Source organism: Entelurus aequoreus, linkage group LG27, assembly GCF_033978785.1.
Source record: "Entelurus aequoreus isolate RoL-2023_Sb linkage group LG27, RoL_Eaeq_v1.1, whole genome shotgun sequence".
NCBI lineage: Eukaryota > Metazoa > Chordata > Actinopteri > Syngnathiformes > Syngnathidae > Entelurus > Entelurus aequoreus.
Genome location: NC_084757.1, coordinates 22,872,414 through 23,016,136, shown reverse-complemented (window position 1 = coordinate 23,016,136; position 143,723 = coordinate 22,872,414). Strand labels below are relative to the sequence as shown.

The window sequence follows — 143,723 nt, the reverse complement described above, 5'->3', positions numbered from 1 at the left end:
GCGTCATCTATGTTGCTGCTTCTTGATCTTAGCGCCGCTTTCGATACTGTTGATCATAATATTTTATTAGAGTGTATCAAAACGCGTATTGGGATGTCAGACTTAGCCTTGTCTTGGTTTAACTCTTATCTTACTGACAGGATGCAGTGTGTCTCCCATAACAATGTGACCTCGGACTATGTTAAGGTAACGTGCGGAGTTCCCCAGGGTTCGGTTCTTGGCCCTGCACTCTTTAGTATTTACATGCTGCCGCTAGGTGACATCATACGCAAATACGGTGCTAGCTTTCACTGTTATGCGGATGACACCCAACTCTACATGCCCCTAAAGCTGACCAACACGCCGGATTGTAGTCAGCTGGAGGCGTGTCTTAATGAAATTAAACAATGGATGTCCGCTAACTTTTTGCAACTCAACGCTAAGAAAACGGAAATGCTGATTATCGGTCCTGCTCAACACCGACATCTATTTAATAATACCACCTTAACATTTGACAACCAAACAATTAAACAAGGCGACTCGGTAAAGAATCTGGGTATTATCTTCGACCCAACTCTCTCGTTTGAGTCACACATTAAGAGTGTTACTAAAACGGCCTTCTTTCATCTCCGTAATATCGCTAAAATTCGTTCCATTTTGTCCACAAACGATGCTGAGATCATTATCCATACGTTCGTTACATCTCGTCTCGATTACTGTAATGTTTTATTTTCGGGCCTCCCTATGTCTAGCATTAAAAGATTACAGATGGTACAAAATGCGGCTGCTAGACTTTTGACAAAAACAAGAAAGTTTGATCATATTACGCCTATACTGGCTCACTTGCACTGGCTTCCTGTGCACCTAAGATGCGACTTTAAGGTTTTACTACTTACGTATAAAATACTACACGGTCAAGCTCCTGCCTATCTTGCAGATTGTATTGTACCATATGTCCCGGCAAGAAATCTGCGTTCAAAGAACTCCGGCTTATTAGTGATTCCCAGAGCCCAAAAAAAGTCTGCAGGCTATAGAGCGTTTTCTATTCGGGCTCCAATACTATGGAATGCCCTCCCGGTAAAAGTTAGAGATGCTACCTCAGTAGAAGCATTTAAGTCTCATCTTAAAACTCATTTGTATACTCTAGCCTTTAAATAGACTCCCTTTTTAGACCAGTTGATCTGCCGTTTCTTTTCTTTTCTTTTCTGCTCTGCTCCGGGGTGGACCGCTAGCCTGTTCATCGGATGGGGACATCTCTACGCTGCTGACCCGTCTCCGCTCGGGATGGTTCCTGCTGGCCCCACCATGGACTGGACTTTCGCTGATGTGTTGGACTTTCACAATATTATGTCAGACCCACTCGACATCCATTGCTTTCGGTCTCCCCTAGAGGGGGGGGGGGGTTACCCACATATGCGGTCCTCTCCAAGGTTTCTCATAGTCATTCACATTGACGTCCCACTGGGGTGAGTTTTCCTTGCCCGTATGTGGGCTCTGTACCGAGGATGTCGTTGTGGCTTGTACAGCCCTTTGAGACACTTGTGATTTAGGGCTATATAAATAAACATTGATTGATTGATTGATTGATTTTGTTGGTGTGGCACCGAACGGAGATGTTGACGTGCGAAGTTTCAAGCATTCTTCATTCTCTAGCAGGTGACTTTTCAAATGATGCTACATATTAGCAGTAATGCTACTTTTTGTAGAAACGCTTTCGCCCCACACTTGACAAATTTCGGTTGTCTGTTCGACATATTCCCGCTTGAAGCCAAACCACCGCCAGACGATGGACCCTGTGCTGTTTTTCTTGGGACTTAATTCTTCCTTCATTTGTTACCAGATTCACACCTTCTTTCTCTTGTATTACCACTCGCACCACAGCTAACTTTAGCCATGCTACTACCTCTCTGCTCAGCGAGGGCGTATACGTATGTGACGTATGTAAGAAGGTGCGCTTGTTTAAGTCTCTGTGAGAAGGAGAGACTAGAAAGAGTGAGAAAAGCCTGTAGTGTAATGCCTGCAGCTAAAAACAACTGTGTGAGAACGTATACTCGAATATCACGATATAGTCATTTTCTATATCGCATAGAGAAAAACCCGCGATATATCGAGTATATCGCCCAGCCCTAATTAGAGGCCTACAATGTTTTACACGCATTACAAATGCAAGTTTATTAACTGTATCAAACTGCATGTACTCTATACGGCAGGGCTATTTAACTACATAATCAGGGGACGAACATTGAATTGTGATTTTTTTTGTCATAAAGTGCCTCCACTGGTTATATTTATTTAAGACTGTGTTTACTCTATTGCACAGTAGACACACTGTCAATAAATTCATTATTCTGCCCTTGCTACTCATTTCCAGCATGTGCAGCTAGTTAAAAGTATGAAGAAAAAGAAGCTCCAGTTTTTGTTGAGGCTTGATGTTCCTTCTTTTGAATTATTTTCCTTAAGTTGTGTTTGTTTACACTTCTTCCTTCATTTAGGTTTGTAAGACTGAAAATATAAACATAAACGTATAACATCCAATGTGTATTTTACAAAATAATGTCCATTGTGTAGTTTACATAAATAAAATAATTTTAGCATTAATATATTCACACAATTAACTACAAATGTTTACACATTTATAAAGTTCACAACATTCACACACTAAAACAATGTGTGCGCATTGTCGCCCTCTACTGGTCAAATTTAGCACTATATGCATTAAACGAGGTTTGATTAAAAAAAACAACAACACGACCAGGAATACAAAAATACATCACAAAATCAGCAATTTCAATACAAAAAAACCTATATATATTTATGCACAATGTCTACTTACAAAGGTTTGACCAAGTTCCACGATTAGGTTCCACGCTGGAATTTCTACCGTTGTCCCTGCTTGTCTGTTTCAATGTGTCCGTCGCTTAAAAGGCCCGCCAGGAAACAATGACTTGACCACTTGCTCGGGGCAGAACGTTCATACTTTGTTGTCCAGTTGTTGTTAAATGTCCGATTTTTGCCATTTATTTAGATTTTTTTTCCCAGTGTTGAATAAGTAGTCTTCTTCTACTCACCCCACGGCTGCTTTATTGTGACACATATGCTTCGCTGTTGCCCCCTGTAAGTTGGCGGGAGTACTGCACACATGAGCAACCCTAATTTAAATGGTTTCATCAAGCCTGTTTGGGTGATGTTCGGGGGGCCAAATAAAAAGGCTTTGATGGTTGAATAAGACTGGTATTAGGATAAAGTATTGCTGTCAATGTATTACATTGTTAATTAGGCTATTCGAATTTGAATTAATCATGATAAATCAAAGGTTAAAATTGATTTGCAAAATTTAAATTAACTTAACAAAGACAAATATTTGTATTAAAATGCAATTGTATTGTCAAAATGTTATACAGGATAATTTTTTTTTTAATCCCACCTCCAAAGACATGCACCTGGGGATAGGTTGATTGGCAACACTAAATTGGCCCTAGTGTGTGAATGTGAGTGTGAATGTTGTCTGTCTATCTGTGTTGGCCCTGCGATGAGGTGGCGACTTGTCCAGGGTGTACCCCGCCTTCCGCCCGATTGCAGCTGAGATAGGCTCCAGCGCCCCCCGCGACCCCGAAGGGAATAAGCGGTAGAAAATGGATGGATGGATGTTTTATTTTATTGCATGCCATTTATTTGTTTCAAACTTGTGAACAGTTTCTTATAAAGTCCCGTCAGGGTTTATTTTGGAGTGAAATTGATGGTTGCCTTCCAAGTAACCATCGACAGTTAAAGGCAGGGGTCCCCAAACTATGGCCCGCGGGCCGGATACGGCCCCCCACCATCCAAAATCCGGCCCGTGGGAAGTCCCAAGTTAAAAAAATAAATAAAAAAATGTTTTAAATATATATTTTTTTTAATTAATATTATTTTTTTAATTTGTCCTTACTAGTCCATTTTCTACCGTCTCCTAGCCACTCAGGCAAATCATATTGTCTAAAAATGCATTTTACCATCGATAACGTGACATGCAAGTGCGCTCTTTAAGTCAATTAGTGCGTGAGGAATATATATGTATGAATACATACATATATATATATATATATATATATATATATATATATATATATATATATATATATATATATATATATATATATATATATATATATATATATATATATATATGTATATATACACACATATATACACATATACATACTGTATATACACATATATACACATATACATATATATATATATATAGACATATATACACATATACATTCTGTATATACACATATATACACATATACATATATATATATATATAGACATATATACACATATACATATATATATACATAGACATATACATATATACACACACATATATACACATTTACATATACATATATATATACACACACACACATTTACACACATATATATATATATATATATATATATATATATATATATATATATATATATATATATATATATATATATATATATATATATATATATATATATATATATATATATAGCGCGGGCCCCAGCCAAATTGTTTTACCCCGATGCGGCCCCAGAGTCAAAAAGTTTGGGGACCCCTGGTTAAAGGGGTAATATTGTGATTTTTGCTCCCAAAAACACAAAAACAGATACTATACCAACAGGTAAGAACAGTTGGTTTTGCATAATAGGACACCTTTAAAACCTCTTAAGGCCCAAGCTGTTTGTTTACATGCTTTTTTTATTTATCTTTGCTATTTGGGCTTATTGGACCCTAATTAGAATAAAAACTAAAAATCATCTTTTGAGATGATGTACTTAGTCCATAAGTACACAAACATGTACTTTATGTGTAGTGACATGCACATTTTTATTTTTACACTTTTTTTTTTCCAAATTCCATTGTATGTTATACTCTTCTGACACCACCAGATAGCAGTATAAGTGTCCATATGTCGGCATAAGACCCCAATTCAGTAGTGTACACAATTTTGGAAATAAGAGCTAAAAGGTGCTGTCCAGGCATGTGGCCACTAAGCCTTAGTGGCCACATGCCTGGACAGCACCTTTTAGCTCTTGCGGCCCGCGACACGTCATTGTGCGGCCCGCACCTTAATATGAATGTTTAATGTTAGTGCGGCCCGCGAGTTTTATATGAATGGCGCTTGACAGCGCTGTGTGCGGCGCTGAAGCATTCTTGCCAACCCTCCCGATTTTCACCCGTCAACATTACTGAGGACTTCAATATTAAGTCAACAATACTGAGGTAACAATATTGAGGGCAGGAGGTTTTGCGTCCATTTTTTCTCCATACTCACAATGTGCAAGCACAGTCACATGTTATATGCGGCTTCAACAGACACACGTAAGTGACTGCAATGCATACTTAGTCAACAGCCACACATGTTACACTGAGGGTGGCCGTACAAAAAAAACTTTATAAATGTTACAAATATGCACCACACTGTGAACCCACACCAAACAAGAATGACAAACACATTTTGGGAGAACATCCACACGTAACATAACATAAACACAACATAACAAATACCCAGAATCCCTTGTAGCCCTAACTCTTCCGGGCTACAAGGAATCTACCAATCATGGTGTGGTATATGGCTCTCGAGGGCCGAACATTGACGTCACTTGCGTGATGCAAGCAAAGAAACATTTTGCTGCTTTTCCACGAGACCGCACGCTCTCTTGCTCTCTCTCCCTCCCCCGCTCGCTCTCTCTCTCTCTCTCTCGCTGTAAACTACACAGCGAGCCCCCCAACCTCCCCCCCTCCCCCCCCCCGCTGGCTCCAGACAGAGACGATTTTTGTTATTTGGGTCCAAAATACCCCTGCGTTAGTGGAAAAGCGGCAAATTAGTGAAAGCGAGAGAAACGTTGCCATGGAGACGAGGGCAGTCACACCGCGACACCTGTCCGTCAGTAATAAAGTCCCCGATAACCTGGACCAATTCAAACCGTTATTTGTTTTTTATTATTGTTTAATTTGCATTGCCTCACACGATGAATACTACATATATTTTTATATGACGCCATATAACACTCCGGGAGCCGTCACTTTTTCCCGGTACTTTCCACCGACCGCCGTGTTGCTGTCGGGAGGACAAGCAGGACGACACACATTGCAGAAATAACATTATTCTGCGTGCGTCGGTTGAATACAAATATATTTCACAACCCCAAACATGTCTTTTTCAAAGCGTGCAGTGAAGAGAAAGGTTAGTGATGAGCAAAGACAATTCCAGGAAAAGTGGGAGATGCAATATTTCTTTGTTGAGCACAGGAGCACTCCGACGTGTCTTATTTGCACAGAGAAAGTTGCAGTGCACAAGAAATACAATTTAAAACGTCATTATACAACTAGACATGCTGAGGAGTATGCAAAATACCAGGGAGATGAGAGAGTGAACCGGGTTGCACATTATGTGTATGTGTATACATTGTTGCTGACTGGAGAAATCAAATTATTATTGTTAGAATAGAATAGAAAGTACTTTATTGATCCCTGGGGGAAATTCAGCACCACAGTTCGCTCACAATAGACAAGAATAATAATAAATAATATAATATATATAATATATTATATATATAATATATAAATAATATAAATATATTCTACATATACTACATGTACTCTACATTTAAGTGCAGTCAAGGAACATATGCATTATACAGTCTGATGGCTGTCGGTATGAAGGACCTCCTGTGTCGTTCCGTGTTGCATTTTGGGAGTCTGAGCCTTCCACCAAACGTGCTCATTCTCCCCGCAAGGTCCGAGTGTAGTGGGTGGGAGGTGTTGTCCATAATGGCTAGAAGTTTTGCTAGGCTTCTCCTCTCTTGTTATTACTTATGACTGATTTATTTACTTAATTCTCATTTTGTTCATTTATATTTTGATTTTATTTTGTGTTGAAAATAAAAATAAAGACATTTAAAAATAATGTTTTTAAGAAATCTTTTCTTGCGGCCCAGCCTCACCCAGACTCTGCAACCAGTGGCCCCCAGGCAAATTGAGTTTGAGACCCCTGCACTAAGGCCTTTAGAGGTTAAGCAAAAGAGCATGAACGGGTCAAAATAAATTGCATGATTAATCAGCGTACATACTTTATTTATACAACATTTTCTGTGATGATCACAAGCTAACTCTTTATTTTTGACAGGCATAATCACAGTATTTAAGTTTATTAACGGCATCATGTATACGTAAACACAATGTTAGAAACAGCTCCATGATAATAAACATTTTGTTTGATTGACGCAGCATTTTGGTTTTCATAAAAACTGCATTTGTTGATTCCACAGTTCTATTTGCTCTCATTCCATTGTGCATTTATATCTAATGTATGTGCAAACAAAGCTGTAAAAATATAAATGTAATCCCCATAATAGTCGCGTGTACATGGAGAAAGCTGACACGCCATCTGTCTCGTTGCAGCAGATAATGCAGGTAAACAGGCCTAAATGTGCTAAAGACCTGGTGGATGGTAAAGGCCGAGAGACCCGGGGAATTAGGGTTTAATCCGCTCGACTCTGAAATGAGAGAAGAAGAAGAACGAGCAGCCGTGGCGTACAAATGAGCAGCAGGTGGCTGGTGGCCGAGACGCTTATGTGTAAGACGGTGCACAGATGCAAGCAACCCCGCCGAGGGCTGCTACAGGACAGGTGTCTGTGTGTATGTATGGGAGATGCTTGACGGAGATGGCGTCGCTATGACAACACCAATTGTTGACTCATAGTTGCAATCTTCAAGCGGTGAACTTTGCGGATCATTATTATTGTGCGGCATGAGACGAGCACTTTAAATGTCAGCGCATGCTGTTTAATCAAACACCGGCGCCAGGTATCACTTCCCCTCAGACAGCAGGCAGACGCCGCCGATGCCTTGCATCATCCGAGCCGACACACTACGGCGACCCGCCTGCCGTCTGACCCGCGATGCGTTCACTTGCCAACTTATTAATGAACTCAATGTGCTCTCGGAAAAAGAGGTTCAAAGGGGAACTGCACTTATTTTGGAATTTTGCATATCCTTCACAATCATTATGAAAGACGAAAAGACAAAAGTTTTTTGTTTTTTTTCTTGCATTCTAATATGTAAAAAAATCATCTCTTTCTTGGTGGCTAGCAATGCAGCTAATGGGAGCAATCAATTCTACATCTCAATCACTTTAAAAATGCATTCCGTAACCTGAATAATAACCAAGCTGTAGCGACATTGTTATTGTAAGCGCGAACACTGAGGAACTCTTTTTCTAGCGTACAAACTAGAGATGTCCGATAATGGCTTTTTTGCCGATATCCAATATTCCGATATTGTCCAACTCTTAATTACCGATTCCGATATCAACCGATACTTATATATACAGTTGTGGAATTAATCCATTATTATGTCTAATTTTGTTGTGATGCATCGCTGGATGCATTAAAGTTTAATGCATCCAGCGATGCATCACAACAAAATTAGACATACTAATACCAATCGGTACCGGTCCGCGGACCGATTGGTACCGGGCCGCGCAAGAAATGTAATTTAAAAAAAAAAAAAAAAAAAAAAAGTTTTTTATTTTTGATTTTTTTAAATTAAATCAACATAAAAAACACAATATATACATTATATATCAATATAGATCAATACAGTCTGCAGGTATACATACAGTCCGTAAGCACACATGATTGTATTTCTTTATGAAAAAAAATAAAATAAAAACATTAAACAATGTAACTTTACCATGAATTGATTAACGTGGACTCCGACTTAAACAAGTTGAAAAATGTATTCGGGTGTTACCATTTAGTGGTCAATTGTACGAAATATGTACTGTACTGTGCAATCTACTAATACAAGTTTCAATTAATCAATCAATCAATCAAAAACAAGGTTTTCCAAAATAAGAGAACAACTTCAACTCCAGTTATGGAAAAAAGTGCCATCATGGCACTGCCATATTTATTATTGAAGTCACAAAGTGCATTTTTTTTTAACATGCCTCAAAACAGCAGCTATGGGAAATACTATACTTTGACTTTCAAAAAGTGCATTATTTTTTATTTTTTTTAAACGTGCCTCAAAAAAACAGCTACAAAAACAATGAAGGCACACAGCTTCAGTCCAGAGTATGCCTACGTCCGTGTTTTACTGGATATGTACCGCTCCGTACAATGGCGTTTAAAAAAATAATTAATTATATTTTTTGAAACCGATACCGATAATTTCCGATATTACATTATAAAGCATTTATCGGCCCTAGTACTAACACATCGGCATACTTCGGTATTAGCCGCATCTCTGTCTGGACTGGAGCCTGCAGTGCCTCAGACTGTAAGTCTCTGCAGAGAGTGGTGAGGACGGCGGAAAAGCCGCTGCCTGACCAGGGCTCAGAAAATCTGCAGAGACTCCTCCCACCGCCACCAATGACTGTTTTCACTGCAGGACTCTAGAAAGAGGTTCCGCAGCCTCCGTAGCAAAACCTCCCGGTTCTGTAACAGCTTCTTCCCTCAGGTCGTAAGACTCTTGAACGCATCATAATAATCCCCTCAATTCCCCCCAAAAACGGATTAACTTGCTGGAATATAAAGACAATATTACATACATCCATAAACGTAGATGCATATGCAAAAGTGCAATATATTTATCTGTACAGTAATCATATTAATTTTCCTGAGGGAACTCTCCTGAAGGAATCAATAAAGTACTATCTATCTATCTATCTATCTATTTATTTATATCTGCATCTTATTGCTCTTTTATCCTGCACTACCATGAACTAATGCAACGACATTTCGTTCTTATCTGTACTGCAAAGTTCAAATTTGAATGACAATAAAAAGGAAGTCTAAGTCTAAGTTTAAGTCTAAAATCTAGCTACGGAAAGAGATAAGCTAGCTTCTACACGAGCACGAAAAGTGTTTGAGTTTGTAACGCACAACACAATGACTGGAAAACATGAACAATCATATTACAGTATTTGTAAAGTATTAGCCCACATTTCATGTTTTGTTTGTATACAGCTATCTCAACAATTCTGCGTGTATCATGTGCAATAATAAAGTGTGACTCAGTTTGGACAATAGTTGTGCGTTTGGTCCAGATGGCCGGGGAAGTTTTTTCCGGTTCATTTGGGTAAGCATTCCATTTATGTCGAAATAGCTTGGCTCCATGTTCCACATTTACAGCGCCAAAGTCACTTTCATCTCGCTCTCCGGCTTTCGTCTGCTCCAACGTCTTACTCTTCCTTCGGGCTGGTTTCTAGAAGCAGTAGTTAATCTTTGGTATATTCAGATTCAAAACGATAAGGTTGTGAATCCTTATGTGAATAAATATAGTCTACCAAGTCTGCCATGATTAGAAAACACACTCTTGTTCGTTTCCAGAAGTAGGACACATATTTCTTGCCAGAAGCCGGAATTGTTCTGCTATGGAAACGGAAATAAATGTGTCGAGGAATTAGTTCCGGCAATGATTAAAATGTTCAAAATTCTGTTAATATTGTACAGATTACATATTCTTATGAACGTGTCTGTTACTACATCATATGTATACTTGCAGTGTGTATACAAAAGGTTGATTGAGGGTTTTGAAGTGGTTTTAGAGAGCTTTGAAGGCTACAATGCTGCCTCTTCCAAGCGTGTTTTATCATCTTTAAAATCCTAAAAAAAAAGGACACGTGTTCTTGTCTCTCATAATGATTGTGAACAATAGGCAAAAAAAGTGCAGTTCCCCTTCTTTTACTTAAACAGTACTTTTTTTTACAGTTAAATACTATGAACAAAATATACTGCAACATTGCAACAAATGACAGTAAAAAAATAAAATACCCTTATATTTCACAGCGATCAACTGTTATTTCAAAGTAAAATACCTGTATTTTTCGGACTATAAGTCACACTTAAAATCCTTTCATTTGATAATGCGCCTTATAATGCTGTGCGCCTTGTGTATGCATTAATTGTGGTTGTGCTTACTGATCCCGAACCAATTTTATACGGTACATGATGTAATGATAACTGTTACCAGTAGATGGCAGTCACACAAAAGAGATACAGTACAGGCCAAAAGTTTGGACACACCTTCTCATTCAATGCGTTTTCGTTATGTTCATGACTATCTACATTGCAGATTGTCACTGAAGGCATCAAAACTATGAATGAACACATGTGGAGTTATGTACTTAACAAAAAAAGGTGAAAAAACTGAAAACACGTTTTATATTCTAGTTTCTTCAAAATAGCCACCCTTTGCTCTGATTACTGCTTTGCACACACTTGGCATTCTCTCAGGGGGTAGTCACTTGAAATGGTTTTCACTTCACAGGTGTCATAGTTTTGATGCCTTCAGTGATAATCTACAATGTAAATAGTCATAAAAATAAAGAAAACACATTGAATTGAGGTGTGTCGAAACGTTTGGCTTGTACTGTGTGTGTGTATATATACTGTTATACTGTATATATATATATATATATATATATATATATATATATATATATATATATATATATATATATATATATATATATATATATATATATATATATATATATATATATATATATATATATATATATATATATATATAAAGAGTCGAGGTTTCTGTGGTTTGTCCGTTATACAGTGCTCAATACTGTGGTAGAGCGGAATATACGTTAGGTTAGGAAAAAAACACAGAGGCTATATCATCCTTACAAGCCTGTTTCGCAGGTTTCCCTGTGAAACAGGCTTGTAGTGATGATATACCCTCTGTGTTTTTTCCTGACTTAACGTATACACAAACGTATATATATATATATATATATATATATATATATATATATATATATATATATATATATATATATATATATATATATATATATATATATATATATATATATATATATATTCCACGCGCACTAATTGACTGAAAGAGCGTGCACTTGCTGATGATGTCACGTTATCGATAGGAAAATGCATTTTTAGACAATATGATTTGCCTGATCAACTAGGAGACAGTAACAAGGGGTAGAAAATGGATTAGAAAGGATAGATTAAAAAAAATAAAAATAATAATATAAAAAAATATATAATAATAATAATAATAATTATATATATATATATATATATATATATATATATATATATATATATATATATATATATATATATATATATATATATATATATATATATATATATATATATATATATATATATATATATATATGTGTGTTTTTTTTTTTTTACTTGCGACTTCCCGCGGGCCTTAGTTTGGGGACCCCTGCTACAGTAATTACATTGGACAACCTAACATTTTTAATTTATTCATGTACGGTTTGTATTTTGTTGATTACATTCTGTCAGTGTTATTTAAATGTGTCTATGTTGATATGAAGGTGTTGTATTTTATTTTACTTACCGCTCTTGCAATACAATTGGCAGGACGAGAGAGAGTGATAGAATGTAGAGAGAAGGGAGTGACAGTGCATGGAGGAACAGAAAGAGAACAGGCTGAAGGCAGAAGTTGCAGAATTTCGACTTTAGTATTTGTCAAATCCTAGTTATGGCTCTGGTTCCACTGTGTTGCTTTAAACAGTTAGAAACCGGCCGTCGACTTTCTGGGTTTGACCAGATAAACAAAACCAGACGTCAGTTCCAGTTCCATCACTCGTGCACCAACATTTGAGTGACCAGTGATGTAACCTTATGTGTCAGTCACTCTACCCTCTGCTGTGAGTTTGCCCTGCGGCCCGTCCGCTTGCATGACCAGCCTTTTTTTGACGATATGAACGTAGACTGGTGAAGTAGACATGTTGCAGTATTGATTTACAGAGAGCATAATGCAACTCACTGATTAGTGTCCAACTACACTGTGTTCATTGTAAGTCTGCTCCCCTGCGATTGCACAGCTCAGCTTGCATTTTTAGACATTTAGTTTAATACCAGGCAGATTAATGTTAATTTATGTCTGAGCCAGGAAGGTGAAGGATGTTAAAGTGGTTGTTAAGTTCTGTGAAACAGGAGCAGGTGGTCATTAAAATGCTTGTGAAGGCATTTTTACCTTGTCTTTTGTGTCATGTAAAAAGCTTTCGCAAACTTCTTTGATCAAATACATTTTGCAGTAAACCCATTTGCAAGACGGAAACCAGCGACTTTAGTGCCCTAAAGTAGTACATTTAATAAGGATTTTCCTAGTACAAAAGTTAATGCTAGAGTCACGTTTGTCCTCGTTACATCTTTTGTTAATACCTTGAGCCATGAAAGTACCCCGCTAACAAACCTAAAAAGGTCATTCCACAATTTTATACAGTAGGGTGCGTGATCTCACAATGCTTAGTGCAGTGGTTCTTAACCTGGATTCGATCGAACCCTAGGGGTTCGGTGGGTCGGCCTCAGGGGTTCGGTGGAGCCTCCGCCGCGGAGGTCAAGACACATCCGACTCATTTTGTAAATAAAAACTTCTCCCTATCGGCGTACTATGGATACCCCCAAATAATGTTCCATCTGATTTGCAGGTGTGTGATTTGTTGTGAGTTCATGCACTGTGTTGGTTTTGTTCTTTGAACAAGGTGATGTTCATGCACAGTTCATTTTGTGCACCAGTAAAAGAAACATATAACTTTGTCGTGAATTTGAAAAAAAACAAACATTTTATTTATCACTAAAGAAGAGTTCGGTGAATGCGCATATGAAACTGGTGGGGTTCGGTACCTCCAACAAAGTTAAGAACCACTGGCTTAGTGGGTTGCGGTTACCATTTTTGCAGGCAAACGTTGTTGTTTACCACCAATGAAAAATGGACTTTGCAAAATAAAAGCAAGATACAGTACCAAGACTAAGTAGACCCTATTCCAAAGACTTGGTTAATTGATCAGTATGAGCACATCCACTAGCTAAGCAATTTCAATGACCTGTTGCAGTCGTCTTGTCCTCATTGCAGAGTCAGTTTTCATACCGAAGAATTTCGTAAGTCTGTAAAGGCTAATGGACAAACCAACTTTAGGTGGCTGCTTGACCTGCAAATTTTCCATCAAAAAGAAAAGACCATTATTTCAACTGTATCCTGGGGATAGGTTGATTGGCAACACTACATTGGCCCTAGTGTGTGAATGTGAGTGTGAATGTTGTCTGTCTATCTGTGTTGGTCCTGCGATGAGGTGGTGACTTGTCCAGGGTGTACCCCGCCTTCCGCCCATGTGCAGCTGAGATAGGCTCCAGCAACCCCCGCGATCCCGAACAGGACAAGCGGTTTTCTTTTTTTTTTTTTCATAACGAAAAACAATCATGTGTGCTTACGGACTGTATCCCTGCAGACTGTATTGATCTATATTTATATATAATGTATATATTGTGTTTTTTATGTTGATTTCATTTAAAAAAATAAATAAATATATATATAATTTTTTTTTTATTTCTTGCGCGGCCCGGTACCAATCGGACCGCAGTGGTTGGGGACCACTGCCCTAGGGGAAATTAAGATTTTCAGCACAATTCCATTCAAGAGCAGACAAACATTACAGGGAGACAGAACAGGAGAGAAAGGTGAGAAACAGGTAAACGCTGAGGGGAGTGAGAAAAAAAAAAAGAAAAAAGTCTAAGCCTGGACCCCTGGAGAGGGGGTCCAGACTGAGATCAAGGAAAAAAATTTCATAGCCATAACACACATGTGTGTAAGAGGGAAACATTAAAGAACACAAAGGACATTAAAGACATTAAATGGTAAATGGGTTGTACTTGTATAGCGCTTTTCTACCCCTTTTTTTCCGCATGGATGAGCGAGGATACGTCCAAGGAGACCGAGGTGTCCGATACCTGCTCATTCAGCCAAGACACTGTGAAGCTTGTCCAGCTGCGCAGCCCTGCTTTGATTCAAACTTATCAGTTTGAAAATGCCATGAACACGCCAACATGTGTCAGGTGATGGAACAGAAAGTGTTCATCTAGACCAGTGTAACCATACCCATAAAACACCCCCTACAGGGCCGCCAAAAAATATCTGTGTCTTAGCTGTGGTCCGTGCAGGCCGCAGCGGTACTCAGTTGTAATGCACTTTTTCACCACATGTGGCAGTAATGACAATATCAACCAAACAGAAGAAGACTGCAGGTAAAGTCATAGAGAAGTTTCTTAAGCGCAAAAATTATGACTTAAGTGGTGAAGATGTGTTTTCATTTGCACACTTAAATTTGTGTTAAGAAAGATACTTATTAATTTATTGTAGTTATTTCAGCACAACATGAGCGTATGAACATTTATTTTTCATCAGTTATTTAGGAGTGCCTTCCTATTCAGTATATTTGGTTAGTACTTATTATTCTAATCAGCCTGACCTAAGCCAAAGGTTGATGTAATAACATTTGTGATTAACACGTGGTTCCATATAATTTTAAAAGGTTGTAAACTGTAAGTAAGATAGATATAATTATTGAATATTATTAAAATTTAAGAGTAAGAAGAATGATTCAGGGTTAATTTTTTAGTAGGCCTTTGTCCCCTGTGTAGTGGAAAAGTCAAGCCCCGAGTTAAAAAAGGTTAAGAACCCCTGATCCAGACCATTCGGCATCCTCGTTAGATCACTGATCTGATGTTTTTGGCTTTGCGTCACGTTGTAAATTTTAAAAAAGTAGGTTTTTTTCCTCTGACGCGATCGTGGTGAACGAATGTGCCAGTTAATAATGAATAATTTTTGCACCATGTTTTAAACTTGTTAAGAAAATAACAAAAACTCTACACTTGCAGTCTGCGTAAACACACTTCAGATACAGTTTTTTCTTTTCCGCCACCACACCCTTTCAAGCCCTATTTTAACATTTCTCAAATGCTGGAACAAATCCGCCCTTGTGCCCCTGGTTAGAGTGTCCGCCCTACCAAAGACTTTAAAAATGGGACCCATTACCTCCCTGTTTGGCACTCAGCATCAAGGGTTGGAATTGGGGGTTAAATCACCAAAAATGATTTCCGGGCGCAGCTACCGCTGCTGCCCACTGCTCCCCTCACCTCCCAGGGGGTGAACAAGGAGATGGGTCAAATGCAGAGGACAAATTTCACCACACCTAGTGTGTGCGTGACAATCATTGATACTTAAAACTTTAAAAAATGTATTTGGTCTACCATAAATAGATTTGGCAATACCATCTGTATGTGAATAGAGCTTAAAGCATCCTCACCCTTGTTCTTAAAAAAAGTTAATATGCTCCTTTGTCTGCCAGAGAATAAGAAGACATAGCAGGAGGGAGCTGTGTTGCAAATTTAGCAAAAATTCAGACGCCTTTTGATTCTCTTATTGAAAAATGCGACTAGCAACAAATTCAAAGGCTTTTCATGGTCTCATAGAAGCCTTTTGGAGACTCGAACATGAAAGCACACATTGCTCTTCGCAATCAGCCGCTATCTAAAAGCACACACAGGTGGCTCTATCTTGTTTGTATTACTTAAAAAAAAAAAGACAAAATAGGCGACAGAAGAAAGATAATTTGTTTAGATTTAATTTACCAGTTGTGCTATACATAGGCCATGGACATTTAAGCAAATTAGACAAGGTTGTTTCATTTTGATGTGACCAATTCCTTCCTCACCCTGTGTGTCTATTTTTTTTTTTACATTTGGTTACTGGGTACCTGTTAAATATTAAAGAAAATGTTTTGTATCACTTTCATGACCAACATGTTAATGTCCTATTATCGTTCATCATCATCAACCAGGAAGTAGACTGACAAGATACAGACAAACAACACAAATACTGTTCAACCTTGACAGAGGTCTGCTATCCTAGTTGTAATTGTCTTTCCATTATTTCCCCATCTTTGTTTTCTCAGGTTTTTGGCCCGGTGATTGTAGCCCGAAAAGGAAAAGGAGGCAGCAGAACCAAGAAGGCCATGGAAATCAATCTCAGCCAGAATGTGGCTTGGCTCCTGCCTTTCTTCTTCCTGCTAGTGATGGTCAATGTTCGGTCCTCCCAGGGCCAAGGATGTCCTCAGCGTTGCGACTGCATCGGCAAGCTCAAGACCGTCTCCTGCCGCGGTAAGCGTCTGTCTACACTACCTGAAGGCATCCCTCTGGACACTAGAATCCTGGACCTGAGTGGGAATAAACTGCGCTGGGTGGAGCATGGTGACCTGCTTCCCTTCCTCCGCCTGGAGAGGCTTGATCTCAGCGAGAACATGATCAGCGTTTTGGAACCAAATGCCTTTTCTAGTCTCCAGAGTCTGCAGTCGCTTTCCCTCAGGGCTAACGAGCTGAAACTGGTCCCCATGGGGACTTTTTCACACCTGTCCAATCTCACCTCACTGGATCTTAGTGAGAATAAGATTGTGATTCTTTTGGACTTTACTTTCCAAGACCTTAAAAGTCTAAGGAAGTTAGAAGTTGGAGACAATGATCTGGTGTATATTTCTAACAAGGCCTTTTTGGGTCTGGTGGGACTGAAGGAGTTAACCATTGACAGGTGCAACCTGACGTCTGTGTCAAGCCAGTCTTTGTCTTACCTTCACAACCTAGTCACACTGCGACTGCGCTACCTCAGCATCTCCACCTTAGAGGACCAGAACTTCCGTAAGCTAGGAAACCTGAGGGCCCTGGAGATCGACCATTGGCCCTTTTTGGAGTTCATCTCCTCTAACGGCCTGCAGGGTCTCAACTTGTCGTGGCTGTCTATCACACACACCAATCTCACCTCGGTGCCCACCTCTGCCCTACGCAGCCTCTCTCACCTCACCAGCCTCAACCTGTCCTTCAATCCTATTTCCGTCCTGGAGTCCTGGGCACTGAGGGACCTTCTCAGGCTAAAGGAGCTCCATCTGGTCAACACCAGGCTGGTGATGGTGCAGCCATACGCACTGGGCGGTCTCAGACAAATCCGCCTTCTCAACCTCTCAGCCAATAACCTTGTTACCCTGGAGGAGGGTGCTTTCCAGTCGGTCAACACTCTGGAGACCCTGCGTTTGGACAGGAACCCATTGGCGTGCGACTGCCGCTTACTTTGGATCCTTCAGCGCAGGAAGACGCTTAACTTCGACGGTGCGTCCCCCGTGTGTATGACGCCTGTCGAGGTGCAGGACCGAGCTCTGAGCGCCTTCACGGACTCAGCCCTCTTTGACCATTTCACATGCCAGAAGCCCAAAATCCGCAACAGGAAACTGCAGCAGATATCGGCTCGTGAGGGGCAGGTGGTGTCGTTCATTTGCAGGGCGGAAGGTGAGCCCACACCGGTCATATTCTGGATATCCCCTCAGCGCCGTCGCATTACCACTAAGAGCAGTGGCCGCTTGACGGTATTAAAAGAAGGCACCTTAGAAATAAGGTATGCGCAGGTGATGGACAGCGGAACCTACATTTGCATCGCCAGTAACGCTGGCGGGAATGACACTTATTTCGCTACTCTCACCGTCAGTGGTCTCCCGCTCGACGCCACCCTAATGGCCAACCGCACCTACTATGCCGGAGACCTTAACGACACCAACCTGAACGATACCAGAGTCTTTCTGAAGTTCACTCTGGACCTCAAGACCATCCTCATCTCCACGGCAATGGGCTGTATCATGTTCCTGGGCGTCGTCCTCTTCTGTTTCATCCTGCTCTTTGTGTGGAGTCGCGGGAAAGGACAACACAAAAACAATTTCTCAGTGGAATACTCTTTCAGAAAGGTTGACGGACCAGCCACCAGCGGAGGGCAGGGCGGGGCGCGCAAGTTTAACATGAAAATGATTTGATCCAACAGGTGGAGGTGTACTTTTTTAGTACTACCTTGCTAAAACCTGTGGGGGCATCAGGACTCAGCGCCTTGCCTAAGAGCACCTAGAAAGGGGCAAACTAGTGACCGGTGTACAAATTCAGCCGGGGTAAGCTCTTGCTCCCGCATGAGCTTGAACAGTACTGTTAAGCATTCTAGAAAAGGAATGGATGAACTTCTCCTTTCCTTAATGCTCTTTTTAAATGTCAGTCTCATTCATCATTTGGTCTTTGTGTTCGCAACATTAAACACAACCTCAGTATACATTTTGGGGAAAAAGACAGTCTTCACTAAAACAAAACTTGTTGGAGGAACCAAAAATGTCTATTTTTACGAGAATTTAGTCACATTTCTTATGAAAAGTATCATCAAAGAGCGGATCAGTGAGTGTTAGCATGTCTGTCCGACAGACTGAAGCAACTTTTTATGTGTGGAGTTTGAATGTTCTCCCTGTGCTTGTGTGGGTTTTCTCCCACATCCCAAAAATGTGCATGGCAGGCTAATCCATCCATTGACTACCGCTTGTCCCTTTTCGGGGTGGCGGGGGGTGCTGGAGCCTATCTCAGCTGCAATTGGGCGGAAGGCACGGTACATCTTAGACAAGTTGCCATCTCATCACAGGGCCAACACTCACATTCACACACGAGGGCCAATTTAGTGTTGCCAATCAACCTATCCCCAGGTGCATGTCTTTGGAGGTGGGAAGAAGCCAGAGTACCTGGAGAGAACCCACGCAGTCACGGGGAGAACTAACCGGAGGCTCTAAATCAGGCCTGGGCAATTATTTTGACTCGGGGGCCACATTTAGAGAAAAAAATGTGTCTGGCGGCCGGTATATCTATTTTTAGGAACACTAATACCAAATCTCACAATAATGTCTGATTGAATGCTAAAAACTTTATGACAGACCACCTTAAAAAACGTAATGGAATTTTAAATTTTTCTATGAAGGATAAAACACTGAATATTGACAAAATATGAACTTCACACCCCCTTTCGATCGACATATATCAAGTGAAACGCAACAAAAATGCAACAAACAGTGAAATATGAACACAAAAGGTACAAAATAAACTCACCTACAATCTGATGTATCTGATATTTGCTGAATTCCCCCCAGGGATCAATAAACTACTTTCTATTCTATTATATTCTATATATTACTAAGCTTTAGAACTTTGCTGTGAAAATCTCCTTCCGCGTCTGTGGAAACGCTTCCCGCCCACACTGCTTGGTGCCTCGTCTGAGCTGCTGTGACGTAGATGACCATAGTAACTAATTATATGACCATAGTAACTAATTAGATTACCATAGTAACCAGTATATCATCCATAAGCGCAGATTCCAACCATTGAAATACTTTGTATAGTTCAAGACTTACGGTCATTAGAAAACATCACTGCACATCATAATGGCAGCTACACTTTATCTTAAAGATCTAAAAAAATTATTTGGGAATGTCCGGCGGGCCAGATTAAAAAGCTCAACGGGCCGCATGTGGCCCCCGGGCCTTAATTTGCCCAGGCCTGCTCTAAATTGTCCATAGATATAAAATATATTTCAAACACTTGAACATGGTGAGAAATCTCCCAATACAAAGATTGTGACCAGAATGAAGTGGTAACTCTACAGGACGATAGATATAGTTAGGGATGGGAATCAAAAAAATGGTTCTTGTTCAGAACCGGTTTCGACTTCTCAGTGTATCGAGTACTTGGAATCGCTTGCCACTTGTTCAAACGATTCTCTTATCCATCCTTCCGGGTGGGGATGACGTCGTGTAGTGACGTCAGATCTCAAAATGGCAGAGCCCGTGTGCAACCAACATCCTATAGTTGACTACATTTTACAAGAAAAGACTGCAACAGCGCTACTTGTAGAAGTCATAAGGCTGCTAGTTCATCAAGAGGACATGCGAGCAACATTTGAACGCATAACATGCGTTCAAACTGAGCAGCGACTAAATTTGTGGTCAAAAGTTAGCATTTTCGGTCGGTGAATGTTCAATTGTAGTCAGAAAAGTTGCATGTTTTCCTGAAACCATATTTTCTCTCAGTCATTATATCATACAGGTGAAACTCATAAAATTAGAATATGGTGTAAAAGTCTATTCATGTTAGCAATTAACTTCAAATGTGAAACTAATATGTGATATTAAAGGCCTACTGAAACCCACTACTACCGACCACGCAGTCTGATAGTTTATATATCAATGATGAAATCTTAACATTGCAACACATGCCAATACGGCCGGGTTAACTTATAAAGTGCAATTTTAAATTTCCTCCTAAACTTCCGGTTGAAAACGTCTATGTATGATGACGTATGCGCGTGACGTCAATGGTTGAAACGGAAGTATGCGGACACATTGTATCCAATACAAAAAGCTCTGTTTTCATCTCAAAATTCCACAGTATTCTGGACATCTGTGTTGGTGAATCTTTTGCAATTTGTTTAATGAACAACGAAGACTGCAAAGAAGAAAGCTGTAAGTGGGATCGGTGTATTAGCGGCTGGCTGCAGCAACACAACCAGGAGGACTTTGACTTGGATAGCAGACGCGCTAGCCGACGCTAGCCGCCGACCGCATCGATGATCGGGTGAAGTCCTTCGTCGTTCCGTCGATCGCTGGAACGCAGGTGAGCATGGGTGTTGATGAGCAGATGAGGGCTGGCTGGCGTAGGTGGATAGCTAATGTTTTTAGCATAGCTCTGTGAGGTCCCGTAGCTAAGTTAGCTTCAATGGCGTCGTTAGCAACAGCATTGTTAAGCTTCGCCAGGCTGGAAAGCATTAACCGTGTAGTTACAGGTCCATGGTTTAACAGTATTGTTGATTTTCTGTCTATCCTTCCAGTCAGGGGTTTATTTATTTTGTTTCTATCTGCAGTTAAGCCCGATGCTATCACGTTAGCTCCGTAGCTAAAGTGCTTAGCCGATGTATTGTCGTGGAGATAAAAGTCACTGTGAATGTCCATTTCGCGTTCTCGACTCTCATTTTCAAGAGGATATAGTATCCGAGGTGGTTTAAAATACAAATCCGTGATCCACAATAGAAAAAGGAGAGAGTGTGGAATCCAATGAACCCTTGTACCTAAGTTACGGTCAGAGCGAAAAAAGATACGTCCTGCACTGCACTCTAGTCCTTCACTCTCACGTTCCTCATCCACGATTCTTTCATCCTCGCTCAAATTAATGGGGTAATTGTCGCTTTCTCGGTCCGAATCGCTCTCGCTGCTGGTGTAAACAATGGGGGAATGTGAGGAGCCTTTCAACCTGTGACTTCACGCTACTTTCAGTACAGGCAAGGCTTATTTTATCAGCGACCAAAAGTTGCAAACTTTATCGTCGATGTTCTCTACTAAATCCTTTCAGCAAAAACATGGCAATATCGCGAAATGATCAAGTATGACACATAGAATGGATCTGCTATCCCCGTTTAAATAAAAAAATGTCATTTCAGTAGGCCTTTAATATCACATGTTACGACTAAATGTTACATTCTTGTGTCTTTTGCACATGAATAAATTCTACAGAAGAATATTAATTTATTATATTAATTTACAAAAAAAAAAAATGTTTTCTTCTATACTATATAAGATTTCACTGTAGGCTTTCTAAGGTCATGTTACCACTAAACTAAAAAAAAAAGTATGCTAATCCACCCTTTCTTCTCTTGTTTCCCCCAAATAAGAATCGATAAGAGAACCGTTAAGGAACCAAATCGTTAAGCGGAAGTGTAATCGGAACCGGAAAAATCGTATCAATTCCCATCCTTAGTTGTAGTACAGTGGAACCTTGATTTACGAACTTAATTGGGTTCATATTTATGGAAACAAATGTCTACTTAATAAACAGTGCAAACATAAATAATGGGTTCCAGCCTTGGCAAAAGTCCATATTTTAGTAAAAGATTGTCTTCGCTTTGAACACAAAACAAAGAACTATACAGTAATGTATATCAAATAGGGATGTCCGATAATGGCTTTTTGCCGATATCCGAAATTCTGATATTGACCAAACCCTTAATTACTGATACCGATATCAACCGATACCGATATCAACCGATACCGATATCAACCGATACCAATTTCTACAGTTGTGGAATTAACACATTATTATGCCTAATTTGGACAACCAGGTATGGTGGAGATAAGGTCCTTTTTAAAAAAATCAATGAAAATAAAGTAAGATAAATAAATTAAAAACATTTTCTTGAATAAAAAAGAAAGTAAAACAATACAAAAACAGTTACATAGAAACTAGTAATTAATGAAAATTTGTAAAATTAACTGTTAAAGGTTAGTACTATTAGTGGACCAGCAGCACGCACAATCATGTGTGCTTACGGACTGTATCCCTTCCGGACTGTATTGATATATATTGATATATAATGTAGGAACCAGAATATTAATAACAGAAAGAAACAACCCCTTTGTGTGAATGAGTGTGAATGAGTGTAAATGGGGGAGGGAGGTTTTTTGGGTTGGTGTACTAATTGTAAGTGTATATTGTGTTTTTTATGTTGATTTAATAAAAAAAATTAAAAAAAATAAAATAAAATAACCGATACCGATAATAAAAAAAACGATACCGATAATTTCCGATATTACATTCTAAAGCATTTATCGGCTGATAATATATATTATCGGACATCTCTAATATCAAACAAACATAACATGGGGTGATAGATCCACTTTCTATCTAATAACAAAGTCAAAACAACAACTAGCTGATCCGTCCTGATTTGCAGTCGCCCTGCCAACACGCAACACTGTCACTAGCCCTGTGGTGCACTCAGTTTGAAACATTAACATACACTTTAACAGCCAGCTCACTCCAATGATTAGAAATAAAACAAATATAATGCACTAATCGGTTAATCGTCTGGTGTGCAGCGCAAGAAAGGGAGAGTGGGAAGGCAGTGTCGACAACGCTGTAGATCAGGGGTGTCAAAGTCAAATGGACGGAGGGCCAAATAAAAAATTTAGCTACAAGCCGAGGGCCGGACTGTTCGAATGTTCATTGAAAATTTTTTAAATGACGCATATAGTCTAGTGAACCTAATTGAACCTACTGAAAACCTAACAAATATATTCCAATATGATCAGATAAATAAAGCAATATTTTCTTATGGCTCTGTCAGTAATCTTTAATTTTCAACAGACACAAAAGACAAATTTCCTTTATATAAAAATCCCCATAACATGAACATTAAATGAAAGAAACCGGTATTCAAGGCACCATCAGTAGCCTATATTTTCTATTTTAGCAAAAGTGGGCTAAATTTACTTCAAAGAAAAAAACAATAATAGCAATTTTCTATCATCCACTCAACTGAAATATTTTTAAAATATAATTAAATTGAAATACAATAAAATAAAGTGCAAAAATCTATAAATCAAAAACAACACTTTGTTTAAGGAGAAGTAACATGCAGTGAAAACAAATATTAAACTTTAACTTTTAAACTTGAATTGAGTAAAAACTCTAAATATGTGATTGCACAGTAATGTTCACATTAAACCCCCCTCCTCCCTCCGTGGGAGGGAGGCGAGTTGGGTGCCCGAAACCCCCCGCTGGTTTCGGCCCGCCCCTTGGCGCGCGTGGCACGGCGGGCTCCGCGACCCGACGGCTGGCCCTCGTGGCTTGACGGCGGGCGCGTCCCGACGGGCCGCGCGTAGGGGTCAAACGCAGAAGTCTCAGGGCCTCGTGGTGAGGGGGTGGCCTGCGGGTTTCGGCCCGCTTGACCCCCCCGCTCCGCTTGGCGCGCGCGGCACATGACGGGTTCCGCCACCGACGCTCGGGCTGCAGCCCGACGGTGGTGCGGGCCCGGCGGTGACGCGCGGTTTGGGGAAACAAAGCAGAAGTCTCAGGGCCTCGGGGCCGGGTTTCGGCCCGCCCCCTTGGCGCGCGTGGCACGGCGGGCTCCGCGACTGACGGCCGGGCTGCAGCCCTTCGGCCGGCAGGCGCGTCCCGGCGGGCCGCTCGCCCCCTTTCGGAACCTTGGACCGGCATCCGCTTGGTGCGTGTAAAAGATCTGCGGTCTAAAAAAAAAAAAAAAAAAAAAAAAGATCTGCGGTCTGCGGGCCGGTTCTAATAATAAATCAAGATCATCCCAAGGGCCGTAAAAAACCTTCTCGCGGGCCGGATATGGCCCGCGGGCCTTGACTCTGACATATGTGCTGTAGATGCTTTCTGAGGTGTCAAACCAAACATCGCTTTCCCATTGCTTCCTTTGGAATCATGTCGAGCTAGCAAAACTATAAAAATACTTAAAAGCTCACAAAGTAGCAATTAAGACAGTAACTAATGGCAACACTGCTCTGCTGACTGAATGAGCACCTGGGAGCGATCAGCCCGCCCACAATGGATGTGCTGCAAGGGCACAAAATGGCTGCACTGCAGGCACACAATGGGAGGATGAAAAGTTCATACACTAACAAAAGTTTTTGTATAGGAAAGCATATTTTTATCAAAGTAAATCAAAAAGTTTGTACAATGAGGGCTTCGTAAGTGGAGGTTCCACTGTATCACAGAAATAAAGTCGCAATCTTGACGCGAAAAAGTCACAATTTAATGAGAAACGAGAAGAAGGAGAGCTTAATGTATAAAATTGTAATGTTATTCATTGTACAGCGATGATGAATCTACATTTTTTTAAATGAATGAATGTCATGAGAAAAACAAGCGGCAATCTCCAAACACTTTGCATAGCAATTTGTTTGGAAAATGCATGCACTTTAAGTCTTTGGATGAGCCAATTAAAAACAAAAATACATCAAATGAGTACAGTTCAAGCCTAGTAACGACTGCCTATTCAATTGTCATTTATGACAAACATGGACGATTTCAAGTGTATTTCCAGGGTAGAGTTCTTCACTGAAATGCCATGGACTTGCCAAATATAATTGTGTTTGTGTACACGTTATTTACTACCAGGCCTATAAGCGAGGGAGTATTTTGTTGGTATCATCCATATTAGAAGTATTTCCCACTTTCACACATGCAAGTGTGCTACAATGCACACACTTGATCCGCAAACACTGTGTGTTAATGCTAAATGACCTATAGTGTAAAAAAGGGAATATACTGTATACATTATATTGTACTATACATTTAACAGTTTTGGCATCCTGCTTGTTTTCTACTCACTTTTTTTTACTATCCGGCTTTGGCAGCGTTTTTCTCATCAAGACAGATATTGCGCTGAGACATGAATGCTCCCCGAGCTCACACAACAAATCAGAAAAACTGTTTATTTCTGGTTTGTGTTGACTGGACTTTTTATTTATTTATTTAAATTTTTTTTTGGAGCAGCAGCAGGTAACGTTTGAGTTGTGTGTCCTTGTAGACCAGATGTGTTAATAATGACACGTGTACTGGAAGAAAACTCTGCACTGAAAACATTTGTGTAAGAAGAATGAGGGTTTGCAAAACATAATTTCTGGTTAAAAAAAAAAAAAAAAAAAGATAATCTGAATTCTAGCAGATATTGCTATGGTGGTTGGCAGATGTGTTCAAACTAATACAATATAAAGCTGAATGGCCCTAAAATTGGTACAATTTCGAGCTCACCCTGAATTTGTCTGGGAAAATATGTCTCAAAAGTTAAAACTAACACTTCACACCACTTTTGTTTTTAGCTCATGCTCAGCGGCCTTGTGATTGGAGGGTCCGCCCTGAGATCGGCAGGTCGAGTCATACCAAAGACGATAAAAATGGCACCCATTACCTCCCTGCTTGACACTCAGCATCAAGGGTTGGAATTGGGGGTTAAATCCCCAAAAATGATTCCCGGGCGCAAACACCGCTGCTGCTCACTGCTCCCCTCACCTCCCAGGGGGTGATCAAGGGTGATGGGTCAAATGCAGAGAATAATTTCACCACACCTAGTGTGTGTGTGACAATCATTGGTACTTTAACTTTATATTGTTTTTATTTCTGAAGGTTGCCAGTAACAGCAGAGCAGGGGTCGGCAACCCAAAATGTTGAAAGAGCCATATTGGACCAAAAATACGAAAAACAAATCTGCCTGGAGCCGCAAACATTTAAAATCCTTATATAATCCTTATATAAGTGTTAATATGAAGGCAACACATGACGTAAGTGTTTATATTAGCTATAATAGCCTACTATCAAAATTACGATGTGTTGCAGGCTGACGCAAAACTTCGTTGACAGAAATGTTGAAATGTAATATTTATTCTACACATTTTTACAACATTGGAAAACATTAGTAAAACTTCTCAGAGGGTGGAAATAACTGTCTTAGAATGGCCAAAGGTATAGATGTGTGTTTCCAAGTTAAAGGAAACGGCAGGCTGTCTTCTTCTAATGGATTTATGACAATCTTTGCAAGCTGGGTAATGTTTGCTGTGGTCTGGAACAACATGGCACACAAACAACATCAGACATGCAGCCAATATTACATACAGATAATGTGTCATGAGACATGCAAATATAAATTAAATACACAGAGGACATAAGTAAAGGAACTTAAATGAGCTCAAATATACCTACAAACGAGGCATAATATTGCAATATGTACATACAGCTGGCCTAACTAGCATGTTAGCATCGATTAGCTTGCTGTCATGCACTGACCAAATATGCCTGATTAGCACTCCACACAAGTCAATAACGTCAACAAAGCTCACCTTCGTGCATTCACTCACAGCATAAAACATATGGTGGACAAAATGAGACAAAAAAGGAGTGGCATAAAGCGCGTCGTTCTGTGGCAGCGTCGGAGAAAGTTGTACATGTAAACAAACTAAGGTGAGTTCAAGGATCGCTGAAATTAGTAGGACAAAACGGGGCTTGCCAAATACTCTCGTCAGTGAAGCATGTTTAATGTAAACAGTGGGATTTCTAACAATGAGGAAGGTTTGTGTCATGTTTGTTCTCCTACAGAAAATATATAAAACAAAAAATATATTTTTTTCCATTTTCACACATCTCTTAAAGATGTCCAGGGAGCCACTCGGGCGGCGCTAAAGAGCCGCATGCAGCACCAGAGCTGCGGGTTGCCGATCTGTCACTTCACTTCTGGTTGTGTTTCCTTGGTTGGGGTTTGTTTCCTGTCGGCGCTCTTATTTTTGTTCCCCTTCCTGCATGTCTCCCTTAGCGCTCATTTCCCTCACCTGTCCCTGATTGGCAGCCTGGCACACCTGGTTGCAGTTGCCAATCAGCCTGCTATTTATGCCTACCTCGCCCTCCAGTCAGGGCTCGAGGATTGACTATGTTTAGGACCTTTTGCATGCATGACTGCTTCTCCCTATTTTGAGTATATTAAAAGAGTCTTACCTGCACGTCGTTCTCCTGTTTCCTGCATCTTGGGGTCACAACTACCGCAGCCATGCCAGTTCCTCGCAGAACCCTCGAGCCCTGACTGGAGGGCGAGGCAGGCATAAATAGCAGCCTGATTGGCAACTGCAACCAGGTGTGCCGGGCTGCCAATCAGGGACAGGCGAGGCAAACGAGCGCTCAGGGAGACATGCAGGAAGGGGAACAAAAATAAGAGCGCCTGCAGGAAACAAACACCAACCAAGGGAACACAACCGGAAGTGAAGTGACAGATCGTCACATGTTGCGACATAATATAGAGTCTTGCAGCGCGGTAAAATATAAACAATCAAATTAAATATGAAATAGATGAATACAAAATTAATAAATATATTTCCCCGTGAATTCCAAATAATTCCATGTTATTTTTATGAAATGGTTCCAACTTCCTGGAAAAATCCTGGAATTTTGCATCCCTTGATTTGAATCAATATCAAGGTATAAATGACTCAAAAGTGTTGATTGTAATATGTAATAAGAATACCAGTTAATAATAAAACAAATTGATTGAGTTAGCATTTCATTTAAGCTGAGTTTAAAGGGAAACTGGACTTTTTTGTCATTTTACCTATCATTCACAATCCTTCAGTAAGACAGGAACACATGTTTTTCTTTTTTTTATGCATTCTAATTTGTAATAAACAGCAAGTACCAGGTGACTAACAATGCAGCTAATTAAAGGACTTCTATGGTACCCATAAACCCTCGAAAAAAACATTAAAAAACCGCCAACAACACTCCATTTACGTGTCAAGAACTGAATATTAACCAATTAATAGCGATATAGGGGCTAACGTCAAGGAACTACTTTTAGCAGCGTCGTGATCATAGAGAGGTAACTATCTTATGCAGCTATTGATATACTGAGCTGGTGAGCTGCTGCATCGCAAAGTTAATTCTAGATAATAAATCATTAGAGATTCAACTTAGACTCCGAGATGGCAAGAAATAAACAAAAATAAGCTTGTGGGCACCCACTTAAAAAAAAGTTGTTTACCTGGTTGAAGATTATGATTAATTCTTCATCTAAACAGGAAGATATGAACATCCCATCCGTTGGCATCCCAGTGAGAGCAGACATTGTGCTGTAAGTGATTGTTTTATTTAGGGCTGCAACTAACGATTAATTTGATAATCGATTAATCTGTCGATTATTACTTCGATTAATCGATTAATAATCGGATAAAAGAGACAAACTACATTTCTATCCTTTCCAGTATTTTATTGAAAAAAAACAGCATACTGGCACCATACTTATTTTGATTATTGTTTCTCAGCTTTTTGTACATGTTGCAGTTTATAAATAAAGGTTTATTTGAAAAAAAAAAAGAAAAAAAAAGAAAAGAAAAAAAGCTTCTGCGCATGCGCATAGCATAGATCCAACGAATCGATGACTAAATTAATCGGCAACTATTTTTATAATCGATTTTAATCGATTTAATCGATTACTTGTTGCAGCCCTAGTTTTATTATGTTTGCAGTTTATATTTCTTGTTTGGCACTTAGGAATTTTGCTACTAATAGGCCACCTGTTCAGTGGCCTTGTGGTTAGAATGTCCGGTTGTGAGTTCAAACCCCGGCCGAGCCATACCAAAGACTGTATAAATGGGACCCATTACCTCCCTGCTTGGCACTCAGCATCAAGGGTTGGAATTGGGGGTTAAATCACCAAAATGATTCCCGAACGCGGCCACCGCTGTTGCTCACTGCTCCCCTCACCTCCCAGGAGGTGGAACAAAGGGATGAGTCAAACGCAGAGAGTAATTTCCCCACACCTAGTGTGCGTGGGACTATCAGTGCTACTTTAGCTTTTGCTGGATCTGCTTATCAATCAGCTTGTAAAACTTGTAGCTCAGCCTCCTTATTTTCAGGCTCAAAAATATAAGGTCATCATTTGTCCCAAAGTAGTTGTTATTGGCTCTCATGAAGTCTGCCATGATTAGTAGAAGTGTTGTTGAAGGAAATAGCAAATGTTGTGATGCGTCTGTGAAATTAATGCGTCACCGTATGCTTAAAATGAGCAAGATATGTAAATATTTCATGAATGTACCTGTAACTACATTATATATTTTCCTACAGAGTGTATATAAAACGTTGATGGAGGTTTTTGGAAGTATTTTGGCGCACTTTATAGGCGGAATAGAGCGAATCCCATTATCTCCATTGTTAGCTGACTTTTCCTAGCCTTTATTTACTAGTTAGAATGCATAAAAGGAAAAAGAAACCACATTTGTGTTCTTGTCTTGCATTGTGAATGATAGACAAAAAAAATCCCAAAAGAGTGAAGTTCCCGCTTTAGAAGAAGGCATGCCACGTTTGCTCATGTTGCTGTGCTGCCCTCTGTTGGTTCTATACTAAACTGCATTAAACCAATACAATAAGAAGCATACTACCACTTACAATATCACATTTGGTCTTACTGAACATTTTAGACATAAAGTAGACTACTGCTCAGCTGCATTCTGTTGGCTTTAGATGGTATTAAATAATGTATTTAAAAATATATATTTGGACAATGAGGGGCCATTTTAGTTTTAGAATAAAGTACTACTTGGGGGTTAAATCACCAAAATGATTCCCGTGCTGCCCACTGTTCCCCAAGGGGATGGGTCAAATGCAGAGGACAAATTTCACCACATCTAGTGTGTGTGTGACAATCATTGGTACTTTAATCTTAATCTTTAATCTACTTTGCTTCTCTCTGTTGGCTTTACATGGTACTGCATACTATTCAAATAAAGTACTACTAGGGTCTACTTTTTTATTTAAAACATGGAAGGCTGCAATTTTTTGGTCATGCTAAAATCATGACATGTAAATATTGACTTAATTGTTGATGGATAATGTATTGCTGTTTTGTAGTATGTAGTTTTATACACATAAAACAAATAGAATTAAAGAGGAAGCACAGTGTTTAAAAAGCATGCAATGTGATACAGTGTCCTTTCACCCATTTTTTTTTAATTGCAGACATTTTTTTTTTATCCTCCATGACAACTACGACACTGTGAGATGAGACATTCTTTTTTTTTTGTCTTGGTCCACCTTAATCAATCCATTTGTATAAAAAAAAGGCTATTTGTTGTATTTGTTAATTTGCTATGAGAAATATATTTGGTAAAAAAAATACAAATAAAGAATGGTGTGAGCAGACATAACAAATATGGTTGTTTGACTTTGTTTTTCCAAAATACACTCAAATCACAAAATGCATCCTGAGCTGAGATTAGATGAACATGTTTTAATGTATTATTATATTATATTATCATAGTCAGTGAAGAATATGTCCATGCTCCAGCCAATGGTGTGTGTAATTATGTTGAAGTGATGATACCCACAGCTCTCAGGCTACCTTTCCCCCCACACCACTGAACAAAAATGTCAATATAGCTGGAAGGTTTGTCATATTTTTAGACATATTTGACATTAAATTTCAGAATCAAAATCAGAATCAGAAATACTTTAATAATCCTCGAGGGGAAATTAAGATTTTCACCACAATCTGTTACGTACGGCAGGGGAAGGAGACGACACAACGGCAGGGATCAGTACAATAGGTTTATTGAAGCTGATGATGTGTTGGGGTGTGTATGCTACTCTAAGTGAATGGTGAATGGTTACCAGAGGTTGTTGTTTGTGCGTGTTGGATGAATCCTTCAACAGTACAGAGGGGCAAGGCAAGAAGACAGTCATTGGGCAAGCGAGAGATCCGTGTCCAAGCGGAGGTCGAGGATCGAGGGAAGCAGTCCAAAGTCCGGTGGGAAGTCGAGGCGCACAGCTCGATCACAGGATACTGAGGGAACACTGCGGGGAACACAGAGGACATAAGACACGAGCAGAGGGAAAGCACAGAGAGAGCAGGAACGAGGAGGGAAGCCAGAGACGGGATGCTTACTACAAAGAGTGAACTACGTTCCGGCACTGGATCTTCGGGTCCGCTGGTCTTTATTTCGTCCGCCCTCATCAGACCCAGGTTTGCAGATTGCTGATTGCCTGCAGCCGTGCAGGCGCGTGGCCGCAATGCGGGAAGTGCGAGCAGGGGGCGTGTCCTGGCTGGCTGCACTTGCTGCAGATGGCGTGCGGGGTTGCGCATGCACCGTGACACAATCCCATTCAAGAGCAGACAAACGTTACAGGGAGACAGAACCGGATCGCTGACGGGTCTGCCAACTTCCGGCGCCCCTTACAAACAAAAAGGGGAGAAACAGGTAAACGCCGGGGAGGGGGGAAGAGGGGAATATTCAGTCTAAGCCTGGGCCCCTGGAGAGGGGGTTCAGACTGAGGCCAAGGGAGAAAAAAACCCTCATAGCCATAGCACACATAAACATGTGTGTAAGAAGGAAACATCAAAGAACACAAAGGACATTAAAGACATTAAAAGAGCAGAGCTGATGCAAACAGCCACTTCTACACACAGCCACAAAAGTAAAACAACAACAAAAAAAACATACACACTGCGGTGTGTATGTATCGTAAACATTTTTGTGTGTCTGTATGCGGAGTAAAACTATGGAACAAACTGGACTTGCAACACAAGCAATGCCAAACTATTAATCGATTTAAACTATTATACAAACATGGGGTCTTGTTCAAATATAGAGATGAGGGTCTTTAATTTGACCTGCTGCTATACTCTGTCTCAAAGTGTTAACATGTGCTCAATGTTTCCTTACCATTATTGCCATGTTGTCTATTACCATTATTGCTATGTTGTCTATTACCATTGTTGGTATATTCATTATTCCTACATTGTTGATACAAATTATTGTTACAGTGTAATAATTATTGTTACCTGTGGTAATGCCACTATGATACAACATCTGTATTATAATCCTTGAACAAAGTAAGAGTGAAACTCATGTGAATAATCACTGAATGGAGAACTGGGGGTGGGATTAAATACATTATCTTCTTCCCACTTCCTTCCAGGCAAAACGGGACAATCATGCATTACATACTATACATTACCTTTTGCACTATATTAATTTATATTATTATGTGTTGTCAACTTTGTACTTCTTTATGTCATTGCCTGAAATAAATAAATAAATAAAAAATGAAAAAAATGAATGGTGGCCTCGGCCGTGTTCCACGCCATCGTCTGCTGGGGTTGGGGGAGCATGGCCAGAGACAGGAGCAGACCCAACAAAGCAACCAAGAGAGCCGCCCACCAACTCTCGACCAGTGTCCAGTCCGCATGGATCAGCGAGGATACGTCCAAGGAGACCGAGGTGTCCGATACCTGCTCATTCAGCCAAGACACCGTGAAGCTTGTCCGTCCCGGCGCTTGGCGCCAGCTCCGCAGCCCTGTCTCTTCATCCGCATCTCCTCCAGTCTCTCCAAACTGACTCTGGTTTTGGCAGAAACCCAGCAGTTGGTCTCCATGGCCAAAAGTGCCACCATTTGTCACACAGTCCCAAAGGGTTCTGAACCAAAAGGCGAAAAAAAACAACACATGAAAACATCAGGAGCACAATAATAATAATAATAATAATAATAATGGATTTTATTTGTAAAAAAAAAAAAAAGCACTTTACATTAAGTAAACAATAGGTTTTATTTTTTTTATTATCTTTGTATTTTTTTATACACTGTAGCACTTTGAGGTGCTTTTTTTTTTAATTTTTTTTTAACAAATAACGACCATATTGTGAATAAATTGAGAACAGGTAGTGAACAAAAGTTTTTGCAACTGTTATGTAAAAGAAAAGGGGTAGGATTAAATAAGCTCTGCTTCTTCCTACTCCTTTTCGAACATGTTGAAAAGAGAAACTGGAAATTGTGATGCATCATGGTGTATGCTTGCATGTTCGAAATAAACACAAACTCAACTCAACTCAACATAAGCCCCTGAGTCATGAATGATTGCCCTCCAGTAGTTGAATGTAAAATGGTTATGAATGTGGTTTTAACCATAAAATAATGGTAATGTATTATGCAAACTTGTGTGTGCACCAAAGTGTTTGTATGAATAATACAGTCAACAGAGCTCCTATTATGTAAAGCAGGGGTGTCAAACTCATTTTAGATGGGGGGGCCACATGGAGAAAAATCTATTCCCAAATAGGCCGTTCTGGTAAAATCACGGCACGATAACTTTAAAACAAATGCCAACTTCAGATTGTTTTCTTTGTTTAAAAATAAAACAAGCACATTCTGAAAATGTACAAATCATAATGTTGTTGGGTTTTTTTTACACTTACATGTTGCGGTTAATAGTATTCTATCTTTTTTTTGTTGTTTTTTATATTTTCTGAATAAATTGTGGGATAATGTTCATCAGTCAACTCATTGGTGTTCATTTTCAATCTATCAAGATAAAACAATCATATCAAAATCAAATTACAGGATGTTATTTATGTAGTTTGCTCATCATCATGTGGCATATGTAGCATCACATACAAAGATACAAAGAATTGCTATTGTTGTCCCGATACCAAAATATTGGTATCAGGACAGGTACCAAAATTATTTTGATACTTTTCGGTACTTTTCTAAATAAAGGGGACCACAAAAATTGCATTATTGGCTTTATTTTAACAAAAAATCTTAGGGTACATTAAACATATGTTTCTTATTGCAAATTTGTCCTTAAATAAAATAGTGAACATACAAGACAACTCGTCTTTTATTAGTAAGTAAGCAAACAAAGGCTCCTAATTTAGTCTGCTGACATTTGCAGTAACATATTGTGTCATTTATCATTCTATTATTTTGTCAAAATTATTAAGGACAAGTGGTAGAAAATGAATTATTAATCTACTTGTTCATTTACTGTTAATATCTGCTTACTTTCTCTTTTAACATGTTCTATCTACACTTCTGCTCAAATGTAATAATCACTTATTCTTCTGTTTGTGATACTTTACATTAGTTTTGGATGATACCACAAATTTGGGTATCAATCCGATACCAAGTAGTTACAGGATCATGCTTTGGTCATATTCAAAGTCCTCATGTGGCCAGGGACATATTTCCTGAGTTTATAAACATAATATAAATTAAAAAAAGAAGATGTTGTGATGCCAAAAAATATAGACGTAATCATAGTAGTATCAACTAGATACGCTCCTGTACTTGGTATCATTACAGTGGATGTCAGGTGTAAATCCACCAATGGCGTTTGTTTACATGTTGACGCCGGTGAGCTACAGTGTGTAGTGAAGCATGTTTAGCTATTCCTCGTCCTGCAGGGATGATACTTGTAAGAAACTCACTTTATTTGTCGCCATGGAGGCGAGGATTAGTGATTTAGAAGTAGCTAAAACACTGCCGACTGGGGCTGGACTTTAGCCGCTAGCTAGCTAGCCACGTCTTAAAGCACCTCTTCCTGAGGGCGTTTCAGTGTTATAACTTCACCTTTATATTTAGTTTTTAAGCCAAAATGCGTCCGTTCTCCCTTTTCTGTCTACACACTGGGTCTGCTTGTAAGTACTCCGTGATTGTGCGCTGCCGAACATGCTCCTCTGCTCGTAAACCAGCAATGACATGACGTTACGACGACGGGGGCAAGGGGGGGATGGCGGACCGGTACTTTTCAGAGGCGGTATAGTAGCGAATATGATTCATTAGTATCGCGGTACTATACTAATACCGGTATACCGTACAACCCTCGTGGACACATTTAGAACAGCAGTTTTTTTCATTCAAAAATTTCAGGTTTATTTTCTTACTTAGCAAACACATCCCACAGGCCGGATAAAACCTGTTTGCGGGCCTGATCCGGCCCTCGGACCATACATTTGACACTCCTGATGTAAAGCGTATAGACTGCCCCCGAGCAGTTGATGCACTCACAGTAGCTAATGGAACTGAAGATGAAAAATGTACATTGTATTTTCCCCCATCATAAAATTGTTATTAAAGTCATGTTATTTAATATGATTTTTTTTTTAGATATTCAACTGTATTTGCTGAGATTTAATGCATAGGAGGGCACTGCAGCTTTAGAAAAATAGAGAAAAAACAGCTAAGCAGACCTCAGCTGTGTTAAAAGCAAAGTGACTTTCCGATTTATTACTAGTAGTTTTCAAACTTTTATCACCAAGTACCACCATAATGACCAACATTAAAATGCAGTAGCATAGTAAGCCTAACTATTACATTAAAAAAGCCGCTGTTTTATTTAACAACTTTATTTAAAATTGTGTCCATTGCAACATTACACACAGTTTTTGAATATATTAAAGTTCAACACAGTAGTTTATTCAAGTGATTCTTTGGCGTACCACTTGAAGGAGCCCGCGTACCACTGGTGGTACACGTAATAATAATAATAATAATAATACTAATAGATCTTTTTTGTAAAAAGCACTTTATATTTAGTAAACAATCTCAAAGTGCTACAGTGTATTAAAAAAAATTAAATAAAATTCAATTAAATTAAAAAAAAATGTTTTTTAAATAAAAAATAAATAAAACGATAATAAATAAATACAAAATAAAACCTAGAACAGCCAAATAGCTATAACTAGTATGCATATATCTATAAAAAAAAAAGGCTTTTTTAAAAACAAGGGCTTTTAAGCCTTTTTTAAAAGCTTCCACAGTCAGTGGTGCCCTGAGGTGGTCAGGGAGAGCGTTCCACAGACTGGGAGCGGCGGAGCACAGTTTGAGAATCCCTGTCCTTTACAGAGTATATTTGCAGTATCATATTTTTGTCATTTAAAAGATGACATGACCATAATGGTAGTTATGGCCACGGTTATGAGTATTAGTTAACAAAAAATAATACTCAAGTGTTTTGTGTCTGATTTGCTAAGTTAAAACTAAATTCTGTGTTTCTTTTTAAAATGGGAAAATACACAATTATTTGTAAATACAATTTGAAAAATATGCAGAATATTCCCATAAAACAGTTTGGATTGTATCTATAGTAAGTAAAATAAAGTTGGAATTGAAAAAAAATGTTGATTAAAAATGCCAGGTTGCTTAATCAGAATCAGAATCAGAATCAGAATCAGAATAGTTTTATTGCCATTGTTTGAGAACGGGTTCACAAACTAGGAATTTTTCTTGGTGCAAACGTGCGACATAAAACACATATAACACATATTTGGTATAAAAAGAGCTGTGACTGAGCTATCAGATAGACTTCGAAGGGATTCAATGAATTCAAGGAGCTGCTGATAGGAGTTATTGTTCATTTGCCTGATGGCCGAGGGGAAAAAACTGTTCAGGTGGCGAGAGGTGTGGGTCTGGATGGAGCGTAGTCTCCTGCCTGAGGGGAGAGGGGAGAATAGTGTGTGTCCAGGGTGAGAAGAGTCAGCTGTGATCCGACCCACACGCCTCCTGGTCCTGGAGGAGAACAAGTCCTGGAGGGATGGGAGCTTGCAGCCAATCACCTTCTCAGCAGCACGTACGATGCGCTGCAGTCTATTCTTATCCTGGACTGTGGCGCCGGGGAACCACACTGTGATGGAGGAGGTCAGGATGGACTCTATGATGGCTGAGTAAAACTGCACCAGCATCTCGGTCGGCACCTTAAGTTTCCTCAGCTGCCGCAGGAAGTACATCCTCTGCTGGGCCTTCTTGATGAGGGAGCTGATGGTCAGCTCCCACTTGAGGTCCTGGGCGATGGTGGTGCCCAAGAAACGGAAGGAGTCCACAATGGGGACGGGGGTGGGAGAGTCAATCAGGGTGAGGGGGGATGGTGGGGCTGTGACTTTCCTGAAGTCCATGATCATCTCCACTGTTTTCTGGGCGTTCAGCTCCAGGTTGTTGAGGCTGCACCAGGACGTCAGCCGGTCCACCTCTCTCCTGTAGGCGGACTCATCGCCATTCGAGATGAGCCCGATGAGGGTGGTGTCATCCGCAAACTTGAGCAGTTTTACGGATTGGTGACTGGAGGTGCAGCAGTTTGTATACAGGGAGAAGAGCCAGGGGGAGAGTACACCGCCCTGAGGAGTACCAGTGTTTGTGGTTCGACTGTCCGAGACAATCTTCCCCAGCCTTACGTGCTGTCTTCGGTCTGTCAGGAAGTCATTAATCCAACTGCAGAGGGAGTCGGGCACGCTGAGCTGGTAGAGCTTGTCTCGTAGCAGTCCAGGGAGGATGGTGTTGAAGGCAGAGCTGAAGTCCACAAACAGGATCCTAGCGTAGGTTCCTGAGGAGTCCAGATGCTCCAGGATGAAGTGGAGGGCCAGGTTCACTGCATCATCCACAGACCTGTTGGCTCTGTAGGCGAACTGCAGTGGGTCCAGGAGGGGGGCGGTGATGTCCTTGAGGTGGGGCAGGACCAAGCGCTCAAAGGACTTCATGACAAATACATAGATTGATTTAATATAATGTAAACTTCATATTTTTGTTATAACTAAAATGCACAATGCTAGGTTTTAGTCATTGGTATTGTACTTATCAAAAAAGACAATATTATGCACAATACAAAGTTGAACTGATTTTAATTTTAATTGTGTTTTTTTTAAATCCATACTTTGAACTGCGAGTCAAATATTACAAAGGTAAAAAAACCAAGCTTTTACAAAGCATTAAAGACATGAAAAAAATCCACCCGTCTGACATCGTCCTTGAGGAACTTTCTCTTTGCAGTCCACATTGTCCCTGCAGTCAACGTTCAGGAGCCGAGAAGGTAAGTTTCTTAACTATAAACTTTAATTTATTGATCAAAGTTGAGTAAATTACGTCATTTTGGGGCTAAGGGGTGTTTGCTTTGACTAGACTAGACTTCTAAAAGCTAAGTGGATTGAAGAGAAAAAAAAGTCTGAATTTACAAAACCCAAAACCAGTGCAGTTGGCACGTTGCGTAAATCGTAAATAAAAACAAAATACAATGATTCTCAAATTCCTTTCAACCTATATTCAATTGAATAGCCTGCAAAGACAAAATACTTAACGTTCAAACTGAACACCGTTATTTTTTGCAAATACTATCTCATTTGGAATTTGATGCCTGCAACAAGTTTCAAAAAAGCTGGCACAAATGGAATAACAGCCTGGGCCCGAGCTCATCTAAGATGGACTGATGCAAAGTGGAAGAGTGTTCTGTGGTCTGACGAGTCCACATTTCCAAATTGTTTTTGGAAACGTTGTGTCCTCCGGAACAAAGAGGAAAAGAACCATCCGGATTGTTATACGTGCAAAGTTCAAAAGCCAGCATCTGTGATGGTGTGGGGGTGTATAAGTGCCCAAGACATGGGCAACTTACACATCTGTGAAGGCACCATTAATGCTGAAAGGTACATACAGGTTTTGGAGCAACATATGTTGCCATCCAAGCAACGTTATCATGGACGCCCCTGCTTATTTCAGCAAGACAATGCCAAGCCACGTGTTACAACAACGTGGCTTCATAGTAAAAGAGTGCGGGTACTAGACTGGCCTGCCTGTAGTCCAGACCTGTCTCCCATTGAAAATGTGTGGCGCAACATGAAGCCTAAAATACGACAACGGAGACCCCGGACTGTTGAACAACTTGAGCTGTACATCAAGCAAGAATGGGAAAGAATTCCACCTGAGAAGCTTCAAAAATTGGTCTCTTCAGTTCCCAAACGTATACTGAGTGTTGTTAAAAGGAAAGGCCATGTAACACAGTGGTAAAAATGCCCCTGTGCCAACTTTTTTGCAATGTGTTGCTGCCATTAAATTCTAAGTTAGTGATTATTTGCAAAAAAAAAATATGTTTCTCAGTTTGAACGTTAAATAGCTTGTCTTTGCAGTCTATTCAATTGAATATAAGTTGAAAAGGATTTGCAAATCATTGTATTCTGTTGTACTCTTCTGAAGCCAGACTAACCAACCCCTTCCAAGTCAGCATCCACTTGACCCAGAAGACCAGCAGCTTCACCCAGCAGCCCCCCATCAGCATGACCTCGCCCAAGGTTGTGAAACATGGCTCGACCCACAAGACCTGCGCGTTACTCAGCATCTCGGATAACGTGCTTCAGCCTGCCCCTCCTGGTCTGGCGCCCCCAGATGGCCAAACGTCTCCATCGCCAGCCGCCCAGATAACCTCAGAGTCCCCCGCACAGCCGCCTTTGTTCCACACAAAGAGCTTGAACGACGTGGAGATCTGCGACAGTTTCCTGCTGGGGAAGTGCCCCGAAGGGACGTCGTGTCCAAAGCATCACACGGCCTTGCCATTCCACTGGCAGCTGTGGTGCCTCAAGACGCTGACCTGGGTGGATGTGCAATCTTCTGCCCAAGTTCTCCTGGAGCGTAAGTACTGCAAAGTGGACCGGGACACTGTCTGCCTCCATGACGGGTGAGTGGACGGGGAAGGGGTTGGAAACGGTGTTGGGGGGCGTTGAGGGGGCTCACTCGCCTCTGCTTGGTTTCATCTGGTCTCTGCTCTATAGGAAAAGGCTCCACAGAGTGCATTTCGACACCATGAAGATATCCTGCTCGTCCACGTACAGCAGCGTCAGACGCCTGAGCAACTCAGAGAGTCACCCGTACTTCCCCGCCAAGTGGCGCATCTACTGGAGGGACCTCTCATATTGGAAGGAGTACACCCAGGTCCATTTGTCCCGCCAAGTGTCATGAAGATCTCTCAGGCGTGGAGTCTGGAACTTTTGTTTGTGAATGTGTTGCAGGACCAGTCCGACTTTCTCCTTAGGAAGATTAGCCAGAAGGAGCCACACTGTTCTTTAATCATTGATGCCAAGAAGTACAAGGTGGACTTTACCAACATGACCCAAATCAATGTCAAGACCGGCTACCAGAGGGATGTCCGCTGCGTAGCAGTTTACCGCTCGCCGGAGTCTATGCACCCTTACTTGAAGTTGGTAACCTCGTTTATCAAGTTCTTGGCCGTGACTCACTTTGCTTCATCTCCTCCAGGACAGGGCCTGCCCAGCCTCACCTTCAGCCCAACTTTAGTGTGGACCCTCTGGAGGACTTCACCTCCTGGTACCCTCCAGTGTGGTCTTTAGACTCAAAACAGGACATGAACCTGGTGAATGTACCGGCCTGTTCAAGGGCCTTCAAGACTGTCCAGAAAGTCTTCAATGAGGGTCTGCATGAGAGCGAGGTGGACATTGTCAGCATCCATATGGTCCAGAATGCCCTGCACTGGGACAAGTATCAAAGGTCAGACTTTCCTTTTGGACTTACCTCAGTTTGGTACAACATTTTGGATCAGTTCCAAGGTAAGCTGTGCCGCGATGTTCTAAAGATGGGGATTGTTTTGCGCTCGCAGGAAAAAGGTGTCCATACAGAAAAAGCACGGCAGCTGCCAGGAACCTTTGGAGCGCCATCTCTTCCACGGCACTAAACAAAAGGCCGTCAATGACATCTGCCAGAACAACTTCGACCCAAGCAAGGCTATATTAGGTAACTGCTCCTACTTTGCCGCCTCAGCCAAAACGTCCCATCGGTACACGACTCCGGGGAAGCCTGATGGGGTCCGCCACATGTTCTTAGCAAAAGTCCTGGTGGGGAAGAAGATCTTGCGTCCGAATATTTTGCATAGCCGCTACGACGCCTGCAAAACATATCTGCCCGACGAGTTTGTCGTCTCTGACAGCTGTCAGATCTACCCCTACTTCCTCATCAGTTTCAAAGACGAGTCCGACTTTTCAAGTTCGACTTCATCGACATTTGACGCGGTCCACGTTGGCAAAGAATGTTCCGTTTTTCATCCACAAAGAAAGTGAAGCACTGACATGTACCAGACGGTCTATTTCTAGGCGTACCAGAGAGAGAAAAAAGGTACTTCAGTCGGATGAGGCGTTCACTGACCTCGTTTGATTCAAGATCACATAAAAGAGTATCTTTAACATGTTTCTCTCTTTAAACCACATTGCATTTCTTAAGATTTTAAATATTATTTATTCGCAACTGGTACTTGGTTAACAAAGTTTTGCTTGTGAATGATTATAATTATTGACTATATAAAAGTTGTTGTTCAAAATGATCTATTGTTGTTTTTGACTAATTTATTTTAAAGGCAATACAATGCTGAGTTAAGTTTGTTCAAATATTCTGTCTCAGCATGGGCTCCTGAAGAGGGGGTCCAGACTGAGGCCAAGGGGAAAAAACTCATAGCCATAGCACACATAAGCATGTGTGTAAGAGGGTAACATCAAACATCAAAGGACACTAAAGACATAAAAGTGCAGAGCTGATGCAACCAGCCATTTCTACATACAGCTACAAAAATAAAAAAAATAAAAAACATACAGACTGAGGTGGCCTCTGCGGTGTTCTACGCCATTGTCTGCTGGGGTGGGGGAAGCAGGGCCAGAGACAGGAGCTGACCCAACAAAGCAACCAAGAGAGCCAACTCCACCCTCGGCCAGTGTCCAGTCTGCATGGATGAACGAGGATGCCTTCATAAAGGTAACTGATCTTTTAATGTTAATTTCTACATTTCATCATTCAAATGTGTTTCACATTGTTTTCTATGTGTAAAACAATTATTCTTTATAAATGTGGTTTTAACTATAAAATAATGGTATTGTATCATGCAAACTTGGTGTGTGTATAAATAATACAGTCAACAGAGCTCCTATTATGTAAAGCAGGGGGGTCAAACTCATTTTAGATGGGGGGCCACATGGAGAACAATCTACTCCCAGGACTGGTAAAATCACGGCACGATAACTTTAGAAAAAAAGCCAACTTCAGATTGTTTTCTTTGTTTAAAAATAGAACAAGCACATTCTAAAAATGTACAAATAATAATGTTTTTTTTTTTACTGAGATTTAATGCATAGGAGGGCACTGCAGCTTTAGAAAAATAGAGAAAAAACAGCTGAGCAGACCTCAGCTGTGTTAAAAGCAAAGTGACTTTCCGATATATTACTAGTAGTTTTCATACTTTTATCACCAAGTACCACCATAATGACCAACATTAAAATACAGTAGCATAGTAGGCCTAACTATTTCATTAAAAAAGGCCGCTGTTTTATTTAACAATCTAATTTTTAAATTGTCAATTGCAACATTACACACAGTTTTTGAATATATTAAAGTTAAACACAGTAGTTTATTCAAGTGATTCTGTCATGTCTGTTCATGTTTTTGTTTTGGCCATGTGTTTGTTTTTTGGACTCTTTTTAGTTCCTGGTTGCACTTCCTTGTTTGGTTTGGTTTCCATGGTCACCCATTAGTTTTCACCTGTCATGTCACGCACCTGTTCACCTGTCTTGTCACGCACCTGTCTTCACTGATCACGTCACTATTTAAATCTGTCTATGTTTCTGTTGTTCGTCCTGGCGTCCTCGCACTTTTTCATCACCCTGATTCATGTCATGTTCACAGTTCTTTACCAAGTAAGTTTTTGTTTATTATTGCCACAGTTTGTGTTTTTGTTTTATTGTTCATAGTTTTTGCCATTGTGCAAGTTTTGTTTTCATAGTCAAGTTGTTACCTCCGCTGTGAGCGCCTTTTGTTTGCTTCCTTTTTTTTTGTAGTTTATTAGTGTCACAATAAATCATGTATTTAAATTCACGCCTTGCCCGCGCCAATTTTTCCTTTGCCTTCCGGAGAAGCAAAACCCAAGAACCCAGTTATGACAGTAGGACGCCAGCAGAAGAGTTTCTCCGCAAAAAATCGGACGGTTTTGACGAGGCAGCGAGGGAGGTCCTCCGCGCCATGGAGGAGGAATCGCTGCGCTACTCCTCCATGGAGTAGAGAGACTCCATTTGGTCCGAGGACTGCGCTGCGTCACCGCAATCCCGGAAGCGCCGCTCCCGACGAAGGACGTCAGGGAGGGCTTCCGCAAACAAAGAGGACGCCTCACTCCCGCAAGCTCCTCCCCCTCCGGGCGGAAGCAAGCCACAGGCAGCCCGGCTTCACCCTGATGACATCACAGCTCAAGATTTTTTTTCTCTGAACTCTTTTACTTTTGATCAGCCGCCCTCAACAAAGGACTCTGTTTCTATGATCAAATATTATCAGAACATGATTTTGGACATTAGAGCATATCAGTCACAGCCATCTGAATTTCATGCCCTGCCCAGGACTCAAGCCACGCCCAAGTCACACAATTTTTTTTTTTCACCCCCTCAATCTCAGGTACAAAAAGAGAGACATTTTGGACAATTGATAGGGGAGGATTTTACCCCCCTCCTGACCTCCCTCCACCCACCCCAAAAAACGGTTCCAGACAGCGGGGAGCGCGTCTGGTATCCGCTCCTTGAGGGGGGGGGCTAGGGCTGGGAAATGTTCAGGTGGGGTGGTTCAGCATCGCCATGCCAAGCCACAGCCTCCAGCTTGGCCACCACCACCTGTCTTTCGACCTGCCAAGCCACAGCCACCAGCACGGCCCCCACCACCAGTCTTTCGCCATGCCAAGCCACAGCCTCCAGCTAGGCCACCTCCACCTGCTCCACGCCCAGCTCCACGCCAAGCCCCACCACGCCAAGCGCCACCAGTACCTGCTCCACGCCAAGCGCCACCAGTACCTGCTCCACGCCAAACGCCACCAGTACCTGCTCCACGCCAAGCGCCACCAGTCGCAGCTTCACGCCAAGCGCCGCCAGTCGCAGCTTCACGCCAAGCGCCGCCAGTCGCAGCTTCACGCCAAGCGCCGCCAGTCGCAGCTCCACGCCAAACGCCGCCAGTCGCAGCTCCACGACGCCTAGTGCCGCCAGTCGCAGCTCCACGACGCCTAGTGCCGCCAGTCGCAGCTCCACGACGCCTAGTGCCGCCAGTCGCAGCTCCACGACGCCTAGTGCCGCCAGTCGCAGCTCTACGACGCCTAGTGTCGCCAGTCGCAGCCCCACGCCAAGACCAAGTCCAAGACACACCACGCCAAGTCCAAGACACACCACGCCAAGTCCAAGACACACCTCGCCAAGTCCAAGACCAAGACCCTCGTCAAGACCAGAACCAACCATGCCAAGACCAACCATGCCAAGACCAAGACCAAGTCCAAGACCAACCATACCAAGACCAACCATGCCAAGACCAAGACCAGGTCCAAGACCAACCTCGCCAAGACCAGGTCCAAGACCAACCTCACCAAGACCCTCGCCAAGGCCAAGACACTCCAAGCAGCCAAGACCCTCCAAGCGGCCAAGACCAAGCTTCGCCGCCTGCTTCGTCTGCTGCACCCGCACCTGCGTCATCGGCTGCTTCCACGCCTGCAACGACGACGACGCGCCTGCCTCCTCGTCGGCCACGAATGTGGCCACTACCTAGTCGTCCGCCGCGCCAAGTGCGCCCACCTCTTAGTCGGCCACGCATGTGGCCCTTCCCGGGTCGCCCACCTCGCCTGTGGCGGCGGCGAGTGGAACGCCGCCGCCACATGACTATGCCTCGGTGGATTCGGGGCCACTTGGCCTGGCGACCCACCGCCACATCCCCCTCCCGCCCTCCCATGACTCTTGATCCTGTTTTTTGGACATCTGGGATCTGTCCGTAAGGGGGGGGGGGGTTCTGTCATGTCTGTTCATGTTTTTGTTTTGGCCATGTGTTTGTTTTTTGGACTCTTTTTAGTTCCTGGTTGCACTTCCTTGTTTGGTTTGGTTTCCATGGTCACCCATTAGTTTTCACCTGTCATGTCACGCACCTGTTCACCTGTCTTGTCACGCACCTGTTTTCACTGATCACGTCACTATTTAAATCTGTCTGTTTCTGTTGTTCGTCCTGGCGTCCTCGCACTTTTTCATCACCCTGATTCATGTCATGTTCACAGTTCTTTACCAAGTACGTTTTTGTTTATTATTGCCACAGTTTATGTTTTTGTTTTATTGTTCATGTTTTTGCCATTGTGCAAGTTTTGTTTTCATAGTCAAGTTGTTACCTCCGCTGTGAGCGCCTTTTGTTTGCTTCCTTTTGTTTTGTAGTTTATTAGTGTCAAAATAAATCATGTATTTAAATTCACGCCTTGCCCGCGCCAATTTTCCTTTGCCTTCCGGAGAAGCAAAACCCAAGAACCCAGTTATGACAGATTCTTTGGCGTACCACTTGAAGGAGCCCGCGTACCACTGGTGGTACACGTAATAATAACAATAATAGATTTTATTTGTAAAAAGCACTTTATATTGAGGAAACAATCTCAAAGTGCTGCAGTGTATAAAAAAAATAAATTAAAACATTTTTTTTTTAAAATAAAAAAACAAATACAAAGATAATAAAGAAATAAATACAAATAAAAACTACAACAGCCAAATAGGTATAACTACTATGCATATATCTAAAAAAAAGGCTTTTTTAAAAAGAAGGGCTTTTAAACCTTTTTTAAAAGCATCCACAGTCTGTGGTGCCCTGAGGTGGTCAGGGAGAGCGTTCCACAGACTGGGAGCGGCGGAGCACAGTTTGAGAATCCCTGTCCTTTACAGAGTATATTTTCAGGATCATATTTTTGTCATTTAAAAGATGACATGACCATAATGGTAGTTATGGCCACGGTTATGAGTATTAGTTTTAAAAAAAAATACTCAAGTGTTTTGTGTCTGATTTGCTTAGTTAAAATCACATTTTGTATTTATATTTAAAATGGGAAAATACACAATTATTTGTAAATACAATTTGAAAAATATGCAGATTATTCCCATAAAACAATTTGGATTGTATCTATAGTAAGAAAAATAAAGTTGGAATTGAAAAAAATGTTGATTAAAAATGCCAGGTTGCTTACAATACATAGATTGATTTAATATAATATAAACTTCATATTTTTGTTATAACTAAGATGCAAAATGCTAGGTTTTAGTCATTGGTATTGTACTTATCAAAAAAGACAATATTATGCACAATACAAAGTTGAATTGATTTGACTTTTCCTTTTTTTTTTTTTTTAAATCCATACTTTGAACTGCGAGTCAAATATTACAAAGGTAAAAAAATCAAGCTTTTACAAAGCATTAAAGACATAAAAAAAATCTACCTGTCTTTCATCATCATTACCATCCTGACATCGTCCTTGAGGAACTTTCTCTTTGCAGTCCACATTGTCCCTGCAGTCAACATTCAGGAGCCGCGAAGGTAAGTTTCTTTACTATAAACATTAATTTATTGATCAAAGTCGAGTAAATTACGTCATTTTGGGGCTAAGGGGTGTTTGCTTTGACTAGACTAGACTTCTAAAAGCTAAGTGGATTGAAGAGAAAAAAAAAGTCTGAATTTACAAAACCCAAAACCAGTGAAGTTGGTTTTGTGTAAATCGTAAATAAAAACAAAATACAATGATTCTCAAATTCCTTTCAACCTATATTCAATTGAATAGCCTGCAAAGACAAGATACTTAACGTTCAAACTGAAAACCGTTATTTTTTGCAAAAACTAGCTCAGATGCCTGCAACAAGTTTCAAAAAAGCTGGCACAAGTGGCAAAACAGCTTGGGCCCGAGCTCATCTAAGATGGACTGATGCAAAGTGGAAAAGTGTTCTGAGGTCTGACGAGTCCACATTTCAAATTGTTTTTGGAAACGTTGTGTCCTTTGGAATAAAGAGGAAAAGAACCATCCGGATTGTTATAGGTGCAAAGTTCAAAAGCCAGCATCTGTGATGGTGTGGGGGTGTATTAGTGCCCAAGGCATGGGTAATTTACACATCTGTGAAGGCGCTATTAATGCTGAAAGGTACATACAGGTTTTGGAGCAACATATGTCGCCATCCAAGCAACGTTATCATGGACGCCCCTGCTTATTTCAGCAAGACAATGCCAAGCCACGTGTTACAACAACGTGGCTTCATAGTAAAAGAGTGCGGGTACTAGACTGGCCTGCCTGTAGTCCAAACCTGTCTCCCATTGAAAATGTGTGGCGCAACATGAAGCCTAAAATACGACAACGGAGACCCCGGACTGTTGAACAACTTAAGCTGTACATCAAGCAAGAATGGGAAAGAATTCCACCAGAAAAGCTTCAAAAATTGGTCTCTTCAGTTCCCAAACGTTTACTGAGTGTTGTTAAAAGGAAAGGCCATGTAACACAGTGGTAAAAATGCCCCTGTGCCAACTTTTTTGCAATGTGTTGCTGCCATTAAATTCTAAGTTAGTGATTATTTGCAAAAATAAATACGTTTCTATGTTCGAACATTAAATATCTTGTCTTTGCAGTCTATTCAATTGAATATAAGTTGAAAAGGATTTGCAAATCATTGTATTCTGTTGTACTCTTCTGATGCCAGACCAACCAACCCCTTCCAAGTCAGCATCCACTTGACCCAGAAGACCAGCTGCTTCACCCAGCAGCCCCCTATCAGCATGACCTCGCCCATGGTTGTGAAACATGGCTCGACCCACAAGACCTGCGCGTTACTCAGCATCTCGGATAACGTGCTTCAGCCTGCCCCTCCTGGTCTGGCGCCCCCAGATGGCCAAGCGTCTCCATCGCCAGCCGCCCAGATAACCGCTGAGTCCCCCGCACAGCCGCCTTTGTTCCACACAAAGAGCTTGAACGACGTGGAGATCTGCGACAGTTTCCTGCTGGGGAAGTGCCCCGAGGGGACGTCGTGTCCAAAGCATCATACGGCCTTGCCATTCCACTGGCAGCTGTGGTGCCTCAAGACGCTGACCTGGGTGGATGTGCAATCGTCTGACCAAGTTCTCCTGGAGCGTAAATACTGCAAAGTGGACCGGGACACTGTCTGCCTCCATGACGGGTGAGTGGACGGGGAAGGGGGTTGGAAACGGCGTTGAGGGGGTTCACTTGCCTCTGCTTGGTTTCATCTGGTCCCTGCTTTATAGGAAAGGGCTCCACAAAGTGCATTTCGACACCATGAAGATATCCTGCTCGTCCACGTACAGCAGCGTCAGACGCCTGAGCAACTCGGAGAGTCACCCGTACTTCCCCGCCAAGTGGCGCATCTACTGGAGGGACATCTTACATTGGAAGGAGTACACCCAGGTCCATTTGTCTTGCCAAGTGTCATGAAGATCTCTCAGGCGTGGAGTCGGGAATTTTTGTTTGTGAATGTGTTGCAGGACCAGTCTGACTTTCTCCTTAGGAAGATTAACCAGAAGGAACCACACTGTTCTTTAATCATCGATGCCAAGAAGTACAAGGTGGACTTAACCAACATGACCCAAATCAATGTCAAGACCGGCTACCAGAGGGATGTCCGCTGCGTAGCAGTTTACCGCTCGCCTGAGTCTATGCACCCTTACTTGAAGTTGGTAACCCCGTTGATCAAGTTCTTGGCCGTGACTCACTTTGCTTCATCTCCTCCAGGACAGAGCCTGCCCAGCCTTTCCTTCAGCCCAACTTTAGTGTGGACCCTCTGGAGGACTTCACCTCCTGGTACCCTCCAGTGTGGTCTTTAGACTCAAAGCAGGACATGAACCTGGTGAATGTTCCGGCCTGTTCAAGGGCCTTCAAGACTGTCCAGAAAGTCTTCAATGAGGGTCTGCATGAGAGCAAGGTGGACATTATGAGGGGCCGTTAGGGACATTATTGTTATGTACCGAGCAAAGGGAAGGAGGCGACACCAAGGCAGAACTGCGGTTTACTAGGTTTATTGAAAACCTTGATGAGTGCGTGGGGTGTGTATGCTACCACAAGTGAATGAGTGCAGACGATGTGTAGAATTAACAATGTAAGTTTTACCAGGGGTTGTTGTCGGTGCGTGTTGTGTGAATCTTTCGTCGAATCCAAGGGGCTAGGCGAAGAGGTAGTCAGCAGGGAGGCAAGCAGTCTGGGGGGCTGGAGAGAGGCAACAATGTCCAAGTCCAAGCAGAGGTCAAGGGTCAAGGATCAAGGGAGGCAAGCAGAGATCCAGGTGGAGGTTGTGAGGCAGGACACAATCACAGGCAGCAGGGAAGACACTGTGGAAGACACAAGGGACATCAAACACGGGAACGAGGAAGAGCACAAAGAAGGCGAACAAGGAATGAGGGAGTGGTGCCAGACGTGATGCTTACTGTGAAAGATAGGCTACGTTCTGGCGAAGGTCTCTTGGGTTCGCTGGCTTTTAAGCTGCTCCCTCTCATCAGGCACAGGTGTGTTGATGCGCAATTGCTTGCAGCCTTGTCGCTGGGTGGGCGTGCTGTGCCCAGTGTGAGCAGGGGCGTGTCTAAGTGTGCTGCCAGCAGAGGTCCCGGCAGCCCCAGCTGCCGAGGGAAAGCGGGTTCGAATCCGGGCCGTGACAATTATTCAGAATTACCTCTTACATACACTACTGAAATGCTCTCACATAAACAACTGAAATCTTTTTCTTTTATACACACTACTGAAACACTCTTATAAACACTACTGAAATGCTCTTACATACACTACTGCAGGGGTCACCAACCTTTTTGAAACCAAGGGCTACTTCTTGGGTACTGATTAATGCGAAGGGCTACCAGTTAGATACACACTCAAATAAATTGCCAGAAGTAGCCAATTTGCTCAATTTACCTTTAACTCTGTTATTATTAATAATTAATGATATTTATCTTTGTGGAAACACTGATCATCTTAATGATTTCTCACAATAAATATATATAGAAACAGATAAATATCAATATGCAACACTTTATTTTTATATTTTCTCTAAGTGCACATTTTTCAAATTGAACATTTTCAAATGATCACTTCTAAGACAGTCTTGTGAAATCACAATATCCCATTTTAACTAGCTAGCCACTAACATTTTTTAACAAATCATGAATTACTTTGCACCATGTTTGTACAAATAATAACTCACGTAAAATACAAAAGTAAACTCTCAAATTTTTAAATCATGTCACACTTTGAACTGGACACCAAATCTGTTATCTGTTTCTTTGTCAGTTAGTGGGAAGCCTGCCATTGCATGCTGTTAACTAGTGTGTTGTACTCTGGTGTGTAACTTGACACTGCAACTCTGAGTGAGTCTTGCAGATGTGCATTAGTGAGGCGTGTTCTGTGTTTGTTCTTGATGAAGTTCATGTCAGAAAAGGCTGATTCACAAAGATAAGATTTTTCCTCATTGTTTGCGGAACCTTCTTAATCTTTTGGACATATTTTCACAGCAATCTGGCCTTAAGCTTAATTATGATAAATGTAAAATGTTAAGGATCGGAAATCTAAAGGGAACGTCCTTTCGAATGGAATGCAAAGTGCCTGTTTTGTGGACAGATGGACCAGTTAACATACTTGGTGTTGTTGTCCCAGAAAATCTGGAAGATCTAGGCTCAGTAAATTATGATAATCGACTAAGAAAGCTGGACAAAATTATGCAATTATGGAAAGGGAAATCCCTAACCTTGTATGGTAAAATGTCTATTGCCAACTCGTTAATTATTCCTCAATTTATTTGTTTGTTTTTGTCATTACCAGCTCCATCACAAAACTTTTTTAAGATTTATGAGCGGAGGGTCTTCGATTTTGTCTGGAACGGCAAACCAGAAAAGATTAAAAGAAAGGTTTTGTACAAAGAGTATGAATATGGGGGCCTGCAACTTCTCAACCTTGAAGCTATGTGTCTGTCTTTAAAAGCATGAATTGTTCCAAAGATGTATTTAAACATTGAGTGGTACACAAATGTCCTGTTGGACAAAAAACATGTACTGTATCAAAAGAAATTGTATCTTTTTTTACAAGTGATCCCCTCCCAGAGAGTCTGCTGGGAAACATGGCGGGGTTCATAAAGGAAACAATCCACTCATAGTGGTGTTTTCAATTTTATGTGCCAGAAAAAAGAGACGATATTTTGCAGCAGTTAATATGGATGAACTCTAATATTGTAATAGATGGAAAGCCTTTCTTTTGGAAAAATATGTTTGAAAGAGGAATCATTTTTGTCAATGATATTATCAATGAGAATGGTAAAATTATGAAGTATGATGAATTTAGAGCTATGTATGGTGATGCTTGCTCAAGCTTTTCATTTGATCAACTAACTGGAGTAATTGGGAAAAGATGGAAACAAATAATTAATTATGGAACTACTAAATTATTAGTTTGTAAACCTCTAATAAGAAATTCTAGTTGGCAAAAAGGAACTAAAATGAATAGAAAAATATATGATTTTTATTTAATAAAGAAATCTTTGAAGGCTGCCTCATACAACACAAATGGAAAATGGGAGGACTTTTTTGACTGCCCGTTGCCATGGGATGCCATATTCAAACTAATCTATAAAACCACTATCGATGTGCAAAATCGTTATTTTCAAATTAAAATTATTTATAACTTCCTACCCACAGGGAAAATGTTAAAATTATGGAATATGACAGAGTCAGATGATTGCCGATTTTGTTGTCAGGAGCCTGAATCCACCCTGCATTTGTTTTGGTATTGTCATAATGTGTCTTTGTTTTGGGTGGAAGTTGAAAAAATGTGTTTAAGGATTGGTTTGTTTATGAAGCTTAATGTGGTTTCTGTTATTTTAGGAGAGTTCATTGACAATCATGATTTAGTCAATTTAATTATAGTACTCGGTAAAATGTTTATTTTTAAGGCCAAAAACAGATATTCACTTAGTATTACTTTCTTTAAAGGCCTACTGAAATGAATTTTTTTTATTTAAACGGGGATAGCAGATCTATTCTATGTGTCATACTTGATCATTTCGCGATATTGCCATATTTTTGCTGAAAGGATTTAGTATAGAACAACGACGATAAAGATCGCAACTTTTGGTATCTGATAAAAAAAAGGCTTGCCCCTACCGGAAGTAGCGTGACATAGTCAATTGAACATATACGCTAAGTTCCCTATTGTTTACAATGATGGCCGCATGAAGTGAGAGAGATTCGGACCGAGAAAGCGACAATTTCCCCATTAATTTGAGCGAGGATGAAAGATTTGTGGATGAGTAAAGTGCAAGTGAAGGACTAGTGGGGAGTTGAAGCTATTCAGATAGGGAAGATGCTGTGAGAGCCGGGGGTGACCTGATATTCAGCTGGGAATGACTACAACAGTAAATAAACACAAGACATATATATACTCTATTAGCCACAACACAACCAGGCTTATATTTAATATGCCACAAATTAATCCTGCATAAAAACACCTACGTGTTTGTTATGCTAGCTCCTAGCTCCTCTGCTAGCTCCTAGCTCCATAGAACGCGCCAATACAATTCAAACACCTGATCAACACACACAATCACTCAGCCCAAAGGACCGTTCACCTAACCCAATGTTCATAAAGCTTATATATTTTTAAAAAGTTACATACGTGACGCGCACATACGGTCAAGCTATCAAATGTTTAGCAGCCAAGGCTGCATACTCACGGTACCTGGTATTCAGCTGGGAATGACTAAAACAGTAAATAAACACAAGACATATATTTACTCTATTAGCCACAACAGAACCAGGCTTATATTTAATATGACACAAATTAATCCTGCATAAAAACACCTACGTCTTTGTTATGCTAACTCCTAGCTCCTATGCTAGCTCCTAGCTCCATAGAACACGCCAATACAATTCAAACACCTGATCAACACACACAATCACTCAGCCCAAAAGACCGTTCACCTAACCCAAGGTTCATAAAGCTTATATATTTTAAAAAAGTTACGTACATACGCAAAAAAAAAGTTGCGCACATACGGTCAAGCGATCAAATGTTTAGAAGCCAAAGCTGCATACTCATGGTAGCACGTCTGCGTCTTTGTCATCCAAATCAAAGTAATCCTGGTAAGAGTCTGTGTTGTCCCAGTTCTCTACAGGCGTCTGTGTATCGAAGTCAAAAGTCCTCCTGGTTAGAGTCTCTGTTATCCGAGTTCTTCCATCTTGACTGCATCTTTCGGGAATGTAAACAAAGACGCGCCGGCTGTGTACTGTTGTTGCTGACTTCCTTCGAAAAATACGTCCGTTTCGCACCGACAACTTTCTTCTTTGCTTGCTCAGCTTCTTTCTCCATAATGCAATGAACATAATTGCAACAGATTCACGAACACAGATGTCCAGAATACTGTGGAATTGTGAAATGAAAACAGAGCTTTTTCGTATTGGCTTCAATGTGGAAGGCATACCCGTGTTCCCCGGGCTACGTCACGCGCATACGTCATCCTCAGAGGCGTTTCGAACCGGAAGTTTAGCGGCAAATTTAAAATGTCACTTTATAAGTTAACCCGGCCGTATTGGCATGTGTTATAATGTTAAGATTTCATCATTGATATATAAACTATCAGACTGCGTGGTCGGTAGTAGTGGGTTTCAGTAGGCCTTTAAAACATTTATTCAGTATTTTCTAACTTTAGAAAGTTACATGGTTGAAAACGATAATGATGCCAAAAAACATTATTAAAAAGATGAGAAGTCCTCAAAGGCTTATTTTGAAAGTATAATTATGTTTATAGATTATATGATATCTGTTGTTGTGTTCCCTAATTTGAGTGACCTGGACATAATCTGGACTGTACATAAATGCTTATTTTGAAAATGTAATTTTGTTTATAAATTATATGCAATCTGTTGTGTTCCCTAATTTTTTTCTGTGTACATGAATGAAGGTGTGTGTTGCTGAGTCCGACTTGGACATTATCTGGACTGGGCCTGGTTTAAAAAAACCTTTAAAACAAATCTAATTTCATTGACAACCTGGTCTGTTGAAGATAAGGCCCTTTTTTAAAAAATAAAATAAAATAAGATGAATAAATAAACATTTTCTTGGATAAAAAAGAAAGTAAAATAATATAAAAATAATTACATAAAAAATAGTAATTAAAGAAAATGTTAGTGGACCAGCAGCCTATACAATCATGTGTGCTTCAGGGACTGTGTCCCTTGCAGATGTGTTGTCTATGTTGTGGGAACCAGAATATTGGTAGCAGAAAGAAACAACCCCTTTTGTGTGAGTGGGTGTGGATGAGTGTGCATAGGGGAGGTTGTTTGGGTTGATGCACTGATTGAAAGTGTATCTTGTGTTTTTTCTATGTAGATTTAATTAAAAAAAAAAAAAAAATTTTTTTTTTTTTAGAACAGGCCCGCGGGCGACTCATCTGGTCCTTACGGGCGACCTGGTGCCCGCGGGCACCGCGTTGGTGATCCCTGCACTACTGAAATGCTCTCACATAAACAACTGAAATCTTTTTCTCTCACACACCCTACTGAAACACTCTTATAAACACTACTGAAATGCTCTTACATATACTACTGAAACACTCTTATAAACACTACTGAAACACTCTTATAAACACTACTGAAATGCTCTTACATATACTACTGAAACACTCTTATAAACACTACTGAAACACTCTAATAAACACTACTGAAATACTCTTACATACACTACTGAAACACTCTTATAAACACTACTGAAATACTCTTACATACACTACTGAAACACTCTTATAAACACTACTGAAATACTCTTACATACAATACTGAAACACTCTTATAAACACTACTGAAATACTCTTACATACACTACTGAAACAATCTTATAAACACTACTGAAATACTCTTACATACACTACTGAAACACTCTTATAAACACTACTGAAATACTCTTACTTACACTACTGAAACACTCTTATAAACACTACTGAAACACTCTTATAAACACTACTGAAACATTCTTACATACACTACTGAAACACTCTTATAAACACTACTGAAATGTTTTTGTCTCACGCACACACACACATACCTGGAATTATTTTTCACTAGTATGTATAAACGGATTTCACCCGTGTGTGTGTGTGAATATTATTTTTAACAGTGTGTTGAAAACAACCTTTTTTGGCTCAGAAAGGTTCCTTATGTCTCATTATTCATATCCTTTCAATACTTGTCGGTGTGTAATTCCAGACATAGATGTAAACATTAATGAGACAACAATGAACATTTTTCAACAAGTGAACCCACTTGAAAATGATGGCAACTATAGAATAGACATTTTCACTTCAATTCTGCACTTTATTCAGTGGACAACATGGGAATTATAAGGTTTGTTAAAATGTTTTCTTCACTTGTGCAGTGTATTCTGCGAATTAACATTTTGTTTAAACATTTTGTAAAAAATAAATAAATAAGGAACCTGTTATACAGACCTGTATGAAGTTGCCCACTTTATTATTGCAAATATAAGAATAACACCGCAATACTTTTGTGCTGTGAACATTTATGTTTCTACGGTTGATGTTTTTAAGTTATTTTATGTTCTCACTAGTAATGTCATCCAGCCCCCACCACCACACACACTTTGTCAAAATCTCCCCAAACTTGTCCCAAACGTTTGTGATACACAATTTTTTTGTCTTATGATTATTGTATTTAGGTTAGGGGCTAGGTGTAAATATTAACACATTAACTTAAACTATAATTTTAGACAAACAATATCTATTGTCTGACTACAAGAAGCATTGAAAAGTATATAAATAATAAGGCATAGGGAACCTTTTTTGAGAAAAAAAAAAAAGAAGATATTTAATATGTTTATGAGAAATGTATTGAATATTCCACTTAATATATTTGTGTGCAGAGAAGTTCCATGAATCCAGAGGTTGTTTATTCCGTCCTTGTTGAAATGGTCATGCAGCTGTGTGGTGACTCTGAAATAAGAATGTAACAATCAGATCACATGAAAACAGCTAAGACAATATACGTCATACAGGGAAATGCATTTTTAGACAATATGATTTGCCTGAGCGGCTAGGGAACACCAAAAAATGGATTAGAAAAGACAGATTGAAAATAATAATACAATTTTTTTTTTTTTTCCAGCGGGCCGGATGTTGGACTTTGGAGGGCCGTAACCGGCCCGCGGGCCGTAGTTTGGGGACCCCTTATCTACTCGATAAGCGCTAAATAAATGCAATCCATTATCATTAGTATATGATTAGCTACTGACGTAACACGACGTGACTCACATTTCGACATGTTACCATTGTAGCTCACTACAATGCCATGTTGTCTTACATTTCGTGTGATTCAACAATCATTTAGAAATAAATAATGTCTAATTACCTTTTCCTCCTTTTGCCCCGATGTCCATGAACTGAAACGTTGCATGTGTGCGGTGCAAACTCGCAATGGAACGAGTGCTCCAGGCTGCTTGGCTGTCGGGAGGAGAAAGGCACCGCTGTGTGGCCGCTCAGGTGCCGCGTCCTGCGGGGGAGACGCATGGCGGCAGCGCGACCCTTGTTGCATTGAAAGTGTTCTTATATTCTCCGCTGAAGCCCTCAAATTATGAAGTGGAGCTCCCGCCTCGGTTAAGCTACTTGTCGGCAGACATTTTGTCCACAACTTGGCTTTAAAAAAAAAAAAAAAACTTGTCTGAAAAGGGGCGGGGATTATACCGGAACCGGAATGCAACATCGCTCACACACACTAGTAAGATGCTCTTACACATAGTGGTAAAATGCTCGTATACACAATGGTAAGATGCGCTCATACACATAACTGAAATCTTTGCACACATACTACTGAAATTGTTGTCCCTTACACACATGTGTAAAAAGCACACACACACACGTGTGAAATCCGTTTATACATACTAGTGAAAAATAATTCCAGGTATGTGTGGGTGTGTGTGTGTGCGTGAGACAAAAACATTTCAGTAGTGTTTATAAGAGTGTTCCAGTAGTGTATGTAAGAATGTTTCAGTAGTGTTTATAAGAGTGTTTCAGTAGTGTTTATAAGAGTGTTTCAGTAGTGTTTATAAGAGTGTTTCAGTAGTGTATGTAAGATCATTTCAGTAGTGTTTATAAGAGTGTTTCAGTAGTGTTTATAAGAGTGTTTCAGTAGTGTATGTAAGATCATTTCAGTAGTGTTTATAAGAGTGTTTCAGTAGTGTATGTAAGATCATTTCAGTAGTGTTTATAAGAGTGTTTCAGTGGTGTTTATAAGAGTGTTTCAGTAGTGTATGTAAGAGTATTTCAGTAGTGTTTATAAGAGTGTTTCAGTAGTGTGTGTAAGAGTATTTCAGTAGTGTTTATAAGAGTGTTTCAGTAGTGTTTATAAGAGTGTTTCAGTAGTATATGTAAGAGCATTTCAGTAGTGTTTATAAGAGTGTTTCAGTAGTGTTTATAAGAGTGTTTCAGTAGTGTTTATAAGAGTGTTTCAGTAGTATATGTAAGAGCATTTCAGTAGTGTTTATAAGAGTGTTTCAGTAGTGTTTATAGGAGTGTTTCAGTAGTATATGTAAGAGCATTTCAGTAGTGTTTATAAGAGTGTTTCAGTAGTGTTTATAAGAGTGTTTCAGTAGTGTTTATAAGAGTGTTTCAGTAGTATATGTAAGAGCATTTCAGTAGTGTTTATAAGAGTGTTTCAGTAGTGTTTATAAGCGTGTTTCAGTAGTGTATGTAAGATCATTTCAGTAGTGTTTATAAGAGTGTCTCAGTAGTGTTTATAAGAGTGTTTCAGTAGTGTATGTAAGAGTATTTCAGTAGTGTTTATAAGATTGTTTCAGTAGTGTATGTAAGAGTATTTCAGTAGTGTTTATAAGAGTGTTTCAGTAGTGTGTGTAAGAGTATTTCAGTAGTGTTTATAAGAGTGTTTCAGTAGTGTATGTAAGAGTATTTCAGTAGTGTTTATAAGAGTGTTTCAGTAGTGTTTATAAGAGTGTTTCAGTAGTATATGTAAGAGCATTTCAGTAGTGTTTATAAGAGTGTTTCTGTAGGGTTTATAAGAGTGTTTCAGTAGTGTTTATAAGAGTGTTTCAGTAGTGTTTATAGGAGTGTTTCAGTAGTATATGTAAGAGCATGTCAGTAGTGTTTATAAGAGTGTTTCAGTAGGGTGTGTGAGAGAAAAAGATTTCAGTAGTGTATGTAAGAGCATTTCAGTAGTGTTTAAAAGAGTGTTTCAGTAGTGTGTATAAAAGAAAAAGATTTCAGTTGTTTATGTGAGAGCATTTCAGTCGTGTATGTAAGAGGTAATTCTGAATAATGTCAGCATCCATATGGTCCAGAATGCCCTGTACTGGGACAAGTATCAAAGGTCAGACTGTACTTATTGGACTTACCTCAGTTTGGTACAACATTTTGGATCAGTTCCAAGGTAAGCTGTGCCGCGATATTCTAAAGATGGGGATTGTTTTGCGCTCGCAGGAAAAAGGTGTCCATGCAGAAAAAGCACGGCAGCTGCCAGGAACCTTTGGAGCGCCATCTCTTCCACGGCACTAATCAAAAGGCCGCCAATGACATCTGCCAGAACAACTTTGACCCGTGCAAGCATATACACAGTAACGGCACCTACTTTGGCACCTCAGCCAAAACGTCCCATCGGTACACGACTCCAGGGGAGCCTGATGGGGTCCGCCACATGTTCTTAGCAAAAGTACTGGTGGGGAAGAAGATCTTGGGTCCGAATATTTTGCATAGCCGCTACGACGCCTGCGTTACAATAATGTCCGACGAGTTTATCGTCTCTGACAGCTGTCAGATCTACCCCTACTTCCTCATCAGTTTCAAAGGCGAGTCCGACTTCTTTGACATTTGACGCGGTACACGTTGGCAAAGAATGTTCCGTTTGTCATCCACAAAGAAAGTGAAGCACTGACTTGTACCAGACGGTCTATTTCTAGGCGCACTAGAGAGAGAAAAAAGGTACTTCAGTCGGATGAGGCGTTCACTGACCTCGTTTGATTCAAGATCACATAAAAGAGTATCTTTAACATGTTTCTCTCTTTAAACCACATTGCATTTCTTAAGATTTTAAATATTATTTATTCGCAACTGGCACTTGGTTAACAAAGTTTTGCTTGTGAATGATTATAATTATTGACTGTATAAAAGTTGTTGTTCAAAATGATCAATTGTTGTTTTTGACTAATTTATTTTAAAGGCAATACAATGCTGAGTCAGGTTTGTTCAAATATTCTGTCTCAGCATGGGCTCCTGAAGAGGGGGTCCAGACTGAGGCCAAGGGGAAAAAACTCATAGCCATAGCACACATAAGCATGTGTGTAAGAGGGTAACATCAAACATCAAAGGACACTAAAGAGATAAAAGTGCAGGGCTGATGCAACCAGCCATTTCTACATACAGCTACAAAAATTAAAAACATACAGACTGAGGTGGCCTCTGCGGTGTTCCACGCCATCGTCTGCTGGGGTGGGGGGAGCATGGCCAGAGACAGGAGCTGACCCAACAACGCAACCAAGAGAGCCAACTCCACCCTCGGCCAGTGTCCAGTCTGCATGGATGAACGAGGATGCCTTCATAAAGGTAACTGATGTTAAATATTAATTTCTACCTTTCATCATTCAAATGTATTTCACATTGTTTTCTGTATGTAAAACAATAATTATTCTTTATCAATGTGGTTTTAACCTTAAAATAATGGTATTGTATCATGCAAACTTGGTGTGTGTATAAATAATACAGTCAACAGAGCTCCTATTATGTAAAGCAGGGGGGTCAAACTCATTTTAGATGGGGGGCCACATGGAGAACAATCTACTCCCAGAAAAATCACGGCACGATAACTTTAAAAAAAAAAGCCAACTTCAGATTGTTTTCTTTGTTTAAAAATAGAACAAGCACATTCTGAAAATGTACAAATAATAATGTTGTTGTTTTTTTTTTACTGAGATTTATTGCATAGGAGGGCACTGCAACTTTAGAAAAATAGAGAAAAAACAGCTGAGCAGACCTCAGATGTGTTAAAAGCAAAGTGACTTTCCGATTTATTACTAATAGTTTTCAAACTTATATCACCAAGTACCACCATAATGACCAACATTAAAATGCAGTAGCGTAGTAGGCCTAACTATTTCATTAAAAAAGGCTGCTGTTTTATTTAACAACTTTATTTTAAAATTGTCCATTGCAACATTACACACAGTTTTTGAATATATTAAAATTAAACACAGTTTATTCAAGTGATTCTTTGGCGTACCACTTGAAGGAGCCCGCGTACCACTAGTGGTACACGTAATAACAATAATAATACTAATAGATTTTATTTGTAAAAAGCACTTTATATTGAGTAAACAATCTCAAAGTGCTACAGTGTATTAAAAAAATAAAATAAAAATAAAATACAATTAAATGTAAAAAAAACATTTTTTAAATAAAAAATAAATAAAACGATAATAAAGAAATAAATACAAAATTAAAACTAGAACAGCCAAATAGCTATATTTAGTAAGCATACATCTAAAAAAAAGGCTTTTTTAAAAAAAAAGAAGGGCTTTTAAGCCTTTTTCAAAAGCTCTCCACAGTCTGTGGTGCCCTCAGGTGGTCAGGGAGAGCGTTCCACAGACTGGGAGCGGCGGAGCACAGTTTGAGAATCCCTGTCCTACACAGAGTATATTTGCAGTATCATATTTTTGTCATTTAAAAGATGACATGACCATAATGGTAGTTATGGCCACGGTTATGAGTATTAGTTAAAAAAAAAAATACTCAAGTGTTTTGTGTCTGATTTGCTAAGTTAAAATTACATTTTGCTAGCATTTAAAATGGGAAAATACACAATTATTTGTAAATACAATTTGAAAAATATGCAGAATATTCCCATAAAACAATTTGGATTGTATCTATAGTAAGTAAAATAAAGTTGGAATTGAAAACATTTTTTATTAAAAATGCCAGGTTGCTTATAATACATAGATTGATTTAATATAATATAATCTTCATATTTTTGTTATAACTAAAATGCACAATGCTAGGTTTTAGTCATTGGTATTGTACTTATCAAAAAAGACAATTTTATGCACAATACAAAGTTGAACTGATTTTACTTTTAATTTTTAATTTTTTTTTAAATCCATACTTAGAACAGCGAGTCAAAACATCAAGCTTTCACAAAGCATTAAAGACATGAAAAAAATCCATCTGTCTTTCATCATCATTACCGACCTGACATCGTCCTTGAGGAACTTTCTCTTTGCAGTCCACATTGTCCCTGCAGTCAACGTTCAGGAGCCGAGAAGGTAAGTTTCTTAACTATAAACTTTAAGTTATTGATCAAAGTCGAGTAAATTACGTCATTTTGGGGCTAAGGGGTGTTTGCTTTGACTAGACTAGACTTCTAAAAGCTAAGTGGATTGAAAAGGAAAAAAAGTCTGAATTTACAAAACCCAAAACCAGTGAAGTTGGCACGTTGTGTAAATCGTAAATAAAAACAAAATACGATGATTCTCAAATTCCTTTCAACCTATATTCAATTGAATAGCCTGCAAAGACAAGATACTTAACGTTCAAACTGAAAAACTTTATTTATTGCAAATACTATCTCATTTGGAATTTGATGCCTGCAACAAGTTTAAAAAAAGCTGGCACAAGTGGCAAAACAGCCTGGGCCCGAGTATTGAATATAGGTTGAAAAGGATTTGCAAATCATTGTATTCTGTTGTACTCTTCTGAAGCCAGACTAACCAACCCCTTCCAAGTCAGCATCCACTTGACCCAGAAGACCAGCAGCTTCACCCAGCAGCCCCCCATCAGCATGACCTCGCCCAAGGTTGTGAAACATGGCTCGACCCACAAGACCTGCACGTTACTCAACATCTCGGATAACGTGCTTCAGCCTGCCCCTCCTGGTCAGGCGCCCCCAGATGGCCAAACGTCTCCATCGCCAGCCGCCCAGATAACCTCCGAGTCCCCCGCACAGCCGCCTTTGTTCCACACAAAGAGCTTGAACGACGTGGAGATCTGCGACAGTTTCCTGCTGGGGAAGTGCCCCGAGGGGACGTCGTGTCCAAAGCATCACACGGCCTTGCCATTCCACTGGCAGCTGTGGTGCCTCAAGACGCTGACCTGGGTGGATGTGCAATCTTCTGCCCAAGTTCTCCTGGAGCGTAAGTACTGCAAAGTGGACCAGGACACTGCCTACCTCCATGACGGGTGAGTGGACGGGGAAGGGGGTTGGGAGGGGGGTTGGAAACGGTGTTGGGAGGCGTTGAGGGGGTTCACTCGCCTCTGCTTGGTTTCTTCTGGTCTCTGCTCAATAGGAAAAGGCTCCACAAAGTGCATTTCGACACCATGAAGATATCCTGCTCGTCCACGTACAGCAGCGTCAGACGCCTGAGCAACTCGGAGAGTCACCCGTACTTCCCCGCCAAGTGGCGCATCTACTGGAGGGACATCTCATATTGGAAGGAGTACACCCAGGTCCATTTGTCTTGCCAAGTGTCATGAAGATCTCTCAGGCGTGGAGTCTGGAACTTTTGTTTGTGAATGTGTTGCAGGGCCAGTCCGACTTTCTCCTTAGGAAGATTAGCCAGAAGGAACCACACTGTTCTTTAATCATCGATGCCCAGAAGTACAAGGTGGATTTCACCAACATGACCCAAATCAATGTCAAGACCGGCTACCAGAGGGATGTCCGCTGTGTAGCAGTTTACCGCTCGCCTGAGTCTATGCACCCTTACTTGAAGTTGGTAACCCCGTTTATCAAGTTCTTGGCCGTGACTCACTTTGCTTCACCTCCTCCAGGACAGAGCCTGCCCAGCCTTTCCTTCAGCCCAACTTTAGTGTGGACCCTCTGGAGGACTTCACCTCCTGGTACCCTCCAGTGTGGTCTTTAGACTCAAAGCAGGACATGAATCTGGTTAATGTTCCGGCCTGTTCAAGGGCCTTCAAGACTGTCCAGAAAGTCTTCAATGAGGGTCTGCATGAGCGCATGGTGGACATTGTCAGCATCTATATGGTCCAGAATGCCCTGCACTGGGACAAGTATCAAAGGTCAGACTGTACTTATTGGACTTACCTCAGTTTGGTACAACATTTTGGATCGTTCCAAGGTAAGCTGTTCCGCGATGTTCTAAAGATGGGGATTGTTTTGCGCTCGCAGGAAAAAGGTGTCCATGCAGAAAAAGCATGGCAGCTACCAGGAACCTTTGGAGCGCCTTCTCTTCCACGGCACTAAGCAAAAGGCTGTCAATGACATCTGCCAGAACAACTTCGACCCGTGCAAGGCCATAGACGGTGACGGCACCTACTTTGCCGCCTCAGCCGAAACGTCCCATTTGTACACGACTTCGGGGGAGCCTGATGGGGTCCGCCACATGTTCTTAGCAAAAGTCCTGGTGGGGAAGAAGATCTCGGACCCGTATTCTTGGCAGAGCCGCTACGATGCCTGCATTAACATGACAGAATGGCCCGACGTGTTTATCGTCTCTGACAGCTGTCAGATCTACCCCTACTTCCTCATCAGTTTCACAGACTTCATCAACATTTGACGCGGTCAACGTTGGCAAAGAATGTTCCGTTTGTCATCCACAAAGAAAGTGAAGCACTGACATGTACCAGACGGTCTATTTTTAGGGGTACCAGAGAGAGAAAAAAGGTACTTCAGTCGGATGAGGCGTTCACTGACCTCGTTTGATTCAAGATCACATAAAAGAGTATCTTTAACATGTTTCTCTCTTTAAACCACATTGCATTTCTTAAGATTTTAAATATTATTTATTCGCAACTGGCACTTGATTAACAAAGTTTTGCTTGTGAATAATTATAATTATTGACTATATAAAAGTTGTTGTTCAAAATCATCTATTGTTGTTTTTGACTAATTTAGCAAGTCATTTTAAAGTGCTGAGTTTGATTTGTTCAAATATTCTGTCCCAATATGGGCTCCTGAAGAGGGGGTCCAGACTGAGGCCAAGGGGAAAAACTCATAGCCATAGCACACATAAGCATGTGTGTAAGAGGGTAACATCAAAGAAAACAAAGGACACTAAAGACATTAAAAGAGCAGAGCTGATGCAACCAACTATTTCTACATACAGCTACAAAAATAAAATTTAAAAAAAACATACAGACTGAGGTGGCCTCTGCGGTGTTCCACGCCATCATCTGCTGGGGTGGGGGGAGCATGGCCAGAGACAGGAGCTGACCCAACAAAGATTAAGATTAAAGATTAAAGTACCAATGATTGTCACACACACACTAGATGTGGTGAAATTTGTCCTCTGCATTTGACCCCTCCCCTTGGGGAGCAGTGGGCAGCAGCGGCGCCGTGCCCGGGAATCATTTTTGGTGATTTAACCCCCAACTCCAACCCGTGTTGCAACCAAGAGAGCCAAGGTAGGTGGGTTGGTGGCCTCTGTGGTAGCTGGGGGTGTGCGTTGTTGTGGTTTACGGGGTCGGTCGCTTTTTTTTGTTTTGGTTTCGGCGGCCGCGGGTGTTCGTACTGCGGACCGGCGGCGGTGGTGATGGTTGCTGTGGTACTGCCGGCGGTTGGCGTCGCTGTGTTGGGTTGGAGTGGTTGGGGGGCTGTGGCTGGTATCTGTGCGCTTGTGAGGTTGTGGGGGCTGGCTGGCGTTGGCTTGCCGGCTGGTTTGGGGGCTGGCGTGCGGACGAGGTGCATTGACTTCTTCCCCCGTTGGGGGGCGCCATCCCCTGCCCGGGACTCGTATGGGTACGTTGCTGTGTGGATGGCCGGGATGCGGTGTTTGCATTGGGCATGGGGGCTGTGCAGTTTTTCTGCGTTTGGTTGCTGGTATGGGCTCTGCGGGGTTGGGTTGGGGCGGGCTTGGGTGGGGTCCCTGCCCGTGTGGCCCGACCTTGCGCTGTGGGGTTTCTGTTGGCGACTTGATGTGGTGGCGGCGCGGCGCCCGTGTCTGGTCTGGATGCTGTGTCTCGGTTGTTTGGGCGGTGGTGTATTTGTGCGGGTTTGGGTTGGGGTGGTGGGGTCTTTTGGTGGTGGTGGTGGGGGGCGGGGGGGGGGGTCTCTCTTGTTTGCGTGTTGGCGTTTGGGCTTGCTGGCGGGCTGGCGCTGGCTGGTCTCCGTGATCCTGTTGGCGTGTGGTTGCCAGTCGCGTTTTTTTTTATCGCTTTGATTTGATTGGGTGGTGCTGGCTGTCTGGGGGTGTTGTGGCTGCTGTTTCTGCTGCCGTTTGTTTGTGGTGTGGGCGCCCGTGGCTGCTGGGTCTGGTGCAGGGGGGTGGCTGATGTTGTGACTGGTGGCAGCGCGCGCGCGTGGTGGTTGTCGGGGGCTGACAAACTGTGTATATGTATGTATATGTGTGTGTATGTATGTATGTATGTATATATATATGTGTGTATGTATGTGTATGTGTACATGTGTATGTGTATGTGTATGTATATAGATATGTAGGTATATTTCTGGGGGTACGTTCTGGGCCTGCCTGTCGGGTGGGGGTCGGCGCCTCGGGCTACTGCATCCGGACTGCGTGTCTGGAGCTCCTGGGTCCCACCGTCCATCCCTTCCGGGTGCCCGTCTTGGCTGGGGCCTGCTGGGTCTGGTCCCTGCGTCTACTGTGGTAGCTTGGTGCTGCAAGGTATTCCGAGGTGCTGCGAGTCGGCCAGTTGTTGGGGTAGCGACCTTGTGTGTCAGCATGTCTGTGATCTTCTATTAATTCTTTTTTTTTTTTTATAGATTTAATTATTTATTTATTCTTTTTTTTTAAATTACATTTGATTAATATTATTATTATTATTATTAATTAATTAATTTTATTTATTTATTTCCCCTACCTCAGGGGGGGACTTGGTGGGGCGGTTGCTGGTTGTTCCATCTCCATCGTTGGGGTCCCTGCGGGTGGGGTGGGTGGTTCCCGTGGCCCCGTGCTGGGTGGTCCTGTGGCGGCCGGCTTGGGTGGGGTGGCCGTGGGATGGCCTCGTCGCGCTCTCCAGGGGTGGGGTGGGGGGGAGGGGTTGGGGCTCGTGGGGGCCCGGTTGCCGGTGGGGCGGGGGCGGTCTTCCCGTATGGTTGCGGGGGGTCTCCGGGCCCCTCGGGCAGGGCGTCCCGCCTTTCTGTCCGTGTGGGGTGTGGTCTCTCGCTGGCTTGGGGTCTGGCTGCCCTTTGCTTTTCTCGTGCCTTGTCCTCTGCCGGGTGCGTCTGTCTGCGGCCTGCTGCTGGCCCTTGTGGGCGGCGCGGTGGGCCCGGCTCTGGGGTTCCTGTCGCTTTCCGGCTTGGCTGCGTGGGGGCGGTGGTCCCTGGTTCCCTGGGCACCACACCTACTGTTTGTGGGATGGGCTCTCGGGGAGGCTGGGGCCGTACTCTGGCTCCCGCACACACTGGAAGTCAAATGTATTGTACATGCAAATTCACATATACTCACATACATACATACACACATACATAGGTACCTACGCTCCCACATACATATACAAATACAGAACATATTTACACACTCAAAGTTCGTACATCCACACGCACGCTCATTATACAAACATACTGTATATACATACTGTACATATACATTTACTGTAAAAACATACATTTACACATACTGTACATATACACTCACTGTACAAACACACACATACACATACTGTACATATACATTCACTGTACAAACACACACAAACATATACTGTACATATACATTCACTGTACAAACACACATATACACATACTGTACATATACATTCACTGTACAAACACACATACTGTATACACATACTGTACATATACATTCACTGTACAAACACACATACACATTCTATACATATACATTCACTGTACAAACACACATATACGCATACTGTACATATACATTCACTGTACAAGCACACATATACACATACTGTAAATATACAAGTACATATGCACACATACACTCATGCACATAATCACGTTTCGTCAAACATATATTAACGTTGTTGCCCTAGGGCAGGGGTGGGCAATTAATTTTTACCGGGGGCCGCATGAGCAACCCGAGCACTGCTGGAGGGCCACACTGACAATATTTCAATTAAATTTTGCTCAAATTATTTTTGATATACCGTAAGATAGATAATAATAATAATAATATTTTCATTTAACCTAACTTATCTTTATACAAAAGCAGATGGCTTTTGATGGTTTTATTTTTAACACTTTCTTACACAACACTTCCTGAGACGTAGCACACAAACAGTGCAGTATGCGCAAAGTTTTACTTCTGCCACCAATTGTAGCGTCCAGAAGAAGTGCACATCAAGTCTGACGCTCTTTTTAAACTTTTATTGAGCAAGCTATACTAACACAGCTCAACATATCTTGTTCCTTCCACACGCACGTCTCCTCACTCCTCATTTACGCAACTCAAGAAGACAACATCTACTTCAGCAGGTCGTTACACTATATTCTTTAAACACAGCAAGCTGTGTACCACAAATAAGCACACAGCTTTACCTTTACTTGGCAGTCCATGTCTTGTTGAAAACACGCCATTCGTCATCAACTTTTCTCTTTTTAGAGTCTCGGGGATAACCGGGCATCACTTGTCGCTGTGCGCCTTCCCTCACAGGACATACGCACATATAACACTTTTCAAAATAAAAGCAGCACAGTTGTATTGCACGCACGACAAAGATGTTTTTTTTAATTTATTTTGTAATTTGAGATTGCCGCTGCGCGCACGAGCATACGTCCACACGGAAGTAATACAAATAACGCTTTTCAAAACAAAAGCAGCACCGTTGTATTGCACACTCGAAATAGATGCTTTTTAAAATGTATTTTGTAATTTATAATTGGCCTCACGCGGGCCAGACAGGGACGTACAAAGGGCCGGATGCGGCCCGCAGGCCGCATAATGCGGCCCACAGGCCGCATAATGCCCAGGTCTGCCCTAGGGTGAACTGGGTATAACACATGGCACACTGACAAAGCTTAACCTATTGTTACTATAACAATCTACAAGGTTAATGTAGGTTGCTTCTCTTTCTTCCCCTCCATTTTTCTGCATTCTTTCGTATCTCAAGTTATCATTACGTATATGTATTGTTGCATTTGAACAATTGTATTGTTGATAATAAAGGTAAACTATTGGTATTGTTTAATATTAATAGCACTATTTCTATTGGTATTCATATTGCTCCATTTTTAGTGTAATAATGCTCATTGACATTTCTGTATTATTTTTTATTTTCGCTAACTGCTTATTTGCTATTACTTTTACCATCATATTTGTACATGTCGTATTTGCTGATGTTGCTCTGTTGTTGTTTTTGTTGTGTGTGCTGTTGTTGTTTTTGTCTCTCTGTCTAATCCCCCTCTTGTCCCCACAATTCCCCCCTCTGTCTTCCTTTTTTTTTCTCTTTCTATCCCCTCCTGCTCCGGCCCGGCTGCACCAAATGATAATATAAATACATTTAATAAAGTCAAAATACAAATAAGGCAACAAGAGAAGTATCCTACACTTCTCTTTTGTCAAGTAAATCTGAACAGCCGATGTGGGCATCTACATCTACTATATGATTTGCCTGAGAAGCTGGGCAGGACATTATTAAAAAAAAAAAAAAGAGACAGGAGCTGACCCAACAAAGCAACCAAGAGAGCCAACTCTACCCTCGGCCAGTGTCCAGTCTGCATGGATGAACGAGGATGCCTTCATAAAGGTAACTGATGTTAAATGTTAATTTCTACATTTCATCATTCAAATGTGTTTCACATTTTTTTCTGCATGAAAAACAATAATTATTCTTTATAAATGTGGTTTTAACCATAAAATAATGGTAATGTATTATGCAAACCTGGTGTGTGTATGAATAATACAGTCAACAGAGCTCCTATTATGTAAAGCAGGGGGGTCAAACTCATTTTAGTTGGGGGGCCACATGGAGAACAATCTAATCCCAGGACTGGTAAAATCAAGGCACGATAACTTAAAAAAAAAGCCAACTTCAGATTGTTTTCTTTGTTTAAAAATAGAACAAGCACATTCTGAAAATGTACAAATAATAATGTTGTTGTTTTTTTTGTACCGAGATTTAATGCATAGAAGGGCACTGCAACTTTAGAAAAATAGAGAAAAAACAGCTGAGCAGACCTCAGCTGTGTCAAAAGTAAAGTGACTTTCCGATTTATTACGAGTAGTTTTCAAACTTTTATCACCAAGTACCACCATAATGACCAACATTAAAATGCAGTAGCATAGTAGGCCTAACTATTTCATTAAAAAAGGCCGCTGTTTTATTTAACAACTTTATTTTAAAATTGTCCATTGCAACATTACACACAGTTTTTGAATATATTAAAATGAAACACAGTAGTTTATTCAAGTGATTCTTTGGCGTACCACTTGAAGGAGCCCGCGTACCACTGGTGGTACACGTAATAATAATAATTATAATAATACTAATAGATTGTATTTGTAAAAAGCACTTTATATTGAGTAAACAATCTCAAAGTGCTACAGTGTATTAAAAAAATAAAATAAAATACAATTAAAAACAAACAAACATTTTTTTAAATTAAAAAAAAAAAAAACGATAATAAAGAAATAAATACAAAATAACAACTAGAACAGCCAAATAGCTATAACTAGTATGCATATATCTAAAGAAAAGCCTTTTTTAAAAGCTTCCATAGTCTGTGGTGCCCTGAGGTTGTCAGGGAGAGCGTTCCACAGACTGGGAGCGGCGGAGCACAGTTTGAGAATCCCTGTCCTTTACAGAGTATATTTGCAGTATCATCTTTTTGTCATTTAAAAGATGACATGACCTGCGATGATGTGGCGACTTGTCCAGGGTGTACCCCGCCTTCCGCCCGATTGTAGCTGAGATAGGCTCCTGCGCCCCCCGCGACCCCGAAGGGAATAAGCGGTAGAAAATGGATGGATGGATGGATGACCATAATGGTAGTTATGGCCACGGTTATGAGTATTAGTTAAAAAAAAAAATACTCAAGTGTTTTGTGTCTGATTTGCTAAGTTAAAATTACATTCTGTATTTATATTTAAAATGGGAAAATACACAATTATTTGTAAATACAATTTGGAAAATATGCAGAATATTCCCATAAAACAATTTGGATTGTATCTATAGTAAGTAAAATAAAGTTGGAATTGAAAAAAATTTTGATTAAAAATGCCAGGTTGCTTATAATACATAGATCGATTTAATATAATATAAACTTCATATTTTTTTTATAACTAAAATGCACAATGCTAGGTTTTAGTAATTGGTATTGTACTTTTTAAAAAAGACAATATTATGCACAATACAAAGTTGAACTGATTTTACTTTTAATTTTTTTTTTTTTTTAAATCCATACTTTGAACAGCGAGTCAAATAATACAAAGGTAAAAAAATCAAGCTTTTACAAAGCATTAAAGACATGAAAAAAATCCACCCGTCTTTCATCATCATTACCATCCTGACATCGTCCTTGAGGAACTTTCTCTTTGCAGTCCACATTGTCCCTGCAGTCAACGTTCAGGAGCAGAGAAAGTAAGTTTCTTAACTATAAACTTTAAGTTGTTAATCAAAGTCGAGTAAATTACGTCATTCTGGGGCTAAGGGGTGTTTGCTTTGACTAGACTATACTTCTAAAAGCTAAGTGGATTGAAGAGAAAAAAAAAGTCTGAATTTACAAAACCCAAAACCAGTGCAGTTGGCACGTTGCGTAAATCGTAAATAAAAACAAAATACAATGATTCTCAAATTCCTTTCAACCTATATTCAATTGAATAGCCTGCAAAGACAAGATACTTAACGTTCAAACTGAACACCGTTATTTTTTGCAAAAACTAGCTCAGATGCCTGCAACAAGTTTCAAAAAAGCTGGCACAAGTGGCAAAACAGCCTGGGCCCGAGCTCATCTAAGATGGACTGATGCAAAGTGGAAAAGTGTTCTGAGGTCTGACGAGTCCACATTTCAAATTGTTTTTGGAAACGTTGTGTCCTTTGGAATAAAGAGGAAAAGAACCATCCGGATTGTTATAGGTGCAAAGTTGAAAAGCCAGCATCTGTGATGGTATGGAGGTGTATTAGTGCCCAAGGCATGGGTAATTTACACATCTGTGAAGGCACCATTAATGCTGAAAGGTACATACAGGTTTTGGAGCAACATATGTCGCCATCCAAGCAACGTTATCATGGACGCCCCTGCTTATTTCAGCAAGACAATGCCAAGCCACGTGTTACAACAAAGTGACTTCATAGTAAAAGAGTGCGGGTACTAGACTGGCCTGCCTGTAGTCTAGACCTGTCTCCCATTGAAAATGTGTGGTGCAACATGAAGCCTAAAATACGACAACGGAGATCCCGGACTGTTGAACAAATTAAGCTGTACATCAAGCAAGAATGGTAAATAATTCCACCAGAAAAGCTTCAAAAATTGGTCCACTCAGTTCCCAAATGTTTACTGAGTGTTGTTAAAAGGAAAGGCCATGTAACACAGTGGTAAAAATGCCCCTGTGCCAACTTGTTTGCAATGTGTTGCTGCCATTAAATTATAAGTTAATGATTATTTGCAACAAAAAATAAGTTTTGCAGTTCGAACATTAAATAGCTTGTCTTTGCAGTCTATTCAATTGAATATAGGTTGAAAAGGATTTGCAAATCATTGTATTCTGTTGTACTCTTCTGAAGCCAGACTAACCAACTCCTTCCAAGTCAGCATCCACTTGACCCAGAAGACCAGCAGCTTCACCCAGCAGCCCCCCATCAGCATGACCTCGCCCAAGGTTGTGAAACATGGCTCGACCCACAAGACCTGCGCGTTACTCAGCATCTCGGATAACGTGCTTCAGCCTGCCCCTCCTGGTCAGGCGCCCCCAGATGGCCAAGCGTCTCCATCGCCAGCCGCCCAGATAACCGCTGAGTCCCCCGCACAGCCGCCTTTGTTCCACACAAAGAGCTTGAACGACGTGGAGATCTGCGACAGTTTCCTGCTGGGGAAGTGCCCCGAGGGGACGTCGTGTCCAAAGCATCACACGGCCTTGCCATTCCACTGGCAGCTGTGGTGCCTCAAGACGCTGACCTGGGTGGATGTGCAATCTTCTGCCCAAGTTCTCCTGGAGCGTAAATACTGCAAAGTGGACCGGGACACTGTCTGCCTCCATGACGGGTGAGTGGACGGGGAACGGGGTTGGAAACGGTGTTGGGGGGCGTTGAGGGGGCTCACTCGCCTCTGCTTGGTTTCATCTGGTCTCTGCTCTATAGGAAAAGGCTCCACAGAGTGCATTTTGACACCATGAAGATATCCTGCTCGTCCACGTACAGCAGCGTCAGACGCCTGAGCAACTCTGAGAGTCACCCGTACTTCCCCGCCAAGTGGCGCATCTACTGGAGGGACATCTTACATTGGAAGGAGTACACCCAGGTCCATTTGTCCCGCCAAGTGTCATGAAGATTTCTCAGGCATGGAGTCGGGAACTTTTGTTTGTGAATGTGTTGCAGGACCAGTCTGACTTTCTCCTTAGGAAGATTAGCCAGAAGGAGCCACACTGTTCTTTAATCATTGATGCCAAGAAGTACAAGGTGGACTTTACCAACATGACCCAAATTAATGTCAAGACCGGCTACCAGAGGGATGTCCGCTGCGTAGCAGTTTACCGCTCGCCTGAGTCTATGCACCCTTACTTGAAGTTGGTAACCCCGTTTATCAAGTTCTTGGCCGTGACTCACTTTGCTTCACCGCCTCCAGGACAGAGCCTGCCCAGCCTTTCCTTCAGCCCAACTTTTGTGTGGACCCTCTGGAGGACTTCACCTCCTGGTACCCTCCAGTGTGGTCTTTAGACTCAAAGCAGGACATGAACCTGGTGAATGTTCCGGCCTGTTCAAGGGCCTTCAAGACTGTCCAGAAAGTCTTCAATGAGGGTCTGCATGAGAGCGAGGTGGACATTGTCAGCATCCATATGGTCCAGAATGCCCTGCACTGGGACAAGTATCAACGGTCAGACTGTACTTATTGAACTTACCTCAGTTTGGTACAACATTTTGGATCAGTTCCAAGGTAAGCTGTGCCGCGATGTTCTAAAGATGGGGATTGTTTTGCGCTCGCAGGAAAAAGGTGTCCATGCAGAAAAAGCACGGCAGCTGCCAGGAACCTTTGGAGCGCCATCTCTTCCACGGCACTAAACAAAAGGCCGTCAATGACATCTGCCAGAACAACTTCGACCCGTGCAAGCATAAATCCAGTAACGGCACCTACTTTGCTGCCTCAGCCAAAACGTCCCATTTGTACACGACTTTGGGGGAGCCTGATGGGGTCCGCCACATGTTCTTAGCAAAAGTCCTGGTGGGGAAGAAGATCTTGGGCCCGTATTCTTGGCAAGACCGCTACGACGCCTGCGTTAACAAAACATATCTGCCCGACGAGTTTATCGTCTCTGACAGCTGTCAGATCTACCCCTACTTCCTCATCAGTTTCAAAGACGAGTCCGACTTCATCGACTTCGACTTCATCGACATTTGACACGGTCCACGTTGGCAAAGAATGTTCCGTTTGTCATCCACAAAGAAAGTGAAGCACTGGCATGTACCAGACGGTCTATTTCTAGGCCAGGGGTCACCAACCTTTTTGAAACCAAGGGCTACTTCTTGGGTACTGATTAATGCGAAGGGCTACCAGTTAGATACACACTTAAATAAATTGCCAGAAGTAGCCAATTTGCTCAATTTACCTTTAACTCTGTTATTATTAATAATTAATGATCTTTATCTTTGTGGAAACACTGATCATCTTAATGATTTCTCACAATAAATATATATAGAAACAGATAAATATCAATATGCAACACTTTATTTTTATATTTTCTCTTAAGTGCACATTTTTCAAATTGAACATTTTCAAATGATCACTTCTAAGACAGTCTTGTGAAATCACAATATCCCATTTTAACTAGCTAGCCACTAACATTTTTTAACAAATCATGAAGTACTTTGCACCATGTTTGTACAAATAATAACTCATGTAAAATACAAAAGTAAACTCTCAAATTTTTAAATCATGTCACACTTTGAACTGGACACCAAATCTGTTATCTGTTTCTTTGTCAGTTAGTGGGAAGCCTGCCATTGCATGCTGTTAACTAGTGTGTTGTACTCTGGTGTGTAACTTGACACTGCAACTCTGAGTGAGTCTTGCAGATGTGCATCAGTGAGGCGTGTTCTGTGTTTGTTCTTGATGAAGTTCATGTCAGAAAAGGCTGATTCACAAAGATAAGATTTTTCCTCATTGTTTGCGGAACCTTCTTAATCTTTTGGACATATTTTCACAGCAATCTGGCCTTAAGCTTAATTATGATACATGTAAAATGTTAAGGATCGGAAATCTAAAGGGAACGTCCTTTCGAATGGAATGCAAAGTGCCTGTTTTGTGGACAGATGGACCAGTTAACATACTTGGTGTTGTTGTCCCAGAAAATCTGGAAGATCTAGGCTCAGTAAATTATGATAATCGACTAAGAAAGCTGGACAAAATTATGCAATTATGGAAAGGGAAATTCCTAACCTTGTATGGTAAAATGTCTATTGCCAACTCGTTAATTATTCCTCAATTTATTTATTTGTTTTTGTCATTACCAGCTCCATCACAAAACTTTTTTAAGATTTATGAGCGGAGGGTCTTCGATTTTGTCTGGAACGGCAAACCAGAAAAGATTAAAAGAAAGGTTTTGTACAAAGAGTATGAATATGGGGGCCTGAAACTTCTCAACCTTGAAGCTATGTGTCTGTCTTTAAAAGCATCAATTGTTCCAAAGATGTATTTAAACATTGAGTGGTACACAAATGTCCTGTTGGACAAAAAACATGTACTGTATCAAAAGAAATGGTATCCTTTTTTACAAGTGATCCCCTCCCAGAGAGTCTGCTGGGAAACATAAAGGAAACAATCCACTCATAGTGGTGTTTTCAATTTTATGTGCCAGAAAAAAGAGACAATATTTTGCAGCAGTTAATATGGATGAACTCTAATATTGTAATAGATGGAAAGCCTTTCTTTTGGAAAAATATGTTTGAAAGAGGAATCATTTTTGTCAATGATATTATCAATGAGAATGGTAAAATTATGAAGTATGATGAATTTAGAGCTATGTATGGTGATGCTTGCTCAAGCTTTTCATTTGATCAACTAACTGGAGTAATTGGGAAAAGATGGAAACAAATAATTAATTATGGAACTACTAAATTATTAGTTTGTGAAACCTCTAATAAGAAATTCTAGTTGGCAAAAAGGAACTAAAATAAATAGAAAAATATATAATTTTTATTTAATAAAGAAATCTTTGAAGGCTGCCTCATACAACACAAATGGAAAATGGGAGGACTTTTTTGACTGCCCGTTGCCATGGGATGCCATATTCAAACTAATCTATAAAACCACTATCGATGTGCAAAATCGTTATTTTCAATAAAATTATTTATAACTTCCTACCCACAGGGAAAATGTTAAAATTATGGAATATGACAGAGTCAGATGATTGCCGATTTTGTTGTCAGGAGCCTGAATCCACCCTGCATTTGTTTTGGTATTGTCATAATGTGTCTTTGTTTTAGTGCGGTGGGTTAGCGCACATTTTTAGGCGTACCGTTACGGAGCGGATAAAAGCGCCAATTTTTTTACAGGCCTTCTTTATGACCTACTGAAGGATTTTAGAAGGGTACTCAAACTTAAATATTGAAAATACCCATATAGTGCACAAAATTGTTTAAAAAATGTTATTCCGGAGTCATAAAAGGTATATTGCTGATAAATTGTTGTTTTTTTCCACTTAGGAAGGTAAATTTGCTTTTAATTGGGTCCAGTGATGGATAAACATTCAAAATGATGTCTAAAATGCATTACCAAGGCACCTGGTACAGGTACATCCTCCATAAAGTCCTGTACAGTATAGGCGGAATTAAGAAAAAAGCTGAAAAAATGTCATGTTCTGCATGTAGTGTGGGTAAAGACATTCTCTATTCATTTTGTAATTAGAATTAATCATGAAGTTGTTCATAATCGCAACTACTGTTTCAATATACATTCACAACACCAGATGGCGATATATAAACTAGCCTGCATGATCACAATAAGTTCCAGCCTGATCACATGATCACATGATCACTGTGCAGTTCAGCATCACACAGAGCTGCAATCAAGCAGGTGTTCATCAGGTAAATATAACAATAATAATGCTTTGAGAATGAGCTGTATGTTGCTTAACAAAGCATAAGGAAAGTTAAAAAGATTAGCTAGGCTACCTATTTTAGACATCTAATGTTATCAGCACATGTTTTTTTGCTGCAACCAAGGTTAAGATAGATGATGTAAATCATGTGATCCCTGTCACTGCATTTGATCAGCCTCTGTTTGCTCTGGCTAAGCTTGTACAATGGAAATGGCCGAACACCCATGGTGAAAGAGTTCATGTAGTTATGCTGGGAGGATTACACACAGAGATGGCTCTCTGGAATACACTTGGCGATCTCCTAGAGGGCTCTGGTTGGACGACAGCACTGATTGAAGCAGAAGTGGCATCAAGTGGCATGGCTGAGTCGTTTCTGAAAGCAGCACACCTAACACGAACCAGGCATGCACACCAGGTCACTGTCTTGACACTGCACAATCTACAACAGGAGGCTTTCAGGGTTAGTGCAGGCCCCAAAGATGAAGAGTCCTTCATGGCTTGGAGAAACAACATGCTGAAGAAGAGTCCGACGTTCATGTTCTGGGATCTGATCATGAGATATGAAACCCTCATTCTCATCTTCATAAGGGCACACAGAGAGCAGAATTTCCTACTGTATGTAGAAGTGCTTGAAGAACTGGCCCCTCTATTCTTTGCCTTGGACCATGTGAACTATTCAAGATGGTTGCCTGTCCATATCAGGGACATGAAGTCTTTGCCCGACTCTATCAAGGACGAGTTTGAGAAGAATTCTCACTGGGTTCTTTCAAAGACATCTAACAGGTTTTCTGCAATCCCACTGGACCAAGCTCATGAACAAGAGAACAAGAATGTGAAAGGTTCAGGTGGTGCGGTTGGCCTCACAGAAAATCCAACTGCCTTCAGAAGATGGATGCTCACAGGCCCAGAAATGGCAAGATTGATAAAGGAATTTGAAGAGGAATATCTCCAAGATGACAAAGAGAGCTTCCAGCACCATGAGCAGGGTCTTGGCACACAGAAGACATTCCAGAGACAGGTCAACAGTCTGTCAGATACCATAAGGCGTATGGGAAACCCTTTCCTGGATGTCTTCGAGGAACTTGTGACTCTTGATAGTCGCAACTGCGCAGATAAATTAGTCGCAAATACCATGCTCATCCTGGAGGACACAGGGAAGAGACAATATCAGGAGTTTGTCAAGAAGGTGCTTGATGAACGCACACAATCTATCCATGATCCGATTAAAAGGAATTCCTTGGCAGTCTTCAGGCAACCTAGACGCAAGACAATGTCTAAAGATGGGAAAAAGATTAAAGTGCTTCAGAACAACGTGGCACTCTTTGGCCAGCTATATGTAGCTATGCAGAGCCGTGAGAGTAATTTGGATGAATTCTTTACACATGAGGTGCAGTCCTTCCCTCCATCTCTCTCAGACTTTGGAAAACTTCATCTGACAGGCACCAAATCAGACCTGCTACAATGTCTTGAGCAGCCAGAACAATCAGAGCCACCCTCAACCTATGACTTCAAAGTCCTAGATGGGGCAGTAATTGTCCACTGCCTGCCCACTATTAGAGTGAGCACGTTTGATGCTTATGCAAATGAGGTTTTCATCCCCTACCTGCAGAAGCAGCTGCAGGATGCAAAACGATTGGATGTTGTATGGGACACGTACATCCCTGACAGCTTGAAGGAGTCCACCCGAGAAAAAAGAGGACGTGGTGTTCGCAGGAAAGTGTCAGGCCCGACAAAGTTGCCAGGCAACTGGATGGACTTTCTTCGCGACCCAATCAACAAGAAGGAGTTGTTTGATTTCTTGACATCCAAGATCCAAGAGTTCAGCTGGCCACCAACCAAAGCTGTGTATGTCACATCGGGGCAAGCGGTGTCAGGACAAGCTTTTGGTTCCACTAGCATGATGGACTGTTGCAACCATGAGGAGGCAGACACAAGGATAGTGGTCCATCTACAATGCGCATTGAAGGAGGGAGCAAAGACAGTTCTTGTGCGAACTGTGGACACTGATGTCATCGTGATCCTTGCTGGTTTATTTTATGATTTGGTGGTGCTTCAACCATTGACTGACATCTGGGTGGCTTTTGGCATGGGAAAAAGGTTCAGATATTACCACATAAACCACATCTGCAAAAGCCTGGGGGAACCCAAATCACAAGGTCTGCTTATGTTCCACGCATATTCAGGTTGTGACACAACATCTGCATTTAACGGAAAAGGCAAGAAGTCAGCTTGGAGGGCCTGGCAAGCCTATGATGCTGCTACAGAAACATTTATGTATCTGGCAAAGCATCCATTCCAGGAACTAAAAGTTGACTCTGAGCATTTCCAGACACTTGAGAGGCTGACTGTGATCCTGTACAACAGATCCAGTCCTTTGAACTCCATCAGTCAAACAAGGAAGGAACTCTTCTGTCAAGACAGTCGGCCGATGGAGAGATTACCTCCCACGCAGGATGCCCTACTCCAGCATGTAAAACGGGCTGTGTTTCAGGCAGGAATCTGGGCAACCAGCACAGACACACAGCAAGTGATTCCTTCTCCAAAGGACTTTGGATGGACCAAGGACGAAACAGGGTCATGGGTTCCAGTTTGGATAACCATTCCCGAGGTCTCCATTGCCTGCAGAGAGCTGATAAAATGCTCATGTAAAGGTGACTGTTCCAGCTGTAAATGCAGCAATGCTAATATTGACTGTTCTCCACTTTGCAAATGCAACTGCTGCAAATAGACACCAGGTACAGTTATGCACACCAATACACCAAGTTTCCACATTATGATGCATGTCAATTTGTTTAAATTGTGACAACAATTGTTTTCTTGCCTGTTTCACGTGCAGATTACTTCATAGTGTAGTAAGAAGAGTCATCCAGGCCATTGGTCCTCAGCCCCCATGCTGATCATGTGCACCAGCTGACTTGCCCCTTTAATTTATTTTTGGCCTCAATCAGAGTTCTAACATTATAATTGCATTAAAGGTTTTATGGATAATACTTCATGTGCTGGGTCTTGAATCATCATCTGAAAATGATACTTTTTGCTATTTCCGTCCATAATGAGGCCTTATTTGAAAGCCAAATGGTTCATAATGGAATCAAATATTGGCATTCTGGCTGTTCTGGGATGTGAAGACACTACCTGTAGACACCCTGTGCAAGTATGATGTAAAAACTAGCAGCAGGAGGACACATGACAAGAATTAGTCCTTTTTTAGTATAGGCGTTTTTTGCAGTTATTGATCAAAATAACTTATGTGCACTATAAAGGTATTTTCAATATTTAAGTTTGAGTACCCTTCTAAAATCCTTCAGTAGGTCATAAAGAAGGCCCATAAAAAATTTGGCGCTTTTATCCGCTCCGTAACGGTAATGTCACTAAGCCACCAGACTATTTTGGGTGGAAGTTGAAAAAATGTGTTTAAGGATTGGTTTGTTTATGAAGCTTAATGTGGTTTCTGTTATTTTAGGAGAGTTCATTGACAATCATGATTTAGTCAATTTAATTATAGTACTCGGTAAAATGTTTATTTTTAAGGCCAAAAACAGATATTCACTTAGTATTACTTTCTTTAAAACATTTATTCAGTATTTTCTAACTTTAGAAAGTTACATGGTTGAAAACGATAATGATGCCAAAAAACATTATTAAAAAGATGAGAAGTCCTCAAAGGCTTATTTTGAAAGTATAATTATATTTATAGATTATATGATATCTGTTGTTGTGTTCCCTAATTTGAGTGACCTGGACATAATCTGGACTGTACATAAATGCTTATTTTGAAAATGTAATTTTGTTTATAAATTATATGCAATCTGTTGTGTTCCCTAATTTTTTTCTGTGTACATGAATGAAGGTGTGTGTTGCTGAGTCCGGCTTGGACATTATCTGGACTGGGCCTGGTTTAAAAAACCCTTTAAACAAATCTAATTTAATTGACAACCTGGTCTGTTGAAGATAAGGCCCTTTTTAAAAAAATAAAATAAAATAAGATAAATAAATAAAAAACATTTTCTTGGATAAAAAAGAAAGTAAAACAATATAAAAATAATTACATAAAAAATATTAATTAATGAAAATGTTAGTGGACCAGCAGCCTATACAATCATGTGTGCTTCAGGGACTGTGTCCCTTGCAGATGTGTTGTCTATGTTGTGGGAACCAGAATATTGGTAGCAGAAAGAAATAACCCCTTTTGTGTGAGTGGGTGTGGATGAGTGTGCATAGGGGAGGTTGTTTGGGTTGATGCACTGATTGAAAGTGTATCTTGTGTTTTTTCTATGTAGATTTAAAAAAAAAAAATTTTTTTTTTTTTTTTTTTTAGAATAGGCCCGTGGGCGACTCATCTGGTCCTTACGGGCGACCTGGTGCCCACGGGCACCGCGTTGGTGACCCCTGTTCTAGGCGTACCAGAGAGAGAAAAAAGGAACTTGAGTCGGATGAGGCGTTCACTGACCTCGTTTGATTCAAGATCACATAAGAGTATCTTTAACATGTTTCTCTCTTTAAACCACATTGCATTTCTTAAGATTTTAAATATTATATATTCGCAACTGGCACTTGATTAACAAAGTTTTGCTTGTGAATGATTATAATTATTGACTATATAAAAGTTGTTGTTCAAAATGATCGATTGTTGTTTTTGACTAATTTAGTAAGTAATTTTAAAGGCAATACAATGCTGAGTTTGATTTGTTCAAATATTCTGTCCCAGCATGGGCTCCTGAAGAGGGGGTCCAGACTGAGGCCAAGGGGAAAAAAACTCATAGCCATAGCACACATAAGCATGTATGTAAGAGGGTAACATCAAACATCAAAGGACACTAAAGACATTAATAGAGCAGAGCTGATGCAACCAGCCATTTCACCTAAAGCTACAAAAATAAAGAACATACAGACTGAGGCGGTGTTCCACGCCATTATCTGCTGGGGTGGGGGGAGCATGGCCAGAGACAGGAGCTGACCCAACAAAGCAACCAAGAGAGCCAACTCCACCCTTGGCCAGTGTCCAGTCTGCATGGATGAACGAGGATGCCTTCATAAAGGTAACTGATGTTAAATGTTAATTTCTACATTTCATCATTCAAATGTATTTCACATTGTTTTCTGCATGTAAAACAATAATTATTCTTTATAAATGTGGTTTTAACCATAAAATAATGGTAATGTATTATGCAAACTTGGTATGTGTATGAATAATACAGTCAACAGAGCTCCTATTATGTAAAGCAGGGGGGTCAAACTCATTTTAGATGGGGGGCCACATGGAGAAAAATCTACTCCCAGGACTGGTAAAATCACGGCACGATAACTTTAAAAAAAAAAAGCCAACTTCAGATTGTTTTCTTTGTATAAAAACAGAACAAGCACATTCTAAAAATGTACAAATAATAATGTTGTTTTTTTTCACCGAGATTTAATGCATAGGAGGGCACTGCAACTTTAGAAAAATAGAGAAAAACAGCTGAGCAGACCTCAGATGTGTTAAAAGCAAAGTGACTTTCCGATTTATTACTAATAGTTTTCAAACTTATATCACCAAGTACCACCATAATGACCAACATTAAAATGCAGTAGCATAGTAGGCCTAACTATTTCATTAAAAAAGGCCGCTGTTTTATTTAACAATTTTATTTTTAAATTGTCCATTGCAACATTACACACAGTTTTTGAATATATTGAAGTTAAACACCGTAGTTTATTCAAATGATTCTTTGGCGTACCACTTGAAGGAGCCCGAGTACCACTGGTGGTACACGTAATAATAATAATAATAATAATAATAGATTTTATTTGTAAAAAGCACTTTATATTGAGTTAACAATCTCAAAGTGCTACAGTGTATTAAAAAAAATAAAATAAAATAACATAAAATTAAAACATTTTCTTTTTAAATAAAACAAATACAAAGATAATAAAGAAATAAATACAAATAAAAACTAGAACAGCCAAATAGCTATAACTACTATGCATATATCTAAAAAAAAAAAGGCTTTTTTAAAAAGAAGGGCTTTTAAGCCTTTATTAAAAGCATCCACAGTCTGTGGTACCCTGAGGTGGTCAGGGAGAGCGTTCCACAGACTGGGAGCGGCGGAGCACAGTTTGAGAATCCCTTTCCTACACAGAGTATATTTGCAGTATCATCTTATTGTCATTTAAAAGATGACATGACCATAATGGTAGTTATGGCCACAGTTATGAGTATTAGTTAAAAAATAAAAAAAAACTCTTTAAATGTTTTGTGTCTGATTTGCCAAGTTATAATAAAAAATTTGTATTTATATTTAAAATGGTAAAATACACAATTATTTGTAAATACAATTTGAAAAATATGCAGAATATTCCCATAAAACAATTTGGATTGTATCTATAGTAAGTAAAATAAAGTTGGAATTGAAAACAATTGTAATTAAAAATGCCAGGTTGCTTATAATACATAGATTGATTTAATATAATATAAACTTCATATTTTTGTTATAACTAAAATGCACAATGCTAGGTTTTAGTCATTGGTATTGTACTTATCAAAAAAATCATTATTATGCACAATACAAAGTTGAACTGATTTTACTTTTATTTTTTTTATTTTTTTAAATCCATACTTTGAACAGCGAGTCAAATAATACAAAGGTAAAAAAAACAAGCTTTTACAAAGCATTAAAGACATGAAACAAATCTACCTGTCTTTCATCATCATTACCATCCTGACATCGTCCTTGAGGAACTTTCTCTTTGCAGTCCACATTGTCCCTGCAGTCAACGCTCAGGAGCCGAGAAGGTGAGTTTCTTAACTATAAACTTTAATTTATTAATCTAGGTCGAGTAAATTACGTCATTTTGGGGCTAAGGGGTGTTTGCTTTGACCAGACTAGACTTCTAAAAGCTAAGTGGATTGAAGAGAAAAAAAAAGTCTGAATTTACAAAACCCAAAACCAGTGAAGTTGGCACTATGTGTAAATTGTAAATAAAAACAAAATACAATGATTCTCAAATTCCTTTCAACTCATATTCAATTGAATAGCCTGCAAAGACAAAATACTTAATGTTCAAACTGAAAACCGTTATTTTTTGCAAATACTAGCTCATTTGGAATTTGATGCCTGCAACACGTTTCAAAAAAGCTGGCACAAGTGGCAAAACAGCCTGGGCCCGAGCTCATCTAAGATGGACTGATGCAAAGTGGAAAAGTGTTCTAAGATCTGACAAGTGCACATTTCAAATTGTTTTTGGAAATGTTTTGTCCTCCGGAACAAAGAGGAAAAGAACCATCCGGATTGTTATAGGTACAAAGTTCAAAAGCCAGCATCTGTGATGGTATGGGGGTGTATTAGTGCCCAAGGCATGGGTAACTTACACATCTGTGAAGGCACCATTAATGCTGAAAGGTACATACAGGTTTTGGAGCAACATATGTCGCCATCCAAGCAACGTTATCATGGTTATGTTTATTTCAGCAAGACAATGCCAAGCCACGTGTTACAACAACGTGACTTCATAGTAAAAGAGTGCGGGTACTAGACTGGCCTGCCTGTAGTCCAGACCTGTCTCCCATTGAAAATGTGTGGCGCAACATGAAGCCTAAAATACGACAACGGAGACCCCGGACTGTTGAACAACTTAAGCTGTACATCAAGCAAGAATGGGAAATAATTCCACCAGAAAAGCTTCAAAAATTGGTCTCTTCAGTTCCCAAACGTTTACTGAGTGTTGTTAAAAGGAAAGGCCATGTAACACAGTGGTAAAAATGCCCCTGTGCCAACTTTTTTGCAATGTGTTGCTGCCATTAAATTCTAAGTTAGTGATTATTTGCAAAAAAAAAAAAAGTTTCTCAGTTTGAACATTAAATAGCTTGTCTTTGCAGTCTATTCAATTGAATATAAGTTGAAAAGGATTTGCAAATCATTGTATTCTGTTGTACTCTTCTGAAGCCAGACTAACCAACCCCTTCCAAGTCAGCATCCACTTGACCCAGAAGACCAGCAGCTTCACCCAGCAGCCCCCCATCAGCATGACCTCGCCCAAGGTTGTGAAACATGGCTCGACCCACAAGACCTGCGCGTTACTCAGCATCTCGGATAACGTGCTTCAGCCTGCCCCTCCTGGTCTGGCGCCCCCAGATGGCCAAACGTCTCCATCGCCAGCCGCCCAGATCACCTCCGAGTCCCCCGCACAGCCGCCTTTGTTCCACACAAAGAGCTTGAACGACGTGGAGATCTGCGACAGTTTCCTGCTGGGGAAGTGCCCCGAGGGGACGTCGTGTCCAAAGCATCACACGGCCTTGCCATTCCACTGGCAGCTGTGGTGCCTCAAGACGCTGACCTGGGTGGATGTGCAATCTTCTGCCCAGGTTCTCCTGGAGCGTAAATACTGCAAAGTGGACCGGGACACTGTCTGCCTCCATGACGGGTGAGTGGACGGGGAAGGGGATTGGGAAGGGGGTTGGAAACGGTGTTGGGGGGCGTTGAGGGGGCTCACTCGCCTCTGCTTGGTTTCATCTGGTCTCTGCTCTATAGGAAAAGGCTCCTAAAAGTGCATTTTGACACCATGAAGATATCCTGCTCATCCACGTACAGCAGCGTCAGACGCCTGAGCAACTCTGAGAGTCACCCGTACTTCCCCGCCAAGTGGCGCATCTACTGGAGGGACCTCTCATATTGGAAGGAGTACACCCAGGTCCATTTGTCCCGCCAAGTGTCATGAAGATCTCTCAGGCGTGGAGTCGGGAACTTTTGTTTGTGAATGTGTTGCAGGGCCAGTCCGACTTTCTCCTTAGGAAGATTAGCCAGAAGGAACCACACTGTTCTTTAATCATCGATGCCAAGAAGTACAAGGTGGACTTTACCAACATGACCCAAATTAATGTCAAGACCGGCTACCAGAGGGATGTCCGCTGCGTAGCAGTTTACCGCTCGCCTGAGTCCATGCACCCTTACTTGAAGTTGGTAACCCCGTTTATCAAGTTCTTGGCCGTGACTCACTTTGCTTCACCTCCTCCAGGACAGAGCCTGCCCAGCCTTTCCTTCAGCCCAACTTTAGTGTGGACCCTCTGGAGGACTTCACCTCCTGGTACCCTCCAGTGTGGTCTTTAGACTCAAAACAGGACATGAACCTGGTGAATGTTCCGGCCTGTTCAAGGGCCTTCAAGACTGTCCAGAAAGTCTTCAATGAGGGTCTGCATGAGAGCGAGGTGGACATTGTCAGCATCCATATGGTCCAGAATGCCCTGCACTGGGACAAGTATCAAAGGTCAGACTGTACTTATTGAACTTACCTCAGTTTGGTACAACATTTTGGATCAGTTCCAAGGTAAGCTGTGCCGCGATGTTCTAAAGATGGGGATTGTTTTGCGCTCGCAGGAAAAAGGTGTCCATGCAGAAAAAGCACGGCAGCTGCCAGGAACCTTTGGAGCGCCATCTCTTCCACGGCACTAATCAAAAGGCCGCCAATGACATCTGCCAGAACAACTTCGACCCGTGCAAGCATATATCCAGTAACGGCACCTACTTTGCTGCCTCAGCCAAAACGTCCCATTTGTACACGACTTTGGGGGAGCCTGATGGGGTCCGCCACATGTTCTTAGCAAAAGTCCTGGTGGGGAAGAAGATCTTGGGCCCGTATTCTTGGCAAGACCGCTACGACGCCTGCGTTAACAAAACATATCTGCCCGACGAGTTTATCGTCTCTGACAGCTGTCAGATCTACCCCTACTTCTTCATCAGTTTCAAAGACGAGTCCGACTTCATCGACTTCGACTTCATCGACATTTGACACGGTCCACGTTGGCAAAGAATGTTCCGTTTGTCATCCACAAAGAAAGTGAAGCACCGGCATGTACCAGACGGTCTATTTCTAGGCCAGGGGTCACCAACCTTTTTGAAACCAAGGGCTACTTCTTGGGTACTGATTAATGCGAAAGGCTACCAGTTAGATACACACTTAAATAAATTGCCAGAAGTAGCCAATTTGCTAAATTTACCTTTAACTCTGTTATTATTAATAATTAATGATATTTATCTTTGTGGAAACACTGATAATCTTAATGATTTCTCACAATAAATATATATAGAAACAGATAAATATCAATATGCAACACTTTATTTTTATATTTTCTCTTAAGTGCACATTTTTCAAATTGAACATTTTCAAATGATCACTTCTAAGACAGTCTTGTGAAATCACAATATCCCATTTTAACTAGCCAGCCACTAACATTTTTTAACAAATCATGAAGTACTTTGCACCATGTTTGTACAAATAATAACTCATGTAAAATACAAAAGTAAACGCTCAAATTTTTAAATCATGTCACACTTTGAACTGGACACCAAATCTGTTATCTGTTTCTTTGTCAGTTAGTGGGAAGCCTGCCATTGCATGCTGTTAACTAGTGTGTTGTACTCTGGTGTGTAACTTGACACTGCAACTCTGAGTGAGTCTTGCAGATGTGCATCAGTGAGGCGTGTTCTGTTTGTTCTTGATGAAGTTCATGTCAGAAAAGGCTGATTCACAAAGATAAGATTGTTCCTCATTGTTTGCGGAACCTTCTTAATCTTTTGGACATATTTTCACAGCAATCTGGCTTTAAGCTTAATTATGATAAATGTAAAATGTTAAGGATCGGAAATCTAAAGGGAACGTCCTTTCGAATGGAATGCAAAGTGCCTGTTTTGTGGACAGATGGACCAGTTAACATACTTGGTGTTGTTGTCCCAGAAAATCTGGAAGATCTAGGCTCAGTAAATTATGATAATCGACTAAGAAAGCTGGACAAAATTATGCAATTATGGAAAGGGAAATTCCTAACCTTGTATGGTAAAATGTCTATTGCCAACTCGTTAATTATTCCTCAATTTATTTATTTGTTTTTGTCATTACCAGCTCCATCACAAAACTTTTTTAAGATTAATGAGCGGAGGGTCTTCGATTTTGTCTGGAACGGCAAACCAGAAAAGATTAAAAGAAAGGTTTTGTACAAAGAGTATGAATATGGGGGCCTGAAACTTCTCAACCTTGAAGCTATGTGTCTGTCTTTAAAAGCATCAATTGTTCCAAAGATGTATTTAAACATTGAGTGGTACACAAATGTCCTGTTGGACAAAAAACATGTACTGTATCAAAAGAAATGGTATCCTTTTTTACAAGTGATCCCCTCCCAGAGAGTCTGCTGGGAAACATGGCGGGGTTCATAAAGGAAACAATCCACTCATAGTGGTGTTTTCAATTTTATGTGCCAGAAAAAAGAGACGATATTTTGCAGCAGTTAATATGGATGAACTCTAATATTGTAACAGATGGAAAGCCTTTCTTTTGGAAAAATATGTTTGAAAGAGGAATCATTTTTGTCAATGATATTATCAATGAGAATGGTAAAATTATGAAGTATGCTGAATTTAGAGCTATGTATGGTGATGCTTGCTCAAGCTTTTCATTTGATCAACTAACTGGAGTAATTGGGAAAAGATGGAAACAAATAATTAATTATGGAACTACTAAATTATTAGTTTGTAAACCTCTAATAAGAAATTCTAGTTGGCAAAAAGGAACTAAAATAAATTGAAAAAAATATAATTTTTATTTAATAAGGAAATCTTTGAAGGCTGCCTCATACAACACAAATGGAAAATGGGAGGACTTTTTTGATTGCCCGTTGCCATGGGATGCCATATTCAAACTAATCTATAAAACCACTATCGATGTGCAAAATTGATATTTTCAATACAACTAGGTCACCCAAATGGAAGAGAAAATGTTGAAGTCATTGGACTCATTCAAGATACAACTCAAACAATACAAAATGAAGAAATACCAACGTGATTTGAATGACTACAAAGAGGGAACAGTTTACCAATGGCAAAAACCAACCTACAGAGGAAGACAGAGAATCAGAGCCAAACCAGGTGTCTATCGTCAATCTGATGACTATCCCTCAGCTGTGAGTGACCAATCAAGTGAGAGTGAGGATCTGACAACCAACCGCAGAGCACCTTTTTTAGATCTACCCCACCCACACCAACGTGGAAGAGGAAGAGGAAGACGAGGCGGGGCAAACGAGGGAAGAGGTCCACCCAGGAGATCCCCAAGACAATTCAATCACCCATAGTGAATCTGTCTAAAGTTCCACTCACCCCAGCCCAAACCTCAGTTCTAAATAAAGGTCTTTCATTTGCAGTAACCAACAAAGTCAATGCTTTCAACCTAAAAGTTGACACCTATAAGTTCATGAGACAACTTCATTTGAAACACTTTTTCTCTCCTCTCCATAAAAATGCAGCATATTCAACTGAACAGTCATCACAAAGTGAAGAGAGTAAAACTGGAACACAAAAACCTTCTCCCTTTGCTCCAAAGTCATCATTTTGCCCTTTCACCAACCTAAGCCCTGCGATTTTGACATTTAACAAATTAGTTGAGAATGATCTTGAAAAAATGTTAAAAAAAGATAAAGGCCCAAAATACTCAAACTTGAGTTCTGAAGAGCGCAATGCATTAGAAGAGTTGGAGAACAATCCAGAAATCACTATCCGCTCAGCAGACAAAGCAGGAGCTGTGTGTATCCTTGACACTGAATACTACCATCAGAAAATGCTTGAACTTTTGAACAGCCCCACCTACAGGAAGCTAGAGAAAAATCCTATGGATGAATTTAAATCTGAAATTGACAGTCTGCTGAAAGTTGCATTCGAATCAAACTGGATCACAAAAAATGAGCATGCCTATCTGACTAACCAGCACCCAGTCACCCCCATCATATATTGTCTTCCCAAAATCCATAAACATCCTACAGAACCCCCATTGAGGCCAATAGTCTCAGGAAGAGGCTCAGTGACTGAACCATTGTCAAAATATGTTGACTTCTTCTTGAAAGATTTTGTGAAAGACCTACCCGCCTACCTTGGAGACACAAAAGATGTACTTAACTGTCTGACTGAATATACTGCAAATCAGAATACAATATTGGTGTCTCTTGATGTTGAAAACCTATATGGTTGCATTCCCCATGAAGATGCTTTGAACTCTGTGGCCTATTACCTATCCAAGAGAGAAGCAACACACAATCCCCCTAATGAATTTCTATTAGAATTGTTACACTATGTACTGAGTCACAACTACATGCTGTATGACTCCAAATGGTATCTCCAACAAGCAGGGACTGCGATGGGGACCGCAACAGCGCCCTCTGTAGCTGGATTAGTGGTAGGGAAATGGGAAGAAGAAGTCATACATGACCCAAATAGTAACCCTTACCATTCAAATATAAAACTGTACAAACGATACATTGATGACATCCTGATATTTTGGGAGGGGACGCAAGAAGAATTGATGGACTTTGTGAAATATCTCAACAATAGTTCAGCGTTCCTTAAATTCACCTGTGAACATAGCACTGAAAAGATTAATTATTTGGATTTGAGCATACATAAAGATGAAACAGGAGCTATTCACACTTCTATTTATAGAAAAGATATGGAACGAAATTCAATATTACATGCCACAAGCAATCATCCCAAACCCCTAAAGGACAATATCCCAGTGGGTCAGTTTTTGAGGCTCAAACGCAACTGTTCAGACCTTGAGGACTTTCACTCCAAAGAAATAATCATGGCTGCTCGGTTCAAAGAAAGAGGTTATGCCTCTAACTCTATTCAGAAAGCCATACAGCGAGCTAATACTACTGCTCGTACTGATCTCCTGTCCAACATTCAGAAAACTAAGAATCCAAGCCGGGCCTGTTTCTCCACTGAATTCAACCATTGTGCTTCACAAATAAAGGAGACACTCAAGAAACACTGGCATGTGCTCCAAGCAGAAGAAACACTAAAGGACCTCTGCAAATCCCCACCTCTTTTTGCTTTCAGGAGAGCGCCTACAATTAAAAACATGGTCATGTATAAGAATATGATTCCCAAAAAGACCACCACATGGTTGACAACAACAACAGGCATGTATAGATGTGGTAACTGTGCCTGCTGTAACAATACAACAAAAACTAAATCATTTAACCATCCTCACACTGGGAAGAAAATTCCAATAAGGGAATTCATCAACTGTAAGTCAACTCATGTGGTCTACATGCTATTATGTCCCTGTAGCTTAGCCTACATTGGAAAAACCAAAAGGCCGCTAAAACAAAGAATATCTGAGCACAAAACAGCAATTCGTACAGGCAATATGGACTATGCCATTGCAAGACATTGTGACATACACAAATGTGTTGTCACATTTTTGTTTTTTTATGTATTTGCTTTTGTATTTTTAAGAGCCTCAGTGTTCAGTAGAATGAGCAGTGAACTGATAATTCAGGCACAGGCCTATTCCACCTTTCGCCACCAGGTGGCAAAACCCCTTCTGTGAGACAGGTAGTATAGGTGGTCACGTGACGTCTTCTCTTCAGATGAACAAGGAAAGAGAAACGTAACAACACACAAGCTGACTCTGTCTCCTTTTTGTCCTGTTTTATCAGGTAAATACAATATTAGAACATACTACATGTTCTCTATGAGCACTTTATGGTGTAAAGCAAAGATTCTCTTGGTTCTTTACCAGAAATGTCGTGATTTTGTAGAACTTTGATGTGTGAAGTGAATCTCAGTGTAAACATACAGATTCATGGCAGCCATGTTACTGCTGCTTAAAAACGTGTCCTTTTGTTTGTTTCTGTGACAGTATTATGTTGCTCCCTGCAGTATTTGAAGCTCCGTTTTTCTAGTGTTTTATATGAGTGATGCCTGTTGCATTTGAGACAGTATATTTTCGTTTTTGATTTAGTTAGTTGTTTCTCTACTGAAGTGCCTTGTAATGAATCTTACTAGTCCATTGTGTTATGCCAATGCAGTATTTAGCCTACCTTTTGGGGTCCATATTTTGTGAATTGTGGTTTCATGATAAATGCCAATTCATGGTTTGGATAAATAAGTCCATGTTTATGTGGAACGTTAAAGGACAACTCCGTTCTAAAAATATAATTGGTAAATGCCAACGTTAAGAACCAGTTGATTGATACTGTGAACATAAAACATATGGGAATATGAAGGAAATGATGTTTATTGTGATTTTGATGATGATGTGTAAGAAAAGAAGAAGATATGGGTTTATTGTAATTTTGTGAATGTGATAATTGAATACTGAAACTCTTTAAACAGAAAGAAAGAAAGTGAATTAAGTTGATAATTGTTTAATAAATGAGATGAACAAGGAAAGAGAAACGTAACAACACACAAGCTGACTCTGTCTCCTTTTTGTCCTGTTTTATCAGGTGAACAACACTGCAGAGCAGTTTGTAAAATATAATCTGTCAACATAGCCACACCCCTGGGGCGTGTTACAGATTCTTGGGGGCTCGTCCGGGATTGGCTCCTCCCACCGACCTGGAGTCGATCCCAAAATCTACATCGGTGACCCAGAGAGAGAGACTTGCCGATGCGACGTGTCGGACCTGTATTACACAGACCTGGTGATGCGACGTGCTGAGTGCGTGGCCCAGAGGGAAAGCTGCTGATGCGACACGTGGTGCCCTGAGCCGAAGGAGAACTGTCATTCGCTGAGAGCAGAGACTGTTTGAGAGACTTGGACTGAGCGACGAGTGGTGGGAAAGGGACTTGTCATGGCGGACAGAGCGAGGAAGAACCTGGTCTGGGAGATCAGGAAAGGCCTGCTTTCGTTGTCACCTGAAGAACTTTTCCAAATTGCCAAGGGTGTCGGCCCAGTTCTAGACGAAGATCCGTCACAGCTCGACAGTGAAGACGTGAATGGGTGTTTCGACCACATCCATGAGTTCATGCACAGTAAGCGACTGCTTGAGTCTGAAGATACCGGTATGGTTGAATTACTTTTGTTGAAGGATGCTATTGATAAGGTCATGGAATCTCACAGTAAGGTTACTTTACCAGTTGATTCACATGCACGTGAAGAGCCAGAGCTCATTGATTTAGCCTCTGGTGGGGTCAGCCAGCCAGACACAGCTAATGTAACTGGTCTAGTTAGTGTAACCTCTGATGATAATTCTCAGTTACACACTGCCTCAGGTATTGCTACTACAGCTAACTCAGTAAATGTTATGCCAGATGATATTCAGAAAATGCTTGAAAGTTATGAGGATTTGAGTAAGAAACTACGCCAATTCATGAGTGTGCCCACCTCACATCCAACCTCACAACCCACACTCCAGAGTGTGCCCACCTCACAACCCACACTCCAACACCCTCCTCCATCAAACAACAACACACCATTCTTGCTCATGCCCACTTCTCATCCTCCCCCACAACCTGCACCTGTACAGCACATTCCACTGAACAACCCACCATTCATACCCATGCCCACTTCACACCTTACCTCAAAACCCACACCTTCACAGCTTCCTCCCCAGAACCCTGACACCCCACACCATACACACGAGAAGATGGTGTCCCTGAGAGACTTGTCTTACCTTCACCGCCGTGAATTTAAAGTGCAAGGGGGCCAGATCGGTGATCATTCTTCTGACATCAGCTACACTAGCGTATGCCGGCAGATCGACGAAGGATTAAAGGAGAACTTCGGTGACCTTGAAATAGTGAGAGGTGTACTACGGATCATTAAGCCTGGAGATTTCAAGGACATGCTCATGAATAAGGAGGATATGACCGTAGCAGAGCTCAAGGGTTTCCTTCAGTCTCACTTGGGAGAAAAGAGCAGCACAGAACTTTTCCAAGAGCTAATGTGTGCTAAGCAAAATGAACATGAGACCCCTCAACAGTTCCTGTATCGTGTAATTGGTCTGAAGCAGAGAATCCTGTTTACATCGAGACAAGCTGAAACTGAGATTAAGTGCAGCCCAGAGACAGTCCAAGGTGTCTTCCTGCACACCGTGTACCAAGGAATAGGACACAAGCACAACGATATCCGCAGAGAGCTAAAGCCCTTACTCTCTGACAGCACAGTAACCGATGAGACAATCCTGAAACATGTCATGAAAATAACAAGCGATGAGAGTGAGCGGCGACGCAGATTGGGATCACTACCCCGGCAGAAGCAAACAGCTGCACATAGTGCCCAAATGGAGGTAGAACCTGCAAAAGAGTCTAACCCGAAGAAAGAGACTGTTGATCGTAAAACCAAGACAGACAATATACTACAGCTCACAGAGAGGATCGATGTGTTGACTAAGCTGGTTGACTCATTGGCTGCAACTGTGGAGAAAGATCGTGCCTGTCGATGTTCGTCACCTAAACCTCAAGCAGGTAGGAAAGAGAGACAGTATGGCTGTCCAAAGTGTCTTGAGAAGGGTCTACAGGACTGTAAACACTGCTTTTACTGTGGCGAAGAGGGTCACCGAGCAGTAGGCTGCTTGAAAAAACCTAAGCGCCAGGGAAACGAGAGCCGGTTGCTGAAGAGGGACAGCCAGTAACCGGAGCGACCTCAAAGTCCCAGTCTGAAGATGTACAAAAGCTTGAGGCTCACAACAACCACAGCTGTGGTGAAGATAACCCTCAGAGAACAACTGCAGAGGCAGTTACTGTGAACAGAGGACGGCGTCACAGAAAGGCGACTGCCCTGTCCTCACCCCACCCCTCACCCCCTAATGAACCGATTGCCAAGCTGATAGGCAAGAAGGCCTTAACCAACTGTCTCCTGAATGGCCTAGCAGTCAGTGCCCTTGTAGACACAGGGGCTCAGGTGAGCATTATCAACCATTCTTGGAAAGAGACCTACTTACCTGAGCTTGACATTAGACCGCTGGCAGAGCTTATGGAGGATGAAGAAAAGCTCAAAGTATATGCTGTGAATGGAGACCTCATTCCTTTCACCGGATGGGTCACTATAACTGTGAGCTTGCCTGAAAACAAAGACCCCGACTTGGCTATTAAAGTCCCGTTCCTTGTAAGCCACTTGCCCTTAGATACGCCACTAATTGGGTTCAATGTGGTGGAAGAACTGATCAAGGGGAAGCCAGAGAGACTACTCCCCATATTAACCCGTTTGCTAGGGGGAGCTATGTCGATTCCTGATGACACCGCTGAGACTATTGTGCACTTTGTCCAATCAAAGAAACCCAATACGCTTCAGGGACGTCTGAGAACAGGTCAACAGGACAAGGTCATCCCCGCTGGCAGTGTAATGTGGGTAAAGTGCAGACTCCCACCTAATCTTGACCCATCTGATGCCCTGGTGTTATTTGAGCCGGATGAGAGTAACGTTCAGTTGCAGCAGCTGGATGTCGGTGAGGGTTTGCTTGAGATCCAGAATGAGAAGAGCCCATATGTAGCTGTGCCTGTGGGAAACCACCTGAAACATGATGTTACGTTGCCGCGCAAATCAGCTATTGGTAGTGTCCAGCCAATTAAGAAAATAATTGAAACTGACTCACCTGGAAAGGACACGAGAGTCCACAGTGTCACTTCCTCCCCTGCTGATGCAAGCCTGTCACAGCCACAATGGGAACCACCAGTTGACATAAGTCACCTAGATGAGGAACAACAAAGGGTTGCGAAAAGCATGCTGTATGAGGAGTCAGGAGCATTCGCCCGGGACACCAATGACATCGGGTGCATCCCAAGTCTACAGATGACGATCAACCTGAAAGACAACATTCCTGTGCAGAGATCATACTCTTCAATACCAAAGCCCCTGTTTGCTGAAGTGAAGGAGTACATTCAAGATCTCCTAGCAAAGGGATGGGTTGTAAAATCCAAGTCTCCGTATTCAGCTCCTGTCGTGTGCGTCCGCAAAAAGGATGGCTCACTGCGCCTTTGCATCGATTATAGACTTCTGAACCAGAAGACTGTTCCTGACAGGCACCCGTTGCCCCGGATTCAAGATCTGACCGACACACTGGGTGGCCATTCTTGGTTCAGTATCCTAGATCAAGGCAAGGCGTACCATCAAGGTTTCATTGACGAGGGTTCAAGGCATCTCACCGCCTTCATAACGCCTTGGGGGTTATATGAGTGGGTGAGAATACCCTTTGGCCTCTCAAACGCACCCGCAGCCTTCCAAAGGAGCATGGAAGAGATGTTATGCTCACTCAGAGATGAGTCCTGTATACCATACCTGGACGACATCCTTTGCTATGCGAAAACGTTTGAGGAACACGTGGAATGCGTCCGCAAAGTCCTGAAAGCACTCCAAGATCATGGTGTGAAGCTGAGACCCGAAAAGTGTGAACTGTTTCGCAGACAAGTCAGATATGTTGGTCGCCTTGTATCGGCAGCTGGAGTGGAGATTGATCCAAAAGACCTGGAGGCTGTGCAGTCCCTCAAAAGTAAGACTCCACAGACTGTTGGTGATGTAAGAAGACTCCTAGGCTTCCTTAGTTACTACCGCAGCTTCATACAGGACTTCTCACGCATCGCAAAACCAGTGTATGAGCTACTCCAAGGAAGATCTGTCACGTCACCAGTCCAGCCCCAGCGCGGAAAGAGCAAAGGTCCTCAGTTGGCCTCGAGAACCCCTGTGAACTGGACCAGTGAACATCAGAGGATACTGGAACAACTCATTGACCTACTTACCAACCCACCTGTCCTGGCCTATCCCGACTTCAGCCTGCCATTCTCACTGCACACAGATGCCTCAGAACAGGGTCTCGGCGCTGTACTCTATCAGCGGCAGGACGGCAAGTTGAGAGTACTGGGTTATGGCTCCAGAACCTTGACACAAGCAGAGAAGAACTATCGCTTGCACAGTGGGAAGTTGGAATTCTTGGCTCTAAAATGGGCGGTGTGCGAAAAGTTTAGAGATTATCTATTTTATGCCCCACGCTTCACCATTTACACGGACAACAATCCCCTCACGTACGTTATGAGCACGGCAAAGCTCAATGCCGTTGGACACCGTTGGGTCGGAGAGTTGTCTGACTTCCGATTCGAGATCAAGTACAGACCTGGAAAGGTGAACATAGATGCTGACACCCTGTCCCGTCTTCCCCTCGACATGGACAAGTATGTAGCTGAGTGCAGTGAGGAGCTATCACAGGAAGTGGTGCGTGCTACCTGGGATGGAACTACAGCAGCCCAGAAGCAAGATGTAGCCTGGATCGCAGCCCTCACTCTCGCCACAGATACTGCTCCCGAACCCCCTGTCAGCATCCCCATCAGCCGAGACGAGCTGTTTGAAGCTCAAAGGGAAGACCCAGTGATTGCAGAAATCATTAAGCTGAGAGAGACAAATGCAGTGTTAACCAATGACACCAGACATACTGTGAGTAGAGCAGCAAGTAAGCTCCTCCGTGAATGGAACAAATTGCACCTGGAGCGTGGACTTCTTTTCAGACTGACCTCTGACAGAAAGCAGCTGGTTCTCCCTGCCAAATACAAACCAAAGGTCTTGAAGTGCCTTCATGACGATATGGGACACGTCGGTACAGAGCGAGTACTGTCCCTGGTAAGAGAACGCTTTTACTGGCCGTCTATGAAGAAGGAAGTGGTGGAGTATGTGACGAGGAGATGTCCGTGTATAAAGGAGAAGAAGCCAGTCAACCATGTCCGTGCTCCTATGGGCGCAATCACATCCAACACACCTTTGGATCTTGTCTGTATAGACTATCTGCACCTGGAGACCAGCCGAGGCGGGTACGAGTACATCCTGGTCGTTGTGGACCACTTCACAAGATTCGCTCAAGCTTATCCGACAAAGAACAAGTCCGGACGGACAGCAGCCGAGCGCATCTTTGACGATTTCATCCTACGGTGGGGATATCCAGGTCGTCTACACCACGACCAAGGCCGTGAGTTTGAAAACGAGCTCTTTAAGACCCTCCGTCAGAAAGCTGGAGTGGGACACTCAAGAACGACGCCGTACCACCCTCAGGGCAACCCGGCCGAGAGGTTTAATAGAACACTCTTGCAGATGTTAAGGACACTCGGTGCGAAGGAAAAAGAGCGATGGAAAGATCACCTCCAACATACCGTACACGCCTATAACTGTACACGTCACGAGTCTACTGGGTACTCGCCCTATTTTCTCATGTACGGGCGCAACCCCCGGCTCCCTGTAGACGTGTTGTTTGGTCTGATGGAAGAGAAAGACACTGTGTCCCACAAAAGCTATGCACAGAAGTGGGCGGGAAAGATGTCTGAAGCATACAAGATCGCCAGTGAGAACAGTAGACAGTCAAGTGAGCGGAACAAGTCCTACTATGACAAGAAGCTGAGAGGTGTGGTCCTACGTCCTGGAGACCGAGTCCTAGTAAGGAACCTCAACGAGCGTGGCGGCCCAGGCAAACTCAGATCGTACTGGGAAAAGAAGATCTATGTAGTCAAAGAGCAAGTAGGAGACAACCCTGTGTACGAAGTTCACCCTGAAGGTGGTGATGGACAGAGGACCAGAGTTCTCCATCGGAACCTGTTGTTGCTCGTCAATGACTTACCTGTTGAAGCCCCAGCGCATCCAGTTGAACCCACACCTAAGAGACAAGCTAAACAGAAACACTGTCAACCACGTCATGCCGATGTGAGAGAACACCAGAGCGACTCAAGTGATTCCGATTCTGAAGGAGAATACGGAGGGTACTGGTTGAGATTCCCTGTAAGAGAAAGAGAACAAACAGGAGAGGATACTTACCATACCATAACTACCTCGACCCCAAGGAATCCAGTCCGTGAAGAAGTCAGTGGTCCAAGCCGAGTACCTGCAAGGAAAAAGAGACAAGTGACAATACCAGTAAGAAGAGAAAGAGTTGATGAAACACTCACAAGAGAAGAACAAAGACCGATGGAGACACAACCAAACGCATACCTACCTGATCCGGAGTTACCTGAAGCTGGAAGTGAAGAGGATGAGCATGTCATTCCTGTGGAAGAAGAGGTTGATTTGCCTTCCCCTGTACGTGACACACCCGATGAGGTCAGGCGATCCGCAAGAGAAAGGAGACCAAGACAGATGTTCACATACCAGACACTTGGTGAACCGTCATTGCAACCACACCACGCTGTCAATGCAGTACATACATACACAACACCCTACTCCCCACCATACAATCCTTACCAGATTCCACCACCTTTCCTGTTTTCGCCTTACACCCCTTACCCCCATACACCCTATGCATTCAGCACACCAACAACACTTTTGAGTTATTGAAGTTTTGTTTTGAGATCTTTTGAAAGAAAAATGGTTTGAAATGTCAGGAGCCACTTCTTATTTTGTCAGGGAGTGTGTGACATACACAAATGTGTTGTCACATTTTTGTTTTTTTATGTATTTGCTTTTGTATTTTTAAGAGCCTCAGTGTTCAGTAGAATGAGCAGTGAACTGATAATTCAGGCACAGGCCTATTCCACCTTTCGCCACCAGGTGGCAAAACCCCTTCTGTGAGACAGGTAGTATAGGTGGTCACGTGACGTCTTCTCTTCAGATGAACAAGGAAAGAGAAACGTAACAACACACAAGCTGACTCTGTCTCCTTTTTGTCCTGTTTTATCAGGTAAATACAATATTAGAACATACTACATGTTCTCTATGAGCACTTTATGGTGTAAAGCAAAGATTCTCTTGGTTCTTTACCAGAAATGTCGTGATTTTGTAGAACTTTGATGTGTGAAGTGAATCTCAGTGTAAACATACAGATTCATGGCAGCCATGTTACTGCTGCTTAAAAACGTGTCCTTTTGTTTGTTTCTGTGACAGTATTATGTTGCTCCCTGCAGTATTTGAAGCTCCGTTTTTCTAGTGTTTTATATGAGTGATGCCTGTTGCATTTGAGACAGTATATTTTCGTTTTTGATTTAGTTAGTTGTTTCTCTACTGAAGTGCCTTGTAATGAATCTTACTAGTCCATTGTGTTATGCCAATGCAGTATTTAGCCTACCTTTTGGGGTCCATATTTTGTGAATTGTGGTTTCATGATAAATGCCAATTCATGGTTTGGATAAATAAGTCCATGTTTATGTGGAACGTTAAAGGACAACTCCGTTCTAAAAATATAATTGGTAAATGCCAACGTTAAGAACCAGTTGATTGATACTGTGAACATAAAACATATGGGAATATGAAGGAAATGATGTTTATTGTGATTTTGATGATGATGTGTAAGAAAAGAAGAAGATATGGGTTTATTGTAATTTTGTGAATGTGATAATTGAATACTGAAACTCTTTAAACAGAAAGAAAGAAAGTGAATTAAGTTGATAATTGTTTAATAAATGAGATGAACAAGGAAAGAGAAACGTAACAACACACAAGCTGACTCTGTCTCCTTTTTGTCCTGTTTTATCAGGTGAACAACACTGCAGAGCAGTTTGTAAAATATAATCTGTCAACATAGCCACACCCCTGGGGCGTGTTACAACATTACTCTGAAGCAAACCACGGTTCACCCTCTTCATTAAGATTCTATGGGATTGAACACATCATGATGCCCAAAAGAGGAGGAGATATTTTGAAAAAACTATCACAGAGAGAAATGTTCTGGATCTACACACTCAATACTATGACACCAAATGGACTCAATGATGACTATAGCCTAAAATGTTTTTTAACATAATTGTTCCTTCTGTGTCATTGTAGTCATCCAGTATCCAGTCCAGTGCCATCTAGTGTATGCTAGTCCTAACAACAGTGTTTTGCAGAAGCTCCACCTGAAAATTGGTCCCAGCATCAGCAAGGAAGAAGACATGTGATTGGTTCCCCAGTAATTGGATCCAATTCCCAGTTGTGAACTCTTGAGTGTGTGTGTATGTATAAATTGACACTGAAATTGTATGTACTCTTAAACGCTCTGACGAAGGCCACGTGCCGAAACGCGTAAGCGTTCCTCTTTTTTGATGTGAGCAATAAATCAAGTGAAATGTGAGTATTTTGTCCTACTAGTCTTAATTTTGGGATGTGCTACCTTTTCAAACATTTTTGAAACATTTACTGGATTACTTTTTTTTGGGTTTGGCACTCCATCTTGAATCACATTGAGAAGCGCAATCTCCTTTTTGAAACAATTATTTATAACTTCCTACCCACAGGGAAAATGTTAAAATTATGGAATATGACAGTCAGATGATTGCCGATTTTGTTGTCAGGAGCCTGAATCCACCCTGCATTTGTTTTGGTATTGTCATATTGTGTCTTTGTTTTGGGTGGAAGTTGAAAAAATGTGTGGATTGGTGTGTTTATGAAGCTTAATGTGGTTTCTGTTATTTCAGGAGAGTTAATTGACAATCATGATTTAGTCAATTTAATTATAGTACTCGGTAAAATGTTTATTTTTAAGGCCAAAAACAGATATTCACTTAGTATTACTTTCTTTAAAACATTTATTCAGTATTTTCTAACTTTAGAAAGTTACATGGTTGAAAACGATAATGATGCCAAAAAACATTATTAAAAAGATGAGAAGTCCCCAAAGGCTTATTTTGAAAGTATAATTATGTTTATAGATTATATGATATCTGTTGTTGTGTTCCCTAATTTGAGTGACCTGGACATAATCTGGACTGTACATAAATGCTTATTTTGAAAATGTAATTTTGTTTATAAATTATATGCAATCTGTTGTGTCCCCTAATTTTTTTCTGTGTACATGAATGAAGGTGTGTGTTGCTGAGTCCGGCTTGGACATTATCTGGACTGGGCCTGGTTTAAAAAACCCTTTAAACAAATCTAATTTAATTGACAACCTGGTCTGTTGAAGATAAGGCCCTTTTTTTTTAAAAAATAAAATAAAATAAGATAAATAAATAAAAAACATTTTCTTGGATAAAAAAGAAAGTAAAACAATATAAAAATAATTACATAAAAAATAGTAATTAATGAAAATGTTAGTGGACCAGCAGCCTATACAATCATGTGTGCTTCAGGGACTGTGTCCCTTGCAGATGTGTTGTCTATGTTGTGGGAACCAGAATATTGGTAGCAGAAAGAAATAACCCCTTTTGTGTGAGTGGGTGTGGATGAGTGTGCATAGGGGAGGTTGTTTGGGTTGATGCACTGATTGAAAGTGTATCTTGTGTTTTTTCTATGTAGATTTAAAAAAAAAAAAAAATTTTTTTTTTTTTTTTTAGAATAGGCCCGCGGGCGACTCATCTGGTCCTTACGGGCGACCTGGTGCCCACGGGCACCGCGTTGGTGACCCCTGTTCTAGGCGTACCAGAGAGAGAAAAAAGGAACTTGAGTCGGATGAGGCGTTCACTGACCTCGTTTGATTCAAGATCACATAAGAGTATCTTTAACATGTTTCTCTCTTTAAACCACATTGCATTTCTTAAGATTTTAAATATTATATATTCGCAACTGGCACTTGATTAACAAAGTTTTGCTTGTGAATGATTATAATTATTGACTATATAAAAGTTGTTGTTCAAAATGATCGATTGTTGTTTTTGACTAATTTAGTAAGTAATTTTAAAGGCAATACAATGCTGAGTTTGATTTGTTCAAATATTCTGTCCCAGCATGGGCTCCTGAAGAGGGGGTCCAGACTGAGGCCAAGGGGAAAAAACTCATAGCCATAGCACACATAAGCATGTATGTAAGAGGGTAACATCAAACATCAAAGGACACTAAAGACATTAATAGAGCAGAGCTGATGCAACCAGCCATTTCACCTACAGCTACAAAAATAAAAAACATACAGACTGAGGCGGTGTTCCACGCCATTACCTGCTGGGGTGGGGGGAGCATGGCCAGAGACAGGAGCTGACCCAACAAAGCAACCAAGAGAGCCAACTCCACCCTCGGCCAGTGTCCAGTCTGCATGGATAAACGAGGATGCCTTCATAAAGGTAACTGATGTTGAATGTTAATTTCTACATTTCATCATTCAAATGTATTTCACATTGTTTTCTGCATGTAAAACAATAATTATTCTTTATAAATGTGGTTTTAACCATAAAATAATGGTAATGTATTATGCAAACTTGGTATGTGTATGAATAATACAGTCAACAGAGCTCCTATTATGTAAAGCAGGGGGGTCAAACTCATTTTAGTTGGGGGGCCACATGGAGAAAAATCTACTCCCAGGACTGGTAAAATCACGGCACGATAACTTAAAAAAAAAAAAGCCAACTTCAGATTGTTTTCTTTGTATAAAAACAGAACAAGCACATTCTAAAAATGTACAAATAATAATGTTTTTTTTTTTCACCGAGATTTAATGCATAGGAGGGCACTGCAACTTTAGAAAAATAGAGAAAAAACAGCTGAGCAGACCTCAGCTGTGTTAAAAGCAAAGTGACTTTCCGATTTATTACTAATAGTTTTCAAACATTTATCACCAAGTACCACCATAATGACCAACATTAAAATGCAGTAGCATAGTAGGCCTAACTATTTCATTAAAAAAGGCCGCTGTTTTATTTAACAATTTTATTTTTAAATTGTCCATTGCAACATTACACACAGTTTTTGAATATATTAAAGTTAAACACCGTAGTTTATTCAAATGATTCTTTGGCGTACCACTTGAAGGAGCCCGCGTACCACTGGTGGTACACGTAATAATAATAATAATAGATTTTATTTGTAAAAAGCACTTTATATTGAGTTAACAATCTCAAAGTGCTACAGTGTATTAAAAAAAATAAAAAAAAATAAAATAAAATTAAAACATTTTCTTTTTAAATAAAACAAATACAAAGATAATAAAGAAATAAATACAAATAAAAACTAGAACAGCCAAATAGCTATAACTACTATGCATATATCTAAAAAAAAGGCTTTTTTAAAAAGAAGGGCTTTTAAGCCTTTATTAAAAGCATCCACGGTCTGTGGTACCCTGAGGTGGTCAGGGAGAGCGTTCCACAGACTGGGAGCGGCGGAGCACAGTTTGAGAATCCCTTTCCTACACAGAGTATATTTGCAGTATCATCTTTTTGTCATTTAAAAGATGACATGACCATAATGGTAGTTATGGCCACGGTTATGAGTATTAGTTAAAAAAAAAAAAAAAACTCTTTAAATGTTTTGTGTCTGATTTGCCAAGTTATAATAAAAAATGTGTATTTATATTTAAAATGGTAAAATACACAATTATTTGTAAATACAATTTGAAAAATATGCAGAAGATTCCCATAAAACAATTTGGATTGTATCTATAGTAAGTAAAATAAAGTTGGAATTGAAAACAATTTTAATTAAAAATGCCAGGTTGCTTATAATACATAGATTGATTTAATATAATATAAACTTCATATTTTTGTTATAACTAAAATGCACAATGCTAGGTTTTAGTCATTGGTATTGTACTTATCAAAAAAATAATTATTATGCACAATACAAAGTTGAACTGATTTTACTTTTATTTTTTTTATTTTTTTAAATCCATACTTTGAACAGCGAGTCAAATAATACAAAGGTAAAAAAAACAAGCTTTTACAAAGCATTAAAGACATGAAACAAATCTACCTGTCTTTCATCATCATTACCATCCTGACATCGTCCTTGAGGAACTTTCTCTTTGCAGTCCACATTGTCCCTGCAGTCAACGTTCAGGAGCCGAGAAGGTAAGTTTCTTAACTATAAACTTTAATTTATTAATCAAAGTCAAGTAAATTACGTCATTTTGGGGCTAAGGGGTGTTTACTTTGACTAGACTAGACTTCTAAAAGCTAAGTGGATTGAAGAGAAAAAAAAGTCTGAATTTACAAAACACAAAACCAGTGAAGTTGGCACGTTGTGTAAATTGTAAATAAAAACAAAATACAATGATTCTCAAATTCCTTTCAACTCATATTCAATTGAATAGCCTGCAAAGACAAAATACTTAACGTTCAAACTGAACACCGTTATTTTTTGCAAATACTAGCTCATTTGGAATTTGATGCCTGCAACAAGTTTCAAAAAAGCTGGCACAAGTGGCAAAACAGCCTGGGCCCGAGCTCATCTAAGATGGACTGATGCAAAGTGGAAAAGTGTTCTAAGATCTGACAAGTGCACATTTCAAATTGTTTTTGGAAATGTTGTGTCCTCCGGAACAAAGAGGAAAAGAACCATCCGGATTGTTATAGGTACAAAGTTCAAAAGCCAGCATCTGTGATGGTATGGGGGTGTATTAGTGCCCAAGGCATGGGTAACTTACACATCTGTGAAGGCACCATTAATGCTGAAAGGTACATACAGGTTTTGGAGCAACATATGTCGCCATCCAAGCAACGTTATCATGGTTATGTTTATTTCAGCAAGACAATGCCAAGCCACGTGTTACAACAAAGTGACTTCATAGTAAAAGAGTGCGGGTACTAGACTGGCCTGCCTGTAGTCCAGACCTGTCTCCCATTGAAAATGTGTGGCGCAACATGAAGCCTAAAATACCACAACGGACTGTTGAACAACTTAAGCTGTACATCAAGCAAGAATGGGAAATAATTCCACCAGAAAAGCTTCAAAAATTGGTCTCTTCAGTTCCCAAACGTTTACTGAGTGTTGTTAAAAGGAAAGGCCATGTAACACAGTGGTAAAAATGCCCCTGTGCCAACTTTTTTGCAATGTGTTGCTAACATTAAATTCTAAGTTAGTGATTATTTGCAAAAAAAAAAAAAGTTTCTCAGTTCGAACGTTAAATAGCTTGTCTTTGCAGTCTATTCAATTGAATATAAGTTGAAAAGGATTTGCAAATCATTGTATTCTGTTGTACTCTTCTGATGCCAGACTAACCAACCCCTTCCAAGTCAGCATCCACTTGACCCAGAAGACCAGCAGCTTCACCCAGCAGCCCCCCATCAGCATGACCTCGCCCATGGTTGTGAAACATGGCTCGACCCACAAGACCTGCATGTTACTCAGCATCTCGGATAACGTGCTTCAGCCTGCCCCTCCTGGTCAGGCGCCCCCAGATGGCCAAGCGTCTCCATCGCCAGCCGCCCAGATCACCTCCGAGTCCCCCGCACAGCCGCCTTTGTTCCACACAAAGAGCTTGAACGACGTGGAGATCTGCGACAGTTTCCTGCTGGGGAAGTGCCCCGAGGGGACGTCGTGTCCAAAGCATCACACGGCCTTGCCATTCCACTGGCAGCTGTGGTGCCTCAAGACGCTGACCTGGGTGGATGTGCAATCTTCTGCCCAAGTTCTCCTGGAGCGTAAGTACTGCAAAGTGGACCGGGACACTGTCTGCCTCCATGACGGGTGAGTGGACGGGGAAGGGGGTTGGAAACGGTGTTGGGGGGCGTTGAGGGGGTTCACTCGCCTCTGCTTGGTTTCATCTGGTCTCTGCTCTATAGGAAAAGGCTCCACAGAGTGCATTTTGACACCATGAAGATATCCTGCTCGTCCACGTACAGCAGCGTCAGACGCCTGAGCAACTCTGAGAGTCACCCGTACTTCCCCGCCAAGTGGCGCATCTACTGGAGGGACCTCTCATATTGGAAGGAGTACACTCAGGTCCATTTGTCCCGCCAAGTGTCATGAAGATCTCTCAGGCGTGGAGTCGGGAACTTTTGTTTGTGAATGTGTTGCAGGACCAGTCTGACTTTCTCCTTAGGAAGATTAGCCAGAAGGAACCACACTGTTCTTTAATCATCGATGCCAAGAAGTACAAGGTGGACTTTACCAACATGACCCAAATCAATGTCAAGACCGGCTACCAGAGGGATGTCCGCTGCGTAGCAGTTTACCGCTCGCCTGAGTCTATGCACCCTTACTTGAAGTTGGTAACCCCGTTTATCAAGTTCTTGGCCGTGACTCACTTTGCTTCACCTCCTCCAGGACAGAGCCTGCCCAGCCTTTCCTTCAGCCCAACTTTAGTGTGGACCCTCTGGAGGACTTCACCTCCTGGTACCCTCCAGTGTGGTCTTTAGACTCAAAACAGGACATGAACCTGGTGAATGTACCAGCCTGTTCAAGGGCCTTCAAGACTGTCCAGAAAGTCTTCAATGAGGGTCTGCATGAGCACATGGTGGACATTGTCAGCATCCATATGGTCCAGAATGCCCTGCACTGGGACAAGTATCAAAGGTCAGACTGTACTTATTGGACTTACCTCAGTTTGGTACAACATTTTGGATCAGTTCCAGGGTAAGCTGTGCCGCGATGTTCTAAAGATGGGGATTGTTTTGCGCTCGCAGGAAAAAGGTGTCCATGCAGAAAAAGCATGGCAGCTGCCAGGAACCTTTGGAGCGCCATCTCTTCCACGGCACTAATCAAAAGGCCGTCAATGACATCTGCCAGAACAACTTCGACCCGTGCAAGGCCATAGGCGGTGACGGCACCTACTTTGCCGCCTCAACTGAAACGTCCCATCGGTACACGACTTCGGGGATGCCTGATGGGGTCCGCCACATGTTCTTAGCAAAAGTCCTGGTGGGGAAGAAGATCTTGGACCCGAATATTTTGCAAAACCGCTACGACGCCTGCGTTAACAAAACATATATGCCCGACGAGTTTATCGTCTCTGAAAGCTGTCAGATCTACCCCTACTTCCTCATCAGTTTCAAAGACGTGCCCTACTTCATCGACATTTGACGCGATCCACGTTGGCAAATAATGTTCCGTTTGTCATCCACAAAGAAAGTGAAGCACTGACATGTACCAGACGGTCTTTTTCTAGGCGTACCAGAGAGAGAAAAAAGGTACTTCAGTCGGATGAGGCGTTCACTGACCTCGTTTGATTCAAGATCACATAAAAGAGTATCTTTAACATGTTTGTCTCTTTAAACCACATTGCATTTCTTAAGATTTTAAACATTATTTATTCGCAACTGGCACTTGATTAACAAAGTTTTGCTTGTGAATGATTATAATTAAACATAAAAATAATATAATTGAAACCTGGAATGTGCTTAATACTATGATTAAAAAATCTAGCAAAAAGGATTTTACAGCTTATCTGGTAAAAGATGACAACTCAATTATTGAAAATATAGAAGAAATAGCTGAGGAATTCAGTAAGTTTTTTGTGAATGTTGGCCCAAATTTGGCAAAAAATATTAATTTTAATATGAATGATGAGAAAAAGTTAAAGTGTGTATCTGACATTGAAAATTCAATGTTTCTTGGCGGAGTTTGTGAAAGTGATGTGCTAGAAGTGGTCAGAAAGTTTAAAAACAAAAAATCTGTCGATGGTAACAACGTGGATATGTCACTTGTTAAAGAAGAGGTGGATTGTGTCCTGAAGCCTTTTACTTATATATGTAATAAATCTTTATCAACTGGAACTTTTCCTGACAAAATGAAAATTGCTAAAGTTATTCCGATTTATAAAAATGGTGATAAACACATGGTCTCAAATTATATCTCTACTACCTCAATTTGCAAAAATTCTTGAGAAATTATTTGTAAATAGACTTGATAAGTTCATTGACAAACATGAGCTACTGAATGACCATCAGTATGGCTTCAGGAGTAATCGATCTACATCCCTAGCAGTGAAGGACTTTGTAGAAAATGTAGCTACAGCAATAGAAAAAAGCAACACACCGTTGGAGTATTTATTGACTTATGTAAAGCTTTTGACACAATCGATCATTCCTTCTGCAAAAATTGGAAAACTATGGCATAAGAGGTGTTTCACAACAGTGGTTAAGTAGTTATTTAAGTAATAGATCTCAATATGTGGAAATTAATAAGACTAAATCACAGCCAAGAAGAGTAACTTGTGGGGTTCCACAAGGCTCAGTATTGGGACCTAAGTTATTTATACTATATTTAAATAATATTTGTTCAGTGTCTAATAAATTGAAATTTATTATGTTTGCAGATGATACAAATGTATATTGTTCAGGAGAAGACTTGAAGGAAGTGTTGAGGATAATAGAGGTTGAGTTGATTCAGCTAAAAAAATGGTTTGATATTAATAAGTTATCATTAAATGATAAGAAAACTACATTTATGGTGTTTAGTGGTGCAAGGACAAATTGTGAAGCAAAATAAAAATTAAATGTAGTGGAAATCGATAAAGTATATGAAACTAAATTTTTGGAAATAATAATTGATCATAAATTATGTTGGAAACCGCATATTGAATATATAAAGGGAAACATATCCAAATCCATTGCTATTCTTTATAAAGTAAAACACATGCTGAATAAGAAATGTCTGCATATGTTATATTATTCTTTTATTTTTCCATATTTAACATATTGTGTTGAAGTTTGGGGAAATGTTTATAAAACAAACGTAGACCCAATAATTAAACTTCAAAAAAGGGTCATTAGAATAATACACAAAGCGTGCTACTATGAACATACCAATCCATTATTTACAAGTTCTAATGTGTTAAAATGTTCAGATATTGTGTTTTTAAAATCAATGGAAATGATGTTTCTAGTAAAGAACGACAGCCTTCCAGCTTGTATTCTTAGGTTATTTCAATTAAGAGGAGAAAACTATAATTTACGGGGGATATTGATTTTTGAAATAGGTAAAGCAAGAACGAATATAAAATACAAATGTATTTCAGTTTTAGGAGTTAAATGGTGGAACAAGCTCAGTGATGAGTTGAAGACATGTACTTCTTTGTTAAGGTTTAAGAAAACATTGAAAGGTGAAATAATTGAAAATTATAAAATATAGCAACGATTACTTTCATCCCATTGATTTTTTTTTCTTTTTAACATTGATGTTCCAGGTAATCTTATTTTCAGTGAAGGTATAGGATAGGCATATATAAGCCTTGGCTTCAGCCTACTCCTTTTCTTTTCTTTTTGTGTGTAAATGTGTATGATTGTTATATATGTATAATCTGTACTGTTAAACTGGTCACACAAAATGGTTAATGGTTGATGGTTGATTATATGACCGAAATAAACTTATTTCATTCATATTTCAACTTATTTCATTCATTCATTTTTGACTATATAAAAGTTGTTGTTCAAAATGATCTATTGTTGTTTTTGACTAAATTAGCAAGTCATTTTAAAGGCAATACAATGCAGAGTTTGATTTGTTCAAATATTCTGTCTCAGCATGGGCTCCTGAAGAGGGGGTCTGGACTGAGGCCAAGGGGAAAAAACTCATAGCCATAGCACACATAAGCATGTGTGTAAGAGGGTAACATCAAACATCAAAGAAAACAAAGGACACTAAAGACATTAAAAGACCAGAGCTGATGCAACCAGCCATTACACATACAGCTACAAAAATAAAAAATAAAAACATACAGACTGAGGTGGCCTCTGCGGTGTTCCACGCCATCGTCTGCTGGGGTGGGGGAAGCATGGCCAGAGACAGGAGCTGACCCAACAAAGCAACCAAGAGAGCCAACTCCACCCTCGGCCAGTGTCCAGTCTGCATGGATGAACGAGGATGCCTTCATAAAGGTAACTGATGTTAAATGTTCATTTCTACATTTCATCATTCAAATGTATTTCACATTGTTTTCTGTATACAAACCCCGTTTCCATATGAGTTTGGAAATTGTGTTAGATGTAAATATAAACGGAATAGAATGATTTGCAAATCCTTTTCAACCCATATTCAATTGAATGCACTACAAAGACAAGATATTTGATGTTCAAATTCATAAACTTTTTTTTTTTTTTGCAAATAAAAATTAACTTAGAAATTCATGGCTGCAACACGTGCCAAAGTAGTTGGGAAAGGGCATGTTCACCACTGTTACATGGCCTTTCCTTTTAACAACACTCAGTAAACGTTTGGGAACTGAAGAGACCAATGTTCAACAGTCTGGGGATCTCCGTTGTGCTATTTTAGGCTTCATAATGCGCCACACATTTTCAATGGGAGACAGGTCTGGACTACAGGCAGGCCAGTCTAGTACCCGCACTCTTTTACTATGAAGCCACGTTGATGTAACGCGTGGCTTGGCATTGTCTTGCTGAAATAAGCAGGGGCATCCATGGTAACGTTGCTTGGATGGCAACATATGTTGCTCCAAAACCTGTATGTACCTTTCAGCATTAATGGCGCCTTCACAGATGTGTAAGTTACCCATGTCTTGGGCACTAATACACCCCCATACCATCACACATGCTGGCTTTTCAACTTTGCGCCTATAACAATCCGGAAGGTTCTTTTCCTCTTTGGTCGGGAGGACACGACGGCCACAGTTTCCAAAAACAATTTGAAATGTGGACTCGTCAGACCACAGAACACTTTTCCACTTTGTATTAGTCCATCTTAGATGAGCTCAGGCCCAGCGAAGCCGACAGCGTTTCTGGGTGTTGTTGATAAACGGTTTTTGCCTTGCATAGGAGAGTTTTAACTTGCACTTACAGATGTAGCAACCAACTGTAGTTACTGACAGTGTTGTTTCTGAAGTGTTCCTGAGCCCATTTGGTGATATCCTTTACACACTGATGTCGCTTGTTGATGCAGTACAGCCTGAGGGATCGAAGGTCACGGGCTTAGCTGCTCACGTGCAGTGATTTCTCCAGATTCTCTGAACCCTTTGATGATATTACGGAGCGTAGATGGTGAAATCCCTAAATTCCTTGCAATAGCTGGTTGAGAAAGGTTTTTCTTAAACTGTTCAACAATTTGCTCACGCCATTTGTTGACAAAGTGGTGACCCTCGCCCCATCCTTGTTTGTGAATGACTGAGCATTTCATGGAATCTACTTTTATACCCAATCATGGCACCCACCTGTTCCCAATTTGCCTGTTCACCTGTGGGATTTTCCAAATAAGTGTTTGATGAGCATTCCTCAACTTTATCAGTATTTATTGCCACCTTTCCCAACTTATTTGTCACGTGTTGATGGTATCAAATTCTAAAGTTAATGATTATTTGCAAAAAAAAAATATAGTTCATGAGTTTGAACATCAAATATGTTGTCTTTGTAGTGCATTCGATTGAATATGGGTTGAAAATGATTTGCAAATCATTGTATTCCGTTTATATTTACATCTAACACAATTTCCCAACTCATAGAATTATTCTTTATAAATGTGGTTTTAACCATAAAATAATGGTAATGTATTATGCAAACTTGGTATGTGTATGAATAATACAGTCAACAGAGCTCCTATTATGTAAAGCAGGGGGGTCAAACTCATTTTAGTTGGGGGGCCACATGGAGAAAAATCTACTCCCAGGACTGGTAAAATCACGGCATGATAACTTTAAAAAAAAAAAGCCAACTTCAGATTGTTTTCTTTGTTTAAAAATAGAACAAGCGCATTCTGAAAATGTACAAATACATTTTTTTTACTGAGATTTATTGCATAGGAGGGCACTGCAACTTTAGAAAAATAGAGAAAAAAACAGCTGAGCAGACCTCAGATGTGTTAAAAGCAAAGTGACTTTCCGATTTATTACTAATAGTTTTCAAACTTTTATCACCAAGTACCACCAGAATGACCAAAATTAAAATGCAGTAGCATAGTAGGCCTAACTATTTCATTAAAAAAGGCCGCTGTTTTATTTAACAACTTTATTTTAAAATTGTCCATTGCAACATTACACACAGTTTTTGAATATATTAAAATTAAACACAGTAGTTTATTCAAGTGAATCTTTGGCGTACCACTTGAAGGAGCCCGCGTACCACTGGTGGTAAGCGTAATAATGATAATAATAATAATAATAATAATAATAGATTTTATTTGTAAAAAGCATTTTATATTGAGTAAACATCTCAAAGTGCTACAGTGTATTAAAAAAAAAATATATATATATACAATTAAATTAAAAAACTTTTTTTTTAAATTAAAAAAAAATAAAACGATAATAAAGAAATAAATACAAAATAAAAACTAGAACAACCAAATAGCTGTAACTAGTATGCATATATCTAAAAAAAAGGCTTTTTTAAAAAGAAGGGCTTTTAAGCCTTTTTTAAAAGCATCCACAGTCTGTGGTGCCTTCAGGTGGTCAGGGAGAGCGTTCCACAGACTGGGAGCAGCGTAGCACAGTTTGAGAATCCCTGTCCTTTACAGAGTATATTTGCAGTATCATCTTTTTGTCATTTAAAAGATGACATGACCATAATGGTAGTTATGGCCACAATTATGGGACGTGGCTAAGTTGGTAGAGTGGCTGTGCCAGCAATCGGAGTGTTGCTGGTTACTGGGGTTTAATTCCCACCTTCTACCTTCCTAGTCACATCCGTTGTGTCCTTGGGCAAGACACTTCACCCTTTGCCTCTGATGGCTGCTGGTTAGCGCCTTGCATGGCAGCTCCCGCCATCAGTGTGTGAATGTGTGTGTGAATGGGTAAATGTGGAAATACTGTCAGAGCGCTTTGAGTACCTTGAAGGTAGAAAAGCGCTATACAAGTATAACCCATTTATCATTTATTTATTTATTATGAGTATTAGTTAAAAAAAATATATACTCAAGTGTTTTGTGTCTGATTTGCTGAGTGAAAATTAAATTTTGTATTTATATTTAAAATGGGAAAATACACAATTATTTGTAAATACAATTTGAAAAATATGCAGAGTATTCCCATAAAACAATTTGGATTGTATCAATAGTAAGTAAAATAAAGTTGGAATTGAAAAAAATGTTGATTAAAAATGCCAGGTTGCTTATAATACATAGATTGATTTAATATAATATAAACTTCATATTTTTGTTATAACTAAAATGCACAATGCTAGATTTTAGTCATTGGTATTGTACTTATCAAAAAAGACAATATTATGCACAATACAAAGTTGAACTGATTTTACTTTTAATTGTCTTTTTTTTTAAAATCCATACTTTGAACAGCGAGTCAAATAATACAAAGGTAAAAAAACCAAGCTTTTACAAAGCATTAAAGACATGAAAATAATCCACCCGTCTTTCATCATCATTACCATCCTGACATCGTCCTTGAGGAACTTTCTCTTTGCAGTCCACATTGTCCCTGCAGTCAACGTTCAGGAGCCGAGAAGGTAAGGTTCTTAACTATAAACTTTAATTTATTAATCAAAGTTGAGTAAATTATGTCATTTTGGGGATAAGGGGTGTTTGCTTTGACTAGACTATACTTCTAAAAGCTAAGTGGATTGAAGAGAAAAAAAAGTCTGAATTTACAAAACCCAAAACCAGTGAAGTTGGCACGTTGTGTAAATCGTAAATAAAAACAAAATACAATGATTCTCAAATTCCTTTCAACCTATATTGCAATGCAATGGATAGTAAAAAATGTGCGGCAGTGGTTTTTATGGATCTAACTAAAGCATTTGACACAATTAATCACAATATTTTAATCAAAAAACTAGAACGATATGGCATCAGAGGGTTAGTCTTAAACTGGATAAGAAGTTATCTAACGAACAGGAAACAATACGTGAAGCTAGGCGAACACACGTCTACAACGCTAAATATATCCTGTGGTGTACCTCAGGGATCAATACTAGGACCTAAATTATTCAATCTCTATATAAATGACATTTGTAAAGTTACAAAAGATTTAAAGTTAGTATTATTTGCGGATGATACTACAGCGTTTTGTTAAGGAGAGAACACACAGGAGATAATACAAATAATAACAGAAGAAATTAACAAATTAAAAAGATGGTTTGAATCTTAGTAAAACTAAAATAATGCTATTTGGTAACAGTAGAAGAGAAAGTCAAACACAAATACAAATAGACGGAATAGACATTGAAAGAGTAAACGAAACCAAATTTCTAGGTATAATGATTGATGATAAATTGAACTGGAAATCTCACGTTAAAAATATACAACATAAAGTTGCAAGAAACACGTCAATAATGAATAAAGCAAAACATGTTCTAGACCAAAAATCCCTTCATATTCTCTACTGCTCACTAGTGTTACCATATCTGAGCTACTGTGTAGAAATATGGGGAAATAATTACAAAAGTACACTTCATTCATTAACGGTGTTACAAAAAAGATCAGTTAGAATAATACATAATGTTGGATATAGAGAACATACAAACCCTTTATTTATTGAATCAAAAATACTGAAACTCCACGACATAGTGAATTTGCAAACAGCTAAAATTATGCACAAAGCAAACTATAACCTGCTACCCAAGAATATACAACAATTCTTCTCAAAAAAAGAGGACAAATATAATCTTAGAGAAAAACGTAATTTAAAACATTTGTACGCACGTACAACACTTAAGACCTTCAGTATATCAGTATGTGGAATTAAATCATGGAATGGATTAAGCAAAGCAATCAAACAATGTACTAATATGATACACTTCAAGAAACTCTTCAAACTTAAAGTGTTTACAAAGTACAAAGAAGAAGAACCATGACAAACATTCTCAATTTATTTCATCCATCCATGCATTCATTCTTAAAGTAATCTTACTTATCTCATCATATGAAATATGACTTACTTCACCAATTATTATTATTAAATTCTTACTATTATTTATTTATTTATTTTTATTGTGATTACTTATGGAGTTTATTGTGAAAAAATTGTGAACAGGAAGTGAACAAAAAGTTTTGCAATTGTTATGTAAAGAAAAGGGGTAGGATTAAATAAGCTCTGCTTCTTCCTACTCCTTTTTGAACATGTTGAAAAGAGAAACTGGAAATTGTGATGTGTCATGTTGTATGCTTGCATGTTCGAAATAAACTCAAACTCAACTCAACTCAACTCATATTCAATTGAATAGCCTGCAAAGACAAAATACTTAACGTTCAAACTGAAAACCGTTATTTTTTGCAAATTCTAGCTCATTTGGAATTTGATGCCTGCAACAAGTTTCAAATAAGCTGGCACAAGTGGCAAAACAGCCTGGGCCCGAGCTCATCTAAGATGAACTGATGCAAAGTGGAAAAGTGTTCTGAGATCTGACAAGTGCACATTTCAAATTGTTTTTGGAAACGTTGTGTCCTCCGGAACAAAGAGGAAAAGAACTATCCAGATTGTTGTAGGCGCAAAGTTGAAAAGCCAGCATCTCTGATGGTATGGGGGTGTATTAGTGCCCAAGGCATGGGTAACTTACACATCTGTGAAGGCACCATTAATGCTGAAAGGTACATACATGTTTTGGAGCAACATATGTCGCCATCCAAGCAACGTTATCATGGACGCCCCTGCTTATTTCAGCAAGACAATGCCAAGCCACGTGTTACAACAACGTGGCTTCATAGTAAAAGAGTGCGTGTACTAGACTGGCCTGCCTGTAGTCCAGACCTGTCTCCCATTGAAAATGTGTGGCGCAACATGAAGCCTAAAATACGACAACGGAGACCCCGGACTGTTGAACAACTTAAGCTGTACATCAAGCAAGAATGGGAAATAATTCCACCAGAAAAGCTTCAAAAATTCTTCAGTTCCCAAACGTTTACTGAGTGTTGTTAAAAGGAACGGCCATGTAACACAGTGGTAAAAATGCCCCTGTGCCAACTTTTTTGCAATGTGTTGCTGCCATTAAATTCTAAGTTAGTGATTATTTGCAAAAAAAAAAAAAGTTTCTCAGTTTGAACGTTAAATAGCTTGTCTTTGCAGTCTATTCAATTGAACCTAAGTTGAAAAGGATTTGCAAATCATTGTATTCTGTTGTACTCTTCTGAAGCCTGACTAACCAACCCCTTCCAAGTCAGCATCCACTTGACCCAGAAGACCAGCAGCTTCACCCAGCAGCCCCCCATCAGCATGACCTCGCCCAAGGTTGTGAAACATGGCTCGACCCACAAGACCTGCGCGTTACTCAGCATCTCGGATAACGTGCTTCAGCCTGCCCCTCCTGGTCAGGCGCCCCCAGATGGCCAAGCGTCTCCATCGCCAGCCGCCCAGATAACCTCCGAGTCCCCCGCACAGCCGCCTTTGTTCCACACAAAGAGCTTGAACGACGTGGAGATCTGCGACAGTTTCCTGCTGGGGAAGTGCCCCGAGGGGACGTCGTGTCCAAAGCATCACACGGCCTTGCCATTCCACTGGCAGCTGTGGTGCCTCAAGACGCTGACCTGGGTGGATGTGCAATCTTCTGCCCAAGTTCTCCTGGAGCGTAAGTACTGCAAAGTGGACCGGGACACTACCTACTACCTCCATGACGGGTGAGTGGACGGGGAAGGTGGTTTGGAAACGGTGTTGGGGGGCGTTGAGGGGGTTCACTCGCCTCTGCTTGGTTTCATCTGGTCTCTGCTCAATAGGAAAAGGCTCCACAGAGTGCATTTCGACACCATGAAGATATCCTGCTCGTCCACGTACAGCAGCGTCAGACGCCTGAGCAACTCGGAGAGTCACCCGTACTTCCCCGCCAAGTGGCGCATCTACTGGAGGGACATCTTACATTGGAAGGAGTACACCCAGGTCCATTTGTCCCGCCAAGTGTCATGAAGATCTCTCAGGCGTGGAGTCGGGAACTTTTGTTTGTGAATGTGTTGCAGGACCAGTCTGACTTTCTCCTTAAAAAGATTAGCCAGAAGGAACCACACTGTTCTTTAATCATCGATGCCAAGAAGTACAAGGTGGACTTTACCAACATGACCCAAATCAATGTAAAGACCGGCTACCAGAGGGATGTCCGCTGTGTAGCAGTTTACCACTCGCCTGAGTCTATGCACCCTTACTTGAAGTTGGTAACCCCGTTTATCAAGTTTTTGGCCGTGACTCACTTTGCTTCACCTCCTCCAGGACAGAGCCTGCCCAGCCTTTCCTTCAGCCCAACTTTAGTGTGGACCCTCTGGAGGACTTCACCTCCTGGTACCCTCCAGTGTGGTTTTCAGACTCAAAACAGGACATGAACCTGGTGAATGTTCCGGCCTGTTCAAGGGCCTTCAAGACTGTCCAGAAAGTCTTCAATGAGGGTCTGCATGAGATCATGGTGGACATTGTCAGCATCCATATGGTCCAGAATGCCCTGCACTGGGACAAGTATCAAAGGTCAGACTGTACTTATTGGACTTACCTCAGTTTGGTACAACATTTTGGATCAGTTCCATGGTAAACTGTGCCACGATGTTCTAAAGATGGGGATTGTTTTGCGCTCGCAGGAAAAAGGTGTCCATGCAGAAAAAGCACGGCAGCTGCCAGGAACCTTTGGAGCGCCATCTCTTCCACGGCACTAAACAAAAGGCCGTCAATGACATCTGCCAGAACAACTTCGACCCAAGCAAGCATATGTACGGTAACTGCTCCTTTTTTGCCGCCTCAGCCGAAACGTCCCATCGGTACACGACTCCGGGGGAGCCTGATGGGGTCCGCCACATGTTCTTAGCAAAAGTCCTGGTAGGGAAGAAGATCGTGGGCCCGGATATTTTGCATAGCCGCTACGACGCCTGCTTTACAATTATTCCCGACGAATTTATCGTCTCTGACAGCTGTCAGATCTACCCCTACTTCCTCATCAGTTTCAAACACGAGTCCTACTTCATCGACATTTGACGAGGTCCACGTTGGCAAATAATGTTCCGTTTGTCATACACAAAGAAAGGGAAGCACTGACGTGTACCAGACGGTCTATTTCTAGGCGTATCAGAGAGAGAAAAAAGGTACTTCAGTCGGATGAGGCGTTCACTGACCTCGTTTGATTCAAGATCACATAAAAGAGTATCTTTAACATGTTTCTCTCTTTAAACCACATTGCATTTCTAAAGATTTTAAATATTATTTATTCGCAACTGGCAGTTGATTAACAAAGTTTTGCTTGTGAATTATTATAATTATTGACTATATAAAAGTTGTTGTTCAAAATGATCTATTGTTGTTTTTGACTAATTTAGCAAGTCATTTTAAAGGCAATACAATGCTGAGTTTCATCCATCCATCCATCTTCTTCCGCTTATCCGAGGTCGGGTCGCGGGGGCAGCAGCTTAAGGAGGGGAACCCAGACTTCCCTCTCCCCAGCCACTTCATCCAGCTCCTCCCGGGGGATCCCGAGGCGTTCCCAGGCCAGCCGGGAGACATAGTCTTCCCAACGTGTCCTGGGTCTTCCCCGTGGCCTCCTACCGGTCGGATGTGCCCCGAACACCTCCCTAGGGAGGCGCTCGGGTGGCATCCTGACCAGATGCCCGAACCACCTCATCTGGCTCCTCTCGATGTGGAGGAGCAGCGGCTTTACTTTGATGGCAGAGCTTCTCACCCTATCTCTAAGGGAGAGCCCCGCCACCCGGCGGAGGAAACTCATTTCGGCCGCTTGTACCCGTGATCTTGTCCTTTCGGTCATAACCCAAAGCTCATGACCATAGGTGAGGATGGGAACGTAGATCGACCGGTAAATTGAGAGCTTTGCCTTCCGGCTAAGCTCCTTCTTCACCACAACGGATCGATACAGCGTCCGCATTACTGAAGACGCCGCACCGATCCGCCTGTCTATCTCACGATCCACTCTTCCCTCACTCGTGAACAAGACTCCGAGGTACTTGAACTCCTCCACTTGGGGCATGGTCTCCTCCACAACCCAGAGATGGCACTCCACCCTTTTCCGGGCGAGAACCATGGACTCTGACTTGGAGGTGCTGATTCTCATCCCAGTCGCTTCACACTCAGCTGCGAACCGATCCAGTGAGAGCTGAAGATCCTGGCCAGATGAAGCCATCAGGACCACATCATCTGCAAAAAGCAGAGACCTAATCCTGCAGCCACCAAACCAGACCCCCTCAACGCCTTGACTGCGCCTAGAAATACTGTCCATAAAAGTTATGAACAAAATCGGTGACAAAGGGCAGCCTTGGCGGAGTCCAACCCTCACTGGAAATGTGTCCGACTTACTGCCGGCAATGCGGACCAAACTCTGGCACTGATCATACAGGGAGCGGACCGCCACAATCAGACAGTCCGATACCCCATACTCTCTGAGCACTCCCCACAGGACTTCCCGAGGGACACGGTCGAATGCCTTCTCCAAGTTCACAAAACACATGTAGACTGGTTGGGCAAACTCCCATGCAACCTCAAGGACCCTGCCGAGAGTAGAGAGCTGGTCCACAGTTCCACGACCAGGACGGAAACCACACTGTTCCTCCTGAATCCGAGGTTCGACTATCCGGCGTAGCCTCCTCTCCAGCACACCTGAATAGACCTTACCGGGAAGGCTGAGGAGTGTGATCCCACGATAGTTAGAACACACCCTCCGGTTCCCCTTCTTAAAGAGAGGAACCACCACCCCGGTCTGCCAATCCAGAGGTACCGCCCCCGATGTCCACGCGATGCTGCAGAGTCTTGTCAACCAAGACAGCCCCACAGCATCCAGAGCCCCAAGGAACTCCGGACGGGTCTCATCCACCCCCGGGGCCTTGCCACCGAGGAACTTTTTAACTACCTCAGCAACCTCAGCCCCAGAAATAGGAGAGCCCACCACAGATTCCCCAGGCACTGCTTCCTCATAGGAAGACGTGTTGGTGGGATTGAGGAGGTCTTCGAAGTATTCCCTCCACCGATCCACAACATCCGCAGTCGAGGTCAGCAGAACACCATCCTCACCATACACGGTGTTGACAGTACACTGCTTCCCCTTCCTGAGGCGGCGGATGGTGTTCCAGAATCGCTTCGAAGCCGTCCGGAAGTCGTTTTCCATGGCTTCCCTGAACTCCTCCCATGTCCGAGTTTTTGCCTCCGCGACCGCCGAAGCCGCACACCGCTTGGCCTTTCGGTACCTGTCCGCTGCCTGAGGAGTCCTATGAGCCAAAAGAACCCGATAGGACTCCTTCTTCAGCTTGACGGCATCCCTCACCGCCGGTGTCCACCAACGGGTTCTAGGATTACCGCCACGACAGGCACCAACTACCTTGCGGCCACAGCTCCAATCAGCCGCCTCGACAATAGAGGCGCGGAACATGGTCCATTCGGACTCAATGTCCAGCACCTCCCTTGTGACATGTTCAAAGTTCTTCCGGAGGTGGGAATTGAAACTCTCTCTGACAGGAGACTCTGCCAGACGTTCCCAGCAAACCCTCACAATGCGTTTGGGCCTGTCAGGTCTGTCTGGCGTCCTCCCCCACCATCGCAGCCAACTCACCACCAGGTGGTGATCGGTAGAAAGCTCCGCCCCTCTCTTCACCCGAGTGTCCAAAACATGAGGCCGCAAATCCGACGACACAACTACAAAGTCGATCATGGAACTGCGGCCTAGGGTGTCCTGGTGCCAAGTGCACATATGGACACCCTTATGTTTGAACATGGTGTTCGTTATGGACAATCTGTGACGGGCACAAAAGTCCAATAACAAAACACCGCTAGGGTTCAGATCCGGGCAGCCATTCTTCCCAATCACGCCTCTCCAGGTTTCACTGTCGCTGCCAACATGAGCGTTGAAGTCCCCCAGTAGAACGAGGGAATCACCCGGGGGAGCACTCTCAAGTACTCCCTCGAGTGAATCCAAAAAGGGTGGGTACTCTGAGCTGCGGTTTGGCGCATAAGCGCAAACCACAGTCAGGACCCGTTCCCCCACCCGAAGGCGGAGGGAAGCTACCCTCTCGTCCACCGGGTTGAACTCCAACATGCAGGCTCTGAGCCGGGGGGCAACAAGAATTGCCACCCCAGCCCGTCGCCTCTCACTGCCGGCAACGCCAGAGTGGAAGAGAGAACTGGTTCCAGAGCCCTTGTTGTGCGTCGAAGTGAGTCCGACTATGTCTAGCCGGAACTTCTCCACCTCGCGCACTAGCTCAGGCTCCTTCCCCCCCAGCGAGGTGACGTTCCACGTCCCAAGAGCTAGCTTCTGTAGCCGAGGATCGGACCGCCAAGTGCCCTGCCTTCGGATGCCGCCCAGCTCACATCGCACCCGACCTCTATGACCCCTGCTATGGGTGGTGAGCCCATTGGAGGGGGAACCCACGTTGTCTCTTCGGGCTGTGCCCGGCCGGGCCCCATGGGGACAGGCCCGGCCACCAGGCGCTCGCCATCGTGCCCCACCTCCAGGCCTGGCTCCAGAGGAGGGCCCCGGTGACCCGCGTCCGGGCGAGGGAAATCTGGGTCCATAGTTTTTATTTTTCATTGAGGTCTTCGAGCTGCTCTTTGTCTGATCCCTCACCTAGGACCAGTTTGTCTTGGGAGACCCTACCAGGGGGCATAAAGCCCCCGGACAACATAGCTCCTAGGATCATTGGGACACGCAAACTCCTCTACCACGGTAAGGTGGCAGCTCAGAGAGGAGATGCTGAGTTTGATTTGTTCAAATATTCTGTCTCAGCATGGGGTCCTGAAGAAGGGGTCCAGACTGAGGCTAAGGGGAAAAAACTCATAGCCATAGCACACATAAGCATGTGTGTAAGAGGGTAACATCAAACATAAAAAAAAACAAAGGACACTAAAGACATAAAAGTGCAGAGCTGATGCAACCAGCCATTTCTACATACAGCTACAAAAATTAAAACAATTAAAAGCATACAGACTCAAGTGGCCTCTGCGGTGTTCCACGCCATCGTCTGCTGGGGTGGGGGGAGCATGGCCAGAGACAAGAGCTGACCCAACAAAGCAACCAAGAGAGCCAACTCCACCCTCGGCCAGTGTCCAGTCTGCATGGATGAAGGAGGATGCCTTCATAAAGGTAACTGATGTTAAATGTTAATTTCTACATTTCATCATTCAAATGTATTTCACATTGTTTTCTGTATGTAAAACAATAATTATTCTTTATAAATGTGGTTTTAACCATAAAATAATGGTAATGTATTATGCAAACTTGGTGTGTGTATGAATAATACAGTCAACAGAGCTCCTATTATGTAAAGCAGGGGGGTCAAACTCATTTTAGATGGGGGGCCACATGGAGAAAAATCTACTCCCAGGACTGGTAAAATCACGGCACGATAACTTAAAAAAAAAAGCCAACTTCAGATTGTTTTCTTTGTTTAAAAATAGAACAAGCACATTCTGAAAATGTACAAATAATAATGTTGTTGTTTTTTACTGAGATTTAATGCATAGGAGGGCACTGCAACTTTAGAAAAATAGAGAAAAAACAGCTGAGCAGACCTCAGATGTGTTAAGAGCAAAGTGACTTTCCGATTTATCACTAGTAGTTTTCATACTTTTATCACCAAGTACCACCATAATGACCAACATTAAAATGCAGTAGCATAGTAGGCCTAACTATTTCATTAAAAAAGGCCGCTGTTTTATTTAACAACTTTATTTTAAATTTGTCCATTGCAACATTACACACAGTTTTTGAATATATTAATGTTCAACACAGTAGTTTATTCAAGTGATTCTTTGGCGTACCACTGGTGGTACACGTAATAATAATAATAATAATAATAACAATAATAATATATTTTATTTGTAAAAAGCACTTTATATTGAGAAAACAATCTCAAAGTGCTACAGTGTATTGAAAAAAATAAAAAATAAATAAAATACAATTAAATAAAAAAATGTTTAAAAAAAAATGAAAAAACCAATAAAAAGATAACCATACAAAAACACCAGATTCTCGTAAAACTCACAAATGTACATTAATACGGGCAATATTAGACATATGGCATGTTTGGTTTTTGAGTTCTGTTTGAATAACAGCCATATTTAGTATGATAGTTATAGATAGATAGTACTTTATTGATTCTTTCAGGAGAGTTATACTGTCATATTGAGTAAAACAACTATTTGTGTTTGCAAACCATACAAAAGCACCTGATTATAGTAACAACTCACAAAGATATATTAATACAGTCATTATTAGACATATTTCATGTTTGGTTTTGGAGTTATGTTTGAATAACTGTCATATTTGAGTAAAACAAACTAATTTTTGTGTTTGCAAACCATACAAAAGCACCATATTCCCGTAAAACTCACAAATGTACATTAATACAGGCATTATTAGACATATGGCATGTTTGGTTTTTGAGTTCTGTTTGAATAACAGTCATATTTAGTATGATAGTTATAGATAGATAGTACTTTATTGATTCTTTCAGGAGAGTTATACTGTCATATTGAGTAAAAAAAACTTTTTGTGTTTGCAAACCATACAAAAGCACCTGATTATTGTAAAACTCACAAAGATACATTAACACAGGCATTATTAGACATATTGCATGTTTGGTTTTGGAGTTATGTTTGAATAACTGCCATATTTAGTATGACAGTTATAGTATCATATTGAGTAAAACAAACTCATTTTTGTGTTTGCAAACCATACAAAAGCACCAGATTACCGTAAAACTCACAAATGTACATTAATACGGGCATTATTAGACATATGGCATGTTTGGTTTTTGAGTTCTGTTTGAATAACAGTCATATTTAGTATGATAGTTATAGATACATAGTACTTTATTGATTCTTTCAGGAGAGTTATACTGTCATATTGCGTGAAACAACTATTTTTGTGTTTGCAACCATACAAAAGCAACAAATTCTTGTAAAACTCACAAAGATACATTAATACAGGCATTATTAGACATATTGCATGTTTGGTTTTTGGAGTTATGTTTGAATAACAGTCATATTTGAGTAAAACAAACTCATTTTTGTGTTTGCAAACCATACAGAAGCACCAAATTCTCGTGAAACTCACAAAGATACATTAATACAGGCATTATTAGACATATGGCATGTTTGGTTTTTGAGTTCTGTTTGAATAACAGTCATATTTAGTATGATAGTTATAGATAGATAGTACTTTATTGATTCTTTCGGGAGAGTTATACTGTCATATTGAGTAAAAAAACTATTTTTGTGTTTGCAAACCATACAAAAGCACCTGATTATAGTAAAAACTCACAAAGATACAATAATACAGGCATTATTAGACATATTGCATGTTTGGTTTTGGAGTTATGTTAGAATAACTGTCATATTTAGTATGATAGTTATAGATGCATAGTACTTTATTGATTCTTTCAGGAGAGTTATACTGTCATATTGAGTAAAACAACTATTTTTGTGTTTGCAAACAATACAAAAGCACCAAATTCTCGTAAAACTCACAAAGATACATTAATACAGGCATTATTAGACATATTGCATGTTTGGTTTTGGAGTTATGTTTGAATATCTGTCATATTTGAGTAAAACAAACTCATTTTTGTGTTTGCAAACCATACAAAAGCACCAAATTCTCGTGAAACTCACAAAGATACATTAATACAGGCATTATTAGACATGTGGCATGTTTGGTTTTTGAGTTCTGTTTGAATAACAGTCATATTTAGTATGATAGTTATAGATGCATAGTACTTTATTGATTCTTTCAGGAGAGTTATACTGTCATATTGAGTAAAACAACTATTTTTGTGTTTGCAAACCATACAAAAGCACCAAATTCTCGTAAAACTCACAAAGATACATTAATACAGGCATTATTAGACATATTGCATGTTTGGTTTTGGAGTTATGTTTGAATAACTGCCATATTGAGTATGACAGTTATACTATCATATTGAGTAAAACAAACTCATTTTTGTGTTTGCAAACCATACAAAAGCACCAGATTCCCGTAAAACTCACAAATGTACATTAATACGGGCATTATTAGACATATGGCATGTTTGGTTTTTGAGTTCTGTTTGAATAACAGTCATATTTAATATGATAGTTATAGATGCATAGTACTTTATTGATTCTTTCAGGAGAGTTATACTGTCATATTGAGTGAAAAAACTATTTTTGTGTTTGCAACCATACAAAAGCAACAAATTCTTGTAAAACTCACAAAGATACATTAATACAGGCATTATTAGACATATTGCATGTTTGGTTTTTGGAGTTATGTTTGAATAACAGTCATATTTGAGTAAAACAAACTCATTTTTGTGTTTGCAAACCATACAAAAGCACCAAATTCTCGTGGAACTCACAAAGATACATTAATACGGGCATTATTAGACATATGGCATGTTTGGTTTTTGAGTTCTGTTTGAATAACAGTCATATTTAGTATGATAGTTATAGATACATAGTACTTTATTGATTCTTTCGGGAGAGTTATACTGTCATATTGAGTAAAAAACTATTTTTGTGTTTGCAAACCATACAAAAGCACTTGATTATAGTAAAAACTCACAAAGATACATTAATACAGGCATTATTAGACATATTGCATGTTTGGTTTTGGAGTTATGTTAGAATAACTGTCATATTTGAGTAAAACAAACTCATTTTTGTGTTTGCAAACCATACAAAAGCACCAGATTCCCGTAAAACTCACAAATGTACATTAATACGGGCATTATTAGAGGTATGGCATGTTTGGTTTTTGAGTTCTGTTTGAATAACAGTCATATTTAGTATGATAGTTATAGATAGATAGTACATTATTGATTCTTTCAGGAGAGTTATACTGTCATATTGAGTAAAAAAAACTATTTTTGTGTTTGCAAACCATACAAAGGCACCTGATTATAGTAAAAACTCACAAAGATACAGTAATACACGCATTATTAGACATATTGCATGTTTGGTTTTGGAGTTATGTTTGAATATCTGTCATATTTGAGTAAAACAAACTCATTTTTGTGTTTGCAAACCATACAAAAGCACCAGATTCCCGTAAAACTCACAAATGTACATTAATACGGGCATTATTAGACATATGGCATGTTTGGTTTTTGAGTTCTGTTTGAATAACAGTCATATTTAGTATGATAGTTATAGATAGATAGTACTTTATTGATTCTTTCAGGAGAGTTATACTGTCATATTGCGTAAAAAAACTATTTTTGTGTTTGCAAACCATACAAAAGCACCAAATTCTCGTAAAACTCACAAAGATACATTAATACAGGCATTATTAGACATATTGCATGCTTGGTTTTGGAGTTATGTTTGAATAACTGCCATATTGAGTATGACAGTTATACTGTCATATTGAGTAAAAAAAACTTTTTGTGTTTGCAAACCATACAAAAGCACCTGATTATTGTAAAACTCACAAAGATACATTAACACAGGCATTATTAGACATATTGCATGTTTGGTTTTGGAGTTATGTTTGAATAACTGCCATATTTAGTATGACAGTTATAGTATCATATTGAGTAAAACAAACTCATTTTTGTGTTTGCAAACCATACAAAAGCACCAGATTCCCGTAAAACTCACAAATGTACATTAATACGGGCATTATTAGACATATGGCATGTTTGGTTTTTGAGTTCTGTTTGAATAACAGTCATATTTAGTATGATAGTTATAGATACATAGTACTTTATTGATTCTTTCAGGAGAGTTATACTGTCATATTGCGTGAAACAACTATTTTTGTGTTTGCAACCATACAAAAGCAACAAATTCTTGTAAAACTCACAAAGATACATTAATACAGGCATTATTAGACATATTGCATGTTTGGTTTTTGGAGTTATGTTTGAATAACAGTCATATTTGAGTAAAACAAACTCATTTTTGTGTTTGCAAACCATACAAAAGCACCAGATTCCCGTAAAACTCACAAATGTACATTAATACGGGCATTATTAGAGGTATGGCATGTTTGGTTTTTGAGTTCTGTTTGAATAACAGTCATATTTAGTATGATAGTTATAGATAGATAGTACATTATTGATTCTTTCAGGAGAGTTATACTGTCATATTGAGTAAAAAAAACTATTTTTGTGTTTGCAAACCATACAAAGGCACCTGATTATAGTAAAAACTCACAAAGATACAGTAATACACGCATTATTAGACATATTGCATGTTTGGTTTTGGAGTTATGTTTGAATATCTGTCATATTTGAGTAAAACAAACTCATTTTTGTGTTTGCAAACCATACAAAAGCACCAGATTCCCGTAAAACTCACAAATGTACATTAATACGGGCATTATTAGACATATGGCATGTTTGGTTTTTGAGTTCTGTTTGAATAACAGTCATATTTAGTATGATAGTTATAGATAGATAGTACTTTATTGATTCTTTCAGGAGAGTTATACTGTCATATTGCGTAAAAAAACTATTTTTGTGTTTGCAAACCATACAAAAGCACCAAATTCTCGTAAAACTCACAAAGATACATTAATACAGGCATTATTAGACATATTGCATGCTTGGTTTTGGAGTTATGTTTGAATAACTGCCATATTTAGTATGACAGTTATAGTATCATATTGAGTAAAACAAACTCATTTTTGTGTTTGCAAACCATACAAAAGCACCAGATTCCCGTAAAACTCACAAATGTACATTAATACGGGCATTATTAGACATATGGCATGTTTGGTTTTTGAGTTCTGTTTGAATAACAGTCATATTTAGTATGATAGTTATAGATACATAGTACTTTATTGATTCTTTCAGGAGAGTTATACTGTCATATTGCGTGAAACAACTATTTTTGTGTTTGCAACCATACAAAAGCAACAAATTCTTGTAAAACTCACAAAGATACATTAATACAGGCATTATTAGACATATTGCATGTTTGGTTTTTGGAGTTATGTTTGAATAACAGTCATATTTGAGTAAAACAAACTCATTTTTGTGTTTGCAAACCATACAGAAGCACCAAATTCTCGTGAAACTCACAAAGATACATTAATACAGGCATTATTAGACATATGGCATGTTTGGTTTTTGAGTTCTGTTTGAATAACAGTCATATTTAGTATGATAGTTATAGATAGATAGTACTTTATTGATTCTTTCGGGAGAGTTATACTGTCATATTGAGTAAAAAAACTATTTTTGTGTTTGCAAACCATACAAAAGCACCTGATTATAGTAAAAACTCACAAAGATACAATAATACAGGCATTATTAGACATATTGCATGTTTGGTTTTGGAGTTATGTTAGAATAACTGTCATATTTAGTATGATAGTTATATATGCATAGTACTTTATTGATTCTTTCAGGAGAGTTATACTGTCATATTGAGTAAAACAAATATTTTTGTGTTTGCAAACAATACAAAAGCACCAAATTCTCGTAAAACTCACAAAGATACATTAATACAGGCATTATTAGACATATTGCATGTTTGGTTTTGGAGTTATGTTTGAATATCTGTCATATTTGAGTAAAACAAACTCATTTTTGTGTTTGCAAACCATACAAAAGCACCAAATTCTCGTGAAACTCACAAATATACATTAATACAGGCATTATTAGACATGTGGCATGTTTGGTTTTTGAGTTCTGCTTGAATAACAGTCATATTTAGTATGATAGTTATAGATGCATAGTACTTTATTGATTCTTTCAGGAGAGTTATACTGTCATATTGAGTAAAACAACTATTTTTGTGTTTGCAAACCATACAAAAGCACCAAATTCTCGTAAAACTCACAAAGATACATTAATACAGGCAGTATTAGACATATTGCATGTTTGGTTTTGGAGTTATGTTTGAATAACTGCCATATTGAGTATGACAGTTATACTATCATATTGAGTAAAACAAACTCATTTTTGTGTTTGCAAACCATACAAAAGCACCAGATTCCCGTAAAACTCACAAATGTACATTAATACGGGCATTATTAGACATATGGCATGTTTGGTTTTTGAGTTCTGTTTGAATAACAGTCATATTTAGTATGATAGTTATAGATGCATAGTACTTTATTGATTCTTTCAGGAGAGTTATACTGTCATATTGAGTGAAAAAACTATTTTTGTGTTTGCAACCATACAAAAGCAACAAATTCTTGTAAAACTCACAAAGATACATTAATACAGGCATTATTAGACATATTGCATGTTTGGTTTTTGGAGTTATGTTTGAATAACAGTCATATTTGAGTAAAACAAACTCATTTTTGTGTTTGCAAACCATACAAAAGCACCAAATTCTCGTGGAACTCACAAAGATACATTAATACGGGCATTATTAGACATATGGCATGTTTGGTTTTTGAGTTCTGTTTGAATAACAGTCATATTTAGTATGATAGTTATAGATACATAGTACTTTATTGATTCTTTCGGGAGAGTTATACTGTCATATTGAGTAAAAAACTATTTTTGTGTTTGCAAACCATACAAAAGCACTTGATTATAGTAAAAACTCACAAAGATACATTAATACAGGCATTATTAGACATATTGCATGTTTGGTTTTAGAGTTATGTTAGAATAACTGTCATATTTGAGTAAAACAAACTCATTTTTGTGTTTGCAAACCATACAAAAGCACCAGATTCCCGTAAAACTCACAAATGTACATTAATACGGGCATTATTAGAGGTATGGCATGTTTGGTTTTTGAGTTCTGTTTGAATAACAGTCATATTTAGTATGATAGTTATAGATAGATAGTACATTATTGATTCTTTCAGGAGAGTTATACTGTCATATTGAGTAAAAAAAACCATTTTTGTGTTTGCAAACCATACAAAGGCACCTGATTATAGTAAAAACTCACAAAGATACAGTAATACACGCATTATTAGACATATTGCATGTTTGGTTTTGGAGTTATGTTTGAATATCTGTCATATTTGAGTAAAACAAACTCATTTTTGTGTTTGCAAACCATACAAAAGCACCAGATTCCCGTAAAACTCACAAATGTACATTAATACGGGCATTATTAGACATATGGCATGTTTGGTTTTTGAGTTCTGTTTGAATAACAGTCATATTTAGTATGATAGTTATAGATAGATAGTACTTTATTGATTCTTTCAGGAGAGTTATACTGTCATATTGCGTAAAAAAACTATTTTTGTGTTTGCAAACCATACAAAAGCACCAAATTCTCGTAAAACTCACAAAGATACATTAATACAGGCATTATTAGACATATTGCATGCTTGGTTTTGGAGTTATGTTTGAATAACTGCCATATTGAGTATGACAGTTATACTATCATATTGAGTAAAACAAACTCATTTTTGTGTTTGCAAACCATACAAAAGCACCAGATTCCCGTAAAACTCACAAATGTACATTAATACGGGCATTATTAGACATATGGCATGTTTGGTTTTTGAGTTCTGTTTGAATAACAGTCATATTTAGTATGATAGTTATAGATGCATAGTACTTTATTGATTCTTTCAGGAGAGTTATACTGTCATATTGAGTAAAACAACTATTTTTGTGTTTGCAAACCATACAAAAGCACCAAATTCTCGTAAAACTCACAAAGATACATTAATACAGGCATTATTAGACATATTGCATGTTTGGTTTTTGGAGTTATGTTTGAATAACAGTCATATTTGAGTAAAACAAACTCATTTTTGTGTTTGCAAACCATACAAAAGCACCAAATTCTCATGGAACTCACAAAGATACATTAATACGGGCATTATTAGACATATGGCATGTTTGGTTTTTGAGTTCTGTTTGAATAACAGTCATATTTAGTATGATAGTTATAGATAGATAGTACTTTATTGATTCTTTCGGGAGAGTTATACTGTCATATTGAGTAAAACAACTATTTTTGTGTTTGCAAACCATACAAAAGCACTTGATTATAGTAAAAACTCACAAAGATACATTAATACAGGCATTATTAGACATATTGCATGTTTGGTTTTTGGAGTTATGTTTGAATAACAGTCATATTTGAGTAAAACAAACTCATTTTTGTGTTTGCAAACCATACAAAAGCACCAAATTCTCGTGGAACTCACAAAGATACATTAATACAGGCATTATTAGACATATGGCATGTTTGGTTTTTGAGTTCTGTTTGAATAACAGTCATATTTAGTATGATAGTTATAGATAGATAGTACTTTATTGATTCTTTCGGGAGAGTTATACTGTCATATTGAGTAAAAAAACTATTTTTGTGTTTGCAAACCATACAAAAGCACTTGATTATAGTAAAAACTCACAAAGATACATTAATACAGGCATTATTAGACATATTGCATGTTTGGTTTTGGAGTTATGTTTGAATATCTGTCATATTTGAGTAAAACAAACTAATTTTTGTGTTTGCAAACCATACAAAAGCACCAGATTCCCGTAAAACTCACAAATGTACATTAATACGGGCATTATTAGAGGTATGGCATGTTTGGTTTTTGAGTTCTGTTTGAATAACAGTCATATTTAGTATGATAGTTATAGATAGATAGTACATTATTGATTCTTTCAGGAGAGTTATACTGTCATATTGAGTAAAAAAAACTATTTTTGTGTTTGCAAACCATACAAAGGCACGTGATTATAGTAAAAACTCACAAAGATACAGTAATACACGCATTATTAGACATATTGCATGTTTGGTTTTGGAGTTATGTTTGAATATCTGTCATATTTGAGTAAAACAAACTCATTTTTGTGTTTGCAAACCATACAAAAGCACCAGATTCCCGTAAAACTCACAAATGTACATTAATACGGGCATTATTAGACATATGGCATGTTTGGTTTTTGAGTTCTGTTTGAATAACAGTCATATTTAGTATGATAGTTATAGATAGATAGTACTTTATTGATTCTTTCAGGAGAGTTATACTGTCATATTGAGTAAAACAACTATTTTTGTGTTTGCAAACCATACAAAAGCACCAAATTCTCGTAAAACTCACAAAGATACATTAATACAGGCATTATTAGACATATTGCATGTTTGGTTTTGGAGTTATGTTTGAATAACTGTCATATTTAGTATGACAGTTATAGTATCATATTGAGTAAAACAAACTCATTTTTGTGTTTGCAAACCATACAAAAGCACCAGATTCCCGTAAAACTCACAAATGTACATTAATACGGGCATTATTAGACATATGGCATGTTTGGTTTTTGAGTTCTGTTTGAATAACAGTCATATTTAGTATGATAGTTATAAATGCATAGTACTTTATTGATTCTTTCAGGAGAGTTATACTGTCATATTGAGTGAAACAACTATTTTTGTGTTTGCAACCATACAAAAGCAACAAATTCTTGTAAAACTCACAAAGATACATTAATACAGGCATTATTAGACATATTGCATGTTTGGTTTTTGGAGTTATGTTTGAATAACAGTCATATTTGAGTAAAACAAACTCATTTTTGTGTTTGCAAACCATACAAAAGCACCAAATTCTCGTGAAACTCACAAAGATACATTAATACAGGCATTATTAGACATATGGCATGTTTGGTTTTTGAGTTCTGTTTGAATAACAGTCATATTTAGTATGATAGTTATAGATAGATAGTACTTTATTGATTCTTTCGGGAGAGTTATACTGTCATATTGAGTAAAAAAACTATTTTTGTGTTTGCAAACCATACAAAAGCACCTGATTATAGTAAAAACTCACAAAGATACATTAATACAGGCATTATTAGACATATTGCATGTTTGGTTTTGGAGTTATGTTAGAATAACTGTCATATTTGAGTAAAACAAACTCATTTTTGTGTTTGCAAACCATACAAAAGCACCAGATTCCCGTAAAACTCACAAATGTACATTAATACGGACATTATTAGAGGTATGGCATGTTTGGTTTTTGAGTTCTGTTTGAATAACAGTCATATTTAGTATGATAGTTATAGATAGATAGTATTTTATTGATTCTTTCGGGAGAGTTATACTGTCATATTGAGTAAAAAAACTATTTTTGTGTTTGCAAACCATACAAAAGCACCTGATTATAGTAAAAACTCACAAAGATACATTAATACACGCATTATTAGACATATTGCATGTTTGGTTTTGGAGTTATGTTTGAATATCTGTCATATTTGAGTAAAACAAACTCATTTTTGTGTTTGCAAACCATACAAAAGCACCAGATTCCCGTAAAACTCACAAATGTACATTAATACGGGCATTATTAGACATATGGCATGTTTGGTTTTTGAGTTCTGTTTGAATAACAGTCATATTTAGTATGATAGTTATAGATGCATAGTACTTTATTGATTCTTTCAGGAGAGTTATACTGTCATATTGAGTGAAAAAACTATTTCTGTGTTTGCAAACCATTCAAAAGCACCAAATTCTCGTAAAACTCACAAAGATACATTAATACAGGCATTATTAGACATATTGCATGTTTGGTTTTGGAGTTATGTTTGAATATCTGTCATATTTGAGTAAAACAAACTCATTTTTGTGTTTGCAAACCATACAAAAGCACCAAATTCTCGTGAAACTCACAAAGATACATTAATACAGGCATTATTAGACATATTGCATGTTTGGTTTTGGAGTTATGTTTGAATAACTGCCATATTGAGTATGACAGTTATACTATCATATTGAGTAAAACAAACTCATTTTTGTGTTTGCAAACCATACAAAAGCACCAGATTCCCGTAAAACTCACAAATGTACATTAATACGGGCATTATTAGACATATGGCATGTTTGGTTTTTGAGTTCTGTTTGAATAACAGTCATATTTAGTATGATAGTTATAGATGCATAGTACTTTATTGATTCTTTCAGGAGAGTTATACTGTCATATTGAGTAAAACAACTATTTTTGTGTTTGCAAACCATACAAAAGCACCAAATTCTCGTAAAACTCACAAAGATACATTAATACAGGCATTATTAGACATATTGCATGTTTGGTTTTGGAGTTATGTTTGAATATCTGTCATATTTGAGTAAAACAAACTAATTTTTGTGTTTGCAAACCATACAAAAGCACCAAATTCTCGTGAAACTCACAAAGATACATTAATACAGGCATTATTAGACATGTGGCATGTTTGGTTTTTGAGTTCTGTTTGAATAACAGTCATATTTAGTATGATAGTTATAGATGCATAGTACTTTATTGATTCTTTCAGGAGAGTTATACTGTCATATTGAGTAAAACATCTATTTTTGTGTTTGCAAACCATACAAAAGCACCAAATTCTCGTAAAACTCACAAAGATACATTAATACAGGCATTATTAGACATATTGCATGTTTGGTTTTGGAGTTATGTTTGAATAACTGCCATATTGAGTATGACAGTTATACTATCATATTGAGTAAAACAAACTCATTTTTGTGTTTGCAAACCATACAAAAGCACCAAATTCCCGTAAAACTCACAAATGTACATTAATACGGGCATTATTAGACATATGGCATGTTTGGTTTTTGAGTTCTGTTTGAATAACAGTCATATTTAGTAGGATAGTTATAGATAGATAGTACTTTATTGATTCTTTCAGGAGAGTTATACTGTCATATTGAGTAAAAAAAAACTATTTTTGTGTTTGCAAACCATACAAAAGCACCAAATTCTCGTAAAACTCACAAAGATACATTAATACAGGCATTATTAGACATATTGCATGTTTGGTTTTGGAGTTATGTTTGAATAACTGCCATATTGAGTATGACAGTTATACTATCATATTGAGTAAATCAAACCCATTTTTGTGTTTGCAAACCATACAAAAGCACCAGATTCCCGAAAACTCACAAATGTACATTAATACGGGCATTATTAGACATATGGCATGTTTGGTTTTTGAGTTCTGTTTGAATAACAGTCATATTTAGTAGGATAGTTATAGATAGATAGTACTTTATTGATTCTTTCAGGAGAGTTATACTGTCATATTGAGTAAAAAAAAACTATTTTTGTGTTTGCAAACCATACAAAAGCACCAAATTCTCGTAAAACTCACAAAGATACATTAATACAGGCATTATTAGACATATTGCATGTTTGGTTTTGGAGTTATGTTTGAATATCTGTCATATTTGAGTAAAACAAACTAATTTTTGTGTTTGCAAACCATACAAAAGCACCAAATTCTCGTGAAACTCACAAATGTACATTAACACGGGCATTATTAGACATATGGCATGTTTGGTTTTTGAGTTCTGTTTGAATAACAGTCATATTTAGTATGATAGTTATAGATGCATAGTACTTTATTGATTCTTTCAGGAGAGTTATACTGTCGTATTGAGTAAAACAACTATTTTTGTGTTTGCAAACCATACAAAAGCACCAAATTCTCGTAAAACTCACAAAGATACATCAATACAGGCATTATTAGACATATTGCATGTTTGATTTTGGAGTTATGTTTGAATAACTTTCATATTGAGTATGACAGATCAGATTTCCCTCTAGTGGTTAGCTGTAAAAAGTAATTAAAGCAATCTTCTTCATGAAATTTTTTTTTTGAATCCTACTCAATTATTTACTCAATTGATTGGATTTGACTCCCCAAATGTCAAGCATTGCACTGTCTCTTGCATAGGTCAGTTAGACGGATCCATCCAGGAGGTTTTGGATCATCTTCTGCTGAGTTTGAGGTACCAGCAATCCAGGTTGGACCATGTCCGTCTACCGAAGCTCCAGGAGGGGCGAAGGTCTGCTGGGGCTGCCCCAACGAGGAGTGGATGGGTGGGTACGTGCTGCCAGATGTGTTTGCATACAAAAAGCTTGTCATGCTGCCTATGTGTGCTGGTATCACAAGAGGCCCCTGAGGAGTCTGCATTCTAGGGTGGTCCCTCCCTCTCCAGTAGTACCAGTCCCCCTGCTGGTACCGCCGGTTGGCAGTGAGGACCAGGCCCAGATGGACTTTCATAGCCATCAATTCCGCATGCAGCCTGATGTTCTCTTCTCTGAGAGCCAAGACGTAACGCTCCTGCATGGAGTCCTGAATCCTCTTCTTGTCCCGGGAACGCTTGGCCGCCGCGTTGTTCTTGTGGCGTTTCTCCCAGTAGACCACGTCCTTCTTCTCCTCGGGTGTGAACCTTCTCTGACGCCGGCTCCTTTTCTTCAGGACCACATCGTTTGCCGCAGGCAACGTGTGCCCTCCACGCACAGGAAGTGACATGATGAAGATACTGGAGGATTCACCTGTTTCGAAAGAACGAAGAAGAACCTGTGTTGAAGGTTGGCACTTTAGAAGGCACACGTGGTAAAAACTTTACATACACTTGTAAGGAACATAATGTCATGGCTGTCTTGAGTTTCCAATCATTTCTACAACTCTTGTTTTTTTGTGACAGAGTGATTGGAGCACATACTTGTTGGTCACAAAAAACATTCAAACATCACATGGACAAAGATAAGGAAAGTTCTGTGGTCAGATGAAACAAAAATGGAGCTGTTTGGCCACAATACTCAGCAATATGTTTGGAGGAGGAGAGTTGAGGCCTTTAATCCCAGGAACACCAAACCTACCGTCAATCATGGTGGTGGTAATAGTATGCTCTGGGCCTGTTTTGCTGCCAATGGAACTGGTGCTTTACAGAGAGTAAATGGGACAATGAAAAAGGAGGATTACCTCCAAATTCTTCAGGACAACCTAAAATCATCAGTCCGGAGGTTGGGTCTTGGGCGCAGTTGTCGTGTTCCAACAGAACAATGACCCCAAACACACGTCAAAAGTGGTAAAGGAATGGCTAAATTAGCTAGAATTAAGGTTTTAGAATGGCCTTCCCAAAGTCCTAACTTAAACGTGTGGACAATGCTGAAGAAACAAGTCCATGTCAGAAAACCAAAAAATTTAGCTGAACTGCACCAATTTTGTCAAGAGGAGTGGTCAAAAATTCAAGCAGAAGCTTGTGGATGGTTACCAAAAGCGCCTTATTGCAGTGACACTTGCCAAGGGACATTAACATTGCTGTGTGTATACTTTTGACCAATAATACATTCATAAAAGAACCAAACTTCATGAATGTTTTTTGTGACAAACAAGTATGTGCTCCAATCACGCTATCACAAAAAAATAAGAATTGTAGAAATGATTGGAAACTCAAGACAGCCATGACATTATGTTCTTTACAAGTGTATGTAAACTTTTGACCACGACTCTATGTTATTAAAACACTGCATACACTCTTAAACAGGTTTTTTTTTAACCTGGCCCGGGATTGACACCTTACCTGCCCTCGGGTTCAGCGTGCTAACTTTTTTGCCAACTTCACCAGCCGTACACTTCAGTTAACGTTTAACTTGACACTTGCTAACTGTTAGTACACCTGAGAGGTATATAACTTGGTACTTGACACATGTTTATTATATATTATATATATATTCTGGATCATATATATATGTACATATATATATATGATCCAGAACCTTATATTTTTGAGCCTGAATATACAGAGGATGAGCTACAAGTTTTAGACGACGTGTAATAGGCAAATCCAGCAAGTAACAGTATTGCTAAGTGCTAAATAAGAAATACAAACTACGAACACAATAAAATAATCACTTGTTTATTATATAGCCACAACCTTTATAACAGTACAAGTAGTGGGCTAGAATTAACTTTTACCAACGCAGAGGCGATGCAGCAGCTCACCGGCTCATTATCTCAATAGCTGCATACGCTAGTTAGCTCTCTGCAATCACGGCGCCACTTAAATTAGTTAGTCTGTGTTAGCTCTTATAATAACAATATCGCTAATACTTGGTCAATATTCAGGTCACGACTTGTAAATGTGTATTGTTGTCAGTTTTTGATTGTTCTTTTAGAGCAGTGGTCCCCAACCACCCGGTCCACGATTGGTACCGGGCCGCGGCCGCACAAGAAATTTAAAAAAAAATTAAAAAATAAAATAAAATATTATTACTATTATTTTTTTAAATTAAATCAACAAGAAAAACACCATATATACATTATATATCAATATAAATCAATACAGTCTGCAGGGATACAGTCCGTAAGCACACATGATTGTATTTCTTTATGACAAAAAAAAAAAAAAAAAATATATATATATATATATATATATATATATATATATATATATATATATATATATATATATATATATAAATTTCTACTACCCCCCCGGTCCGTGGGACAAATTTTCAAGCGTTGACCGGTCCGCAAGTACAAAAAGGTTGGGGACCACTGTTTTAGAGGGTTTTATTACTCACATGTCTCCTCATTTCTGCATATATGTGTGTATGTGTGTGTGTGTTTGTGTTAGGTATTTGTATGCATGCGTGTGTGTGTGTGTGTGTGCAATAATGGGGGATCTGCCTCATCAGGGGATATTGTTTTTAAGTCTGTAAAGCGACTTATTTTATGGATGAAAAATTTGATTGATTAATTTTGGGCGCTATAGCCACCTCATACGTATGTATTTGTTTGCTTGTTTGTTTGTATATTTATTTACTTATTCATTTGCAACACACAGAAAACAAAACTCATACACCAGAAAGTTTGAGAAGACTTTTTTGAGAATAACATTTGAATGTCGTATCTAAATGTTCAAAAGTTACAAACATTTAGTATTAACATTAAAAATAACAATCTAATTTAAAGAGAACAAAAGTCATAATGTTACCAGGATTAAGTCTTGCGAGAATATGGATGTGGCGTGACAACAAAAACATTATTTTTGTGGTTTTTGTCGTTGTTTTAAGGAGGCAAAACATCACAAGAAAAAAGTCGTAAGATGATGAGGAAAAAAGTTCCAATGTAATGACAAGAAAAACATAAAGTTAACAAAACTTGAGAAAAAAGGCGTAGCGTTAGACACAAAAATACATTGTGTTACAAGAATGAAGTTGTACTGTTATGAGAATAAACGTGTAGTCTTACTGGGATTAGGTTATAATGTCATGACAAAAACGTCGCAATGTTATGAGGAAAAAGACGTAATGAAAATAAATCAAATAAAATGAAATACTTTCATGATATTAAGAATATAATTCTAATGTTAGGCGAAGATAATTGTAAAAGGAAAAAAGGACTTGTTAGTAACGCAATGAAAATGAAGTTTTAACGTTACAAAAATTATACTGTAATATATTAGGAATGACATTAGAATGACATTGAAAAACAACTGTTGACATTGAAAAACAACTGTTGGAAAGGTAGGAGAGTAAAGTATTAACATAGAAAGAAAAAAATGCCCTGTAATATAAAAAAAAAAAAGTCGGAATGTTACCCGGATTAAGTTGTAATCTTGCGAGAATATAGTTGTGGCATACACACATAAAAACTGATACGCATAGGTCGTTGTTTTAACGGGCAAAACAAAAAAGTCGGAATATTAAAAGAAAAAAGTTCCAATGTAATAATGTAGAAAAATTGTCTGTTGTGAAAAAACAGTTTTACAAGTCGTACTTTACCAACCTGTTATCAGACAAATTTGACCCAAACTATGTTTTTTACGGAGATTGTTTTACAGAAAGTATTTATAACACTTATAACATAATCAAACACAACCATGTTTTACTGTGGAAAGAGGCCATTAATAAACACACACTCACACTCACACTCACACACACACACACACACACACACACTCACCAAATGATTCCCGAGCGCGACGCACGCTGCTGCTCACTGCTCTCCTCACTGCTCTCCTCACCTTCCAGGGGCTGGACATGGGGATGGGTCAAATTCAGGGGTCAAATTTCACCACACCTAGTGTGTGTGTGACAATCATTGGAACTTTAACTTTCACTTTAACATACACACACACACACACACACACACACACACACACACACACACACACACACACACACACACACACACACACACACACACACACACACACACACACACACACACACACACAAACAGACACACACACATTCTTGTATTTGTTACCTTCTTGAGACCTCCAAAAATGCCTACCTCTTTAGGACCACCCTTTTTGATATATAAAGATTTGTATTTACATTATTAATAATATATACATACTATGCAAATATAAAGAAGGTAAGCTTGTAGTTGTATTTATTTTGAATTTTTTGTTGGTAATTGGGTTTTAATTTTCATTGTTAATTCAAGTATCAAGTTTCTATACATCATATTTATTTTATTTGTTTTAATTAATTGTGTCCAAAGAGGGCATATTTACATTTCTTACACACTTATTACATATGTTGGCCAGAGGGGGAGCACTTCAATTTTTTACAAACACTTCTTATTTCATATGTTGACCAGAGGGGGAGCACTTTTAAAAGCGACACACAGTCAATTTGAAAAATCCCTCCTTTTTGGGCCCACCTTAATTTTGGTAGATTTCACCACCAGGGGTTTCAAATGAGACATTCTCTATTAGATGCAATGGTTTTCCTTATTGGGACCATGGTTTATGTCCTAACTTGTTCACCGATCCTCATATGGAAGCTACTTTTCCTTGTTGATGTCTCAAGAAGGGTAGACATACAAGAACACACACACACACCCACACCCACACTAGACTATTGTTTAAATGTGTGTGGTTCCTGCACAAGTCAAACACTCCTTCCTGTTCTAACCTCAGCTCACCTCCAAAGCCACCTATGCTGAAGACCACATGATGAAACGGCAGGAAACCTCTTCATGCTAGTAGTCATTATACTTTAATGTATATATTATCTATTAAGAACCTGGACAAATATTAAAGTTGACACTGCTTCGACAATGACGATGATAATGGAGTCTGACGGAAAACAAACACTTAAATTCAATACCAACACCAAGACCTGGATTCAGGAGCAAATCCACCCACAATAATGGAAATTATTGAAACAACATAAAAGATTGTTGAACAAGAAAAAACTTCTGCAAAAAAGAGCATAAAAGCCATGATTTGGAGAATGTTGTAGATCTAGTTAAAAAAAAAAAAAAACCCATATGAGTAATAATTGTTTTTATTATACAGAGGGATAATATAATAGTAACATTAAATGTGATAACAAATAGTCAATTATTGACTTCAACAGCAAAAGCTGTTTTAGAACAATTCAACAAAACCTTCAAAGTTGTCTCAGAAACATGGATTGATGATCAAAAAAAGGAATAGATTTTGATCTGGAAGGACATGAACTAAATTACAACAACAGAACCAACAAAAACGGAGGAGGAGTAGAGGTGTACGTGATGAAGAACCTGAACTACAAAGTGGTAAAAAAAAAACATGGAATTTGCTGTTAAAAAGATCTTTGAATGTATAATAGCCATTGAAATATGGAATGAAAAAAGTAAAAGCATATTCATCATCTGTAAATATAGATCACCTAAGTCAAGTATTGAAACATTTGAGGACTGGATCAAGACAAATCGGTCAAAAAGTAATTTTCTTATATAATGACTTTAATATTGACCTATAAAACCCTAATAAGCAAATGTCAATTGATACACGGTATAGCATAGGTTTATATCTAGAGATGTATAAACGCTTAGAAATGTAATATCGGAAATTATCGGTATCGTTTTTTTTATTATCGGTATCTTTTTTTTTTTTTTTTTTTTTTATAAACAAAAAAACACAAGATACACTTACAATTAGTACACCGACCCAAAAAACCTCCCTCCCCCATTTACACTTTCACACTCATTCACACAAAAGGGTTGTTTCTTTCTGTTATTAATATTCTGGTTCCTACATTATATATCAATATATATATCAATACAGTCTGCAAGGGATACAGTCCGTAAGCACACATGATTGTGCGTGCTGCTGGTCCACTAATAGTACTAACCTTTAACAGTTAATTTTACTCATTTTCATTAATTACTAGTTTCTATGTAACTGTTTTTATATTGTTTTACTTTCTTTTTTATTCAAGAAAATGTTTTTAATTTATTTATCTTATTTTATTTTATTAATTTTTTGAAAAAGGACCTTATCTTCACCATACCTCAGAGATGTCCAAAGTGTGGCCCGGGGGCCATTTGCGGCCCGCAGCTAATTGTTTACCGGCCCACTACACATTCTGGAAATGCTATTGCAAAAATAAACAAAGAACATTCAAAAAAGTGAAATGAGGTGAAATCTAACGAGAAAAAGTTGACACAAAGCTGCCATGCAGGCTGTTTTTTTTTCTTTTGTCTTTCTTCATTTTTCTTTTTTTGCCATTGCTCAAAAAAAAAAAAAAAAAAGACAAAAAATCCATGTAAAAATGAATTATTTTCAGGGCTCCAATTACTTCAAATATTTCACTTTAAAATGTTTTATATGGTAAATATTGCATATATTGTGTAGTAGCCATACAAAAACATCAAAGTTTTCTTTGACAAAAGCGCATGAAACAAACAAAATAATAGTTCCATCATAAAATCGACTGATATATCTGAAGTTGATCTCGTAGCTTAAGTGTTGAAAGTAAAAGAAAAACCTAATAAAAATGTATCACTTTATGAGTGGGGCACCTTTTGGATCCCAAATATATTTAGTGATTTTTTATTTATCTTTTCACTCTTTTTACTCAAAAATATGAAATAATTAAAATCAATGGTGTCCTGCATTATTGATCTTTTAGGGCTCTAATTACTAAATACTGCATATTTCAGTTTTACTATAAAAAAACTAAGTTGTTTTTGACAGAGAAGCCATAAAACATTTTTTTTAATTTGTATTGCTTTATATCAACTTGAAGTTGATATAGAGATTTACTGTAAGCGTTAAATAATTTAAAAAAAAATAATAATCTGACTTATTTTTAACATTTTAATGACTGAGACCCTTTATGGTCCCCGGGACCCCTAAAGGTAAAATAAATAAAAAATGCATATATTTTGTTATGGTTTGAAAATGAAAAATATCAAAATGGCCCCCACATGCTTTAATTTTTCCGTGTGTGGCCCTCAGTGGAAAACGTTTGGACACCTCTGCCATACCTGGTTGTCCAAATTAGGCATAATAGTGTGTTAATTCCACGACTGTATATATCGGTATCGGTAATTAAGATTTGGACAATATTGGAATATCGGATATCGGCAAAAAAGCCATTATCGGACATCCCTATTTATATCCTAAAATCACTTCAATCATGAAGTGATTTTAGGTGATTTTTTATTATTAAAAATAAATAAATAAATAACAAAACATTTTGCAAAAGGGAATGCAAAAGATGTTTTCAGAATCGAGCATTGTCCCTCATTTTGTCATTTTAAGGATATATCATGGAAACTCCAAGAAGAAAAACAGAAGATAAAAAATACCTTAGGAAGACTATTCACAGAAAAGAGTATGATTGCTTTCACAAATGAGCCAGAAAAGCAAAATTAGGACAATGTGTACAATGAAAATGATGTTGATGACGCATACGGTACATTTTTAAACACGTTCATAATGTTTGATGATGCACATTCTCCAAGGCAACAACTCAGTAGAAAGCAGAGAAAAAACATTCCACCATGGATGACAAAAGGATTAAAAAATGCTTGCAATAAGAAAAATACATTATTTAGAAAATGTATAACACAAATAACTACAGATGCAGAAAATAAGTACAAGTATAAACAAAAGCTAACTGGCATACTACGAAGATGTAGAAAATAATATTACAGTCAATTATTACACAGGAACAAAAACAATGTGAGAGCAACATGGAGCATCCTCAATGGCATTATTAAAAATGGCACTAAGAAGGGTTGCCACCAATAATTCTTAGACGGAAATGTAAATAATGACAACATGAAGGAAGTAGTTGAAATTTTCAATAACTATTTTGTTAATATTGGACCAAAATTAGAAGAAAGAATTCCAGACCCAGTTTCAACTGAGGACTTCAATGACACCATAGATAGAAAATCCCAACTCAATGTTCCTCACGAAAGTGACGCAAGAGGAAATAATTAAATGCAAATCCAAGACGTCAATCGATTGTAATAGAATTGACATTGAAACGATAAAAAAGGTTATTATAACAATCTCAGGACCATTAATGTATATCAGTAATCTATCATTTCCAACAGGCAAATTCCCAGCGAAATGAAAATAGCTGAAGTTGTT

The 143,723-nt window shown here is 39.8% G+C and overlaps 10 protein-coding genes across 19 annotated transcripts in view; all 10 read left to right on the top strand.

The window, feature by feature from the left end:
* LOC133644768 (leucine-rich repeat and immunoglobulin-like domain-containing nogo receptor-interacting protein 3) overlaps nt 1-21,090 on the top strand; it is a 113,764-nt gene extending 92,674 nt beyond the window's left edge. The window contains exon 2 of the mRNA XM_062039500.1: nt 16,770-21,090. Coding sequence (XP_061895484.1) covers nt 16,830-18,662 — 1,833 coding nt within the window. The 5' untranslated portion in view covers nt 16,770-16,829 and the 3' untranslated portion in view covers nt 18,663-21,090. The remainder of the gene's footprint in view (nt 1-16,769) is intronic.
* A 17,089-nt stretch (nt 21,091-38,179) lies between these two features.
* Nucleotides 38,180-41,899, top strand: LOC133644460 (protein mono-ADP-ribosyltransferase TIPARP-like). Of its 3 annotated transcripts, none has more exons than XM_062038962.1 (6): nt 38,180-38,614; nt 39,797-40,246; nt 40,341-40,500; nt 40,578-40,765; nt 40,825-41,073; nt 41,183-41,899. In XM_062038962.1, exons 2-6 carry the CDS (start codon nt 39,849-39,851, stop codon nt 41,637-41,639), a joined length of 1,452 nt encoding a protein of 483 aa, XP_061894946.1. In that variant the 5' UTR covers nt 38,180-38,614; nt 39,797-39,848; the 3' UTR covers nt 41,640-41,899. The 3 variants fall into 3 exon arrangements, with proteins under 3 accessions (XP_061894946.1, XP_061894945.1, XP_061894944.1); XM_062038961.1 differs by having other exon boundaries at nt 39,793-40,246; XM_062038960.1 differs by having other exon boundaries at nt 38,181-38,614; nt 39,769-40,246.
* A 4,832-nt stretch (nt 41,900-46,731) lies between these two features.
* LOC133644461 (protein mono-ADP-ribosyltransferase TIPARP-like) lies at nt 46,732-54,697 on the top strand. Its single transcript, XM_062038963.1, has 5 exons — nt 46,732-46,920; nt 48,066-48,539; nt 48,625-48,784; nt 48,862-49,049; nt 49,109-54,697. The coding sequence occupies exons 2-5, from the start codon at nt 48,142-48,144 to the stop codon at nt 49,320-49,322; spliced, it is 960 nt and encodes a 319-aa protein (XP_061894947.1). The 5' UTR covers nt 46,732-46,920; nt 48,066-48,141; the 3' UTR covers nt 49,323-54,697.
* Nucleotides 54,698-58,321: 3,624 nt separating this feature from the next.
* LOC133644463 (protein mono-ADP-ribosyltransferase TIPARP-like) lies at nt 58,322-59,661 on the top strand. Its single transcript, XM_062038964.1, has 2 exons — nt 58,322-58,737; nt 58,848-59,661. The coding sequence occupies exons 1-2, from the start codon at nt 58,700-58,702 to the stop codon at nt 59,236-59,238; spliced, it is 429 nt and encodes a 142-aa protein (XP_061894948.1). The 5' UTR covers nt 58,322-58,699; the 3' UTR covers nt 59,239-59,661.
* Nucleotides 59,662-59,768: 107 nt separating this feature from the next.
* Nucleotides 59,769-64,236, top strand: LOC133644458 (protein mono-ADP-ribosyltransferase TIPARP-like). 5 transcript variants are annotated; one of them, XM_062038955.1, is made up of 7 exons: nt 59,769-59,966; nt 61,523-61,678; nt 62,142-62,591; nt 62,699-62,858; nt 62,936-63,123; nt 63,183-63,431; nt 63,541-64,236. In XM_062038955.1, exons 2-7 carry the CDS (start codon nt 61,566-61,568, stop codon nt 63,926-63,928), a joined length of 1,548 nt encoding a protein of 515 aa, XP_061894939.1. In that variant the 5' UTR covers nt 59,769-59,966; nt 61,523-61,565; the 3' UTR covers nt 63,929-64,236. The 5 variants fall into 5 exon arrangements, with proteins under 5 accessions (XP_061894939.1, XP_061894942.1, XP_061894941.1 ...); XM_062038958.1 differs by having other exon boundaries at nt 61,639-61,678; nt 63,541-64,235; XM_062038957.1 differs by having other exon boundaries at nt 61,639-61,678; nt 62,138-62,591; nt 63,541-64,235.
* Nucleotides 64,237-69,007: 4,771 nt separating this feature from the next.
* Nucleotides 69,008-74,600, top strand: LOC133644184 (protein mono-ADP-ribosyltransferase TIPARP-like). Its single transcript, XM_062038526.1, has 6 exons — nt 69,008-69,041; nt 72,018-72,495; nt 72,591-72,750; nt 72,828-73,015; nt 73,075-73,323; nt 73,434-74,600. Exons 1-6 carry the CDS (start codon nt 69,014-69,016, stop codon nt 73,843-73,845), a joined length of 1,515 nt encoding a protein of 504 aa, XP_061894510.1. The 5' UTR covers nt 69,008-69,013; the 3' UTR covers nt 73,846-74,600.
* Nucleotides 74,601-74,745: 145 nt separating this feature from the next.
* On the top strand, nt 74,746-80,402 carry LOC133644183 (uncharacterized). Its single transcript, XM_062038525.1, has 2 exons — nt 74,746-79,278; nt 79,380-80,402. The coding sequence occupies exon 1, from the start codon at nt 76,791-76,793 to the stop codon at nt 79,269-79,271; it is 2,481 nt and encodes an 826-aa protein (XP_061894509.1). The 5' UTR covers nt 74,746-76,790; the 3' UTR covers nt 79,272-79,278; nt 79,380-80,402.
* Nucleotides 80,403-81,420: 1,018 nt separating this feature from the next.
* LOC133644446 (protein mono-ADP-ribosyltransferase TIPARP-like) lies at nt 81,421-93,887 on the top strand. 2 transcript variants are annotated; one of them, XM_062038933.1, is made up of 7 exons: nt 81,421-81,582; nt 83,276-83,315; nt 84,466-84,943; nt 85,051-85,210; nt 85,288-85,475; nt 85,535-85,783; nt 85,894-93,887. In XM_062038933.1, exons 1-7 carry the CDS (start codon nt 81,559-81,561, stop codon nt 86,303-86,305), a joined length of 1,551 nt encoding a protein of 516 aa, XP_061894917.1. In that variant the 5' UTR covers nt 81,421-81,558; the 3' UTR covers nt 86,306-93,887. The 2 variants fall into 2 exon arrangements, with proteins under 2 accessions (XP_061894917.1, XP_061894918.1); XM_062038934.1 differs by lacking the exon at nt 83,276-83,315.
* An 8,284-nt stretch (nt 93,888-102,171) lies between these two features.
* Nucleotides 102,172-109,250, top strand: LOC133644145 (protein mono-ADP-ribosyltransferase TIPARP-like). Its single transcript, XM_062038473.1, has 7 exons — nt 102,172-102,219; nt 103,902-103,941; nt 105,086-105,559; nt 105,655-105,814; nt 105,892-106,079; nt 106,139-106,387; nt 106,498-109,250. Exons 1-7 carry the CDS (start codon nt 102,192-102,194, stop codon nt 106,892-106,894), a joined length of 1,536 nt encoding a protein of 511 aa, XP_061894457.1. The 5' UTR covers nt 102,172-102,191; the 3' UTR covers nt 106,895-109,250.
* A 373-nt stretch (nt 109,251-109,623) lies between these two features.
* Nucleotides 109,624-117,965, top strand: LOC133644146 (protein mono-ADP-ribosyltransferase TIPARP-like). Of its 3 annotated transcripts, none has more exons than XM_062038474.1 (7): nt 109,624-109,689; nt 113,175-113,214; nt 115,861-116,317; nt 116,414-116,573; nt 116,651-116,838; nt 116,898-117,146; nt 117,257-117,965. In XM_062038474.1, exons 1-7 carry the CDS (start codon nt 109,666-109,668, stop codon nt 117,645-117,647), a joined length of 1,509 nt encoding a protein of 502 aa, XP_061894458.1. In that variant the 5' UTR covers nt 109,624-109,665; the 3' UTR covers nt 117,648-117,965. The 3 variants fall into 3 exon arrangements, with proteins under 3 accessions (XP_061894458.1, XP_061894459.1, XP_061894460.1); XM_062038475.1 differs by having other exon boundaries at nt 109,647-109,689; nt 115,865-116,317; XM_062038476.1 differs by lacking the exon at nt 109,624-109,689 and having other exon boundaries at nt 115,837-116,317; nt 117,257-117,962.
* Nucleotides 117,966-143,723: the final 25,758 nt, after the last annotated feature.

What these genes read in the sequence shown, in the direction of transcription:
- LOC133644460 (XM_062038962.1), top strand. Translation starts at nt 39,849, where the DNA reads ATGACCTCGCCCAAGGTTGTGAAACATGGCTCGACCCACAAGACCTGC. An exon ending in ACTGTCTGCCTCCATGACGG is followed by an intron (nt 40,247 to 40,340) that starts GTGAGTGGACGG and finishes TCTGCTCTATAG; the next exon opens with GAAAAGGCTCCACAGAGTGC. An exon ending in CACTGGGACAAGTATCAAAG is followed by an intron (nt 41,074 to 41,182) that starts GTCAGACTTTCC and finishes TTGCGCTCGCAG; the next exon opens with GAAAAAGGTGTCCATACAGA.
- LOC133644461 (XM_062038963.1), top strand. Translation starts at nt 48,142, where the DNA reads ATGACCTCGCCCATGGTTGTGAAACATGGCTCGACCCACAAGACCTGC. An exon ending in ACTGTCTGCCTCCATGACGG is followed by an intron (nt 48,540 to 48,624) that starts GTGAGTGGACGG and finishes CCTGCTTTATAG; the next exon opens with GAAAGGGCTCCACAAAGTGC. An exon ending in TCTATGCACCCTTACTTGAA is followed by an intron (nt 49,050 to 49,108) that starts GTTGGTAACCCC and finishes CATCTCCTCCAG; the next exon opens with GACAGAGCCTGCCCAGCCTT.
- LOC133644463 (XM_062038964.1), top strand. Translation starts at nt 58,700, where the DNA reads ATGGTCCAGAATGCCCTGTACTGGGACAAGTATCAAAG. An exon ending in TACTGGGACAAGTATCAAAG is followed by an intron (nt 58,738 to 58,847) that starts GTCAGACTGTAC and finishes TTGCGCTCGCAG; the next exon opens with GAAAAAGGTGTCCATGCAGA.
- LOC133644458 (XM_062038955.1), top strand. Translation starts at nt 61,566, where the DNA reads ATGAAAAAAATCCATCTGTCTTTCATCATCATTACCGACCTGACATCG. An exon ending in ACTGCCTACCTCCATGACGG is followed by an intron (nt 62,592 to 62,698) that starts GTGAGTGGACGG and finishes TCTGCTCAATAG; the next exon opens with GAAAAGGCTCCACAAAGTGC. An exon ending in ATTGGAAGGAGTACACCCAG is followed by an intron (nt 62,859 to 62,935) that starts GTCCATTTGTCT and finishes AATGTGTTGCAG; the next exon opens with GGCCAGTCCGACTTTCTCCT.
- LOC133644184 (XM_062038526.1), top strand. Translation starts at nt 69,014, where the DNA reads ATGGATGAACGAGGATGCCTTCATAAAG. An exon ending in ATTGGAAGGAGTACACCCAG is followed by an intron (nt 72,751 to 72,827) that starts GTCCATTTGTCC and finishes AATGTGTTGCAG; the next exon opens with GACCAGTCTGACTTTCTCCT. An exon ending in TCTATGCACCCTTACTTGAA is followed by an intron (nt 73,016 to 73,074) that starts GTTGGTAACCCC and finishes CACCGCCTCCAG; the next exon opens with GACAGAGCCTGCCCAGCCTT.
- LOC133644183 (XM_062038525.1), top strand. Translation starts at nt 76,791, where the DNA reads ATGCTGGGAGGATTACACACAGAGATGGCTCTCTGGAATACACTTGGC.
- LOC133644446 (XM_062038933.1), top strand. Translation starts at nt 81,559, where the DNA reads ATGAACGAGGATGCCTTCATAAAG. An exon ending in AACGCTCAGGAGCCGAGAAG is followed by an intron (nt 83,316 to 84,465) that starts GTGAGTTTCTTA and finishes ACTCTTCTGAAG; the next exon opens with CCAGACTAACCAACCCCTTC. An exon ending in TCCATGCACCCTTACTTGAA is followed by an intron (nt 85,476 to 85,534) that starts GTTGGTAACCCC and finishes CACCTCCTCCAG; the next exon opens with GACAGAGCCTGCCCAGCCTT.
- LOC133644145 (XM_062038473.1), top strand. Translation starts at nt 102,192, where the DNA reads ATGGATAAACGAGGATGCCTTCATAAAG. An exon ending in AACGTTCAGGAGCCGAGAAG is followed by an intron (nt 103,942 to 105,085) that starts GTAAGTTTCTTA and finishes TTCTGATGCCAG; the next exon opens with ACTAACCAACCCCTTCCAAG. An exon ending in ACTGTCTGCCTCCATGACGG is followed by an intron (nt 105,560 to 105,654) that starts GTGAGTGGACGG and finishes TCTGCTCTATAG; the next exon opens with GAAAAGGCTCCACAGAGTGC.
- LOC133644146 (XM_062038474.1), top strand. Translation starts at nt 109,666, where the DNA reads ATGAACGAGGATGCCTTCATAAAG. An exon ending in ACGAGGATGCCTTCATAAAG is followed by an intron (nt 109,690 to 113,174) that starts GTAACTGATGTT and finishes TTCTCTTTGCAG; the next exon opens with TCCACATTGTCCCTGCAGTC. An exon ending in ACCTACTACCTCCATGACGG is followed by an intron (nt 116,318 to 116,413) that starts GTGAGTGGACGG and finishes TCTGCTCAATAG; the next exon opens with GAAAAGGCTCCACAGAGTGC.